Here is a 121,896-nt window from a genome sequence, read left to right as displayed (position 1 = left end):
TCGGGGCGGTTCCCGCTGAGGCTGCGGCCACCCGAAGGGAAGGCGCTGCCCAGTTTCTCCCTGGGGCACGCACCGGGAGGGCGATTCGCCCCGACGCTGACTCGCCTCCCATGGCAGCCAGCCGGACGAGGCGCCGCCGCCGCTGGCGGGCTCGGGAGGGCGGCAATGCCCGGGGAGTGGCTGCCGCTCGCGCTCCCTCCCTGTGGGGGCGGTGCGCTGTTGACGGCGTCAGCCCGCCGGGCCCAGTCACCCCACCGGCCCCTCCGAGCGGCTGCCGGCGGGCGCCTCGGCGGTACGCGCCGCGGCAGGGCGGGCTCTCCCGCTGGGAGCATCGGGCAGGTTTCCGCGGCTGCTGGATGGGAGCCCTTCTCCGCCGGGCACTGCCGCTCTCGTCTCCCACGCCGGCTGCGGGAAGGAGGACGGCAGAGCATGACACCGGCGGGGCGGTTCCGCAGGGACTGACATGCTGCTGAAGGAGGAAAGGCGCCAGCCCTTCCGCCTCTCCCCGCGGTAGTGAAGGCGATGCTGCAGGGCATTCCCCGGGCTCTCCCGCAGGTGCCAGGCTATCACCCACAGTAGCCGCGATCGCTGCTGTGATCAGCGCGGCCCCGGGCGGGCCGAGGCGACGAGCGGCGCGGGCCTGCACTCCTCTTCGGGGCGGCGGCGGGGGAAGGCGCTGCCTGTGCCCGCGGGGCCCCGCGCGGCGGATGCCTGTGCATGAGCTCTGCACCGAGCTGGCGCAGGAAGCGCCCCCGCTCCGCCGCCTCCATCTTGCTCCAGGGCAGCAAGACCTCTCCACGCGGCCGCGACGGTCAACGCCGGAGCAGCGGCTCCGAGAGCGCCTACCAGACCCAGAGAGCCCTGGATGACTGCAAGATGGTGGGTACTACAAAAGGGCTTGCCTTAATATTTGTATTTTCCGAGTGTTCTCGTCGCTGGCATTGGTGCCGCTCTTCCCGCCAGCTTGCCTATTCCCATCACGTGCAGTTGCACTATTTTTAAAACTGGAATCCCCGTCGGGAGTGCTGCCCTGTAGCCTAACTTGTAGCGGTTCAAATACGGGAGAGGGGAGGGAAAAACGAGACCTGTGGGGAGCCGGCAGGGTGCTGCAGGACAGGTAGGGTAGGGACCGGAGTCGGGCGCCTGGCCCTGCAGGAGCCCTTGCACCAGCGCATGCTGCTTTCGAGGCGCTGCCAAGCAGCTGGAGTCGCATTCTGCTAGATCCGGTCAAATCTGCCCCCAGACTTGCGCTCACTGCAGCCTAAATAGGTAAATAGTTGCCTCCTGCTTGTTGCCTTGCTCTGTGCTTGATGTCTTGTGTGCAGCAACCACACTCTTGCCCTAAAATCCTTCTAAAACAGGATTCAGAATTTGAGGCCCCGAAATTCTGTCCCTGACATGTGATACCAGTCCCCTGGAGTAGCCGATTACAATTGTAAAATCTCAGATCAAGCACCTGCATCCATGTTATTTTTGGACTGTCACATTATGGACAAATGGACATTTTTCTCCATTCACACTCAAAATTACACTTTCCTCCAAACCAGCACCATACACCCCATATCTGGCTCTTCGGGCTACAGTCAGCTGGACATTGGGCCCCAAAATTGCTTCTCTCACCAATGACAGAAATAGAAAACAAATGAAGTTGCTGCTACTTGAAAGCTGTATCTTGCTACAGCTCTGTCCAGTAGTGTTGGAAATATATCATCTGCTACTTCTATTCTGCTGGATTCTGGCTATTTTTTTCCTCTAATATTGCAAACTGTGCTGGCAGATACCCACTCTGATACTTCAAAATCGAGATCAACTCTCAGTGCACCAAGGAACAAAAGCTGCCATAGTAGCTCTATACATATACCCAACAAGTGGATCCTACTGGGTCCTGCCTTTTTTCTCATTCCCGACAGCATAATTTAGTTAAACAGAAGTGCTAGCTTTGTTTCTTCACTGTTTATCTGGTAGAATTCACTGATTAGAAATAAAATATGATTTACAGATGGATCGTCGAGATGCAGTAAGATTCGGGAGATAAAATTAATGTTTTTTTTTTTCTTTTTCTCTGTCTCGATGCTGCAACATCAGTATGGTTTTGTTTTCCTTGGCAATGCTGTGGTGGCTAAATGTGTCCTCTATTTAGACAGGGGATGTCAGGTGGGAACTGGCAAAATGTGTCTGGCGCAACCAGTTACCAATTGCAGGATGAGACACTTTTCTCTTTTTCTTAATGCAGAATAATTATGCTATAACACAATGTAGTACAAATTTTTTTCTCTGATGCTTTCATGCATCCTCTGTAGAATGTGAGAGTTTAAGCCAGGTTTAGCTGAGTACGATTATTGTGCCTGGGACTTTGGCATGGGTGCTTTTTTTGGTTTGGGTTGGTTTTTTTGCAGATGTATTGGAACTCATTGGGATTGTTTTTCTGCTCCAGAAGCAGAGAAACCTATTTGCTACTCTTACAATGAAATTTAGGAAAGCATGGTTAAAAAATGAGTCCCAATACTATTCTAAGTTATACAGAGTAACTACAGTGAGATGCATGAAGAGCCAGAATGTTACAGAAGTGACTCATTTACTTTCTGAGTATGAGAATCTGAGGGCTTGACTTTAAAATTTGGTAGATCTGATAGAATCCAGGTGCCAGATCTAGGTTTTTAGCATGCTTTTGTGTTGGGATATGTTGAACTCCTGGTGGTAATGATGGCTGCAGCATTATGAGCAGTTACTTTTGTCTGTTGTTATGTAGTTTGGAAACTGAGGTCAAATTAGCAAAACAAAGATAAATAAATATTCTGTTCCATTTCTCCCTACTTGCCACCCTCACCACCATGTGGAGCAAATGCTCTGATGTGCTTTCTTTCAGAAGACAGCAAATTCCTTAAAATATAATCCCAAATAGGGGATCAGTGGAACTAAACAATAATGATCTTTCCATCACTGTAAAAGTTACCCATTTATCCAATAGCATCCACGTGTATCTGCTGGATATTAGATTTCTGTGAAAAGGTTGAAGTGTTTATTTACTTCTTTGTTTCCCCCACCCCCCATTGGAAAAAGTGCTTTCTAGAATCCTAACTGGGAAGTGCCTATCTGGTACATCTTCTCACCTAATAGCTTCTGATCAGTTTTAAGTCTGAAAGTTGGGTTAGAGGCTAGTGACAGAACAGAAATCATTAAAAAATAAATTAGCAAAATCTCCAGTATAAAAGCAAATGCTACATTACAATCCCTAAATTTGCTGTTAATCAGGAAGCAGGAGGAGCCAAGGCAATAATTTCTGGAGATACTTTTGTCTTTTATGATAGCAAAAAATAACCTCATGCTACTAGTAAAACAGCTGTGGTTTTTTACCTGCTTAATATTTAAGACTAATAACTCAAACACTTTCAGAGATTAAAAGCAGAAACACTATTTTCCTGCAAATGAAAATTTATAGGTCACAGAAGAGGTGGTATGCATGGAGGCCCTAGTCATTTATGAAATCTTAGGCAATTGATCCTGTACGCCATGAAATTAGGAGCAGCAGGAACAAGCCCTAGATTGGGCATGTTTTTTAAAAACTTGTTTGTTTTTATCAGTGTAGTTAAATGTCTCATGTAAGTAAATCCTCTTTGTTTTTCAGCTTGTCCAGGAGTTCAATACCCAGGTGGCTCTGTATCGGGAGCTGGTCATTTCCATTGGGGATGTCTCAGTCACTTGTTCATCTCTGCATGTGGAAATGCACAAAACTCGAACCCAAGGATGTGAGATGGCCTATCAGGCTCATCAAAACCTAGCAGCAATTTCTGGGTAGGAGTCTACTTATGTTTAATTAAAGCTTTACTCATATGCACATCTTTGCTAAATACTACATTGAGGAAACAGCAAAAGCATTAAGTTGTGTTTCTGTTTTAGGCATAGAGATGTATGACTTACACAAATTCTACATGATGCTCATATCCTTATGGTAGTGCAATTTTGGGTCAAATCCTGGTCCCCTTACCAAGATGGTATCTTACTGATTTCACTGGATGCTTTTATGTAAGATGAACAGGATTTTACTCTGTATCACTTAAAAAGATCAAGGGAGAAGCCTTGCCTTTCAAGGGTGAAATAGCAATAGCTTTCTGCCCAGTCCTTCATTGGGTATACCTAATTGAACAGTTAGAGACAACTAATTCAGCTCAACTAGAGACTTAGCAAAATTAGAGGAAAGAATAATTATGTAAAGGAGGAAATACAAATACTATTGTGAAAATTTGTGTTTACATTCTACATGTTTTTAAATCCTTATTTGTGTTGAAATGAGGATTGAAGCTTTGCCAGCATATAATGTTTGAATTTATTCTTTGATGGACTTAGTGTATTACATTATATGCATTCCTTTCCATGGTGACAGAATGTGTTATCACATACTTGAGACTATGCCTCAGTACAAGATAAACCAGGATAAATAGCTGTATCTTATAAAACGTGAATTCATGCTGCTTACACAAAGTCTAATTATTTGTGGGTACTTCACAGTATGGTGACTGGGGCATCTGTATTAACACATGTACCTCCTGAGTTTTGTCTCTCTGACCACAATTCGCCAGAGCTTTCTGGACTTGCCTTATCTATCTAACATAAACTACTGTGTGCCACTGGAAGAAAACTTACTTTTTTTTTGCAGCTCTGCCTAATCCCCATTGAAGTTTTTTTCATCAGTTTAATGTATATGAGAAATCTGTCATAGGTTTAGTATATAAGGGAAGGCCACACTAAAAAACTAAACAGAAGAAAACACTGGTTGGTCATTTTAGTAGAACTGTTACCATTTTCAGATGTGATTTTGTGCAAAGACTCTTAAGTCTCCTACAGCCTCTGATTTGTTCCTCAAACAAAATACATGCTTTTAAGTTACTAAAGTCTGTAAGAATAAAAAAAAAACAAACCAACCACAAGATATAGTTCTTTTAAACCAGTGTATGCTACCTCAACGCTGTAGCACTGAAAATGTGGAAACAAGCAAGCAACAGTGAAATTGATCTTGTGCACTTTCAGACTCAACAAAGAGACTAATACAAACCAAAATAATACATCTGAATAGCAGAACCTAAGTTGGATTTTTTTTTTTTTTCATAAAGAAAACCATAAACGCATGCTCAGTTAGAAGTATGGAGCTTTTTTAAGTAATCATTTCACAGTTGGGAGTCTGTCATATACACAAAGATGTCCTGAAGGTTGTGCAGTTGCGGCGAGATTGACATTTAGCTAATCTAAAACTGTTTTAAATAACTATGATAATAATGTGATACCCATAACAACTGGTAGGTGTTAGAAACCCTCTGGAAATTACTTGTTTAGTTTGACAGACATTTTACAAGATGTGCTTCACATCCTCACCCTCCTACAGCTGAGGAAAGCCATGTGAGCCAACTTAACTTTTGTGGTGTATCTGTGAGGAAAGATGGGAGATGAAGGTGCAGCAAGGCTTCAGTGAAGAAAACAAATAGAAGGAGAGAAGTAATAAATAGTCTCAGAGGTTCAGTCTTTAATTCAGCAGGAAGAGCGATGTAGTGCATATGGCATAGGATCTGGAGTGGGAAATTAATTTGGTAGGAAGAAAAAGTATCAGGAAGAAAAATATTTAGGGACAGGAATGCATTAAATCATATTAAATAGTCAAGAGGGTAGTGCATTGCTCAGAAATCACTGGTAGTCAGCAGGTGGGACAAAGGCTCATTTAGTTCACTGCTTTAGTTCAAAATGCACAGCACTGTGCAAACTCCTAGGTAACACATCTTCCAAAGCTTGTTAAAGAAAGCCTATTGCTTTCCCAGCCAGAGAGAATAATAACAATTAGCTAATTATGTTACTAGACATAAAATTTCATTACATATCAGCATTCTATTAGTTAAGGTCATCAGTAATATTCAGTTAGTCTCTAAGTGACCTGAGCTGTTGCAGGGCACTCTGAGTTTCTTTCAAGAAGTTGGTGTGTGAGCCGATGCAGGCGGGATGCAGGAACAACCACAAAACCATGGATTAAGGGCAAAGAACAAATTTAATCTCAATATCTCGCGGATCGGGGAACCTCTGAAGCAACACCCGGGCAGAGGCAGGCAAGCAGGGGACGCAGGCACCACAGAGCAAGAGACAATCCTTATTAGCAAGAGAGTCCTTGTTAGCAAGGGAGTGAGAGAGCGAGAGAGCTCCCACTTGCTGTTTGGGCCTGTATTCCAAGGATTCTGGCAGGCAGAGTTTTCTTCTGTGCTTTGATCTCTTCAGCAGCAGGGCAGGAATCTCAGGCGTGTTCGATAAGGTGCCCCTGAGTCCATCCCAGGCCTGTGTTATCTAAGTGCAGATGTTCTACTTGTTGAGCACACAAAACTAAGCAACAATTAGTGTGATATATGTGTTTTCCAGCACCCCACACGTGAGTCACTTGAGTGTGTTTACAGTCCTCCTCGCCCATCTTCCGTTACTTTCCCACATTCCACCCCCTCGCTCAAGAGACCGCTTCTGCTGGGATTGACAAAGCTGGAGATGTTCATTTAGGCTTGCAGGGTGTAGTACAGACTAACTTAGAGAGGCATGCAATAAACATATATAGAAAAAGGAATAAACATCTCTCTACAATAATGCTTTGAATCAGGTGTCCTGTTCCTCCCATCCAGGAATTAAACCCCTCAACCAACCAGGCACCACCAGTAGGTTGTTCCGTTTGATGCATTCAGTCCTGGACAATGTTGAATGTTGTGCTCTGGGCTGGCTGTTTCAGCAGTTACGTTGAAGCAACATGTTTTCAAAGTTGAAGCAGCGTTTCTGGTGTCCAGGGAGGAAATCCTCTACTGTCAGTCAATTTGTAATGTTCATTGGCATGTAGCCGTTACCTACTCAGAAAAGACAGCAATGAGACATTAATATCAAAGTCACTCAGCACAGTATAATTCTATAATACAGCTGCTGGGGTTGATGCACCACTGAAACAAGTTGTCTACAGATCTGCAGCTGTTAATCTTCCCTTAGTATAAAATGCAGACAAGTTAGTTGCAGTAGAGGCTAACCAAATCTAAGTGTTTACATGTTGATTTTGCAGAGATGTATCCAGGGCATGTCCTTGTAGTACCAGACTACAAAGCACGATGAGCCAACCTGTGACAGAGGAGGAAAACAGCAGTGACATCTCCTTCCACATATGTGCTGCTCCAGCTCCTTCGGCTACTATTATTTTGGGTTTGATAACCTGATGTGGGGTAATTGCCCACACGGATTGTAGAGCTATGGCTTGTGCTTTTTCAGATTGAACTTCAGTTCCATGTTGGGTTTGCAACACCAATAACAGCATTCCAATGCTATCTCCTCTAGATAAGGCACAGGTATTCGCCGAAGACACCTGAAATACAAAAACTAGAGAATCTGATATTAACAAAGGATGTAAAATAAGAGGAGAAGTTGGTTTATGATGTACAGCGGAACCTTTTAATGCCTTGGACCTACAGGTTCTTTCTGATTTTTTATCCCAGTCATCTGCCACAATCCTGAGACTGTATCATCTGGAATTGTTACTAATTCAAAGGAATATCCTTGCTTAGGAGTGTATAATTGTGCATGCTCAATCAAAGCATCTTTGCAGGCATCAAAGGCTTCTTGTTGTTGCTTGGTCCCCTGCCAGACAACTTTCTTCCTAGTTAATTTCTGCCAAAGGCATATTAATATGACCAAATGTGGCACAAAAGTTCTCCAATACCCTAGAAGTCCTCCAAAGGTCTGTGACTGTTTTACTGTGATTGGTACAGGAAATGGCTGCCTCATTTGCTGTACCTGATTTGGTATTTTTCTGATCTGCCCATGCCAAACTATTCCCAAAAATTGTAGAGTAGCACTTGGGCCCTGTATTTTCTTTGGGTTATTTGCCCAACCTCGGTCCTGCAAATGAACTTTTAGCAATCCAGCAGCTGCTTCACTTTCTTGTTGTGACTCTCTCATAATCAATTGATCGTCAATATAATAATAAACAGTAACTGTACCCGACCACACTGCTAAATCAGCTGCTATCATTAGGTGGCAAATGGAGGGACTGAGTTTGTATCCCTGAGGCAATACTTGTAAAGTATATTGCTTTTGTTGCCAGGCAACATCCTGCACTGAGGTGTCAGGAGGGGTGGAGGGGGGGTGAGGAGTTGGTGGTGGGGCTGGGGGTGGTTGGCTTTTTTGCGTAAATGCTAACTTTTGCCACCGGGGAAACATTTCTGATGTTGTGATCCCATCTATCCCTGATTTTGGGATACCGGCTTGTACAAAATCATTCCACGTTTGTTTCCTTGTCACCCGTGCTGTAACTCCTTTCCATTTTGCTGCCTCTCCTTTACTCACCACCCGCACCGAGGGTCCCGAAATCACAGCCCCAATTTCCCTCAAGGTATTTGCTAGGGCACCTACATTACCCACAGCATTTGTCACTGCTGGTATAACCACGGGGTTTAGTGAGGCAGGCGCTCCTCTCAAAAACTGCATTTTGATACTTTTTGTCACTGCTACACTGTCCGGATTGGATCCTGTTACCGACACATGAGCCGTCCTCATCTGCTGCACCAAATTAATACCTTCCTCCATTATACACCAGTTTCCGAGGGATGACATTAATTCAACAGGTTCTGTATATGCTGCTAAAACTGCTGCGCACAACCACTGATACGACATCAGGGCAATAATGTCTCGCCTGTCAGGATCTCTGACATTTTGCAGCTGAGCATATCCTTGTTCTATCTGATCATCAATGGCTCTAGGGCTTAGAAAATCTTTTTCACTCACTGATAAATGGATAGAAGCAGCTCCACTATCCCATGCTTGCAAACTCCATGCCAGTATGCCTCCCCCACTCTTTTGCTGATAGATCTCTGAAAGTTCCCTTAACTCTTTCAGAGTGTAAGTATCAGTGATCTGCACTCCTCTGGCTGCTCGTTCCTGCTCCCCCCTCATTTCTATGAGGGGTTGTGCTTCCACCACCTCAGTGCTTTTTAAGCCCGGATCAAATTCAAACTCAGTCTCAGAGTCTGAGGATTCACTCCAAATATTTTCATCCCATTCCTCGGGATCCCATGACCGCTTTGTAGTGAGAGCACGAACTTGGGAAATCGAAAGCTTACTTTTCCCATATTTATCCCTTTGTTTATTAACAATACATGCTACCAACCGGTCTACATTTTCTTGCATCTCATGGCACCGCTCTGCTTGAACCGTAATTACTTCTTGTGCAATCACCTTTGCATCTTGTAAACTCCTGTTTTCCTTTTCCAATTCTCTCACTTTACCACGCAATGCAATAACTTCACGGTCAAGAGCTCTTAGTCCAGTAACTAACAGCCATCCCAATCTACCCGCTAATTTGCGAGAAGAATCTGATGCCGCTTTCCACGGCAAGCCATGCATAGCCGTTTCAATGCTCTGGGGGGTAATCACCGCCCTGTCATCTATTTCAGGCCACGCCTCTGGTGGAGCCAATTTAGCCAGGAAAGCGGCCACGGGGGTCCAGTGCTCCGTACTGGGCCATCCCGGAATAGGGGGAGTCACCGTAGTGGCCTCCCCAGTCCCCAACTTTTTTATCAGCCATGGCATGGGTGTTCCTGGAGCTGCCAACTACGCCAAATGTGTGAGCCGATGCAGGCAGGACGCAGGAACAACCACAAAACCATGGATTAAGGGCAAAGAACAAATTTAATCTCAATACCTCATGGATCGGGGAACCTCTGAAGCAGCACCCGGGCAGAGGCAGGCAAGCAGGGGACGCAGGCACCGCGGAGCAAGAGTCCTTATTAGCAAGAGAGTCCTTGTTAGCAAGGGAGTGAGAGAGCGAGAGAGCTCCCACTTGCTGTTTGGGCCTGTATTCCAAGGATTCTGGCAGGCAGAGTTTTCCGCTGTGCTTTGATCTCTTCAGCAGCAGGGCAGGAATCTCAGGCGTGTTCGATAAGGTGCCCCTGAGTCCATCCCAGGCCTGTGTTATCTAAGTGCAGATGTTCTACTTGTTGAGCACACAGAACTAAGCAACAATTAGTGTGATATATGTGTTTTCCAGCACCCCACATGTGAGTCACTTGAGCGTGTTTACAGTCCTCCTCACCAATCTTCCGTTACTTTCCCACAGTTGGCATTGTTGTCTCAGACAACATTAAGTTCATTAATCTTGTTTGTGCTGATGTCTTCCTTGGAAAAGTAGCAGACAGCTTCATTTTATGCTTCCTGTTTGAATACATCAGTATTTGAGACTCTTAAACGCACTTCTGATTCAGGCAGCTAGAAGAGGCACCTATTTCCCTTCATAAATTATCTGTTCTACCAGACTAGGGAAGGTAACAAAGAGGAAAGGTGCAAAGACTCAGAAGGAAAGAAACAGGAACAGATCCACTAGTGCTGAGAAAGGCAACTCTGGAAGAAAATTTGGGAACTGTGGGAAGGGAAAGAAATACTGAGGTGGAGATAATACATTAGGAACTGAACAGGATAGAAGAATTTATGAGGAGGAAAAAGCTTTGATCATGAGCATATCAGTTCTGGAATATTAGATGGACATCAGAGCAGGGCAGTGGTGTAATATGAACAAGAAGAGAAGACTGCAGTTGTAGCTGTAGAAAAAGTATACACTGATAAGCCATCAAAAGGAAATTCAGCTAGGGAAATGGAGGGAGTGAAAGCCACGCTTATATTTTAAAAACTGAGAGAAAAAAAAACAAAGGAGATGATGACAAAGATAAGGAAGTAGCAGGGAAACATAAACCTTACGAAGTCTGTACTGGATTAGACCATATCACCCCAGATAGCTCAAATCTGACAGCTGCCAGTAGCAGAGATTTTGTAAGAAAGCATTTAAAAAAACGGCTGTGCACAGAACGATGCCTTCCCTAGTATACTTGCCAATTCCCAGCAATCAGTAGTTTTGGGGTATTCTGAGCCAAAGGCTGCAACTGAACAATTTGTATCTGACAAATATGAGCTCTCACAGATGTCAGGATTTGTCTAAATATGAAAATCTTTTACTCAGAAAATGCTGAGAATGGATAATGACATCTTTACACTGTGGTATGTTTAAAAATGTTACAAATCAATTAAAAAAAAAAAAAGATTCAGTTTGTTGAGAAGGGAAACTTCCGATTCCATCTCTAACCTAATAGGGCCTCATAGCTATTACACCCTCTTCTTAACTTGCTCTCTTATGTATTTTTCTTGTAGAAATAGGTGAAGTTTTATCAAAGAGCAGATGCATACCCGAGATTACCAACGCTATCATGGCTTTCAGGGAATAAAGATTAGAAATAAAAATATTTTAAATTGAAATTTTCTAGTTCTAGCTGATGATGTTTTAAGAATGCAAGTCAAAGTAAACTCTTCTTTCAGTTTTGATATTCTTAGGACTTCAGATCAGTTCCTGCTCAACACACTCATACTATAAATTCTTAGTGATTTTTTAATGAAACTGTCTTCTGAAGAAAGTGAACAAGGTTTGGTTCTTTCATTACATTTTCTGCTGTATTCATTTATCAGAAATTAGCATTCGATACTGTCCCCCATACAATTCTTGTGGAAAAACTGGCTTCACACAGCCTGGATGAGCATACGATCCGCTGGGTCAAGCAATGGCTGACTGGAAGGTCCCAAAGAGTGGTGCTCAATGGATTTAAATCCAGCTGGCGGCCGGTCACAACTGGTGTGCCTCAGGGCTCAGTGTTAGGACCATTTCTGTTTAATGTCTTTATTGATGATCTCAACAAGGACATAGGGTGTATCATCAGCAAGTTCGCAGATGACACCAAGTTAAGCAGGAGTGTTGATTCCCAGGAGGATAGGGAAGCTCTACAGAGAGACCTAGATAGATTGGATCATTGGGCCAAAATCAATGGTATGAGTTTCAACAAGGGCAAGTGCCAGGTTCTGCACTTGGGCCACAACAACCCCGTGCATTGCTACAGGCTTGGGGAAGTGTGGCTGGAAAGCTGCCTGGAAGAAAGAGACCTGGGGGTCCTAATTGACAAGCGGCTGAATATGAGCCGGCAGTGTGCCCAGGTGGCCAAGAAAGCCAACGGCATCCTGGCTTGTATTAGAAATAGCGTGACCAGCAGAAGTAGGGAGGTGATTGTGCCCCTGTACTCAGCACTGGTGAGGCCACACCTGGAGTATTGTGTCCAGTTTTGGGCACCTCAATACAAGAGAGATATCGAGGTGCTGGAGCAAGTGCAGAGGAGGGCAACGAAGCTGGTGAAGGGCCTGGAGAATAAATCATATGAAGAGCGGTTGAAGGAGCTGGGACTGTCTAGTATGAGGAAGAGGAGGCTGAGGGGAGACCTCATCACTCTCTACAACTACTTGAAAGGACACTGTAGAGAGGTTGGTGCTGGTCTCTTCGCACAGGTAATTAATGACAGAACAAGAGGGAATGGCTTCAAGCTCCAACAGGGTAGGTTTAGACTGAACATTAGGAAAGAATTTTTCACAGAAAGAGTGGTTGGGCATTGGAATAGGCTGCCCAGGGAGGGGGTTGAGTCACCATCCCTGGATGTGTTTAAGAGATGTTTAGATGTGGTGTTGGGGGATATGGTATAGGGGAGAACTTTGTAGTGTAGGGTAGATGGTTGGACTCGATGATCCCAAGGGTCTCTTCCGACCTGGATGATTCTATGATTCTATGATTAAATGTCTTGAATTACATTGTGCACCCTTGCAGTATCAGAAGTCGTGGTCAAAACTGGAGAAAGTAAAGCAGCAAGAAAATGCATCAGCATGATTTTTTGCTAAAGGAAAAGAACGGAAAAATGCTTGGAACAACAGGAAGATGAAAAGAAAATGTGCAAATCTCTTTTTTGAAAGGGGATCTGCTTTATGGGATGATAAAGACTGGTGATATTTTACAAGTCATCAAATAGACAGCTTTATATGTGAAGTACACTATGTTTGGGATGCAGAAAGATAACTCAAAACTTTATACTTTATTTTAAGATACAGGTCTGCACAACTGTGTACACGCTTTTGTAAATGTCCCTTTCATATTCTCAAGCACTTGATATGCTTACATAATGAAAGTACTTCTGTGTGCACTGGGCACAGTAAAATCGGAACTGGCAGTGTCTCTGTGACAGTCTGATATATGTGTTGACAGTGGCTTTTTTTGCATGAAATGAAACTGTGTGAGGAGCCCAGGGGTGCATGGCAATGTACATCTGTGTGAACCTAGATTTGAAAGCAGCAGTCCTCTGTTGTTCAGACTGGTGTTGCAAAGTCCTGAATCTAGGGAAGAATAAACCCATACACCAGTACAGGCTGGGGGCCAACCACCTGGAAAGTAGCTTTGCAGAAAAGAACCTAGGGCTTCTGGTGAACACCAAGTGTTGTGGTTTGGCCTCAGATGGCAACAAAGGACCACGTGGCAGCCGCTCGCGCAGACTGGAGCCCCCCCCGCCAGTGCGACCGTGAGGGGAGAATCAGAAGAAAAAGGCAAAAAAAAAACTCGTGGGTTGAGACAAAGGCAATTTAACAGAACAGCAAGGGGAGCAAGAAACAACAACAACAACAACACTGACAGAGGAATATACAACCACGAGTGCGATACCACCGCTTGCCGACCGCACCCGGGACGCCCCCGACCGCTCTGCTCCCCCGGGGGATGACTTCCTCTTCCCCCCCGCAACTTCCTGTCCCTCCCCTTCCCCGGCCAGCTCCTGTTACCCCCTGGGCATGGCTCCCATGGGATGGGATACCTGTGTCCCTGCTAGGTCCTGGGCAGAATTAACCCTATCCCCACCAGACCCAGGACATCATCCACCCCTTATTCCATACCATTTCATGCCATGCCCAGATCCTACAGTTTCCAATTAAATACTGACAGTTTCCCCTGACATATATATATATATGTATATCTCCATACAGGCGTAATGTCCTTAGTCTGTGGGCCATCACTCTAAAATGTCCGTTGAGTTCATTTAATCCATGACTTTGAGCTCCATCTGTTAGAACAGTCTCTCAGGGCATGCAAGATGGTGTGTGTGGGGCTGGATTGTCGCATGCTGTATTTTTGGGGCTTGCAGCTCATGTATCCGGTGCAGCTCATGTCCATGGTCCATAGGTTGAAGATGTCGATCTCAATGAAGTTGCTGGGCGCCAGCTGCTGAGGTCAGTTCTGATCCCTTCACCACTGCACTTTACTCGGTTTTTCATCAGAGTCCATCTGTCATTAGTTTGGGTGATTCTTACTATAGTACAACCAATAGCAGTTACAGAAATGAGATGTACAGTGGCAGGGTCATTTAGCAATTAACATCATACAGTTTCATTCACTGGCTATTCTCACCCAAAACCAGGCCCCCGTGTGGCACACATCGAACTTCCCCATCCTTCCGCATCACCCACCAAGTGCACCCAGGTCCTTGAGCAAAGGCAATCCCACGGATGGGTTTGCCTTTGCCTGAGGCAGGACTAACCCAGACAGCCTTCCCTGACATATTCTTCATGTGCACTACGGGAACTCTATCTCCCTCCACAGTACGTGGAGGTTTTGATTGGGCAGGGCCAGCTCGGTTGGTAGATCCCCTGGTGTTAACTAGCCAGGTAGCCTTTGCTAAATGTGTATCCCAATGTTTTAAAGTCCCACCACCCATTGCTCTCAGTGCAGTTTTTAACAGTCCATTGGACCGTTCTATCTTCCCAGAGGCTGGTGCGTGATAGGGATGTGATAGACCCATTCAATACCATGCTCTTTGGCCCAGGTGTCAATGAGGCTGTTTCGGAAATGAGTCCCGTTGTCTGACTCATTTCTCTCTGGGGTGCCATGTCGCCACGGGACTTGTTTTTCAAGGCCCAGGATGGTGTTCTGGGTGGTGGCGTGGGGCACAGGGTATGTTTCCAGCCATCCAGTGGTTGCTTCCACCATTGTGAGCGCATGGCGCTTGCCTTGACGGGTTTGTGGGAGTGTAATATAATCGATCTGCCAGGCCTCCCCATATTTATATTTCAGCCATCGTCCTCCATACCAAAGAGGCTTTAATCGCTTGGCTTGCTTGATTGCAGCGCATGTCTCACGTTCATGGATGACCTGTGCAACAGTGTCCATGGTCAAATCCACCCCTCGGTCACGAGCCCATCTATATGTAGCATCTCTTCCTTGATGGCCTGAGGAGTCATGGGCCCATCGAGCTATGAATAATTCACCCTTATGTTGCCAGTCCAGATCCACCTGAGCCACTTCAATCTTAGCAGCCCGATCCACCTGCTGGTTGTTCTGATGTTCCTCAGTGGCCCGGCTCTTGGGTACATGGGCATCTACATGGCGTACTTTCACAACCAGATTCTCTACCCGGGCAGCAATATCTTGTCACAATTCAGCAGCCCAGATGGGTTTGCCTTTGCGCTGCCAGTTGCTCTGCTTCCACTGCCGTAACCACCCCCACAAGGCATTTGCCACCATCCATGAATCAGTGTAGAGATAAAGTACTGGCCATTTTTCCCGCTCGGCAATGTCCAGAGCCAGCTGAATTGCTTTCACCTCTGCAAACTGGCTCGATTCACCTTGTCCTTCAGTGGCTTCTGCAACTTCTCTTGTAGGACTCCACACGGCAGCCTTCCACTTTCTATGCTTTCCCCCAATCCGGCAGGACCCATCAGTGAACAGGGCATATCTCTTCTCATTTTCTGGTAGATTATTATACGGTGGGGCCTCTTCCGTACACATCACCTCCTCCTCCGGTGACATTCCAAAATCCCTGCCTTCTGGCCAGTCCATGATCACCTCTAGAATTCCTGGGCGACTGGGGTTTCCCATTCGAGTTTGCCGCATGATCAGTGCAATCCACTTACTCCATGTAGCATCTGTTGCACGATGTGTGGCAGGGACCCTTTCTTTGAACATCCAGCCCAGCAACGGCAGCCGAGGTGCCAAGAGGAGCTGTGCTTCCATACCAACCACTTCCGAAGCAGCTCGAACCCCTTCATATGCTGCCAGTATCTCCTTTTCTGTTGGAGTATAGCGGGCTTTGGATCCTCTGTATCCCTGACTCCAAAACCCTAGGGGTCGACCGCGTGTCTCCCCTGGTGCTTTCTGCCAGAGGCTCCAGGTAGGGCCGTTCTCCCCAGCTGCGGTGTAGAGCACGTTTTTAACATCTTGTCCTGCCCGGACTGGCCCCAGAGCTACTGCATGGACTATTTCCTGTTTAATTTGTTCAAAAGCTTGTCGCTGCTCAGGACCCCATTTAAAATCGTTCTTCTTCCGGGTTACTTGATACAGAAGGCTCACAATCAGACTGTAATCTGGGATATGCATCCTCCAAAAACCCACAATGCCTAGGAAAGCTTGTGCTTCCTTTTTACTAGTTGGTGGAGACATAGCTGCTATTTTATTGATCACATCCATTGGGATCTGATGGTGTCCATCTTGCCATTTTATTCCTAAAAACTGGATCTCCTGTGCGGGTCCCTTGACCTTACTTTGTCTTATGGCAAAACCGGCTTTCAGAAGGATTTGAATTATTTTATTCCCCTTCTCAAAAACTTCTTCTGCTGTGTTGCCCCATACGATGATGTCGTCAATGTACTGCAGATGTTCCGGAGCTTCACCTTGTTCCAGTGCAGTCTGGATCAGTCCATGGCAAATGGTGGGGCTGTGTTTCCATCCCTGGGGCAGTCAATTCCAGGTGTACTGGACACCTCTCCAAGTGAAAGCAAACTGTGATCTGCACTCTGCTGCCAGAGGGATTGAGAAAAATGCATTAGTGATATCAATTGTGGCATGCCACTTGGCTGCCTTGGACTCCAGTTCGTATTGAAGTTCTAACATGTCCGGCACGGCAGCACTCAGCGGTGGCATGACTTCATTAAGGCCACGATAGTCCACAGTTAGCCTCCGCTCTCCATTAGATTTCTGCACCAGCCATATGGGACTGTTAAAGGGTGAGCGAGTCTTGCTGATCACTCCTTGAATCTCTAGTTGACGAATCAGCTTATGGATGGGGATCAGAGAGTCTCGGTTCATGCGATATTGCTGTCGATGCACCATTGTGGTAGCAATCGGCACCTGTTATTCTTCGACCCTCAACAACCCCACAACAGAAGGATCCTCTGAGAGACCAGGCAAGGTAGACAACTGTTTAACTTCTTCCGCCTCCAAGGCAGCTATGCCAAAAGCCCACCAGTACCTCTTTGGGTCCTTAAAATACCCTCTCCTGAGATAATCTATACCAAGGATGCATGGAGCGTCTGGGCCAGTCACAATGGGATGCTTTTGCCACTCATTCCCAGTTAGGCTCACTTCAGCTTCCAGTACAGTCAACTCCTGGGATCCCTCTGTCACTCCAGAAATACAAATGGGTTCTGTCCCTTTATAGCTTGATGGTATTAGGGTATACTGTGCGCCTGTGTCCACTAGAGCTTTATACTCCTGTGGGTCTGATGTGCCAGGCCATCGAATCCACACTGTCCAATAAACCCGGTTGTCCCTTTCCCCCACCTGGCTGGAGGCAGGGCCCCTCTAATCCTGGTCATAGTAACCATTGCTCACTTCTTGCAGAAATGGCTTGGAAGTTCCTTCAAGGGGATCAGAAGTAGGCTCAGGTCTTCTATTCTCTCTGGGGAACTGCACATTGGAAACTGGGGCGGCACTTTTCCTGGAGAGATCCCCTTTTGTGGTTGTTCTTCCTTGCAATTCCTGTACCCTTGCCCATAGGATTGAAGTAGGTTGTCCATCCCACTTCCTCATGTCCTCTCCGTGGTCACGCAGGCAGAACCACAGGGTGCCTCGTGGTGTGTACCCCCTGTATTCTCTATCTTGAGTGGAGAAACGTCTGCTCCTAACAGCTGAGATACTGGCTCGTACAGGTGGGGAGGACATATTCTCTTCAAGTTGCTGGACCTTCCGGGACAGTTTCTCCACAGCTGAGATGAGGGGAGAAGAGAGACTTTCTTCATATTGCCGAAGTCGGGCAGCCACCTCATCCACGGTTGGTCCCTGTTCCCCTTTCCATTCCATCACTGCCAATGAGTTGGCATATGACGATGGGGCGCTCCGTACAAACTTCCGCCACATGGGCCTTGTACATTGGATCTCATCAGGATCTGTGGGTAACTGTGCATTGTCCACGTCATAATAAATCATCTCCTGCATGGCTAATTCTCTCAGGTACTGGATACCTCTCTCCATGGTGGTCCACTTGCTCGGATGACATACAACATCTTCACTGAAGGGATACCTTTCCCTCATGCCTGACAGGAGTTGCCTCCAGAGGCTGAGGGCTTGTGTCTTTTTCCCAATTGCTTTGTCAATGCCCCCTTCTCTAGACAGAGATCCCAGCTGCCTGGCTTCCCTACCCTCCAATTCCAAGCTACTGGCTCCATTATCCCAGCACCAGAGCAGCCAGGTAACTGTGCTCGCCTGGAAGTCGGCTGAAATCTTTTTGCATGTCCTGCAGCTCGCTCAGGGACAGGGATCGAGTGATTATCTACAGTTCTGCCTCTTCCTCTTGTTCTCGTGATGAGCCTGGATCATCGTCATTCTTCACTAAGCGAACTGATTTCTTGGTGTATTTCTTCTTCTGGATAGGGGCAACTGATACGGGCACAGGTTGGTTTTCTGGTTCAGTTGCAGTGCCTACCACTGGGGTTGGAGTAGCCGCAGCGCCTGCTGCAGGGGTTGGAGTAGCCGCAGTGTCTGTCGCAGGAGTGGCAGTAGCCACACTGCCTGTTGGCCTGGCTTCCATCTCTTCCTCCTGAGGATGCCGCGCAATATTGAGCAATGCTTGGTAGATACTGGCCAGGGCCCAGCACAATGCAGTGAGTTGTGCCTCTCTGGAATAGCCACCGCATTTTCCTTTCAAATATTCTATCACTTTATCAGGGTCCTGTAATTGTTCGGTGGTGAAATCCCAGACCATTGGAGGTGAAAAACTCTCCAGATACCCGCCCATGTTCTCCCACATGCCATGCCATCCATGACTATCCAGCCTCGGGGCAGATCTTGGGGTGGTAGTCTTAAATAGTTGCTTAACCCTAAACAAGAACTGAAACACATTCAGGAGACCTAGCAATAGGACCAAGCTGGTTTGCATGTCCCAAGAGTATTCAAAATTCTCAAAAACTGGCATACCCGGCACGAAAGAGTAAAGGGAGGCAAAAGAGCTGGGGAAAGTATCCCCCCCTGCTTCTCCCATAGACTCAGTGTTTTTATTAGTAATTTCCCCGAGATAAGGGCAGGAAAACAGTGCCGAATAAACACCCCAACATAACTGTCTGAACAGTGATACTATCACATCATAAGTTGATATCACACAGGACAGCAAAATCATAATCCTGATCCCTCTTCCAGAAGTGATAAACATCATCATGGGGAGTACATAGAGCATGTAAGAGTTTACATAACAGCCATGAAAACAAATGAAGCAACATTGTGTCCAGCATATAATACAATAAATACAGATAACAAATTCCTTTTAACAAGCTCTGATCGGATTTGTCGTTTTCTCAACCCTCTGAGTGCCCCACGTTGGGCGCCAAAAAGGACTGTCGTGGTTCAGATGGCAACATGGCAGCCGCTCGTGCAGACTGGAGCCCCCACCGCCAGCGTGACCGTGAGGGGAGAATCAGAAGAAAAAGGCAAAAAAAACCCTCATGGGTTGAGACAAAGGCAATTTAACAGAACAGCAAGGGGAGCAAGAAACAGTAACAGCAATAACACTGACAGAGGAATATACAACCACGAGTGCGATACCACCGCTTGCCGACTGTGCCCTGGGATGCCCCCGACCCCTCTGCTCCTCCAGGGGGATGACTTCCTCTTCCGCGCCCCCCTCCCCCCGACTTCCTGTCCCTCCCCTTCCCCGGCCAGCTCCTGGGCATGGCTCCCATGGGATGGGATACCTGTGTCCCTGCTAGGTCCTGGGCAGAATTAACCCTATCCCTGCCAGAGCCAGGACACCAAGCCAGCACTGTGTCCTTGTGGCAGAGGGCCAACAGCCTCCTATGCTACGTTAGGAAGTGTTTCCAGCAGGTCAAGGGAGGTGATCCTTCCCCTCTACTCAGCACTGTTGAGGCTATATCTGGAGTACTGTGTCCAGTTCTGGACTCCGTTGTGGAAAAGAGAAGAAAAGGACATACTGGAGTGGGTCTAGTCAAAGGCCATGAAGATGATTAAGAGCATGCAGCATCTGACATATAGGGAGAGGCTGACAGACCTGGGATTGTTTAGCTTGGAGAAGAGAAGGCTTGGAAGGGGGATCTTATCGATGTGTATAAATATCTGATGGGATAGCATAAAGAAGACACAGCCAGTGATAGGACAACAGGCAGTGGGCACAAATTGAAATACAGGAAATTTGATTTAAACATTTTTTAAAACCCCTTTTTTACTGAGAAGTTGGTAGAATATTGGAACAGGTGCCCAGAGAGGTTGTGGAGTCTTCAATCCTTGGAGATACTCAGAACTCAACTGGACACGGTCCTTAGTGACCTGCAGTTGACACTGCTTTGAGCAGGGGGGTTAGACTAGATTAGCTCTAGATGTTCCTTCTGACCTGTGACAAAAGTCACTGTAAATCTTCTCATTGGGAAAATTCCAAGATAAAGTTTTCTTATTTTACACTGGAGTGCATCCGTTACTTTTATAATACAGTTGTTACATACAACTTGCCCTGAGTTCAGGAAAAGTTAAGGAAGTAGACCTAAAAATCACATCCTGATTGCATTCCCTTCTTTGTTGCAATGCACAGAAATGTGTTGCTTTAAGTATGTAGTTTCAGTTAATTTCTACTTTTATTTTCCTTTGCAATCTACAGTAGATTTCTGATGTTTTCATTAAGCAATAGAGAGTAATTTCGTAGATTAATTAATAGTAGATCAGTTCCTAAGGTTGTTTTAAAACACTCTATTGACACCCAGTTGTGGTCAAATTTTTAATAAAATGTCTGAATTTTCCCCAAATTATGACATTTTAAAGTGATTACCTGCTTTCTAAAGCACACAAGCAAACAAAAAAGACTGCTCCAAAATATTTTACAAATTAAGAGAAAAGGAGACTTCAGGCTTGTAGCATAATGAGAGCTGCATTAAGACAGACATAATAGAAACGATTTTAACTGTTTAACTTAAGATGTCAAATAAAGCACTGCTGGCAGGCAGTATAGCTGAGCAGAAACAAAGCATAGCGACACTTAGATCAGCAGGGAAGAGTTTTTATAATCATGAATCAAAAACAAGGTAATGCCAGCAGATAGAGCAACAAACTAGAGCTCTGCCCAAGCTAGACAGCAATCATGCAGCATGTATGGAGATCTCTGCCCTCCCTAGATGTCTTTGCAGTCACTGTTATTGTACTCCTCTAACCATGTGTGCCAGAGGTGGGGAGAGTGATGTTAATGTTGATTCTTGGAGTTCTGAATTACAGGCACTGCCCCTGTATCCTACCTCAGTTACAGTTAGCATTGTTTTAACAGCCAGATGAAAAGTTAAGAATAAGGTAAGTGCTTCACAGAGGTTGCACCATGATAACTAGAATGTGGCCTGTTGAGAGTATTAAAAAATAATGTGATGATATGTAAGAAAACAAAGAAAGCAGTCAATATTCACTGCAAGAATCAATACTGTTATACATGGCATACCAACGGCATAATGCTCCCTGAATTCATATGGGGTTTTTTGCCAAAATATTGCAGATATTTAAAACATTAAGAACTTAAAAATCTGACCTTTGAAATCCTATTGAGTAAGTACAAAATGTTGAGATTCTGCACTTCTGAAAACTGCGGGAAATATAAAACTTCCCATTTGCACTCAGAGGTGTATGCTACAAATCATCTCAGTAAGTTGTTCCAGTCTGACAGGCCAGATCCCACAATTCTTACAATCAAGGCTTACCTGCAAGTTACCTTACTCAGCAAGTTGTCCTGACAACTTGACTGGCACTGTCCAAAATAAGAAAAGTCAGTGAGATCTTTTTCTCCCTCCAAAGAAGAGCTTTCAGGATCTGGAGCAAGTTCATTACTGAGCATTCTTATCATAAAAAGTCTCATTTCCCCTCAACCTTTACATTCAGCTTTTGTAAACATTTACTGTAACTTTCCTAAATGCTTACAATTTTCTTGTGATTTTGAGCATATCAGATTCTAGGGGCAAATTCTGACTGTGTTTTTTCCACTTTGGAATATCTTCACTGATTTCTTGGTCATGAAGTGACTCCAGACTTACTACTGTGTATCAGAGATTGTACCCATTCCAGTGACTCAAATCCCATTTTTGACTAATGGGAGTTGGTCTACATGGGAATGTTTTGGGAAGTAAGCTCAGATACAGATATTGCAGGGAAGGAGGGGTCACATTGGCATCATCTGACCCAGTGAGCAGAGTATTGTGCACAAGGGAGCAAAATGTTGTAGAGGTCTGCAGTCTATTTGTGTTTCAAGCAGTGCCAGTGCGGGTAAACATTGAAGACTGTTAAGGAACTTCCTTGGTGGTAAGGTGAACTTGTATTCTAGTCCTTGCTCCCATGATGTTTTCTGTGTTTTAAGCAGATAAAACACATAAAGATGCAGGGGAGCAGAGATCCAGAAGTCACATGAATGCTGAGTATTTTTCAGCATTCTTCATCTTTAGCCTGGTGAACTGTAAATTCATCTACGCAGTTGTCGCAAATTGATGCACTTCACTTGTAAGAGAGAAGCAGCAATATATTTATTGATATAAAACAGCAATTTAACAAAATTTGATAGTAAATGTGACGGTGGTTTTGCAAGATTTGATGGCAAGGTACACTTGATTATTTACTGCGTAGAGGACAGGGTCAGACAAAACTGTCAGGGAGACCCTCCTGTTGAGTTGAAGTTCAGAGAGGACCTCCTTGCTTTCTAAGCTCCTTCTCAGAGAAGAGTCTAGGCGCGGCTGGATCCAGTCCTAGTCCCAGACTTGGTCAACGGTTTATGTCTAAAGGATTATATGTACACAATCAAAGATATAATTTAGTGAAGCTTCAAAGTTTAGCATGCTGTTAGTCACTTACCGAGGATCTGTTGCAGCATGAAATCTCTCAACCTCGAGGAGTAACCTTGAGAGGCATCCTTACTCAGGGGGAGATCCTGGCATGCAGCCTGCTGCTGTGCAGGAGAGCTCAACGGGCTCTTGGGCTGTTCACTATTTATGGGGGTAAGATGATTGACATATCAACCACAGTACCAGAATTGTGGTTAGGTTGGCACATTCCTCAAGTTAGCCCTTGGCTATTGTGTTGTTATCTGTCTCCCCGAAACCACTTTGAGCTGGATACACCCATTATGACTACCACAGGTGGTTATTGCTTGGACAGGGTTACAGGAGATAAGGGTCAGGTTGGGGGCGCAGAGGAGCACACAGTCACAACAGTACCTTGGTCTAGGGTTGGAGTAGGCTGCAGGTTTAGGGTGGTTTGGCTTCCATTTTGACATGCCTTCTGCATTCAGCACTCCATTCTGGGTCCCAAACTCCAGCCTGGAAGAGGATACCAAAAAGTAAGGTACTGCCATATTTTAAGTCCTCTATTCCCTGCTATGCATGAGCAGCATTCCACTATGGTTAGATTTGAGGGGGTTTGTTTCTCTAAATATAACTTGGGAATAGTGGAGTATTCTGGCCGTAGGTGAGCCTACATATCTGTAGCAATGGTTGAAATAACACTCTGTTTTACGCTCCCATTTTGAGCTATACAAACCTTTTACATCACAAAATTGAAGTTAAGGAAAACAACATATGTAGCCAGAGAGATCTGGGGACTGAATTAGTTTGGCAGGGTCCTTTTAGAAACGCTGCAGCATCAGAGCTGACATTGTTCAGACGATTCAATGTTTCTGCAAGCATTCTCTAACTTCATGCCCTTCTCTTGCCCCATTTTGTCCTTCCTTCAGAATACCTGCTATCACTATTGGACATTAAAAGATTTTTAAGACTTCTATGAAAGTGATATTCTTAGGGAGTAATCAGCCAGAGGATCCAGCTGTTAGGTACTTCTATAGAAACAGGCAATGTGAGGATTTTGAAAAGCCTACAAAACTTGTGTTGCCTCTTTTTTTTCTGACAGTTGCTGTTACTTTCACTTCACTCCAAATTTTCTCATATCCTCTTCTCCCTTGTTGTCATCCTTTTCTTCAGTGTTTCTGTTCCTTGCTTTTTTTTTTCCCCATAGCCCATCTCCAAACAGTAATGAAATTAATATCACATTTGCTGTTGTTGCATTAACTATTTGGAAACACTTCAGGGCAGAGACCTGAATGTACTTTATATAATAACAAGCCCATTGGAATACATTTTCCTTTAGATCTGTGGTATTACTGTAAAAAACATGATTAACAAGAATAATGAATGTTTTGAATATTTATTTTTTTAATGTTTTGGGAAAAGTTTTGAAAATCTTTCATTCAACCTCTGCCTGGTCCTTTAGGCGAATCACTTATTAAATAGGTGTACCAGTACTTATTATCTCTGAAAAATACTGTGTATATTATTTAATGCTTTTACATCATATTTCTGTCTTTCAAGGGAAGGCATAATATTCAGATATCCTATTTTATTACTGGTATAGTGTTTCCTAAATAAAGCATGTGAAAATTACATTTTTATCATATTGTTTTCTTAAATTATTTCTTCAGAATTTTATTTTAAATGATCCATTTCCTGGAATTTGAGGCCCTAACACATAACAGCACATAGCAACTCCTGTATGTATCTTGGCATGTCACAAGGGTGACATGTCACATGCTCTCTTCCTGAGCAAAAACTTGATACTAACTTATGTCTGTAAATAGTACTTTATAAATGGATTTAGAACTAAATTTTAAAAGGTATTTAAAGGCTTACAAATACAGCTTATTATGGGTCTTTCACGTCATGATAATGACCCTATGCCCACAAAAAATAGGGGCACCACAGAAGCCTACATGGGTTCAAAATTAATGTCAGACCAATATTTTTTTCATTTCAGTATTTCTGAAAGAAAATTTCTTACATACTGTTTGTGGTAGGTTGACCCTGGCTGGACTCCAGGTGCCCACCAAAGCTACTCTATCACTCCCCTCCTCAGTTGGACAGGGAAGAGAAAATATAATGAAAGGCTCATGGGTCGAGATAAGGACAAGGAGAGATCAGACTTAAACATGGAAACTAGCTGTCAGTCACCGAGGGGAGCTGCTCTGGAGCTGGCCCAACCCACAGCAGAGTGGCAGATCTCAGCACACAGGCACTTTTCTTGAGGTAGGGAAATGCCAGGGCAGCAGACATCCCCCAGGAGCCAGCAGCTCTTGCAGGAGACGGGGCCTGGGCATTGCCAGAGCAACCATGACCCACCTCCCCACCTATAAAAAGCAGCCAAGGAGAACAAGCAGAGCAGGCAAACAGGGCATGGTGCATCAGCCAGGGTGTGGCATGGCAGTTTGCATGGCAGTTCACGCGAAAGGGCACGCAGGAAGGGTATAGTGACCCTACCAGCTCAAGAGGTGAGTTCAGTTGGTCGTCACCCTCTCAGAAGGAGCACAGCTCTGGTATCCACCAGGCAGAAAGCTATGTCCTCTGTACTCGCCAGAACAGATGTGGCAACCCAGACAGAGCTCCCATGAAACCATACAGTCATCCAGGTCTCTGGCTGCAGACTGGTAACAGATGGCAGAAGTGAGAACAGCTGTGTGAGGTATGACCAAGTGGATGATCTGCTCAGCCTGGTGGCAGAGCTACAAGAGGAAGTAGAAAGGTTAAGGAGCATTGGGGAGTCTGAGAAAGAGATAGACTGGTGGAACCATGCTCTGCTCTCCCTGAGACAGAAATGGGAACAACCACCAGGAAAAACCCAAGATCAAGGGGATCCTATATTCTCCCTCTACTAGGATGAAAGCAGTAGCTTAAACAAAATCTATACAACAGGTACAAGGCTCTGAATGTGGAAGGCCAGTCAATGGATGATGATGTGGATGACGGTACATCTTCATCAGAGGTGCTACCAAGGTCAGAAAGGCCTACCCCCTGTATTGCGACCACCTCCATGAGGAAGAAAAGATGGGTTATATTTGTAAGTGACTGCCTTCTGAAGGGATCAGAGGGTCCAATATGCTGGACAGACCCTCCACTTAGGAAAGTCTGCTGCTTCACTGGGGCCTGGGTTAAGAACACCACTAGGAAACTTCCTAGCCTGGTACAGCCCTTGGACCACTACTCATTACTGCTCTCCATGTGGGTGGTGATGAAGCCACAATGCATAGTCCAAGGGCAATCAAAAGAGACTTTGGGGCCTTGGGACAGCTGGTAAAGGAATCTGGAGCACAGGTTATTTTTTCCTCTCCCAGTAGCAGGCAGCAATACTGGAAGAAACAGATAGGCCCAGTCTATTAATATATGGCTCTGTGGCTGGTGTCACTGACACAATTTTGTTTTTTTCGATAGTGGGATGGCCTACACGTCACCAGGCCTGCTGGCATCAGATGGGATTTACCTTTCTGAAAGGGGGAAGAGAGTCTTTGCTGACTAGCTAGCAGAGCTTATTGACAGAGCTTTAAACTAAGCTGGAATCGGGAGGGGGATATTGTGAGAAACCAACAGAAAGACAAGATGTCTCAAAGCTCACTTGCTGCAAGATTTCTGTCGCCAGTGTACATGATAACAAAGGATGTATGTCCTTGGTTCTCAAAACAACTGTACCCCGTTTATCCCAAAACTTGCCTGTCTTGCAAGGCCCAGCGCTGCTCATGAGGCAGAAGCGAGGGGGGCTCGTGCAGCAACCGTGTCGGACAATGATTGGATGAGCACAGGTAACTGTCACATTGATTGGTCAAACTATGAGTCAACAGGGACTATAAATTACTGCTGTACCCCACTGCAATGGGGACTCCTCACCATCATCGACCTTCACCATTGTGAAGGCCTGAGAATCGCAGATCAACGGGACACCGTTGAATTCCAGAGGATCGTCGAGCCATCCTGTGGACCGACTGTGGTGGTGATATACTCTTGCTGTGCTCCGTAATACCGCTTCTGCTTCCCTTTCCCTCCTTTCCTATACCTCTGCCTTTTCTCTATCGCCATCTAGCGTCATTTTTATGTAACAATAGTAAAGCTATAGTAAACGGCATCTGACCTCATTTGTGTCTTAATCGCACCCTTGGAATCATTATGAATCCCCCCCGGGACCAAAAATCGAACCGGGACCCAACAGATATGATCAGGTTTGCCTGTGAAAAGCTGTGGGATGACATGCCAGGGTTAGGGGGCCAGGGTGCCAGCAAGGGCCTGCAGCCTGCTGCTCTGACATGTGCTGACTGTACTGCAGCAAGCTTGAAGTCTTACAGAGATGAGCCAGGGGCTCCTGAGGTAACAGGAGCCAAGAGGGAAACAACAGTGAAATACCTCAAAGGAATTTAGGTGTGTTTCTCTAAGAAGGTGACACAGCCGACAGCCCAGCTGAAGTGCCTCTATGCCAACGCACGCAGCATGGGCAACAAACAGGAGGAGCTGAAAGCCACTGTGCTGCTAGAAAGCTACGACCTAGTTGCCATTACTGAAACTTGGTGGGATGAATCCCATGACTGCAGCACAGCTATCAATAGCTACAGGCTGTTCAGAAGGGACAGTCGAGGAAGGAGGGGTGGAGGTGTTGCGCTCTACTTCAAGAAATTGATAGAGTGTGAAGAGCTGTCTCTGAAGAATAGCCACAAGCACATTGAAAGCTTATGAGTAAGAATTAGAGATCGAGGCAAGAAAGGAAACCTTGTGGTTGGTGTCTACTACAGGCTGCCCGATCAAGGGGAGCTTACTGATGAAGCCTTCTTACTCCAGCTACAGGAGGTATTGAGCTTGCAGGCTCTTGTCCTGCTGGGGGACTTCAACCACCCTGACATCTGCTGGGAAAGTAGCACGGCGAACTGTAGGCAATCCTGGAGTGCATCAAAGATAACTTCTTAAGCCAGGTAATAGCCCCACCACAGAAGATGCAATACCAGACCTGATGGTCAGCAACGCAAGTGAGCTAATCAGTGACATCATCAGTGACTGCCTGGGCTGCAGGGACACTATGGTAAGGCATGCGGAGGACAGGGAGGGGATTTGAGACAGCCAGCATGGCTTCACCGAGGGCAAGTCCTGCCTAACCAACCTAGTGACCTTCTATGATGGAGTGACAAAATCAGTAGACAAGGACAGAGCTATGGATATGGTCTCTCTGGACTTCTGTAAGGCCTTTGACACAGTCCCCCCAACATCCTTCTCTCTAAATTGGAGAGATATGGATTTGATGGGTGGACAGTTTGGTGGATGAAGAATTGGCTGGATGGCCGCATCCAGAGGGTAGTGGTAGAGAAGAGAAGACTGAGGGGGGATCTGATCAATGCTTATAAATACTTAAAGGGTGGGTGTCAAGAGGATGGGGCCGGTCTTTTTTCAGTGATGCCCAGTGACAGGACAAGAGGAAACGGGCACAAACCTGAATGTGAGAAGTTCCACCTAAACATGAGGAGGAACTTCTTTACTTTGAGGGTGGCAGAGCACTGGAATAGGCTGCCCAGGGAGGTGGTGGAGTCTCCTTCTCTGGAGACATTCAAAACCTGCCTGGACACGTTCCTGTGTGGCCTGCTCTAGGTGGACCTGCTTTGGCAGGGGGGTTGGACTAGATGATCTTCAGAGGTCCTTTCCAACCCCATATGATTCTGTGATTCTGTGGTCAATGGCTCAATGTCCAGATGGAGACTAGTGACAAGTGGTGTCCCTCAGGGGTCCATATTGGGACCAGTACTGTTCAACATCTTCATCAACGACATAGTGGGATCGAGTGCACCCTCAGCAAGTTTGCAGATGGCACCAAGCTGAGTGGTGCAGTTGACACACCTGAGGGACGGGATGCCATCCAGAGGGACCTGGACAGGCTTGAGAAGTGGGCCTGTGTGAACCTCATGAGGTTCAACAAGGCCAAGTGAAAGGTCCTGCACCCTGGTCAAGGCAACCCCCAGTATCAATACAGGCTAGGGGATGAAGGGATTAAGAGCAGCCCTGCAGAGAAGGACTTGGGGGTACTGGTGAATGAAAAGCTGGACACGAGCCGACAGTGCAGCCCAGAAGGCCAAACGTATCTTTTGGACATTCTTTAACAACTTATTACAGAAAACTAGGATTTGATTAACAAGGACATTGTTCATGAGGAATGTGGGGAAAATGTCAAAGAATTAATTTAAGAAAACATCCTGCTGTGGACTTTGATTCCATTCACCAACTGTATCCTGGGCTGCATCAAAAGAAGCGTGGCCTGCAAGTCGAGGGAGGTCATTCTGCCCCTCTACTCCACTCTGATGAGACCCTACCTGGAGTACTACATCCAGCTCTGGAGCCCTCAGCACAGGAAGGACATGGACCTGTTGGAGCAGGTCCAGAGGAGGGCCATGAAGATGATCAGAGGGATGGATCACCTCTCCTATGAGGACAGGCTGAGAGAGTTAGGGTTGTTCAGCCTGGAGAAGAGAAGGCTCCAGGGAGACCTTATTGCAGCCTACAGGAAGGATGGGGACAAACGTTTTAGGAGGGCCTGTTGCAATAGGACAAGGGGTAATGGCTTTAAACTAAAAGTGGAAAGATTTAGACTAGATATAAGGAAGACATTTTTTACAATGAGGGTGGTGAGACACTGGAACAGGTTGCCCAGAGAAGTGGTAGATGCCTCATCCCTGGAAACGTTCAAGGTCAGATTGGATGGGTCTCTGTGGAAGCTGATCTAGTTGAGGATGTTTCTGCTCATCGCAGGGGAGGTTGGACTAGCTAATCTTTAAAGGTCCCTTCCAACCCAAGCTATTCTATTATTCTAAATACATTCATCATTGTAAATAAAGTTCCTGTAATGACCATGACTCCTAAAAAGTCTAAGGATTTCTAACATTTGAAACAATGCAAAGAAAAATAGGACAACAATAATCCAGTTTTATCTAAATCTGCTACAAGGAAATTATGTTCTCATGATGTAAGTTTCCATACTCCTGTTAGTGATAGTCTTGTGCTTAAAGAATCCTAGTTTTCAGAAGAAACAGACAGATTCAGCTTTAGTTGGATAAGAGAATGGAGTAGATCTGTATCTCTCTATCAGAGAGTTCTTTCATCACTGAGCAGAAGGTCATTGTTGCCATCTGTAGTGGCTTTATTTTGTGCAGGTTCCATTTTGCACATGAACCTTATTTGGGCCATGCCTTGCAGGTGGAATAGGGTAATGAATGACTCATTTATCCAGTACTAGTTGTGTAACTGCTTATCTTAAGGACAGAGATTCATCCAATTTTGTAGCAATTCTTTTAGAGAAAATGTTGAAATCATTAGGAGCAGTACATGAAAAATGAAGGAATAGATGCTGGTCTTGAATATGATGGCAAGATTTAGAAATAACAGTCTACTTCTGAAGAATGGCTCCTGATTTATATTAAAACAAATTAAATTTAAATATGAGCTATATGTGTTTTATCTTCTTTGGTTACTACCAATATGATTATGGTTACTACCAATGTGATTACATTAAGAACTCTTCTTGCCATCTGCCAATTTGAAAAGAAATGCTATTAAATTTATGGTTATTGTTTATGCAGAGAGAACAGTCAGTTTCTAACAGCTAAGTGATCACAAATCTAACAGCTGTAATTCATATAACAAATAGATTGGTTAAAAATGAAAGAAACAGCAAACACAGATGCAGAAAATGTTAAGGTTTAACTCCTGTTAAACCAGTACAAGATACTATGGATTAAAGCAAGATTAAAAGTACTAGATAGTTAATGCAAGATAAAAAAGTATAAAATATTGCAATATACAAAGTAGAACCTCTTAAGTATCTGAGTCTGCAATTAGATATAGTTTTTAAAAATTCAAATTTAGTTTATCCCAAAGCAATTTTGTGTGTATGTATGTGTGTTGTATCACTGTGTGTCTTCTAAGCATAATTTTCAGGTTTTCGGAATTAGAGCTCTTTATTCTGTTATACTGCTGCTTATGCAGTCACTAAAAATACTTATGTTCATATCCTTTGAAAAGAATGTGAGATTTGATCCATTTCCAGCAAATATGTGTTTTCATATGCAGTTAAGGATTTGACTGAATAAACAAAAAATTTCTGTCAGGTAGCAAATATTTCAGGAAAAATATTCAGGGACTTAAGGCTATCAAATGTTTTCAGAGTTGGAATCACTGAGAATAGGAAGAAATATTATAGCAAGTGCCTGAAAAGACATCTTTAAGGTATTGGGGAGGGAACCCTTTTTGTTCTCCCACCATAGCTTTATTCTGTATTTACACTAAGATGCAGGAAAGACCATATATGGTATAATTTACATCGTATAATTATATGGTATAATTTTTCAACAAATGCAGACTTCACTTTAAAAGTGAAACTAGATGTGGCTTAAGAGAAACGAATATATAATAGTCTAGCTAAAATAAATAAAGCTCCTAGTATGGGCAGGTTTATTATCATGCATATGGTATTGCTCCTGAAGTAACACAGACCACAGCAATTGCAATTTGTATTCCAGTCATTTCCTGTGTTTTTGATGAGTTCTACTTTGTAATGGATTGGCAGGTGGGATTGATCTTCCTTTGTCCCTTCTGACTAAGTCCAGCATGATTTCTTTTCAATTTTCAGTCTTTTCCAACTGTCTCTTTTTTCCTTTTTGGCTGCATTTTTTGCTTGTTTAAGCATTCTTGATTGTACAGCTTACCACTGCTGTGGTTCTTACCAGTTTTCATTGGCATGTACAAACATCAGTAGTCTTCCTTGATATGCCGTGGAAGTTCTAAGGTTGTTCTTTCCTTTTAGGAAGGTTCTGACCAATTCTGTGAAACCTTCATGGTCCCATTTGATTTCTGATGTCACTTGGAGGGACAGGAACCCTTGGGGACCATGGAAAACCACACAGTTTCTCTCATTTGAGACAGATTATGGCAAGTCTTTGCATCAAATATTCCTTTGAGATTGCTTCCTTTTCCTGCCCACTGAGCCACATATACAGAAATAAACCAGGGCCTATCTTATACTAGCCCTGTCTGTTTTCTTACCCCAGGATATGACTGAGCATATTCTTCCTTGGTGTCACTGAAATCAGAGGCAGAAGGCACATGCTTTCTAGGCAGCGTATGGTCTCCTTTGTTAGAAATGATGGTGAATCTCAAATACAAGAATTAACAGGCTTTAGTATGCAGTATTCATTTGAACCGAACTTCAGTAAAATTGTGTTAGCACAAACTGATAGGATTTTCCTTTAAATAGAGTGTTTAAGCTTTGTTCTTGACAAAAGAGCTGGACTTAATATTTTGACTGGACCTCTTACCTTAGGTCAGAAAGAACCTATTTTACTAGTTTAAATAGACATTGTCTGCTGTAGGTCTTGCAGTGTTTAGCCTAGATTGATATTAATAAATTATTTGAGCATAGCAGCCCAATCTAGTGTTGCTGCAAATAATTTATCAGGTAAGTTGCTTTGGTGCCTGTGAGGAAATCCACAAGTCTAATTTTATTTCATATACAGGAGGGTCACTTGAAGTATCAGTTTAACCACAGGAAATTCAATCACCGTAAAGAATACTAGCAACCTTTTATTGTGAAAGCTTCATTTATATTATTCACAGGCTAGAAATCTGAAAGCATGCTGAATTTTTTTTTGTTTGTTTGTTTGTTTCTTAGAAGTAGTGTTCAGAAATGCCATTAGGTTTAGGTTATTTAGAAAAGCAAGTTTCTCTAGCTGTTATAAAACCTGGTTTGGGGGGTTGTCTTACCATTTAACATCATTATGTAGCAAACCAATAGCAAGAATGTATGAATGTGAAATGGCTGAAATCCCAACTCTTCAATCTTGCCACTTACTGCCTACTGAAAGGGGCCCCTTTGGAAGGGGCATTGAAAACCTAATTCTCAGGTAAGAGTGGGTAAATCACTTCTTTAGCACTCACAGAAACAGTTAAGTTTATAAAATACTATGTTTATTCCCATGCAGCATTCTCAGCCTACAAAAGTGAGATTTGATGTCTGATTTTACAACCAGGCGTGAAAATTGGTTCCTGGATCTGGGTACACTATTTTCTTAGTGTCCTAAGCAATTAATTGGAGGTGTAGGATTACCGTTTATTTCAACTTTTTTTTCAAAATTTTAATTAGTTTTCTGAAAAAAAATCTTGAACCTTCCATTCTCCTTATAGTTCAGTATCACATGACTAATAATTTTAACACGGGGGAGGGGGAAGGAATCACAGAATCACGGAATTGTCAGAGTTGGAAGGGACCTCTAGAGATCATCTAGTCCAACTCCCCTGCTAAAGCAGGGTTGCCCAGAGCATGTCAGAGCATGTTACTCAGGACTGCATCCAGGCGGGTCTTGAAGATCTCCAGAGAAGGGGACTCCACACCCTCCCTGGGCAGCCTGTTCCAGGGCTCTGGCACCCTCACCGGAAAGAAGTTTTTCCTCATATTTGAATGGAACTTCCCATGTTCCAGCTTGTGCCCGTTGCCCCTCGTCCTGTCACTGGCAACCACTGAAAAGAGTCCGGCTCCATCCTCCTTCAACCCACCCTTTAGGTACTTGTAAACATAGATAAGGTCTCCCCTCAGCCTTCTCTTCTCCAGGCTAAAGAGCCCCAGCTCTCTCAGCCTTTCCTCATCAGGGAGATGCTCCAATCCCTTAATCATCTTAGTTGCCCTTCGCTGGACTCTCTCCAGCAGTTCCCTGTCTCTCTTGAACTGGGGAGCCCAGAACTGGATGCAGTATTCCAGTTGTGGCCTCACCAGTGCAGAGTAGAGGGGGAGAATGACCTCCCTCAACCTACTGGCCACACTCTTCCCTATGCAGCCCAGGATTCCATTGACCCTCTTGGCAACAAGGGCACACTGCTGGCTCATGGATAGTTTGCTATCCACCAGGACACCCAGACCCTTCTCCTCAGTAGTGCTTTCCAGAAGATCCACCCCCAACCTATATTGGTGCCTGGGGTTCTTCCTCCCCAGGTGCAGGACCCTACGCTTGCCCTTGTTGAACCTCATTAGGTTCTTCTCTGCCCAGCTCTCCAGCCTGTCCAGGTCACGCTGCATGGCGGCACAGCCCTCTGGAGTGTTGGCCAGCCCTCCCAGTTTGGTATCATCAGCAAAATCGCTGAGGATACACTCTGTCCCCTCATCCAGGTCATTGATGAATATGTTGAACAGGACTGGGCCGAGTATTGACCCCTGGGGGACACCGCTGGTTACAGGCCTCCAACTCGACCCTGCTCCATTAATCACAACCCCCTGAGTTCTGTCACACAGCCAGCTCTCAATCCACCTCACTGCCCTCTCATCTAGCCCACACTTCCTTAATTTCCTAATGAGGATGTTATGGGAGACAGTGTCAAAAGCCTTGCTGAAGTCAAGGTAGATGACATCTGCTGCTCTCCCCTCATCCAGCCATCCAGTTATAACGTCATAGAAGGCTATCAGATTGGCCAAGCATGATTTACCCTTGGTAAATCCCTGTTGACCACTTCCAATAACGTCCTGTTCTTTAAGATGTTTGGAGATGACATCTAGAACAAGTCGCTCCATTATTTTCCCAGGGACGGAGGTGAGACTAACCGGCCTGTAGTTCCCAGGGTCCTCCTTCTTGCCCTTTTTGTAGACTGGTGTGATATTGGCCTTCCTCCAGTCCTCAGGCACTTCTCCTGTTCTCCAAGACCTCTCAAAAATGATGGAGAGTGGCTCAGCAATAACATCTGCCAGTTCTCTCAGCACTCGTGGGTGCGTCCCATCAGGGCCCATGGACTTATGGATGTCTAGTTTGGCCAAGTGGTCTCTAACCCAGTCCTCCCCAACAGAGGGAAAGTCTTCCTCTCTCCAGACCTTCCCCCTTGTCTCCAGGGTCTGGGATTCATGAGGGACAGTTTTAGCAGTGAAGACCGAAGCAAAGAAGGCATTCAGCAACTCCGCCTTCTCTGTGTCTTCCACCACCAAGACACCCACCTCATTCTTCAGTGGGCCTACATTTTCCCTAGCCTTCCTTTTTTTATTGATATACTGAAAAAAACTCTTCTTGTTATCTTTAACTGTGGTAGCCAAGTTAAGTTCTGCTTGGGCTTTTGCCCTTCTAATTTTTCCCCTGCATAGCTTCACTACATCTTGGTATTGCTCATAAGTTACCAACCCCCTTTTCCAGAGATCGTAGACTTTCCTTTTCTCCCTGAGGTCCAGCCAAAGCCCTCTATTTAGCCAGGCTGGTCTTCTTCCCCGTCGGCTCGTTTTACGGAACCTGGGGATGGCCTTCTCCTGTGCTTTTGAGAGTTCCTCCTTGAAGTATGACCAGCCTTCCTGGGCACCTACGCCCTTCAGGACTGTCTCCCAAGGGACACTCTCAACCTTGATCCTAAACAGGCCAAAGTCTGCCCTTTGGAAGTCCAAGGTGGCAGTTCTGCTGGCTCCCTGTCTTGCTTCTGCAAGAATTGAAAACTCTATGATTTCATGATCACTCTGTCCAAGAGGACCTCCAACCTTTACATCCCCCACCAGACCTTCTCTGTTAACAAGCAGCAGGTCCAGTAGGGCGCTTTCCCTGGTTGGCTCCCTCACCAGATGTGTTAGGAAGTTGTCTTCCAGGCAGAATTCAGGCAGAAACTATAGAACCAACAGACTACAACTAAATTATTTCTGATAAGTGATAAGTGTTTCTGATTGCTTGAAACAGTGAGGAAGTGGATTTGATGACCCTCAGGTCCTCCCAGTCCCATTCCTAACTAAAATTTTTCTCTTTTATTGCAGTCCAGCAGATGGTGAAATTCATCCTGAAATCTGTAGATTATACATCCAGTTGCAGTGTTGTTTAGAAATGTACACAACAGAAATGCTTAAGTCCATATGTCTACTAGGATCGCTGCAGTTTCATCGGAAAGGTACTGAATTGTACAAATATAGAGTTGATGATTTAAAAAAAAGAACAGTCTTTTGAAGCATGCATGTGTATTCGTGAAAGACAAAGCTCCAAACTGTAAAATGAACTATAATACCACTAAAGCTTTTCATCTACTGAAAAAAAGTTGTATTTCTATTTCATTATCATCATTCTTACAGAAGTGTGTCATATTAGGCACGTATCACTAATGTCCTTCGAGTTTAGAAGGTGGAAATTGTTTTTAAGAGTGGTCCCAAACCAAAAGTTTTAGCTGTCATTAGTCAGATCGGTGAGCAAGCTATCTTAGTAATTTTATAAGAGTAACTACTGCAAAATTAAAGGTTTTGAAAAGTTTCATTTCATGCATATCATGGTGTTTTGTTTCAGGTCGCATTTCAACACTAACATGTGTTTGCTTTGTTATAAGCTTGTCCTGGTTTAGCCTCAGATGGCAACAAAGAACCACTTGGTAGCCGCTCTCTCGCCCCCACCCCACCCCCCAGGCCGTGAGGGGAGAATCGGAAGAAAAAGGCAAAACTTGTGGGTTGAGACAAAGGCAGTTTAACAGAACAGCAAAGGGAACAAGAAAACAATAACAGTAACACGGATAGAGGAATATACAAACATGATTACGATATCACCGCTCACCTACTGGACCCTGGATGCCCCAGCCTGCTCCCAAGCTGTGACTTCCTGCCCCCACCTCCCCCGGCCAGCTCCAGCTACCCCCTGGGCATGGCTCACATGGGATGGAATACCTGTGTCCCTGCTAGATCCTGGGGAGAATTAACCCTATCCCTGCCGGACCCAGGACACAGCTTTATAGGAGTTACAGCCAGGATGCCCTGTGTCCATGTTTTTCTTCATAGGAGAATCTGTCTAGCCAGACTGCAATTCCAGTCATGCTCAGTAGTCAGAGGATGTTGGTAGGACAGTAATTAAAACAGAAGGTAACAAGGAGCTTGACCTATAACACAGGCTACCTAATGATTTAAAATCCCTTTAAATGTCCCTATCTTCTGTTTTATATATCATTATTAAATAACTTACTCTAAATTTTTCTTTTTTTATGTTCCCTTTGCCTCATAAGATTTTGTTTTGTTCCATTATTTTTAATTTATGCTTCCAAAAATTACTTGCATATCCTGAATGAAGCATTTTAGGGGCTGTCTAATCAAGTTACTGTGTTCGCCATTTACTTTACACAAATTCAAGTGTTCCAAAGTCTCAGAGTATACTACAGACACAGCATTTGCTCCTCCTACTCTGACAAAGAAAGTGTGAGAACACACATATGACTTATGGTAGTAAGTTAGTTCAATTCACATTTCATACTAATGAGCAAGTCCCTCAAATATTTTGGATGACTGTAAAGTATCATTTCCCAGGTGGGCTCCTAGGAATTGTGTAAGGTAATCTATACAGGCCAGTCAGTCTCATCACTGTGCCCAGGAAGATCATGGAGCAGATCCTCCTGGAAACTCTGCTAAGGCACATGGAAAATAAGGAGGTGATTGGTGACAGCCAACATGGCTTCACTGAGGGCAAGTCATGCCTGAAAAATTTGGTGACCTTCTATGACGGGGTTACAGCATTGGTGGATAAGGGAGAACAACAGATGTCATCTACCTGGATTTATGCAAAGTGTTCAACACTGTCCCACACGGCATGCTGGTCTCTAAATTGGAGAGACACAGATTTGATGGACGGATGGACTCAGTGGATAAGGAACTGGCTGGATGGCTGCACTCAAAGGGTTGCGGTCAATGGCCCAATGTCCAAGTGGAAACCAGTGACGAGCAGGGTTGCTCAGGGGTCAGTGCTGGGACCAGTGCTGTTTAACATGTTTGTCAGAGACATGGACAGTGGGATATAGGGCACCCTCAGCAAGTTTGCCAATGACACCAAGCTGTGTGGTGCGGTCGACACGCTGGAGGGAAGGGATGCCATCCAGAGGGACCTGGACAGGCTTTAGAGGTGGGCCTGTGTGAACCTCATGAAGTTCAACTAAGCGATGATGCGCGGAAACAAACCTTACAACTCGCAGAGAGTTATAAAGCAGGTATGTTTAGTGCGGCGCCGGGTGCAAGGGGGATTGCTCCTCCAAACTTGCACACTGGCTCGTAAAACAAGCATCTATTTATGATGAAAAGCATACATATTCATTAAGGTGGGCTGGGTTATTATAATTAATTCTAAGAAAAGGCGTTACTATTCTAATTATTTCTAGGAACTCATTATCATGTCTCCTCCCCTTGCCGCATGCGTACTGTTGCCTGGTGGTCATGGGCCGGGGTCTTCTGGAGGAAGGCTCGCAGTCTTCTTCACTGTGTACTTTTACCTTTGTCCTAGAATGCTGGGTTGGCTGGACCCCAAACCGCAAAACTGGTCCTGACCAGATGGACACCTTACCCAGACAGTTAGGTTCCTCCTTAGCATGCAGGCTGTTCCTGCTATCTTATACACAAGGCCATTTCTTTATCTTGGAATGCTGGGCTCCTGGGCTCCAAGCTCTGTTCTTTGCCAAGCTGTACTAAATCCACACTAACAACCTTTAACCATTCATTCTCTGAATCAGCGAAGTGCAAGGTCCTGCACCTGGGACGTGGCAATCCCAGGCACAAATACAGGTTGGGCAGAGAATGGCTGGAGAGCAGCCCTGAGGAGAAGGACTTGGGGGTGTTGGTGGATGAGAAGCTCAACATGAGCCAGCAATGTGCACTGGCAGCCCAGAAAGCCAACCGCATCCTGGGCTGCATCAAAAGAAGCGTGAGCAGCAGGTCGAGGGAAGTGATTCTGCCCCTCTGCTCTCGTGAGACCCCACCTGGACTACTATGTTGTTAAGGTTTAGGCCGAATTGGTCTATGACGGCGACAGATGCTCTCCCCCCACTTTCTTGCTCCAGGAGAAAAAAGGGGAGAGATAAAGAGATTTACGAGTTTCAAATGAACTAAACTACTTTAATGAAATATTAATATTAAAATTAAAAGGGAAATAATGAAATAGATACAATATATACAAAACCGTATTAAGCTCCCAGGATGATGTCACCAACAGGCACTGGGGAAATCCCAGACTGGACTCAGCGACAGATGGGAAGTGGATTCCAGCTCTGGAGTCAGGAACACACGGATTGGAATCAAAGGCAGATGAACAGTCAGGGTCCTCTACAGACATCAGCCACTGAAGAAAGAGAGCTGACCCTTTTGAACCCTCGGCTTTTATACTCATGTTGCGGTTTTGACCAGATTGACCAATCAGAATGACAGATGGCCCCTCCCTCCCCCCTCTAAGGAAAAGAGAGGAGAGGAAGAGATAAAAGAGATTTATGAGTTAAGAAAAAAACTAAACTACTTTAATGAAAATATTAATAAATAATGAAGTAATAAATAATTTAAAAAAAGGAAAAAAAAAAAAGGGGGGGAAAAGTATACAGTATATACAAAACCGTATCAAGCTCCCAGGGTGATGATCACGTCACCAGCAGGCACAGGGGAAAGTCCCAGGCTGGACTCGGTGATGGACAGGAGCTGGATTCCGGATCTGGAGTCAGGATTGCTCGGATCGGGATCAAAGGCAGATGAACAGACAGAGTCCTCCTCAGATGTCAGCCATTGAAGGAAGAGAGATGACCCTTTGATCCCTCAGCTTTTATACTGAGCATGATGCAGATGGAATGGAATACCCTGTTGGTCAGGTTTGGGTCACCTGTCCTGTCCGTTCCTCCCCACAGGTGTGACCCCTCTACGCTTTTCCGCTTCCGACCCTCCAAGGGGGCAAATAACAAATTTACCTGACCTTGGTTGTTATAGCAATAAGTATAAGCAAGGGCCTCTCTGCACACCATCCCTTGGTATTATCAGGTCTTATCACTCTGAGAGCGAATGGTTTCTGAACAATATGCTGTTAATTTCAGAGTTTAGTTAGTTAGAAGAGGCCCAGCTGAAAAAGGAAAAATTACTGAACAGAAAATTAGTTCTGTTTTACCTCAAACCAGGACAACTGAGCATGGGGCAGATGGGATGGAATACCCTGTTGGTCAGGTTTGGGTCACCTCTCCTGTCCACTCCTCCCCGCAGGTGGGACCCTTCTACACTTTTCCATTTCCGACCCTCCGACGGGGCAAATAATGAAATTAGCTGACCTTGGTTGTTACAGCAATAAGTATAAGCAAGAGCCTCTCTGCATACTGTTCCTCGGCATGAAGTACAAACACTGGTCTTATCACTCTGAGAACGAGCAGTTTTCTCCACAATATGCTGTTAATTTAAAAAAAAAAGAAATTGCTTTCCTTTTCTATGAAGAGTACTACCTTAGAAACAGTGAACATTTCCAATAGGTATTAACTTTGCTTAATTCATAACCGCGCATGTCTGATGTTATTCCCTGCATGTAATTTCTTGCTGTGTCTTGAAGTTCATTTTTGAAGGTAATATTTTCCATTTGGATGTTATATTTTCCATTTTCTAATCCTCTTGCCTGTTGGATACGTGGTTTGTTGAGTTTTTAAATCTCCCATGAGATTTCACCAATTTATGTTCTTACTTTGGAGCCAGCAGAGACTCAAGTAGAATAACACGCAGACTGTTCTCACCAATCTGCAGCTAATAAATAATAACGTTGTTACTGTTATCTTGACCAGACATTATCAAACAAAGTATAGAACTGATAAAGCTAAGGCAGTGAGTTGAAGCTGATGTTCTTTTCCCAAGAGGATTTCAGCCAATGCTCCCTACTGGGAAACAGATGCTCTTTTATGAAACACCACATTACAGTTTGAAGGGCTCAGCTCTGGGTATTTTCACTGTCTTACGCAGCACTGATCTTCTCATCTCTCCTTATCTTTCTGTTCTACTGAACAAACATTCCTACATATACTGTATATATATCAAGCTTGCTGTACAGAAATGTCTTACATATTTACAGTGCTTCAGATTAACTTACTACTATCATATAACCTCTGCTAGAAAAGTCAGAGTGTCTTTTATTTCTTTGAGATGTAACAGTCATAGTGGGGTCAAAAGCCATAAAATTTCCAGCTGTGTTATACAAGTAAGTAAAACAAGATAAGTGCTCTCTAATAAATTTGTTTCTAAGATACATAGACCAAAAAAGCCCAGTGCTGAAAATACATTATGATTGCAAAGATCAAAATTCACAGAATCACAGAATGATATGGGGTTGGAAGGGGCCTTCGGAGATCATCTAGTCCAACCCCCCTGCCAAAGCAGGTTCACCTAGAGCAGGGTGGACAGGAATGCATCCAGGCGGGTTTTGAATACCTCCAGAGAAGGAGACTCCACCACCTCTCTGGGCAGCCTGTTCCAGTGCTCTACCACCCTCAAAGTAAAGAAGTTTTTCCTCATGTTGAGATGGAATTTCCTGTGTTCTAGCTTGTGCCTGTTGCCCCTTGTCCTGTCACTGAACACCACTGAAAAGAGTCTGGCCCCATCCTCTTGACACCTGCCCTTTAGATATTTATAAGCATTGATAAGATTCCCCCCTCAGCCTTCTCCAGGCTAAACAGACCCAGGTCTCCCAGCCTTTCCTCATAAGAGATGCTCCATTCCCCTGATCATCTTTGTAGCTCTCTTCTGGACTCTCTCCTGCAGTTCCCTGTCCTTCTTGAACTGGGGGGCCCAGAACTGGACACAGTACTCCAGACGTGGCCTCCCCAGGGCAGAGTAGAGGGGCAGGATAATCTCCCTCGACCTCCTGGCCACACTCTTTTTGATGCACCACAGCCATTGGCCTTCTTGGCCACAGGGGCACATTGCTGCCTCATGGTCAACTTGTTGTCCACCAGGACTCCCAGGTCCCTCTCTGCAGACCTGCTCTCCAGCAAGCCAGCCCCCAACATGTGCTAGTGCATGGGGTTATTCCTCCCCAGGTGCAGCACCCTACACTTGCCCTTTTTGAACTTCATTAGGTTCCTCTCTGCCCAACTCTCCAGCCTGTCTAGGTCTGGCTGTATGGCAGCACAGCCTTCTGGTGTGTCAACGACCCCTCCCAGTTTTGTGTCATCAGCAAACTTGCTGAGGGTACACTCTGTCCTCTCATCCAGGTCATTGATGAATATATTGAACAAGACCAGACCCAGTACTGACCCCTGAGGAACACAGCTAGCTACAGGCCTCCAACTAGACTCTGAGCTGTTGATCACAATCCTCTGAGCTCTGTCTTTCAGCCAGTTTTCAGTCCACCTCACTGTCCACTCATCTAACTGACACTTCCTAAGCTTACCCATGAGGATGTTATGGGAGACAGACGGACATTCAGAAAGTTTGCAAAGGAGAGAATAAAACGTGCCCAAGTAGCTTTAATTCAGCTTTGGTTACCTGATCATATACTTGATTACTCCTCCTTTCCACAGTCCTAAGAGTCCTGGCTAACTAATACACATGTTAATATTATCTTGGGCATTCGTCTTTCTTTTATCCTAATTGTTCAGTGTCATATGTTGTATTTATTGCACACAGTTCTATTCTAAAGTCAGAATCCTTCTGTTCCTCATATCTTTCTCAGTAACTCATACACTAGTGGCAGTGTCTTCGGAACTGCCTTGAGTAGTAAGGTAGTAGCAATTTTTCCCATTGTAAAGAAGGAAGAAAGAGAGATTAAGCTAAAGAGTGCTAATTTAGAATCTGAGATTCCAGTGTACTTTATGTGGTGCTGTATGTGTTTATAGAGTAATTTCTTAGTAGCTTCAGTTGCAGCTGAGTGCAAAGAGTCTTTGGGTTGAGTAATCACAGAATTAGCAATATTTTGTCAATAACTATTTTGAAGAGCTGGGTTTAAGCAACTCGGATAAGATCACATAAAAACTAGAGTTCAGTTTTCAGGGCAGCACTATGAGAAACTTCTGTGTCTTCCTGCAGTCCCTAACATAATGGCTTTAAGGATCTTGCTGTTCCTTTTGTCATAGAAAATACATATTCAGGGGATGGCAGATATGGCAGACGGCAGCTGATGTTCCAGCTCTTCCAGGAAATCTTCTGAAACTTCTCACTGCATTTGTTTACCCCTAGCAAATTTTACCTAGTTTTCTTATGCATCATTCCCACACTTGGGCAGAATAATCTTTCTCAGATTTTGTCAAGCAACAGATGAGTTCACTTACCTGGGACCTGGAGCTTCTCTCCAATACGGGCTTTGCTTTATTTGTTCACCTCCATCATTTGAATTATATATCTTTGTGCCTTAGGGAGCTGTGTCAAACACAGGTCTTGAACCATGTAATACTTTTAAAAATTTGAATTAGAGTTTCATGGAAAGGAATCATAGAATCATAGTATGGTTTAGGTTGGAAGGGACCTTAAAGATCATCTTGTTCCAACACCCCTGCCATGGACAGGGACACCACCCTCTTGAACAGGTTGCTCAAAGCCCCATCCAGCCTGGTCTTGAACACTTCCAGGGAGAAGGCATCCACAACTTCTCTGGGCAACCTGTTCCAGTGCCTCACCACCCTCACACTAAAGAATTTCTTCCTGATATCTGATATAAATCTACCCTCTTTCAGTTTGAAGCCATAACCCCTCATCCTATCACTACCCCTTGTAAAAAGTCCCTCTTCAGCTTTCTTGTAGGCCCCCTTCAGATACTGGAAAGCTGCTATAAGGTCTCCCTAGAGCCTTCTCTTCTCCAGGCTGAATAACCCCAACTCTCTCAGCCTGTCCTCATAGGAGAGGTGCTCAAGCCCTCTGATCATCTTCGTGGCCCTCCTCGGGACTCGTTCCAACAGGTCCATGTTCTTCTTAAGCTGAAGACTCCAAAGCTGAATGCAGTACTCCAGGTGGGGTTTCACCAGAGCGGAGCAGAGGGACAGAATCACCTTCCTTGACCTGCTGGCCATACTTCTCTTGATGCAGCCCAGGATGCGGTTGGCCTTCTGGGCTACAAGCGCGCATTGCCAGTTCATGTTGAACTTCTCATCCACCAACACCTCTAAGTCCTCCTCAGGGCTGTTCTCAATCCATTCTCCGCCCAGCCTCTATTTGCACTTGTTAGATATTCTGAATGAGCTTAGGTACCTCTCTAAAGTGTTTACAAAATTCAGCTTTAATTCCTTTAAATGCTGTATGCTTACTTTATTGACATTGCATGTTCCAATATCTGAAGGGAGCCTACAGGAGAGCCGGAGAGGGACTCTTTGTCAGGAAGTGTAGTGACAGGACAAGGGGTAATGGTTTTAAATTGGAAGAGGGGAGATTTAGACTAGGTACTAGGAGGAAATTCTTTACTGTGAGGGTGGTGAGGCACTGGAACAGGCTGCCCAGGGAAGTTGTGGCTGCCCCATCCCTGGAAGTGTTTAAGGCCAGGCTGGATGGGGCTTTGAGCAACCTGCTCTAGTGGGAGGTGTCTCTGTCCATGGCAGGGGCGTTGGAACTAGATGATCTTTAAGGTCCCTTCCAACTCTAACCATTCTATGATTCTGTGATTCTATGATTCCAACATTGACTATTCTTTTGATTAAATAAGCAAATCCTGGCTTAGCTAGCAAGGTATTAGATGAAATAGTTGACCTAATTTCTGTCCATGTGTCGTGGTTTTGGCTGGATTGACCAATCAGAATGACAGATGGCCCCTCCCTCACCCTTCTAAAAAAGAGAGGAGAGGAAGAGATAAAAGAGATTTATGAGTTTAGAAAAAAAACTAAACTACTTTAATGAAAATATTAATAAATAGTGAAATAATAAATTATAATAAGAAAATTTAAAAAAGGGAAAAAAAAGTATACAGTATTCACAAAACCATATCAAACTCCCAGGATGACGATCACGTCACCAGCAGGCACAGGGAAAAAGTCCAAGACTGGACTCAGCGATGGACAGGAGCTGGATTCTGGATCTGGAGTCAGGACTGCTCGGATCGGGATCAAAGGCAGACGAACAGACAGAGTCCTCCTCAGACATCAGGCATTTATGAAAGAGAGCTGACTCTTTGATCCCTCAGCTTTTATACTGAGCATGATGCAGATGGGATGGAATACCCTGTTGGTCAGGTTTGGGTCACCTGTCCTGTCCTCTCCTCCCTACAGGTGTGACCCCTCTACGCTTTTCCGTTTCTGACCCTCCAACGGGGCAAATAACAAAGTTAGCTGACCTTGGTTGTTATAGCAATAAGTATAAGCAAGGGCCTCTCTGCACACCATCCCTTGGTATTATCAGGCCTTATCACTCTGAGAGTGAACAGTTTCTGAACAATATGCTGTTAATTTCAGAGTTTAGTTAGTTAGAAGAGGCCCAGCTAAAAAGTAAAATTACCGAACAGAAAATTAGTTCTGTTTTACCTCAAACCAAGACACCGTGGAAGCTGCTGGATGTGATTACCCTTTTTTCAAATTAATTCTGGGGTTGTCAAGATCTGAAAACCCAGAATTGCCTCAAAGTTCTTAATTACACTTCAGCATACATTGATGTATTCAGTCACAAATATTTCGGTGTCCAAGTTTTTCATTGCTACTTTGTAAAGGACTTCATTGCATTTGAATGTGTAAACATAACAGATAAAATAGCTTTGCTGATTCATATATCCACAGTAATAATATATTCCTTTCATTGTAAGTAACTAAAATATTACTATTTTCATTGGATCATTATAGCATGTCACTGTGGAAGTGGATGTTACCGAAGTTTAATGCCCCTACATGTTTACATAGAAACCGTTAATTTCTTAGGATCATCTACAGATATAATTGACTGTTTGGTTGTATAATTACATATATTAGGAAATGTTTTTTAAAACCCTAAATTACATATTGGAATCATTCTATTAGCTAGCTATGCAGCATTTGAGCAAGTCACTCACTTTTCTAATTAAGGGAGTAAGCCCATAATCAAAGAAAAGAGAGGACAGAAATTTTGAAGGTTAAAACGAACTGGAGGTGTTTTCCAGAGTTCAAAACATGCTGTAAAAATAGTCAAAGCTACCTTGTCAAAGAAGTACAAGGACTGAAGCTGGTAGCCATTTATGCTGAATTTTAACAAAATAAGTCACTGCTCATGTACAGTTATAAGAATATAGTATTCTTATGGTCCTGAATCAGGTGAACCTACTATATTGTTTGTAACTTATTGAAAAAGAAGTGTACAACCAAGGAGAGGTAATTCCTGCTTTCAGTTATTTATACATAGCTCTACTCATTTTAATAGAATTTGAACATCTAGGGGAAAAAAATGAGTCCAGGATATATTAGATTCCCAGAATCTTACAAATTTTTGTATGAAATGGTCTCAAAGTCTTATTTTTTCCTGTGTCTTTTTCTGATTGATATGTTTATACATGAATAATTTCTCAGAATCAGATGCAAAATATTTAAATGCTTGTAACCTACATATTGTTTATTCTTACTACAAGTCTATTTGGAAGTCTTGAAGAAAAAAAAAGCAGTTCTATTGCTGTAATTGAGATGTGTGGGCTCCATCTGACTTGTATAAACATAGCTGAGGGCAGAAGGATACCAGCACTAAGCAGAGTGGTAGGCCACCATTGATTACAATATTTAATTAGATTCTCTCTTGTCGCAACCCCACCCGGGGGTCCACCAATATGCCTTCAGTGTCTCAAAATACATCCTAAAGACGACTTCTTTAAAATACCATCCTTAGATGACCCTATAGATGACCCAAGATGACTTGTTCCTCAGGGGTCGGTACTGGGACCAGTGCTGTTCAACATCTTTGTCGGAGACACGGACAGTGGGATAGAGTGCACCATCAGCAAGTTTTCCGACGACACCAAGCTCGGTGGCTTGGTCGACACGCTGGAGGGAAGGGATGCCATCCAGAGGGACCTGGACAGGCTTTAGAGGTGGGCTTGTACAAACCGCATGAAGTTCAACCAGGCCAAGTGCAGGGTCCTGCACCTGGGACGTGGCAATCCCAAGCACAAATACAGGTTGGGCGGAGAATGGCTGGAGAGCAGCCCTGAGGAGAAGGACTTGGGAGTGCTCGTGGATGAGAAGCTAAACATGAGCCGGCAATGTGCACTGGCAGCCCAGAAAGCCAACCGCATCCTGGGCTGCATCAAGAGAAGTGTGGCCAGCAGATCACGGGAGGTGATTCTACCCCTCTACTCTGCGCTCATGAGACCCCACCTGGAATACTGTGTCCAGCTCTGGAGTCCTCAACACAGGAAGGACATGGACCTGTTGGAACGGGTCCAGCGGAGGGCCACGAAAATGATCAGAGCGATGGAGCACCTCCCCTATGAAGACAGGCTGAGAGAGCTGGGGTTGTTCAGCCTGGAGAAGAGAAGGCTCCGGGGAGACCTCATAGCAGCCTTCCAATATCTGAAGGGAGCCTACAGGAGAGCCGGAGAGGGACTCTTTGTCAGGAAGTGTAGTGACAGGACAAGGGGTAATGGTTTTAAATTGGAAGAGGGGAGATTTAGATTAGATATTAGGAGGAAATCCTTTACTGTGAGGGTGGTGAAGCACTGGAACAGGTTGCCCAGGGAAGTTGTGGCTGCCCCATCCCTGGAAGTGTTTAAGGCCAGGCTGGATGGGGCTTTGAGCAACCTGCTCTAGTGGGAGGTGTCCCTGTCCACGGCAGGGGGGTTGGAACTCGATGATCTTTAAGGTCCCTTCCAACTCTAAACATTCTATGATTCTAAGGTTACTGCGTGATTGATAGACAATGGAGTAACTAGTCTCGCTTATCATAAGAAGAACTAGAAAACAAGATAGAGGGAGCTCAGACAACAAGACTGGAGAAAACCGGCTTGAAGCAAGGCCGGCTACCAAGTCAGCAAGAAAAGGGACCAAAACAACCCAAGTTCATCTAGGGGACAACTCATGAAGAGGAAGATAAAACCACCAGATGAAGTAAACGACCACCAGAGTGACTGTGGTTCCTGAAAACGGTCAATAAATGGCAGCAAAGACCGTGGAGAAACTCACCTCCTGAATATGTAATTAGTTCTAAGAAAGGCGGACTTATGTTAATCATGTCGCAGAAAAACTATGATTATGCAAAACTTTTGTAAATATAAACCTGTTGAAATCATGGCTGAGTGGGAGCACCTTGAGGAAAAATCCCAGTTGGACCCCAGCGCTGCAATAAAGAATACCGCTTGATAGTCACATTGGCTATTGAGTCCAGATTCTTTGTTTCAGTAAAGAGCTCTTTTCAGCTGAAAAGAAATCTGTGCCGCTCATTCAGCTAAATCTGCAAGTGCTTGCCTTTGTGCTAACAAAAAGAATGTTGTCTCTGTGCTTCTGTTCTCAAGTTGGGAAAAAGAACCTTTACTGTTACTTCATCTACTATTGTTATTGTTTCCATTGAATCCCTTTTCACATCCCTGAAGGATGCATCTATAGACAGGATTGTTCTTGACAGCATATCACCAAATGTCAGGTTAGAGTTCCAACATAACAGTTAAAAATAATGGGAGAATTAACTAATACCCAGTTCCAGCAATAACACCTTGTGATGTCAGTGACAAATTACAAATTGGATGGTTTCCCTGGGACAACCCTCTTTTACAAAGAAGTGGTGAGATATTGGTAACAGCATATTGCGTTATGGGCTTCTTGCAATGGGAAAAGTAATAAATAATGAAGCTTACACAGATGAACAATTACAATTGTACAATATGAACTACCTTAAAATAACAGCATAAGCTGCAGTTAACAACTAGAAAGAATTGGAAGTTATACTTACGGGATGATACACAGTAAAACATATAATCTAGGAAGAAGGCTAAAGGTCTTGATCCCTTCTCTATCTCCCCCCCATCCCTTCTTATCTTGCCTTAACTTCTTCCTCCCTCCTGCTGCTTCTAGCCATATGATCAGCCTCCTTCTCTGGCACTTGCTCTGGAACATGCCGAGTTATTTACTGACCTGACTTAAATCACTGCAACATCAGAAAGCTATTCACCTTTTATTTTTCCTTTTGTTGGGGTAATCTACCATTTGATGTGTTAAAGTGGCTCACAGAGGGCTCTGGCTAAGCAGAAGTTATTGGTGGATGCCAAAGTAAGCAGCAGAGAAAGGACACAGGACATCATTCTTTTATAGATGATAAATGTGTTATGTCAGGTCATGCCATCTCTTGGAATCATAGTTAGATGATCTGGGGGGAAGCAGGGAAAAGGGCTTCCTACTGACTTTAAAGAATAATGAAAACATCCTCTGTAGTATAAGTAATATCTATTTGACATCCAGACAAGTAGCTAAGAAATATTTTTTTTCAGCAAAGGAATAATTTACCAGAATACAACAGTTTAGAGAACCTGCCCCAAAAGAGTTTCTTAAGATCCAGGAATTTCTAGTTTAAAAAAAAACACAACAGGTTACGAGCCTGATAGATACTTAGTTGTGATGTAGAAGAGAAATATACCATGGTCTGCAACCTTAGTCTCTAGCATCCCAGGAAAATGGGCTAAATAACCACTGCTTTATTAGCTGTTCTTGTTCTTACTGTTCTTTGTCAAACCTTACGGGAAGTACTCAGGTTTGTCCTGATGTGAAAAATTTATCAAACTGCAAAAATTGTGAGATAAAAAACATTTCCTACTCAACTCCTCATACCGCTAGTTTAAACATTGATGTTGTTTTCTCTATTTTAGGTTTTATTTGTTTCTTTCTGAGAATTGTTTACTCCATTTTGTGAGAGAATTAAGAGGGGAAAAACTTTAATTTCTCAATAATGTGTCTGGGATGCACTCCAATTTGAAAATTCTCATTTAAATAATGCTCACAAAAAGAATTTGTCCCATCCTGTACTTGGTGCCAGGGCTGTACTTACCACTACAGTAAGGGAATACCATCAGACAATCTACAGGAGATTTGCAAGGATAAAAAAAAAAAAATCCTACCAGTACTTAACTCCCTTGCATGTTCCACTATCATGGTCCACATCCTTTCTCCCATTCTCTCCCTGACAAAAGCCCTGGCAGATCTGTCATGAAGTCCCCACTCAATTCCAACACTGCATTTCATTTTCATATAGTAAGCATGAATTAGGCAAGTGTAAGCATGGAAATTCAGAATATAATGCATATTGGGCTGTGAGTGGTGGCACCTATGTATTGCTTTTAAAATTATCAAGTACAAAACTGCACGTTTTTTTTCTTTTGTTTTCACTTAGTATTGCAGTAATACTAGAAGACATGGATTGCGATGTTCTTTAATGTCAAAGTTTTTGAAGTTGCTTTCAGAATATATGCTCTAGTTCCCTATTTATTTTGTTCTGTTTTGTCCTCTGGCTCTTATTTTGTGTCACATGTGAGCCACTGGAGTTTAACTGAAACTCTTCATAATACTAAGTAAAATTCTAAGCTCCACAAATGCCTGTGTGAGATTTCTCTTAGTTTTGTTTGGTAAGAGTAACATATAGCAGCACTCTGATTAGCAAATTAGTGTGGTCTGCTCTTTCTGAACAGTTCTTAGTGCAAGATCAAGCTCAAAACATCAATGATATAATCTGAGCATACATTTTTAGTTAATAAATAATGGGAATACATATTTTGTTTAAATATTTTAAAGGAAAAGAGCCTTGTGCCCCACCCAAGATCCTAGATACTAAAGTGGAGGAGAGTTCCCAAGTACATATTTTAGAAGACACAGCATCATCACCAACAGATATTCAACAGCATTTATGGCAGGTTTCTACAGATATTGAAAACACTGAAAGGTATGTATAGAACTGCATTCCTAAATAAAAAAAAAAAATCTGTCTAGGGTTTATTTAATCTTTTCCAATTAGGCAACCAGTATTGCTACTATAAAAGGTGTTAGTAAATTAAATAGCCTGTTAACATTTCTGTTACATTTAACATATCTGAAAGCAACTCCTAAAAGAAGGGCAGAGAGAAGTGACATCCTTAATTTGACTAATTACCAGAGGGTAATTGCCAAAAACAAAGGGTAGGAAATTATAGTGCTAGCAGGCCAGGTTCTCTAAAAGAGGCAGCTTTTGTCTCATCTTAAGTGGTTATTAATTTGTACCTGAAATCTGTTGGCCTGTGGTTCTGCATTCATAAATCAAAAGCACAGAATCTAGTGCATGTCAGTTGTTTCTGCTCACCCATAGTTATGAATGTGGAAGCCTTAGGAGGGGAGGGGAACATTATCCACAGATATAGCACAGTGGACTTCTCTTAACCTCTTAACTATGCAGCTGAAAGACAAAACTGAGACACTTTAGTAGGGAGTAATCCTAAAATTTCTTTTCAAAAAATACCTGTTTTGATGGTGTTATGGTTTGAGAGAACCCATAACAATCTATTGTCATTAGACAATTATTCTATCACCCGATGACCCCTCCCCACCTGGAAAGGGGAATCAGGGAACACAAAGAAACACAAGGGTTGAAATATAAATAGATTTAATAGACTAAGACTAAATAATTAACAATAATACTAAAGAACCAGTATTAATCCCGATACTGATATAAGATATACAGGAATTATACTCAGCCAATCATATCAGTAGGAAGCGGTGCACTCCCAGCAGGGAAAGCAAATGTCGGACACTGCGAGCGCAATGGCTTCAGGAGGAAGGGAAGGCCTCAGGGCTCCAGCACCGGGGCAAGGAGTTGTCTGGACCTGCCGCCATCAGGGAGAGAGCCAGCTACACAGCAAACTTTTCTAATTTATATTGAATGTTCATGGTATGAAATAATCCTGTTGGCCAGCCTGGGTCAAATGGCCAGGCCTTGCTCCTCCTCGTCCCTGCACCTGGCAAGGCTCGAAAACACTAACCTTGAATCCCACAGAGCCTGGCTGGCTATAAAGTAAATATTTTCACAAATTCAGACACTAGAGTCTTCTAAAAGTGCAATTTTCCCCAGCATTAGAAGAAAAGTTAGTCCTGTGTCTCTCAACCCAGGACAGATGGCTTTTTATATTAAGTTGCTGCTGGTTAATGGTTACCATGTTTATTTATATAATATAAAGTTCTGTCTACTGAGAGAGTAACTGGGAGAATAAAACTGAGGAATAAGAAAGTCATGCTCCTTCATTTCTAAGAACCATTTAATATGTAGATGAATGAGGCAAGAACACATTGTTTTAAAATCCTGAAAGCCTTAAGACATTACAAGCCTGCACACAGAATTGCTGGTCTGCCATCTATCCTGTAAAACAGGAATCCTTTTGCAAAACATATCCATGTGTAACTTGATATGTGAGATGATATTTTGTTATCATATTTTCCATCTTCTGCCTTTTAGCAAATTTCATGCAAAAGTCCTCTTAAGAGGGGGTGAGTGACAGTGCTGTTTCTAAAATTTTCACTTAATGCACAGGGAGCTTACGTGACATGGTTTAGCTATGTGTGTTATAATTTCCTTATAAACAATGAAACACATTGATGGCACAAGCTACAAAATGCTGATAAGAGGTTTTAAGTTAACATTAGTACTAGCTTGTGCTAGTTTAAAGGCATATTGTCTTTTGCCACTAGGATCACACTGTGCTCACCGAGTCACTTAATACTCCAGGGCCAGAATAGATCATAAATTTGGACTGGATGTTACTAATTAAAATCAGACTGGCTTAAAAATGCTCCCTTATTAAATCTACTGCCCTTTATTTTGGTATGCATCTTCCAATACATGTATTTGAACCAAATGCTTGCTCAACAAATTTATGTATTATTTAGTTTGGTTTATTGCTCCATTATTTCAACATATAAAGCTATACTGTGAGCCATTCCCCATTTAGTCTTCAACTGCTGTTCTATTGTATCTCTTTCAACTTTTGTTTCCACAGAGATATGAGAGAAATGAAAAACCTTTTAAGTAAACTCAGGGAGACTATGCCTTTACCACTGAAAAATCAAGGTAGGTTTTATATTTTCTTCATGTAAGGAAAATTAAGATAATGTAAAGGTTTTACCTTCCATTAGACCTGAAAAAATATAGGGGGTGGGGGGGTGGTAGAAATTACAAAAAGAAAAATCTAGGTGAAGTCCCTTTCCTACTGATTCAGTGAAGCCAGAATTTAATATGTGAACTTTGTCCTCTTGAGTTTCACATGAGGTATTCTGGAAGTTTATACATGTGATATCTATAGATAAAATAATAGACTTTTCTTGGTGACGTGAAGGCAGCAGCACAACTAATTCCCTGTGTCAGGAGGCTTTCTTTTTCAAAGGTGATGAAGGTGTAAATTGCACAGACTATGATAGGGATCCTGTGGAGTGATGCAGTTTGCTTTACCCTTGTAAGGCTTGTAGATTCTGTGATATAAAACTGACCCTATGCAGAAGGGATACTTGTCTTGAGATTGCTAAAAGCTTGCTTTTCCCAGTAGCCAGCTATGAGGCACCCTATACAAATGCACAGGGGACAGGATCTCCATCCTATGTGTGTATTTAGCAATGGGCCTTTATTTCATGGCCAGCAGGCTTAAATACTCGACATCTACAGGGACTCTCTTTATGTGAACAACATTAAAAAGATAATGGTTTTCATTTTTTGTTTATTCTTGATAACGTGTATTTCTTAAATGCACACTGGCAGCTAATGAAGTATGCCTAATGTGTCCTAGATCTTCTCCCAAGTAACTAAGCAGTCTAACGTTCATCATAATATGGTAAAAGATTAATATAGAATGCATTAATTCATTATACAAGTAAGAGTTTATGGCAGGATGCCTTGATAGAAAACTATTTGAAAGGAGAAAGGGAATTGCTTACGATACATGATACAGATGTGCCATTACAGACACCGGAAAAATGCCATAAAGTCTGTTCCTAGCCTAGAAGAAAGGAGCATGGTGAAAATAAGGAAAGAAAAGACAAATTTGGGGGGTATAAAGCATATACCAACTTGAATTCAGAACAGAGACAAAGGCATACAGAATTCTTCTCTGCTGTCTGGTGTCTACACTGCCCCTGAACACTGGCCACAAAAATTGCTGATCACCTGTGCAGCATGATAGGAAACGTGAGCTAGAGTTTAAAAGCTCTGAGACATGCCCCGAGGTCAGAGAATCATAAGTGGTGTTTTTGCTCCTCCCACAGACTACAAATGTTGTCATAGTTAACAGACGACATCTGAGAACTGATTCCTAGAGAATGGACAGTCATGCTCATTATTCATACAGCAATTCATTTTTTCTTAAATATTCCAAGATGTTTAATAAATTAAACCTAGATAAAAGTATAAGTAAATAGAACAAACAAACAATATTATCCTGTGCTGCATCAAAAAAGCATGGCCAGCAGGTCAAGGAAGGTGATTCTGCCCCTCTACTCTGCTCTGGTGAAACCCCATCTGGAATACTGTGTCCAGCTCTGGGGCCCCCAACATAAGAAGGAAAGACATGGACCTGTTGGAACGAGTCCAGAGGAGGGCCACAAAGATGATCAGAGGGCTTGAGCACCTCTCCTATGAGGACAGGCTGAGAGAGTTGGGGTTGTTCAGCCTGGAGAAGAGAAGGCTCCAGGGAGACCTTATAGCAGCCTTCCAGTACCTGAAGGGGGCCTACAGGAGAGACGGAGAGGGACTCTTTGTCAGGAAGTGTAGTGACAGGATGAGGGATAATGGTTTTAAATTGGAAGAGGGGAGATTGAGATTAGATATCAAGAAGAAATTCTTTACTGTGAGAGTGGTGAGACACTGGAACAGGTTGCCCAGGGAAGTTATGGATGCCCCTTCCCTAGAAGTGTTCAAGGCCAGGATGGATGGGGCTTTGAGCAAACTGGTCCAGTGGAAGGTGCCTCTGCCCATGGCAGGGGGGTTGGAACTAGATGATCTGTAAGGTCCCTTCCAACCCAACTCGTTCTATGATTCTATGACAGGGAATGGAATAGAATATAGTTGCAGGTGGAAGGGACCTACAACGATCATCTAGTCCAATTGCCTGACCAATTCAGGGCTGACCAAAATTTAAAGGATCTTATTAAGGGCATTGTCCTAATGCCTCTTAAACACTGACAGGCATGGGGCATCAACCACCTCTCTAGGAAGCCTGTTCCAGTGGTCTGGACTGTAATTTTTACATTTATATCAATCACAGAATCAATCACATGGGGTTGGAAGGGACCTCCAGAGATCATCTAGTCCAACCCCCCTGCCAAAGCAGGTCCACCTAGAGCAGGCCACACAGGAACGTGTCCAGGCAGGTTTTGAATGTCTCCAGAGAAGGAGACTCCACCACCTCCCTGGGCAGCCTATTCCAGTGCTCTGCCACCCTCAAAGTAAAGAAGTTCCTCCTCATGTTTAGGTGGAACTTCTCACATTCAAGTTTGTGCCCATTTCCTCTTGTCCTGTCACTGGGCACCACTGAAAAAAGACCGGCCCCATCCTCTTGACACCCTCCTAAGCATTGATCAGATCCCCCCTCAGTCTTCTCTTCTCCAGACTAAAAAGACCCAAGTCCCTCAGCCTCTCCTCAGAAGAGAAATGCTCCAGGCCCCTCATCATCTTTGTAGCCCTCTGCTGTACCCTCTCTGTCATCCTATTGTCCACCAGGACTCCCAGGTCTTTCTCCTCAGAGGTGCTCTCCAGCAAGTCAGCCCCCAACCTGTACTGGTGCATGGGGTTAATCCTCCCCAGGTGCAGCACCCTACACTTGCCTTTGTTGAAGTACATCAGGTTCCTCTCTGCCCAACTCTCCAGCCTGTCCAGGTCTCGCTGTATGGCAGCAAAGCCCTCCGGCGTGTCAGCCACCCCTCCCAGTTTTGTATCGTCAGCAAACTTGCTGAGGGTACATTCCATCCCCTCATCCAGGTCATTGATGAATATATTGAAGAGGACTGGACCCAATACTGACCCCTGGGGGACTCCACTTGTTACAGACCTCCAACTAGATTCTGTGCCACTAATCACAACCCTCTGAGCTCTGTCTTTCAGCCAGTTTTCAATCCACCTCACTGTCCATTCCTCTAATCCACACTTCCTAAGCTTACCTATGAGGATGCTGTGGGAGACTGTGTCAAAAGCCTTGCTGAAGTCAAGGTAGACAACATCCACCGCCCTCCCCTCATCTGTCCATCCAGTCATGCCATCCTAGAAGGCTATCAGGTTAGTTAGACATGATTTCCCCTTGGTGAATCCATGTTGACTACTTCCGATAGCTTTCTTTTCCTCTGTATGCTTTGAGATGACGCCCAGAACGAGCCATTCCATCATCTTTCCAGGGATGGAGGTGAGGCTGACTGGCCTGTAGTTTCCCGGGTCCTCCTTCTTGCCCTTTATGAAGACTGGGATGACATTGGCTTTCCTCCAGTCCTCAGGCACCTCGCCTGTTCTCCAGGACCTTTCAAAGATGATGGAGAGCGGCTCAGCAATGACTTCTACCAGCTCCCTCAGCACTCGCGGGTGCATCCCATCAGGACCCATGGACTTGTGGGTATCCAGTTTACTTAACTGCTTCTTAACTTGGTCTTCCTGCACCACAGGAAAGGTCTTCCTTTGTCCAGACTTTCTCTGTTTCCTCCAAAGTCTGTGGCTCCTGAGGGCTGGCCTGAGCAGTAAAGATTCTGCCTTCTCTGCATCCTCTGTCACCAGGGCACCCGTCTCATTCAACAGTGGGCCCACATTTTCTCTAGTTTTCTTTTTGCCTCCTATATACTTGAAAAAACCCTTCTTGTTGACTTTGACATCCCTTGCCAATTTTAATTCCAAGGAGGCCTTGGCTTTCCTCATTTCATCTCTGCATACTCTAATGGCATTCCTGTCATCTTCCCAAGCGGTCAGTCCCTTCTTCCACTCAGTGTAAACTTCCTTCTTCCACTTGAGTTTTTTCAGAAGCTCCCTGCTCAACCACGCAGGTCTCCTGCTTCCCTTGCCTGATTTTTTGCTCTTAGGGATGCACCAATCCAGAACTTGGAGAAAGTGATGTTTGAATATCGACCAGCTCTCAGGAGACCCCCTACCTTCCAGATCCTTATCCCATGGGATTTCTCCAAGCAGTTTCTTGAAGAGGTCGAAGTTAGCTCTCCTGAAATCCAAGGTTTCAGTCCTACTTATTGGTTTGCGCATACTACCCACGATCCTGAACTCTGTCTTTCCATGGTCACTGCAACCAAGGCTGCCCCCAACCTTAATGTCCTCCACCAGTCCCTCTTTCTTTGTCAGCACTAGGTCCAGTAGTGCTTCTCTCCTTGTTGGCTCCTCCACCACCTGAGTCAAGAAGTTATCATCAATACACTGGAGGAACCTCCTGGACTGTACATGCCTGGCTGTGTAGCCTTCCCAGCAGACATCAGGGTGGTTCAAGTCCCCCACAAGAGCCAAGGCCTGTGATTGTGAGGCTACTTTGAGCTGATTGTAAAAGGCTTCATCAGCTTCCCCATCCTGATCAGGTGGCCTGTAATAAACACTCACAACAGTGTCCCTCACATTGGCCTGCCCCTTAATCCTCACCCACAAGCTCTCAACTCTCTCTTCATCTGACCCCAGGGAGGGCTTTGGGGACATCTCCTCACTCTCTATCCATTCCTTAACATAGAGGGTGACACCTCCACCCCTCCTTCCTCACCTGTCCCTTCTGAACAGCTTGTAGCCCTCAATAGCCACACTCCAGTCATAGGATTCATCCCACCAGGTTTCAGTGATGGCCACTATATCATAGCTTTCCAGGAGTACGGTACCTTTCAACTCCTCCTGTTTGTTGCCCATGCTGCATGCATTTGTGTAGAGGCACTTCAGCTGGGCTGTTGGCTGTGTTGCCTTCTTAAGGGAACACCCCTTGAGGTGTCTCACAGGGGTTTCTCTGTTGACTTCAACTACCTCAGGAGCTGCTGGCTCTTCTCCATAAGACATCGACTGCAATGCAGTGTCACCAGCATGGCTCAGGGAGCCAGGCTGAAGGTCCTTACTAGCACCCTGTCCCTCTAACCCTCATGTGGTACCCCACAGCTTGCTACAGTCAAGTCTGATATTATTAACCCCCTCCCCCCTCACATCTAGTTTAAAGCCCTGTCAATCAACCCCACGATCTCTTGTGCAAGAACCCCCTTCCCCCTTTGAGAGAGGTGCCTCCCATTTGATGTCAACAAGCCCTGTGCTGTATAGGTAAATCCATTGTCAAAGAACCCAAAGTTATGGCGGTGACACCAGCCACGGAGCCACGTATTAATTGACTGTATTCGTCTGTTCCTCCCAGCATCATTTCCTGCAACTGGAAGGAGTGATGAAAAGATAACCTGTGCCCCAGACTCTCTTACCAGCCCTCCCAACTCCCTGAAGTCTCTTTTTATGGATCTTGAGCTGCGAGTCGCAGATTCCTCTGCACCTACATGGAAAATCAATAACGGATAATAGTCTGAAGGACATACTAAGCCAGGAAGTTTCCTGGTAACATTCTTAACTCAGGCTCCAGGAAGACAGCAGACTTCCCTCTGAGGAGGGTCCACACAGCATACTGGTCCCTCTGTCCCCCTTAGTGACGTGCGGAAAGCAGACTCCACAACCTGTGAGGTTGTAAAGTAGGTATGTTTATTCAGCACCGGGCAGCACAGGGGGTCACCCCACCACAATCGTGCGCACCCACCGCAGCAGTTAGCTTAGGATTTATACAACCAAGCCTTACATATTCAAGGGGCACCTACACATATCCATAACCTTTCCCCGAAAAGGCGGTCTTTATTACAATGAGTTCTGAGAAATCATTTCCATAGTCTCCTCCTTTAACTCCTCCCAGCTGCGCATGCGCAGTGTCTCCTGGTGGTCGTGGGCCAGGGTCTCGGGGATGAAGGCCATGTCTTCCTCGCTGTGTACCTCTCGCTTTTAATGTTAATGTGTTGCTCCAGGCCACGGGGTTGGGAAACCAGATGATCGAGCTCTCAAGACAACTGGGTTCCTTCTTTGAATACAAATTGTTCCCTTATCTCCCAGTGAGGCCGATGTGACCACTTTATGATTTCAACACATCCTTTCTTTGCCTAAACACCTTATGCAATGGCTCAAGGTTATAGATATACAGCTTAAGCCAAGCAATGGCTCTACTATTAACCCTTGAGCGTTAGTTCCCCTTATTATTAGGAAGGAGTCACCAACGACTATAACCCTTCTTTTTCTCCTTGTGTGTGTGGTGGTGATCCGGGGTGTACACCTTCCTCAACCAGAACCTCATATCTATTCTTCAGAGATACTGGGTTGGGCGAGGTAGGCAAGGGGGGAGTTCTTTTGCTGCCCCGACCATGAACCTGCCTCCATTCATTCTTATCATTTAGGCTTCTACCTTTAGCCTGACTGGGGCTGGATACAGGGGCTCCTAGTCCCTGGCTGCTTCCCTCCCTAGTACACCTCAACCTTTCAACTTCCCCTCTCAGCTCTGCCACCAGGCTGAGCAGATCATTCACCTGTTCACATCTCACACAACAGGTCTCATAGCTGCCACTCATTACCAGTAAAAGGTCCTGGCACTCCCTGCAGCCTGGACAGCCACATGTTTCCGTGGGAGCTCTGTCTGTGTTCCCACATCCATTCTGGTTGAGGATGAGAGTTTGACTTTCCTCCAGGTGGAGGCCGGGTAACTCACCTGTCAAGCTGAGAGAGCTTCAGTTCCTCCCTACATGCCCTTTCCCTGCACCTTGTGGTGATGCTCCCAAGTGGCACTCTGGGTTACACCCACTCGCTGCTTGCTTACTCAGTGCACATTGACTAGTCACTAAGCTCCTGAAAAGCCTCTTTTATGGAGGGAAGAAGGTGGGAGTGGTCCCGGCGTGTTTATGCCTCGTTTAGATCTGCTGCCGGGGGTGGGGGGGGTGCTGGCTCCGCCCACGCCGCCTCAGCAGCCCGCCCACCAGCTACCGGCTTTCCGGCACAGACTAGCTGCTTTGCCCGGCTTTAAAAGCCCTTAGAAAGAGCTCCTTGTCGATCTTTTTTGCTGCGATTCCTTCCCCCAGTGCGGGCTTACCTGCTCTGGAGGCTGGTCTCCTCGGCGAATGATTATGAGATGACTGAATGCCATTGTATTAACTGATCTTTACAAGACCTGATCCTGCTTTCGGTTAAATGAGTGAGTGTTTTGCTGTTGATTTCAGCGACAGCCAGAAAGGACTTAAGACTGTAAGCCCACAAAAGCTTTACATAATATTACTGATTGCTCACAGACCTGTTTTTTTTGTATGGAATTCTCTTAAGTAACAGCAGGAAGGTTACTGTGCTAGTGTCTAGAGCCTACAATCACAACTAGATCCCTGATGTAACAAGAATAGCAACATAATGAGGCATAGGCCTGAAACCATGCCTGAAGATGGCTCAGATTCAAAGTAAATTATAAAGATTTTTTGATATAGTTCGCTGACAGTGCATGAGTTAACATAAGTATAGGCAATAATATATAAATTCTGTATTAATTTAAAAGGAGTTAATATGCAAGGTAGAAAGCTGACCAGAAACAGGGTGGGCATATTGTGCTAACTTTCCCAGACAAGTGCTTCTAGTCTTGATGTGCCAATACAGCAGAGAGGAAACAGTCTAGGACGTTCCTGGAGTGTGTGGAAGATAACTTCCTGACACAGTTAGTGAGCGAGCTAACTAGGGAAGGTGCCCTGCTAGACTTGTTGACTGCAAACAGAGAAGGACTTGTGGGTGATGTGAAGGTCGATAGCCGTCTTGGGCATAGTGATCACAAAATGATAGTTTTCGATTCTTGGAGAAGTAAGGAGGGGGGGTTAGTAGAACTGTCACCTTGGACTTCCGGAGGGCAGACTTTGACCTGTTTAGGAGACTGGTTGACAGAGTCTATTGGGAGGCACTCATGAAGGGAAAAGCGAGTCCAGAAAGGCTGGACATTCTTCAAGAAGGAAATCTTTAAGGGGCAGGAGATGGCCATCCCCATGTGCCATAAGATGAGCTGTCGGGGAAGAAGACTGGCCTGACTAAACTGAGACCTCTGGCTGGAACTCAGGAAGAAAAGGAAAGTTTATGGCCTATGGAAGAAGGGGCAGGCCACTCAGGAAGACTACAAAGATTGCGTGAGGCTATGCAGGGAGAAAATTAGAAGGGCCAAAGCCCAACTAGAACTTAATCTGGCTACTACTGTAAAAGACAATAAAAAATGTTTCTATAAATACATTAACAACAAAAAGAGGGCTAAAGAGAATGTGGGAGGAAACACAGTGACCAGGGATGAGGAAAAGGCTGAGGTACTTAATGCCTTCTTTGCCTCAGTCTTTAATAGTAAGACCAGTTGTTCTCTGGCTACTCGGCCCCCTGAGCTAGAAGACAGGGATGGGGAGCAGAATGAAACCCCCATAATCCAAGGGGAAATGGTTAGTGACCTGCTACACCACTTAGACACACACAGGTCTATGGGGCCAGATAGGATCCACCCAAGGGTACTGAGGGAGCTGGCGGAAGTGCTCATTGAGGCACTTTCCATCATTTATCAGTAGTCCTGGCTAACTGGTGAGGTCCCAGTTGACTGGAAGCTAGCAAATGTGACGCCCATCTACAAGAAGGGCCAGAAGGAGGATCTGGGGAACTACAGGCCTGTCAGTCTGACCTTGGAGCTGGGGAAGGTTATAGAGCAGATCACCTTGAGTGCCATCACATGGCACGTACAGGACAACCAGGTGTTCAGGCCCAGTCAGCGTGGGTTTATGATCTTCTATGACAAGGTGACCTGCTTAGTGGATGAGGGAAAGGCTGTGGATGTTGTTTACCTGGACTTTAGTAAGGCCTTTGACAGCATTTCCCACAGCATTCTCCTGAAGAAACTGGCTGCACATTGCTTGGATGGGAGTACTCTCCGCTGGGTTAAAAACTGGCTGGATGGTTGGGACCAAAGAATTGTGGTGAATGGAGTTAAATCCAGTTGGCGGCCAGTCACGAGTGGTGTTCCCCAGGGCTCAGTACTGGGGCTGGTTCTGTTTAAGATCTTTATCAATGATCTGGACGAGGGGATCGAGTGCACCCTCAGTCGGTTTGCAGATGACACCAAGTTGGGCTGGAGTGTTGATCTGCCTGAATGTCAGAAAGCTCTACAGAGGGATCTGAACAGGCTGGATCAATGGGATGAGGCCAATGAGATGAGGCTCAACGAAGCCAAGTGCCGGGTCCTGCATTTGGGGCACAACAATCCCATGCAGCGCTACAGTCTTGGGGAAGAGTGGCTGGAGAGCTGCCTGTCAGAAAAGGACCTGGAGGTGTTGGTCAACAGCTGCCTGAATATGAGCCAGCAGTGTGCCCAGGTGGCCAAGAAGGCCAATAGCATCCTGGCCTGTATCAGAAATAGTGTGGCCAGCAGGACTAGGGAAGTGATGGTCCCCCTCTACTCAGCACTGGTGAGGCCACACCCTGAGTACTGTGTCCAGTTTTGGACCCCTTACTACAAAAAAGACATTGAGGTGCTGGAGCATGTTCAGAGAAGGGCAACGGAGCTGGTGAGGGGTCTGGAGAACAAGTCTTATGAGGAGAGGCTGAGGGAGCTGGGGTTGTTCAGCCTGGAGAAGAGGAGGCTGAGGGGAGACCTTATTGCTTTCTACAACTATCTGAAAGGAGGGTGTAGAGAGGTGGGGGTTGGTCTGTTTTCCCAAGTAATAGGCAATAGGACAAGAGAAAATGGCCTTCAGGTTGTGCCAGGGGAGGTTTAGATTGGATATTAGGAAAAATTTCTTCACCGAAAGGGTTGTCAAGCATTGGAACAGGCTGCTCAGGGAAGTGGTTGAGTCACCATCCCTGGAAGTATTTAGAACATGTAGATGTAGTGCCGAGGGACATGATTTAATAGTATCTTAGCAGTGCTAAATTAACAGTTAGACTTGGTGATCTTAAAGGTCTCTTCCAACTGCAATGATTCTATGATTCTAAGATATTCCAGTGTTGGAGTTTTAAATGGAAATTCTCACTGATGTACACAACCACTCAATAATATATTTTTTTATCTGTAAATTAAGCCAGAATTTAACCTTAGGATCAACATTTCTGTACTTGCATGTCTTCAAGATCTCAAACTACTCACCTTTAGGTTTTATTTGGGACCCTAATATTATTCATCCATGCAGGAATATTTTGGCTTAAGTCTCCCAGTACTGAAGGTGTAATTTCCTTTAAGTTTCATCATTGAACTGGTATTCTTGCCAAAATTTCTATTGTGTTATCTTGGAGATCCTGATAATTAGCATTTTAAGACTCTAATATACAAATATCAATTTATTATTTGCTCTATGTCTAGAACAATGGGACCTACTACTTGATCTTGTAAGTGCTGTTAGGACACATAAATGATATAAAGTCTTTTGTGTGTGTGCATGTGTACATGCTGTATAAAAATGTTGGCTTTTCCATCACAGATGATAGCAGCCTCCTAAACTTGACTCCTTACCCATTAATAAGAAGACGGAAGCGAAGATTCTTTGGACTGTGTTGTCTTGTCTCAAGTTAGAAGATTAGATACAGAAACACCAAGAAAAACATAACTTTGACTAAACCACTATCATTTGACCATTGAAAAGATAAAATTTGCTATTTTTAATTATAAAGTATATTTTCTACACTAGCCTATGGCTTTTTCTCTTCTGCTCCATCCTCCTTTTCAAAATAAGGGTTTTAATATTCTAAAGTTATGGTGGTCAAGAACAGCTGTGGAATAGATCTAGCATAACTAAGAATGTTTTTAATACTTTTTAAAGTATGTTTTGCATGCTTACGTTCAACCACTCAGAGAAGACACATGACTTATGGATAACAGGTCATTTATAAGTTTTTTTATTGTTTGAACTACAGCTAAAAGTTTGTGCATAGTAACAGTACTCTTATTAGTATCATGTTAAAATATTTGATCATATTCTAACAGTCTTTAAGCATAGAAAACAATTTAACAGCAAAAATATTATAGTTCTAAAACATTTAAACAATATTGCAACAGAATTTGCACAAAATTTCATTGCTTTTTGTGCTCTCATTCATATTTAGTCTTCCACTATATCTCAAATGAAAAGCTTCATAGAAAAATATCTTAATTTATGATAAACAAACCATATATGAAATTACTTAGAACTTGTAAATACAGAGAAATCATAATATCTACATACTGTGCAATGCATAGAAGTAACAGATTTCCATTTAAGCTGATAGTATCTCTACAAGCTTTTGGAAAAAATAAATAATTGATGAAAAGGACGTGTATTACAATAAACAATGTAAAATACAGCACCAACCCATTTTGTTTCCAAAAGAATTTATAGTATGATGTCTGCATATCACTAAGTATTAACTCTTATAGGGCATGCCAGAATTATTTCAGACTGTAAGATATTTAATGTTTTACATTGTTAATAAAGTTTTTTTATTTAAATTAAATAATTGTCTTGTTTCTAGTTATATTGCCAGAATATATCTTTTTTCTAATTTTGTTATCAGCGTACTACAAAAAGTTTTGTAAATTTTTCCATTTCAAGATGTATGTTTGCAATGACAGACAAATTATGATGAATATGTAAATGCTAAAATGACAGCTAGTAGCAGCAATAGATATGAATAGGTCAGACTCATTGTACTGATATTTCAGGACGACAGGCAAGGCATCACAACTAAACTTGTGCTAGACTGCAACACTATGAAACCCATAGCAATCTGTAACTGCCATATAGAGCAGGTCACCATAGCCTTGTAGTCAGTAATACATGAGGAAGGTGACAACAAGCCCTTCTGTGACTCCACCATGACCCAACATGTCAACAGGAACCAAATTCCTTCTTACTCCATAAGGGTTTAGTGGTGGGTAAGGAGGTATTGTTTTCTTGTCACAGGAAACACCCATACAGTTGTATTCTGTGTGGTTTTTTGATAGGAGTGCAGTTTGTTAGGGATAGCTATTCACTGAACTATATCTGGCACCTATAAAGTTTGATCTTTTTCTACCATTTTTTCTCTCCTGGAATGCTGTTTGAAAAAGGAAGGAAATGCCCACATTGTCAGAAATATTGGTGTACTGTCTACAGCATGGCCCAAAAATTGAGATCTAGTTTAATCCCAAGAGGGGAAGGCAGGAATTTTTCTTTCTGAACAGTGATCCAGTCAAAACCACACCATTCCAGTTTTAGAAACACATATAACTGAGTTTCCAGATGCCGTCCTGAGTAATGTGCTCTGGGCAATCCTGCTTTAGCAGGGGACTTGGACTAGATGATCTCTAGTGATCCCTTCCAACTCTGATGATTCCGTGATATTTTTCTTTTCACTCAGATATAGCAGAATGTTTTGTTTTTTCCAGGTTGGACTGATCTGTTCACCTTCCAGTCTCCCAGACAGAAAATATATTTTTGAATAATCAGGGCCCCAAATAAATAATTTAAATGCAATGAGGACAAATAAATCTAAAATGCCTTCATGGAAATTGTGTTTCCAAAAGCAAAATTGATTCCATCCGAGTAATGCATGACTAAATACTAAAAGAGCATACAGCTGCAAGCACAGTAATATTCGTTACATAGCACACAAAAATGTAACTGCAGTGTGTGGAATCAGAGTCCACAGCAGGACGGTTTTTTTAAATTAATTCTTTGACATTTTTCCCACATCCCTCATGAACAATGTCCTTGTTAATCAAATCCTAGTTTTCTGTAATAAATTGTTAAAGAATGTCCAAAAGATGGCAGCACTGACATGTTTTCATTAAAAGTCTACAAACCCATAAATTTGCTCTATGATTCCATCCCCAGAAATACAACAGATTTTGCAACTGTTAAAAGTTTGGAAAAACAACTCCTGATGTCTAATGGCTCTTAAAAAATATTGTCTGAGGAGATGATCTATAATTACAATTGACCAATCAATTTTGGTTCATCATAAATTAAAAAGCCAGGCTGATAGTATTTTATTAATCCTGTGGACATTAATGCAAAAAAAATGTGTATGAACACAAGACTGTATATGCAAGAGACAGAGAGTGTCGTGGTTTAACTCCAGCCAGCAGCAAAGAAGCACGAGGCTGCTCGCTCACCTCCCCCAGCTGTAGGACGGGGGAGGGGAGAATTGGAAGAAAAAGGCAAAACTCGTGGGTTGAGACAAAGGCAGTTTAACAGAACAGCGAAGGAAAGAGGAAAACAACAACAATAATACCGATAGAGGAACGTACAAAACACGATTAATGTGCCACCGCTCACCGACCGGACCCGGGAAACCCCAGCCCGGTCCCAAGCAGCAACTTCCTGCTCCCTAACCCGGCCAGCTTCCCATCTGTATACTGTGCATGGCGTCACATGGTATGGAATACTTGTGTCCCGTGCTAGCTCCTTGGGAAAATTAACCCTATCCACACCAGAACCAGGACAGAAGGAAAGGGAGAAAGAAAATAGCCTTTATACATCTTTCACGCAAGCATACTGTGTTAATTCTTTAAAATCTTTTTATATTGGTACACACACAGAAATTGCTGTATTAGGTCAGTGTGATATTGTGGGACGAGGCCTGAAGAGCAGAACCCCGAGTACTGCTCAATTAATAAGCGGGGACATGTTGGAAGTTGTAGGCCATAAACCATGGGAAACTGAGGGTGGTCCTGACCATAAAAGGGTTAGACAAGGACCTGAAAACAGGTACTTGACAAATGTTGCAAGACTGAGATAAGCAACACTGAGATAAGCAAGTTCCTGGCGCCCTGCCTAAAAGGCCTTAAGAACTGTGTCCTCAAGATAACTGTGTCCTCAAGATAAGATATGGTTGATGGTGTGATAGTATATCACTGACCAATCAGATGCAGCCGTGCGAGCAGTGTGTGTTCAAAAGGACCAATCTGTTTAAAACACGCAGCCAATGTAAGCATATATAAAGGAATGATGGTATACAATAAATGGACATTCTGCTTGCATCAAGCTGTGTCCCGTCTCTCAATCGCCGCATGATATCTTTTTTTAACAACTACTTTCAAAGGAAGATGGACAGACTAAGCAGTAAGCATATCTAATGTAGTACCTGACCACACGTCACACAACACGTGGTAGTTAACATGCCAAGTTACATGACAGCTCATACCTCTGTATTTTTATCGCATCTATTGCGATGGAATATACATTAATGAGACAAATATATATATGTTAATTAATTATGCAAAGATCTTGACATCAATCATATCTCATCACAATGAGTTGCACAACTTTAGCGCATCCTGTGATGGAAACAGATTTACATATGTTGTCTTTAATGGTTCTAAGTCCTTTTTGTTTGCACTGTTTTAAAGTAAACAGTAACATGAACATCCTTGTACCTTTTGTTAGTCTGGAAACTAGTTGTGTCTCTTCTTCCTAAACTAAAGATTGCTAAAATTTCAGTCAACTCATTTTGAAGTCTTCCATAGTTCTAACCAATTTTTCAGCTTTTTTCAAGTCCCTTGTATTTATTATACCTTTTACTAATCCTTAATTCCCAAGCTTTATGACAACGAATATCGGTGATCAAGGGCAAATGGAATGTCCTTGAGTTATCTTTTAATAAATAGTGGGCATGAATCAAGGCCTGGTAAGTATCTGAATTGAAGAGGTGTTAAGGGATAAATTGGCTTAGTTATGAAGGCAGAGGATTATCTTTCATTAAAATTCAAAAGGAAACAAACAAAAAAAAATTTAAGACCCAGAACATCCTGTAGGTCCAAGAAGAAAAATATTAATGATATTACTACATTTTAGTTTAATGGAATAGGGAAATGTGGGATCAAAATTAAGAAGTTCCCACAACAAAATGATATACAAATCACTTTTTTAGATGATATAGAACCATTCTATTTGCTTATTTTCAAAGTATTATAAAAAAAAGACAACTTTATGTTGATAAATGCCTGAATGCGTGGAAAAAAGCAATTTGGGGAAAATAGTACTTGCTTTCTAAATCCTTAATGAGTTTGAACATTTTACTTGAAGATGCAATTTCTGCACCCACCAAATAGGCCAATTTCCAACAACTCTTTTTTATTAAAACTTTGTGCAGCTCCAGCTTTTAAGAGCAAAACCAAATTCTTTATAACCACTATTCACTTGTAGTACCTTTCTTCTTTTCACAGATATAACACATTATATAAAATGCCTATCTAAAAAGTCAGTTATCTATGTACAGCATAAACTTTTCAGAGCAGAAGGAAAATACAAGCATATAGAAATAGACAGTAAATACATATTGCAGACTGCATATTAACTTACACAATATGTAAAAGTTAGTGTGCAAAATGTGCATGTTAACATATGCAATATGTAAAAGGTTGTCCCTTTGACTGGCAAGTCCTATTACCTATTCATCCCACAGCAGGTTTACTTGGGATGAGATACAATATAAAGACATTAATTTTTCAATAAGAAGTAAATATATAACTATAAATTAATGGAATTTCAAGATTTGGAAGAGTTATCTAGACTGTTTGTGGTAAGGCTAGGACTAGTATAAAAGATGATTATTACACAGCCCCAAATTTATTTTGTTTGAAGCAGATGTAGAGACTCCCCAGACATGAAGACAGAAAATCAGTGGAATTAACACAGTAAACTAAATTAAAATTAAGTTATGGCAACAATATTAGAGAACACAACAAGCTTAACAGAAATATATATTTTTTTTAAATCCACCTCATGCTTACTTAACTCCCAGAGTTAATCTGTTAATTCGCAAGCAAGGACAATTCAACCTGCAATGAGGCACTAGCTTCTTCACACACAAACAAGAATCATGAACATAAAAGGGTCAAGGCTTTGAATTCAGTGGATATACAGTAGAAAAGTTGGTAATAGGAGAAAAAAACAGAAAAAACTGTGAGGCTTTGATGAGATACAAATAAGTTTAATAATACTTTAAATAAATAATGATTTTACTTTCCTACTGTGCCAGAAACAAACAGCAGTCAGCAAAAGTGGTGTTGGGGGATATGGTATAGGGGAGAACTTTGTAGAGCAGGGTAGATGGTTGGACTCGATGATCCCAAGGGTCTCTTCCAACCTAGACGATTCTATGATTCTATGAAAAGATACATACTTCAATGATTTAGAATTGCCTAGTGATGTTCTGCAAATATTGACAAGAAAATTCTAAATACAACGTATTTTTCATGGAAAAAATTAAATGAAAGAAGGAAGTTTACAGAATGTGGTGTATGGGAGCACCCAGCCAAACCGGTTTCAGAGCACAATAGGTGAGATGCAGGGAGTTGTCATCCGACTCAGCTTCATCTCCGCCTTGCCTTGTCTATGCAGAGATAACTTGGGGGGAGTTGCAAAATGGCTCAGCCCGGGGTTGTCTCAAGATTGCATCACAGTAAGAACCGAAACCGAATGGAGCTTTAACAAACTCCCTTAACAAATAAAATGCCCTGAGTCCCATCCCACCACTAGTCCCGTGACTGAGTGCTAGACATCACAAAATTGGCAACAGAGACTTAGCCATCGCACCACCAGAGGTAAATATCCCAGATAGTGTAATCCACTCAGGCATAATCCTGCACCCCCACAGAATCAGGAAATATAAACCGCAAGGTTTGGGAAGAAAAAGGGGGAATCTTCCAACGATACAGCTGGCCTGTAGGAGATTCGTCCCCCCTTGTCCAGGACGCTGTACAGGGTAACTTCCCAGGGATTGAGCGACCTTACCTGAGAGAGAGGGTAAGTGATAAAGAAACATACGTATGGTATAAGGCATGCTATTAAGATCGTGATTTGTGCACTCTTTTAAGGTATTAATATCTAGCGCGCTTGTGGTTTGTGTTGGTACTTTTCGGGATCGCTTGGAGGTTGCAATAGTGTATTCCGCGAATTGCTTTAAAATTGCAATAGTGTAATCGCCATTGTACACATAAAACCTGCAATAGTGGCGTATTGGACCTGTGAGTGAAGTCCAAATAAATTGTTAATTTGAACCTCTCAGTGAAGTCCTTTTTCCTGTTCATCATGATTCGGAGAATGAATGGTTAAAGGTCGTTAGTGTAGATTTAGTACAGCTTGGCAAAGAACAGAGCTCGGAGCCCAGGAGCCCAGCATTCCAAGATAAGGAGCTGGCCTTGTGTATAAGATAGCAGGAACAGCCTGCACGCTAAGGAGGAACCCAATTGTCTGGGTAAAGTGTCCATCTGGTCGGGACCAGTTTTGCGGTTTGGGGTCCAGCCAACCCAGCATTCTAGGACAAAGGTGAAGGTACACAGTGAAGAAGACTGCGAGCCTTCCTCCAGAAGACCCCGGCCCACGACCACTGGGCGACAGTGCGCATGCGGCAAGGGGAGGAGACTTATGATAATGAGTTCCTAGAAATAATTAGAATAGTAACGCCTTTTCTTAGAATTAATTATAATAACCCAGCCCACATTAATGAATATGTATGCTTTTTATCATAAATAGATGCTTGTTTTACGAGCCAGTGTGCAAGTTAGGAGGAGAAATACCCCTTGCACCCGGCACCACAATAAACATACCTGCTTTATAACTCTCTGTGAGTTGTAGGGTTTGTTTCCACGCGTCAATTTGGCACCCCAGATGGGACCCCCTCTGTCCGGCTGCGGGACCTGCTGAGGACGAGACTCCTCTGGGCACCCCCGAGATTTCTCGGGAGGACTCCCCAACTCATCCAGATCACCGCGGGGACAGACAAGGACCATCTATTGCGGACCAGGTATGTTTAGGGTTTTCTTAGGGGGGACCTGTAAGTCGTGAGGAGACGTCCTACGCGTGGTAAAGAGTCGGTGTACTCGCCCCAGGGTATGCTCAAGCTTGGGCTAACGGTTGGGTTATGCTTGTGTGGGATCCCTCGGTTTTGGTTTTTGTGTCAGTGTGTGGAATTGTAATACTGTTGGTTACTTGTTGTATTTGTCATAAGGTACCACTACCGTGTTATTGTCTAATATAAGGTGGAAATTATTGTATGAGTGAAATGAGTGATTGAGATGCAGCACTGCTGCGGAGCGAGTGTGGAGTTCTGATCCGTGGTTCCGTGTTCTCCGCGAGGAGAGCGGCCGGAGACGAACGAAGCGTATGACAGACTGTAAAGAAACATTGTGTGAACCAAATAATATTGAGTGGCAGTGTCTTGGACATTCAGATAACGTTTGTGATCCTATTTTTATCTTAAAGTGTTTTGCTTGTAATATGGAGGTTTGGGTAGATCAGGAGGACGATTTTTGGTGTCCACAGTGTGGTAGCTGGACTGAGTGGGAAAAGATTGAGCGGGCGGGAGAGTTGAAACAAGTAATCTGTGGAGACATAGCCTACCCCTGGAGATAAAGGTAGCGACAGGGATATAGCTGTACCATTTCCTGGGAGGGAAACAGGAATAACACCCAGGTGACACACGGAGATCAGGGTCACCCCTTAACCAAGGGGTAAGGAGGACATAAAATGGGCAATAATCAAGGAGGCGAGATACTGAAAAAGAGTCCCCTAGGGTGTATTTTAGCACACTGGAAGGAGATCGGAGGCTCACCAGGTGGCAGCGTGGACAAGAAAACCTTAATTAAATATTGTAATCAATGGTGGCCCCTTTACAAGTTAGATGATCAGGAGAAACGGCCCTTTAACGGGACCCTTAATTACAATACTATATTACAATTAATGCTATTCCTTAGAAGGGAAGGAAAGTGGGATGAAGTCACATATGCGGACATGTTTTTCACCCTTCGGAACCACCCAGAGTACCAATGGGACTGTGGACTAGTGGCTCTACGAGACCCAATGGTGTAATAAGAAAGAAGGAAAAGGAAAGTTGAAGAGATGTTGCAGCAAGTGATATCCGGAGAGAGTTGAGGCTGGCAGAAAGCAGAGAAGCGTGGAGAGTGTTAAGACGGAAGGAAAGATAAGTGAGAGTTAGTAGCGGCGCTACAAGAGAGTAAAGGATTTGGAGATATGGGACCTAAAAGGCCTCTGAGAAGGGAAAGATACAGGTCCAGGCAAAGGGGGACTGACGGGGACCTGGGGAATCTACCCTAGCGGATCCACTGGTTACTCTAAGGCTAGGGAAAAAGCAACAAGAAATAGAATTTTTGGTAGATACAGGAGCAACGTTCTCGGTCTTGAATCAAGCCCTGACCCCTATTGATACTGATTTTGTAACAGTAAAGGGAGCCACTGGCCAGAGTGAAAAGGCATATTTTCTCAAATCTCTTAGGTTCAAATTGGGAAAACAATTGGGGATACAAAATTCTTATATATGCCAAGCTCCCCAAAACCCCTGCTAGGACGAGATTTATCAGAACAATTGGGAGCAGAAATTAAATTCAAAAAAGGAAAAATAGAACTTCGGATTCAGAGATTCATAGATTCATAGATTGGTCCATGCTGGAAGAGACCTCCAAAGGTCATCTAGTCCAACCTCCCCGCAGTCAGCAGGGACACCCCCAACTAGACCAGGTTGCCCAGGGCCTCGTCGAGCTTCACCTTGAATATCTCAAGGGAAGGGCCCTCAACCACCTCCCTGGGCAACCTGTTCCAGTGTTCCACCACCCTCATGGTAAAGAACTTTTTCCTAATATCCAATCTAAATCTCCCCTTCTCCAACTTAAAACCATTGCCCCTCGTCCTGTCACTGCAGGCCTTTGTAAACAGACCCTCCCCAGCCTTCCTGTAGGCCCCCCTCAGGTACTGGAAGGCTGCTATGAGGTCTCCCTGGAGCCTCCTTTTCTCCAAGCTGAACAACCCCAGCTCCCTCAGTCTGTCAAAAGACAAGGATAAGAGAAGATCAACTAATTGAAGTATTAAGTTTGGCCGTGATAGGAACTCCCATTACTCCAGGAGTGCCTGCGGAGATTAGAGACCAAATTTATCCGGGGGTATGGGCCTCGGGAGTGCCGGGGAGAGCAAAAAGTGCTTCCCCAATAGTGATAAAACCTCAACAAGGAGCACAACCGGTGAGAGTCAAACAGTATCCCCTCAGGATAGAGGATAGGAAGGGGATCCGACAAATTATAGACCAGTTCATCGAGTATGGGCTGCTGAAAGAATGTGAATCAGAGTATAACACTCCAATATTACCTGTCAAAAAGCCGGATGGTAGCTATCGCATAGTACAGGATCTCAGGGCTATCAACAAAATTGTTGAGGATTTACATCTGGTAGTAGCAAATCCATACACTCTCCTAACTAAATTGGTACCCGAATTGGCATGGTTTACCGTCTTGGGCCTAAAGGATGCCTTTTTCTGCTTGCCGCTGAGCCCAGAGAGCCAACTTTTATTTGCATTGGAATGGGAAAACCCAGAATCTGGAAGGAAAACACAGCTTACATGGACTGTGCTACCACAGGGCTTTAAAAATAGCCCAACACTTTTTGGAAATCAGCTAGCCAAAGATTTAGAACAGTGGAAACGCCCACCTGGGACAGGAGTGGTATTGCAGTATGTGGACGATATGTTACTCGCCACTGACACCAGAGAGACAAGCCTAGAATGGACTGTGAGCCTGATAAATTTTCTTGGACTCAATGGCTATAAAGTTTCTCCACAGAAGGCACAGATAGCCCAGCAGCAAGTGACCTATCTGGGATATGAAATAACCGCAGGCCAACGGACACTGGGGAAGGAGAGGAAAGAGGCCATCTGCCAGACACCTCGACCACAGACGCCTAAGGAACTTCGGACCTTTCTAGGAATGACAGGATGGTGTCATCTCTGGATATATAACTACGGACTCTTGGTAAAGCCGCTATACGAGTTATTAAAATCTAACTCAAAGAATATTGTGTGGAATAAGGAAGCGGACAGAGCTTTCCATCAGTTAAAAAAGAGGTTAATGGAAGCACCTGCCCTGGGATTACCTGATACTACTAAACCTTTCTGGTTGTTTTCCTATGAAAAGCAAGGAATGGCCTTAGGAGTCCTAGCTCAGAATCTGGGACCCTATCGAAGGGCGGTGGCATACTTCTCTAAACAGCTCGACGGAGTAAGTAAAGGGTGGCCTAGCTGTCTCCGAGCAGTGGCAGCAGTGGTAATAAACATCCAAGAGGCCCGTAAGTTCACCCTAGGCCAGAAAATCACAGTTATGGTTTCACACACCATCTCAGCAGTACTGGAAGTAAAAGGGGGGCATTGGCTTTCGCCTCAGAGGTTTCTTAAGTACCAGGCTATCCTGATAGAGCAAGATGATGTAGAAATAACAGCAACTAACATTGTCAATCCAGCCTCTTTCCTCAGCGGAACCGAAGGAGAATCAGTGACCCATGACTGCTTGGAAACAATCGAGGCTGTGTACTCCAGTCGACCAGACCTGAAAGAAGAACCATTGGAGGATGCAGAGGATTCCTGGTTCACCGACGGGAGCAGCTTCATTCAACAGGAGATACGCAAAGCTGGCTATGCGGTAACCACCACAGAGAAGGTAATAGAGTCCAAAGCCCTGGCCCCAAATACATCAGCCCAAAAGGCTGAGATAATAGCACTAACCCGAGCGCTGGAATTAGCCAAAGGGAAACGAATAAATATCTGGACAGACTCTAAATATGCTTTTGGGGTGGTGCATGCTCACGGGGCGGTCTGGAGAGAAAGAGGACTCTTATCTACACAAGGGAAACACATCAAACATGCTGAAGAAATTCTCAAGCTCTTAGATGCAATATTACTGCCTACCAAAGTGGCTATTGTGCACTGCAAAGCTCACCAAAAAAGGAACACCGCTATGGAATTGGGCAACGCACTGGCGGACCGAGAAGCCAAAAGAGCAGCAGAGATGGGTAATGCAGAGGTACAATCCTTGGTCCCAGATGGTAAGATACAAATTGACGATGAACCTAGATATTCTAGGGACGATCACAAATTGATCAAAGACTTAAATGGGAAAATTGAAGGGAAATGGGCCAGAACCCCACAGGGAAAAATAATAGTGCCTTTCTCGTTACTATGGGCTGTAGTCATGGCAGAACATAGAAAATCCCATTGGGGAACAGAGGCACTTTACAGATACCTGAGTAGGCTAATATGTGCTCGGAATCTATATGCCACTGTCAAACAAGTCACTCAGCAGTGTGAGGTATGTTTACAGAACAACCCTAGGACAGGTCCCAGAGTCCAATTTGGCCAAATAGGGAAGGGAAACTATCCGGGACAACAATGGCAAATTGATTTTTCAGAACTTCCAAGAAAAGGGGGGTTTCGATACCTATTGGTACTAACTGATACCTTTTCAGGATGGCCAGAGGCATTTCCCTGCCGAACCAATAAAACAAGAGAAGTGGTTAAAGCATTGTTGCAAGAAATTATACCAAGATTTGGGGTTCCCGCAGTGATTTCCTCGGACCGAGGATCTCGTTTCACTGCAAAGGTTGTTTCAAAAGTAAGCAGATTATTGGGGATAGATTGGCAACTCCACACCCCATACAACCCACGATCGAGTGGTCAAGTAGAAAAGATGAATCACTTAATCAAAATGCAGATTGTAAAGCTAGGCCAGGAAGCTAACTTGGCCTGGCCTCAGTCATTACCATTAGCCCTTCTCAGGATAAGAACAAAACCCAGAACCAAAGAAGGTTTGAGCCCCTTTGAAATACTACATGGGAGACCATATAGTGTACAAGATGGGACATCCACAGAGTTGGGGAATGAAATATTGACAGATTACATGATAAATTTACAAAAACAGCTCTGAGGGGTAGAAAAACTGGTTCTGGGAACAAGAGCTCGTGGGCTGGATGGACCAGTACACGAGATCGAACCTGGGGATTATGTATATGTCAAGTCTTTTACAGATTCACCACTGAAGCCAAAGTGGGAAGGTCCCTTCCAGGTACTGCTGACCACTCACACAGCCATAAAGATTAAGGAACAAGCCGCCTGGATCCATTGGACTCGCGTCAAGAGAGCTCCAGAACCCCAATGGACATCAACGCAGGCCGGACCCCTGAAACTTCGTCTCCAACGAAAAGATGGACATTAATGACATTAATAGTCGTCAACATGCCGGGACTTTGTATTTCAGGGGGAGGGACATGGGATGTGAATACATATTCACGAAATCTGGAAACATTGGCAAGGGCTACTAATCTGTCAGATTGTTGGGTATGTACTACCCTACCCAAAGGAGAAATGAAATTGCCTCTATATGGGGTGGCAGCAAGCGATTGGAACAGTGCCAACGGAACCTGGCCCAAATTTTGGGCAAGAGGGGGAAATGAGTTGAACAGGTATTGTGAGTACGATGATAATATCTACCCCTTAGGACCCAGATTTGATTTACAAGTGTTGAAAGAAGAGCTTGTTGTGTTAATTAGCAGTAACAATTGTACCTGGGAACACGGGGAATATAGACGCAGGGGGCCGGTGAATAGGACAATAGCCTGGGGATGGAGCAAGTTCATAGCTAAAAAATCAGATTTTGCATCAGACTGCGCAAGATGACACCACATTCGGGTTTTCAGACCTTTGGGAAAAGTTAACCTCGTGGTTACCTAACCTGGCTTGGCTTAAACAACTGTTTATCCTTCTAGTAGCAATACTTGTGTTAGGAATTTTAGTGTGTGCATTAGCTAGATGTCTTATGTGTTGTACCGGGGGGGCAAAGACGAATACATTCAATGGAAGAAACATTAGCTCCGTGAACGAATGGAGTCAGGGAAGTATTTTAGAAATCAGATGGAGAAGGAAAGTGTGTTATAGGCAATTGTAAAAGAATTTACAAAGGCGAAAGAAAAGGGGGGACTTGATTCGGAGAATGAATGGTTAAAGGTCGTTAGTGTAGATTTAGTACAGCTTGGCAAAGAACAGAGCTCGGAGCCCAGGAGCCCAGCATTCCAAGATAAGGAGCTGGCCTTGTGTATAAGATAGCGGGAACAGCCTGCATGCTAAGGAGGAACCCAACTGTCTGGATAAAGTGTCCATCTGGTTGGGACCAGTTTCGCGGTTTGGGGTCCAGCCAACCCAGCATTCTAGGACAAAGGTGAAGGTACATGGTGAAGAAGACTGCGAGCCTTCCTCCAGAAGACCCCGGCCCACGACCACCAGGCAACAGTACGCATGCGGCAAGGGGAGGAGACTTATGATAATGAGTTCCTAGAAATAATTAGAATAGTAATGCCTTTTCTTAGAATTAATTATAATAACCCAGCCCACATTAATGAATATGTATGCTTTTCATCATAAATAGACGCTTGTTTTACAAACCGGTGTGCAAGTTTGGAGGAGCAATCCCCCTTGCACCCGGCGCCGCAATAAACATACCTGCTTTATAACTCTCTGCGAGTTGTAAGGTTTGTTTCCGCGCGTCAATTTCTCAAAGATTATGGAGAGCATCCTTGCAATGACATTGGCCAGCTCTCTTAACACTCTCGGGTGAATAATGTCAGGGCCCGTTGATTTGTAGGGGTCAAGCTCCCATAATAGTTCACATACCAACTCTTCCTTCACTGACGGTGAGCCTTTGTTAGCATCAACCTGGATTGTTGTTTCCAAGGCCTGGGGCCCAACAGTGATGGTAAAGACAGAAGAGAAGAAAGTGTTGAGAACCTCTGCCTTTTCAGTGTTGTTGGTGACTAATTCACCTCTCCTGTTAAACGGTGGGCCAATATTTTCCTTCTGTTTCTGTGTGTTGTTTACATACGTGAAGAACTGTTTCTTGTAGTTTTTGACATCTCTGACCAATTTCAATTTGAGCTGAGCTTTTGCTTTTCTAACTGCATCTCTGCATGCTCTGGCAATGCCCTTGTAGTTCTCAATGGGTATTTGTCTGCTTTTCCATCTCTGGTACACTTCTCTTTTGGTTTTGAGCAGACTCAGAAGCTTGCGGTTAAGCCAAGGGGGTCTCTTGCTCCACCTACTTCCCTTACCTTTAAAGGGGATGAACTGTTTTTGTGCTTCCAGGGGAGCATTCTTGAAAAACTCCCAGCACTCACTAGCACCTTTATCCTCCATGGAAGCTTCCCATGGAATCCCCCCCAGCTGAACTTTGAGCGAGCTGAAGTTTGCTCTTCTAAAATCTAAATCTAGTCTTTTTTTTTATCCAGCCCAGATCATGTCACTGTTCCACCATGTTTATATTTTCCTTGGATCACAGAAAGACTGAGAACAAATGTATTACTAATCAACCTCAGTGCCACTCTGATGTCCTTTTAGACTGATATGGAACACTATTTTGTGCGAGCGTGAAAAAGGTTTAAAATAAAAACTAGTACAAATGCATTTTTTGTTGAAGAGAAATATCCAATTAATAAGGAAAGTAGTGTACATTATGAGGTGTGGGTAGCCTTCGCTACATTGATGACGCTGTAACAAACAGTATGATTAAGAAAATGCAACAGGAATAGGTGATTGAAGTTAGGGGCCTTGTCAGACTTGGGTGTTCTGAGGCAAAAAAGCTGAAGACAGCATGTATGTTGACGAGCTCGCCATGGGCTGGAGAAGGAGTGGAACTGGAAACCTCACATACTGTTTGCATTCATTCTACAGATCATACCATCTTTTGTTTCAGCTTTTGTCTGCCAGTCTGCAGTGTCAGTCTTTCAGCAACTGCCTCTATGTAGATATTACTTCCATAACTTACGTAAGTGCTTCTTTACAGGCAGAACCACAGGGCTGTCATTGGGCTAGACAGGAACAGTCTTCTTCAATGAAGTGCTTCACATATAGCTGTTTGGGACTTCTGTGCTATTGTATTACTGTTATTTGGGCTTTTTGTGTTTAGATTTAATAACATAGGTGTTGTTCACCCAGAAATAAGTGTGATATTAGTTGTATATCCAATCACATCTGTTGTTATCTCAAACCCTTTGAGCCCCAGGTAGGGTACCAAAAAGGACTGTTCTGGTCACAAATCTAAAACACAGCACCATACGAGCTACCATGAAGAAAATTAACTCTATCCCAGCCAGAACCAGTACATCATGCTGTCGTAAAGAAAGTTTAAAAATATAACTTTAAATTCTACTTTTATCTTGATTTGCAGTTCAGCTTAGAAAACCTGTGTCAGAAAAATGGGAAAAAGACAATAACCAACTTTTATCCCATTTCATTAATAAATGCACAGTGATGCACTGATGTCTCTTTTTAAAATGCCTACTTGTGTCATGTCAGTGTAAAGGTGAGATTCCATATTATCTATGTAAGAGTGATTTCCCCTCCCTGTAATGTGACAACTTTAAGGATGTAGGCCTAGGCTTTTTGTGCAGCTACTTTTTAAACATGTCACAGCTAAGCTTCCTTAAGATTTACCACTCCCTTCTTCAGTTTTTAGGCTGATCCTCAGACTGATAATTGTCTGCAGCTGTTCTGATCTCTTCAGATGTACTTTTATTATCTCTTCCTCCTCACTAGTACTCGAGATTTCACCTTATTTCCTATTATATGTGAATCTTCTTGGTGTGATATTTATATCCCTCCCATTTTTTTAAACATAGTTAAGTATCAGTAGTAATAGGAATTTTGGAGTCCAGAAGACCACCTGGTTCTATTTGTCCAGTCTGTTGCTGTCTCATGCAACCACATCTTTCTTTGAGCCATAATATGTATCAAGCTCCATCTTTCAGAAGTTGTAATTCTTGCTCTTCTGGGACTTCCGTCCTTTGATGTATAGAAAGTTTCTGCCAATTTTCAGCCTAAATTTATTCGTGGATAACGAATACCAATCTGTCTGTATACTTAAATTATGTTTTAAGTGTTCTTTCTTTGTTATTGTTTACTTCTTATCCCCTAATACTTAGGGAGGACTATGCCCTTATCAACTTGCATTTTGCTAATTGAAAAATCAAGTTTTTCCGGTTTCCTGTAAACATTCCTATAGCAATATCTTTAGGATGAAAATGCCTTCCTCCTCAAAGCCTGAGTAGATACCAATTTTCTTCTTTCTGTTTTTGAGTTCCTTCAGTAACAGTTTACTGAAACAAGACCTAATACAATGCACTTATCAAATTTAGAGGGAAAAAACTCGGCAAATGAAGGCTTTGTTTAGAAATACAAAAGATCTTTTTAAAGCATCCAGAAAAGAGCAAAAACAACCTTAAATTTAATAACATGAAGTATGTGATGTTTTTTCCCCACTTATATTAGGATTAGCTTATTAATTTTTAGCCATCAAATGCAAAGTAATCTACACATCTACTCATTTCATAACAAAAGATAAATGTTTCTTCCTCTGCTTTTTCTTCCTTTAATTTACTTAGCTCCTGTATTCTCAGTGTTAGCTTGGAAAATTCTTTTTAGACATCTGGGAAAATGTAAAGAAATCATTTGTATTGTCAGCACTGAAAAGAGACTTTTTAATCTTTTCCATGTGGCAACTTAGAAGAAAAGGTAATAAAGCTTCCAAAGCTGGGGGGGAGGGGAATGAAAGTTGCTGATCCTAAGAGCAACACTCTTTTGGCCTTTTTCTTTCCAGATTCAAACCATTAATCTCTTTCAGTCAGGAGAAGATAACAGCAGAAACAGCAATTGCACATGGAACAGATCTGGCAGATGTTCTGGAAAGAGTGCATTATTTAAGATTCAGAACACTTCAGAGATTTGGAAAGGTTTGGCAAAGCAAATTAGTAGAATTTAAATGTAACAGAAGAGATTTCCTTAAGGAAGTCAAGGTTATACAGCTAAAAAATTATATCTTTCAAAGGATTAAGGGTCTACTTTTTCTCCTTCGAAAGAAATATGCAAGTTCTCATTGGTAAAAATTCATAAAAAGGCTTTTTTTGTTAGATCCAAATCTTTCAGCCTCCTGCCAGTACCTTGCATTCCTAGTCCCTGGCACAAGCAACCTAGTCTTTCAGAAAGAAAACTTCATCCTCCTCATCTTTCCTACTTCTTTTATTCTGAAGTTGGGCTTAAAACCACAGTAACTTCTTTAATTCCAATATCTCACTACAGAGCTGATCTGAACTGAGGAAAAACCTCAAAGGGAAGCTTAGGCAAGTTAGTTGTTAGGCAAGTTAGCCTTTCTATAGCAAACCATCATGTACTGGTCACCTAAATACAGAAATAAAATTCTTGAGTCGTGCCATATTAGGAAAGTTTTTAAGATATATGCTCAGGTATTTCTGAGGTCTGTGAAACACCTATCACCATCTGAGTTTCTTACAGTTTGTTTTAAAAGGTTTCTGTTACATATTATCTGAAGCCTATTTGAGACAGCTCATTATTAGTGTCCAGTATTGGAGACTTCCTGTTGTCTTCAAAAATAGATTTTTTTCCCCTGCAATGATTACCTTATTTAATTCTTGAAAGTTTGTAAAAAATGGGTTTAAAAGTGTAAATATCCCCAGACTCATTACAGAATCACAGAATCTTCATGGTTGGAAGGGACATTTGAGATCATCCAGTCCAACCACAAAAAAAAAAACCAAACCAACCAAAAAAACCCACCACACCCACCCACAAACAGACACAAACCAACAATCTCGGGCACTAGAGCATGCCCTGAAGTGCCATGTCTACACGTTTCTTAAATACCTCCAGGGATGGTGACTCCACCACCTCCCTGGGCAGGCTGTTCCAGTGCCTGACCACTCTCTCAGTAAAGTCATTCTTCCTAATATCTAATCTAAACCTCCCCTGCCCCAACTTCAGACCATTTCCTCTGCTCCTGTCATTATTCCCTTGGGAGAAGAGGCCAACACCCACCTCTCTACAACCTCCTTTCAGGTAGTTGTAGAGGGCAATGAGGTCCCCCCTCAGCCTCCTCTTCTCCAAACTGAACATGCCCAGTTCCCTCAGCCTCTCCTCATATGACTTGTTCTCTAGACCCCTCACCAGCTTGGTGGCTCTCCTCTGGACACGCTCCAGCAGCTCAATGTCCTTCTTGTAGTGAGGGGCCCAGAACTGAACACAGCACTCAAGGTGAGGCCTCACCAGTGGTACAGGTACAGAGGCACCATCACTTCCCTACTCCTGCTGGCCACGCTATTCCTGATACAGGCCAGGACGCCGTTGGCCTTCTTGGCCACCTGGGCACACTGCTGGCTCACGTTCAGCCGGCTGTCCACCAACACCCCAGGTCCTTTTCTGATGGGCAGCTTTCCAGCCACTCTGCCCCAAGCCTGTAGCGTTGCCTGGGGTTGTTGTGACCGAAATGCAGGACCCGGCACTTGGCCTTATTAAACCTCATCTCATTGGCCTTGGCTGATTGATCCAACCTGTCCAGATCCCTCTGTAGAGCCTGCCGACCCTCAAGCAGATCAACACTCCCACCTAGTTTGGTGTCATCTGCAAACTTACTGAGGGTGCACTCCATCCCCTCATCCAGATCATCAATAAAGATATTAAACAAGACTGGCCCCAAGACTGAGCCCTGAGGGACACCACTGGTGACCGGCCGCCAACTGGATTTCACCCCATTGATCACAACTCCCTGGGCACGGCCATCCAGCCAGTTTTTTACCCAGTGAAGAGTACACTTGTCTATGCCATGAGTCGCCAGCTTCTCCAGGAGAACGCTGTGGGGGACGGTGTCAAAGGCCTTAGCAAAGTCCAGGTAGACAACGTCCACAGCCTTCCCTCCATCCAGAAGGCGGGTCACATGGTCACAGAAAGAGATCAGGTTGGTCAAGCAGGACCTCCCTTTCATAAACCCATGCTGGCTGGCCCTGATCCCTTGGCTGCCCTGCACTTGCTGTGAGAGCTCACTCAAGATGATCCTCTCCATGATCTTTCCCGGTACCAAGGTCAGACTGACAGGCCTATAGTTTCCTGGATCCTCCTTCCGGCCCTTCTTGTAGATGGGCGTCACACTGGCCACCCTCCAGTCATCTGGTACCTCTCCTGTTGACCAGGATTGTTGATAGATAATGGAGAGAGGCTTGGTGAGCTCTCCCGCCAGTTCCCTGAGTACCCTTGGGTGAATCCCATCCGGCCCCATAGACTTAAGCGTGTCCAGGTGCATAAGCAGATCATTAACTACTTCCTCCTGGACTATGGGGGGGTTGTTCTGCTCTCCATCCTTATCTTCCAGCCCAGGAGGCTGAACACCCTGGGGGTAGCTGGTCCGACTATTGAAGACAGAGGCAAAGAAGGCATTAAGTATCTCAGCCTTCTCCTCGTCCTTGGTCGCAATGTTTCCCCCCGCATCCAGTAAGGGATGGAGATTCTCCCTGACTCTCTTTTTGTTGATGTATTTATAAAAACTTTTTTTGTTGTCCTTTATGTTAATGGCCACGTTGAGTTCCAGCTGAGCTTTTGCCTTCCTAATTTTTTCTCTGTATAACCTAACAAGATCTCTGTACTCCTCCTGAGTTGCCTGTCCCTTCATCCAAAGGTGGTAAACCCTCCTTTTTTCCCTAAGTCCCATCAAAAGCTCTTTGTTCATCCAGGCTGGCCATTTTCCCCGCCCTTTAATTTTGCGCCTCATGGGGACAGCCTGCTCCTGGGCTTTTAGGATTTCCTTCCTTATTACATAAGCCTGTCAAGAGTTTAACCCATTCCTTTCTAAACATAATGTGGAAAACTGAACCCTGCACAGTGAATTCCATATATCATGTAGTCCCATTTACCCACATATGGAAAAGGAAAACATATCCTTACCACACTAGTTTTTACAAGTTTGGAGGGTTTGTTATTGTATTGCTATGGCTCCCATTTTTTTTGTCTGCAATATTTCAGCCAAATTAATGTTTGTTTTATTTGGATCAAATAATTAATTTTGAACTTTATCTGTTTTTTTAACAAGTAGAATTAAACCCCAGATCACAGAAAATTCATACTTTTCAGAGTATAAGAGGACACCTGTTTTGGAATAGATGCTTTCTCTGCAACTGGAAGAAAAGAGAGATAAGAGAGGAAAAGAGTGATAAAGAGAGACAGGAGGGATGTAACATCTGTAAAGTATTCCTTGGTGTTGTCCTTTGGAATGCATACAGTCCAGGATCAGTTAAGGCATAATTGTCTCATTGTGAACTGACTCTAAATTTTCCTGCAGACTAGAGCACCAAACTTTGTTCATTTAAAACATTAGTTACCACTTCCACCAAAATAATTTCCATTAGGTTTATAAATCTTGAAAGTAGTTCACACTTGGTTTGGCTGAAGAAATAGCTGTTTTTTATGGACTTTGCTGAACTTTCTGTAAGAGGACAAATGACTTGCAGCAGAGGAAAATGAGTAATCAATAGGAGTTTAAAATAAACACTTCAAGCACAGAGCATAGCTTAAAGTAGTATTTCTGTTATATTTAAAATAGTCTTGAAACTCCCCTTTCCTCAGATCTGGGCTGGATACTAAATAATCTATGATCAATTATTTTTAAATAGATGTACATATAAAAATTTGTTACTGAAGCTGATCAGCTGTTCTTGTTTGCACTGTCTTAGGGTCATATGTCTTCAATTTTAAATTACTGTAGGGGAGTTTTCCCCAAAATAAGCTACAGGGTGTTTTTTTTTAATTAAGTGTAGGAGTTCTATATAGATATACATTGTAGTTTGTGAACTATATCTTCAGAATACCACTGCATACTATTGTCATGGCAGTTTGGAATAGGGGATCCATAAAGGTGGCTTATAACTACTATTGGCTTTCTCACACAGGAAAGCTTTAAAGTCCACTGGGATGAAGGGATGCTAAGGCAATATTCATACACAGTTATTATACAGCCTGTTCCTTATAGCTCAACTTAATTTTTTGTTGAAATGCTCTGATGGTCAAAATTCTGTCAAGATATTTTATAAACTATTACACTAAGTTAAAGCCTCAGGAATATTTATATAAAATACAGATATATAAGGATTAATCATTCTTCTTCACTGTACACTTTTCAGTGGGATAAATATTTAGCTTATACAGAAAACAGTAAAGAAAAGTTAGTCCTATTTTGAATACTATGACAGAAGTTTAAATAAACTCTACTAAATACTCTGTTTCTATGTCCTGGTTTGAGTTAAAATAGAACCAACTTTCTGTTCAGTAATTTTACTTCTTAGCTAGGCCTCTTCTAACTCTCTGAAATTTAACAGCATGCTGTGGAGAAAACTGTTCACTTTTAGAGTGATAAGACCAATGTTTGTACTTCATGCCAAGGGATGGTGTGCAGAGAGGCCCTTGCTTATACTTATTGCTATAACAACCAAGGTCAGCCAATTTTGTTATTTGCCCCATTGGAGGGTCAGAAACGGAAAAGCGTAGAGGGGTCACACCTGTGGGGAGGAGCGGACAGGAGAGGTGACCCAAACCTGACCAACAGGGTATTCCATCCCATCTGCCCCATGCTCAGTATAAAAGCTGAGGGATCAAAAGGGTCAGCCCTCTTTCTTCAACGGCCGATGTCTGAAGAGGATCCTGTCTGTTCATCTGCCTTTGATCCCAATCCGTGTGTTCCTGACTCCAGAGCTGGAATCCAGTTCCCATCCATCACCGAGTCCAGTCTGGGACTTCCCCAGTGCCTGCCGGTGACGTGACTGTCATCCTGGGAGCTTGTCCCGGTTTGAAGTAAAACCGAACCAATTTTCTGTTCTGTAACTTTACATCCTAGCTAGGCCTCCTCTAACTCTCTGAAATTAACGGCATATTGTGGAGAAAACTGCTCGTTCTCAGAATGATAAGCCCAATGTTTGTGCTCCATGCCAAGGAATGGTATGCAGGGAGGCCCTTGCTTATACTTATTGCTATAACAACCAAGGTCAGCCAATTTTGTTATTTGCCCCCTTAGAGGGTCGGAAACGGAAAAAACGTAGAGGGGTCACATCGGTGGGGAGGAGTGGACAGGACAGGTGACCCAAACCTGACCAACTGGGGTATTCCATCCCATCTGCCCCATGCTCAGTATAAAGGCTGAGGGATCAAAGGGTCAGCCCCCTTCCTGCGATGGCCGACGTCCAGAGAGGACTCTGTCTGTTCATCTGCCTTTGATCCCGATCCGTGTGTTCCTGACTCCAGAGCTGGAATCCAGTTCCCATTCGTCACTGAGTCCAGTCTGGGACTTCCCCAGTGCCTGCCGGTGATGTAACTGACATCCTGGGAGCTTGATACGGTTTTGTATATATTGTATCTATTTCATTATTTTCTTCTTTATTTTTATTTTAATATTAATTTTTCATTAAAGTAGTTTAGTTCATTCTAAACTTCTGAATCTCCTTATCTCTTTCTCCTCCTCTCTCCTCTTTTAGGGGGGGGAAGGGGGGGGGGAAGGGCCATCTGCCGGTCCGGTTTTGGTAAATTCAGCCAAAACCACGACAGAGCTCGATACAGTTTTGTATATATTGTATTTATTTTCATTATTTCCTTTTAATTTTAATATGTTTAAGGCATCATCTAATCCTTACAGTGCAAGGAGTTACATAATGATTATTAAATAAGTATATTTCCAGTACTCGTACTCAAACTTGTATGCCAAAAGGCTGAATAATAAGTTCCTCTCTTTCTCAAGCCTCCAAATCTTTGAGTAATATAATTCTTACATTCAGGCTAACTGTAGATAACGTTTGATGCCATTATTGTTTCATTCAAGCTCTGCTAAAATACTCAAAAAGATACTCAGCTCAATTTAAAGAAATTATAACAGTTAAGTATCATTTGTGAATAATATAGTGTTATAAAAATGCATGCTCCTAAATACCTCTGGAAATAAAATATTCTGTGGGTTTCTTGAAACATTTTAGTATGTACTTAAGGCTGGAATTCTCAGAGACTGATATTTCAGCCTTACAGTAATGTATGCTTACATGGAATGGGACATCACCCATTCCATCTTTGCCCAAAGAGTGGAGGCGGTCTGTTCCATCTGTCAAGAGAAACTCAAAAACTGCAGTTATGGGAACTCTGACCTGATTTCCTCAAAACCGCAGGTTCTTGCATTGTCAGAGGACAGGACCTAAAACTGTAAAAACCTTTGCATATCAGCTGAGATTCTTTTCATGAAGCATCCTCTGCAAGGGCAGGGTCAATCATCTTAAGCTTTGCAAGCTCGACAATACATACTGTCCACACCAATCAAAATTTTTGCCATACACAGGCTCCATTCCCCTCTAGGACAAAAGATCTGGTGTTATACCATGGGATCTTTAATTGGTCATTCTGATACTAGACATTTGGTAGTATTGTTTCCAAGCTCTTTTTTTCCCTTTTGTAAGTATGCTCCTTTGCTTTTTCTTGTCATGGTTAATTTTGGCCTTGGTTGTATTACTTTACAGTTCGAAGCCTTATAGTTATCAAGAAAAGAAAAAAACTTGTGTTCAAAATGGGTACTTAAATGGCTACAGAGGACTATTGTTGGAAAAGTGTCTTAAGGACCTCTCAACAGAAGTAAAATTTTCAGCTTCTATGGTTCATATTTCAGAGTATAGCAATGTATTTCATATCTTAAGATATCTTCCTACTATCTGTCTTTTTTCTCCACATAAATCAGCCAAGAAATATATTTTATGCCAGCACTGATATAAAGAGTAAAAAAAATCTTATTATTGCATTCTCAGGGATTTAGAATTAAAGGAAGTAGGTTTTCCATTGTATGAGAGGTCATTTATATTTTTTGAAAATAGAGGATTTTTTAAAAAAAACCACACTTTTTTTTCAACATTAAAATCAAGATGTAAAATACATGCAATTAAGTGAACTTCCCGATAGCATAAATTAAATATATAAGTATTAATCACATATATTTTTTTTATCTCTGACTTTTGTGGTTGTATGCTAAAAGGGTATGTTCCCTCAGTGTAGGTACACAGAAACAGATCAGGTAAAAAAATATGACAAATATCATAAACTAGCTATCTGGTGGTGATGATTTAAACAATGACCTAAAAACCTAAACAATAGAGGGGTAACCAGATTACTCAGTGAATATGAAAATTTGTCAATTCCTTGTAAAATAATGAGCAGGTCTGCAGTTTTATAGACAGGATTAATTTACCTAACTCTTTTTTAATGACTTTTTTCCCCTCTGTACTCCCAGGGAACAGTAGTGCAAGACCTTCCATTTTCAGTGTCAGCAGACTATTAAATCAGCTGAGCTGTTCATGAGACCTTCATCTATGCATATTGGTAAATCTCAAACAGTTTCTGTAGTATTTCATGATCTTGGTTTCCAGCTGTCAAATTGTATTGAAATGTATTCAATAATTTCCTATTTTCTTAACTTTACCTTTCCATTAAATCTTTGTTATAGTTACAGATGTAGATGTTATTTAACTGTGAGTGAGAAATGTGGACTGTTGTGATGTTATGACAGAAAATCTTTGTGGAAAAAATATGAAATAGTATAATTTCTGCAGAATTGTTTCTATTGGAACACTCGCCCCAGAAAAGAGGAGGAATGCCAGGCAATTTATTTGATACAGAAAACCCTAATTTAAGATCAAATGTAGAATCATAGAATGGTTTGGGTTGGAAGGGACCTTAAAGATCATCTAGTTCCAATCCCCCTGCCACGGGCAGGGACACCTCCCACTAGAGCAGGTTGCTCAAAGCCCCATCCAGCCTGGCCTTGAACACTTCCAGGGATGGGGCATTCACAACTTCTCTGGGAAGCCTGTTCCAGTGCTTCACCACCCTCACAGGAAAGAATTTCTTCTTAGTATCTAACCTAAATCTCCCCTCTTTCAGTTTAAAACGGCTACCTCTCATCCTATTGCTACACTCCCTGATAAAGAGTCCTTCTCCACCTTTTTAGTAGGCCCCCTTTAAGTACTGAAAGGCTGTTATAAGATCCTCCTCTGGACCTGCTCCAACAGGTCCATGTCTTTCCTTCTTGTTTTCGGGGCCCCAGAGCTGGATGCAGTAATCCAGGTGGGGTCTCACGAGAGCAGAGTAGAGGGGAAGAATCACTTCCCTCAACCTGCTGGCCACATTTCTTTTGATGCATCCCAGAATACAGTTGGCTTTCTGGGCTGCCAGCGCATATTTCTGGCTCATGTTGAGCTTCTCATCTACCAACACCCCCAAGTCCTTCTCCTCGGGGCTGCTTTCAATCCATTCTCCACCCAGACTGTATTTGTGCCTGGGGTTTTCCCAACACTCGTGCAGGACCTTGCACTTGGCCTTGTTGAACTTCATGAGGTTCACAGGGGGCTCACATCTCGAGCCTGTCAAGGTCCGTCTAGATGGCATCCCTTCCCTCCAGCATGTCAACTGCACCACATAGCTTGGTGTCATCATCAAACTTGCTGCAGGTGCTCTCAGTCCCACTGTCCATGTCTCCGACAAAGATGTTAAACAGCGCCAGTTCCAATACCTACCCCTGAGGAACACCATAGTTTTCTCTCCCTACTACATCTGCCAGTCCTGCAATAACAGGATGTAATAGTATGTCCAGGAGACCTCAGTTTATTAATAGAAGGGGGTGGGAGAATAGTATCTTTCATTTCTTTTGAAAATTATTTCCTTATTGTCATTAGAAATTGAGGGACGTTCTTGTAATAACCTGAGAGGCCTTTTATAACATGTTGCTGTCACCAAAATTTTCCAATTCAATACGAATGAAAGAGTACATCAGTGAAGCTTATATGGTCAAAGTTTTACCACTTCTGTACAGATCCTTTAATCCTTTTTTCATTAGTGAGGAGGATAGCCTGATGCAGAACAGCAAGTTTCTTCCCACTGCTTCCTCGGGAACTTCTTTTACTTGATTAATCCATCATGCTGAATTCAAATAAATCATCAGATGCTTTCTCTCCTTCAAATTTGTTTTCTAGGACTTACATGGTATTGGTTCTGCTCACTTTGTTGGGGTCAGGTAGACCCAAAATGAATTGAAGAGGGATCTCCCTCTCACCCTTAAAGTTTTTGAACAGAAAGCTAGACAATTTACTGATTACTTGAAAAGTGTTTTCTGCAGCATTACCTACTGCTGTAGTTTTGCTTTTTGTGCAATCTGCCACTGTGAGATCTTGTTATCTTGTTTTTCATATCTGCATAGTTCATTTCTCTGTCCCATTTTTTTCTCTTTCCTATTTAATTTTCGTTTGATTTACTTTGACCTCATGTTGAGCATTATCACAAATTAGATGATTTTTTTTTTCTTTCTTTCTTCTGTTTCCTCCTGCTTCTCTCCAATTTGTGATAAGTTATATTATCCACTGTCTAGACTGATTTAAAAATTTAAATGTATGCTATCACAAATTCTAATTATTTTTTTGTTTTAATTTTATAGCTTTACTTTTTTATAGCAAGACATTTTAAAACCTGATTTCATATTGATTTCCTGAAAAATATGCCAAAATGGAATTAATGTAAATCCGATACTATTTTCAAGCTTTAAGTGCTTCTAACTAATAAAACAGAAAACATTTCGATGATGCAAAATGAACCATTCTATGCTCTCCAACTCACCCTCCACAGAAGAATCTAGGCTAAAGAACTATTTGCCGACCCATCAATAAAACTGCATTTTTGTCATGGCTGTCATAAGACTTATGGATTTCATGATTTTAATGTTTGTTTTAAAGTATCCATGACTCTTGACATTTTGGGGGTTTTGCATGTGTGTGGGAGGATGTGGTGGTAAACAGTTTGAACCATTTTCAGTGAGATCTTTCAGAGATGCCAAGTTAAGCTTTGAGCTCCATGGGAAGCAAGTGAAGAACAGGAGTTCAGCAGCAGTTCTGCAGTGACACACAGGATTAGGCACGCAAACTCTCAGTGAGAACTTCTAATTCTTCCAGAGGTAGTTATGCTTCCACTTCCTCAGGATGGTGGGTTTTTTTCATACTCTTACTTAGAAAGGTCAATAACTGTATAGTGATTTCTGTTTCAGATCAGGCTGTGGTTCTCGGAGCAAGCTCCACGTTGTTTTTTGGGTTTGGGGTGCAGTTTTTGTGTTGGGGGGGGCAGGAGGTGGTTGTTGGGGGGTTTTTTTGGTGGAGTCAAGTACTTGAACTTCTTGGTATAAGAAACAATGGCTTACCACACTTTGCACTTTTTTTATCCTTTTACTCCAGCTTATAGTCTTAGTGTTTTAGCTTTTAAAAAATATCTAAGGAAGAGCCCTCACACATTTGTTGATTATAAATGCTTGAATCAATTTCAGTAAATGCTATTGTCTCTTCTGCTTTGAAAATATGATAAATTAAAATATCAACACCACTCAGATTGTGGGTTTTGTGGTTCCTGAATTGGGCTGGAACTAAGGTTTGCAGATAACTTCAGGGACATAAATTAAAACTGTATTGGATTAAATAATGGTTTAGAAATTTAATCTGTTTTTACTTTAAATGCTTCCATCTTTCCCACTTATCTATATACATGTGACAGTGCTTCATAATTTGAAATCTAACAGATGTTTTGGATGACAGATTGGCTTTCAAAAGCACACAAAAATAATACGCAATGAAGCTTTGTATTACAGATTGGTACTGAAGAGAGATATTTACATCCATGTATGAAATGCTTATGTTAAACTCTGCTCTTGATAATCTGTGGCACTTTGTGATCTCTGTCTCTGTCGTGGTTTTGACCGGATTGACCAATCAGAATGACAGATGGCCCCTCCCTCCCCCTCCAAGGAAAAGAGAGGAGAGGAAGAGATAAAAGAGATTTATGAGTTTAGAAAAAACCTAAACTACTTCATTATTATTTATATTATATTATATTAATTATTATATTATATATTATTTTATATTAGTATATATAATAATATTAATATATTATATTATATATTATTTTATATCAATAAATAATTAAATAATAAATAATAATAAGAAAAAAAAGAAAAAAGTATACAGTATATACAAAACCCTATCAAGCTCCCAGGATGACGATCGCGTCACCAGCAGGCACAGGGGAAAGTCCCAGGCTGGACTCGGTGATGGACAGGAGCTGGATTCCGGATCTGGAGTCAGGACTGCTCGGATCGGGATCAAAGGCAGACGAACAGACAGGGTCCTCCTCAGATGTCGGCCATTGAAGGAAGAGAGATGACCCTTTGATCCCTCAGCTTTTATACTGAGCATGGGGCAGATGGGATGGAATACCCTGTTGGTCAGGTTTGGGTCACCTGTCCTGTCCGTTCCTCCCCACAGGTGTGACCCCTCTACGCTTTTCCGCTTCCGACCCTCCAATGGAGCAAATAACAAATTTACCTGACCTTGGTTGTTATAGCAATAAGGATAAGCAAGAGCCTCTCTGCACACCATTCCTTGGTATAATCAGGTCTTATCACTGTGAGAGTGAACAGTTTCTGAACAATATGCTGTTAATTTCAGAGTTTAGTTAGTTAGAAGAGGCCCAGCTAAAAAGGTAAAATTACCGAACAGAAAATTAGTTCTGTTTTACCTCAAACCAGGGCAGTCTCAAACAGTCACCCTTATGATTGAAGAGAGATTCAAAACTATTTATGCTTAATCAGGAAGTATTTTAACCCACCCATACTTTCTCTTATGAAGGGGTCTGTTCTAGTAGTTTTTCTGTCTGTCTAGGTGGTTTGCATGGCAAGGGGGGGGGCTACAGGGGTGGTCTCTGTGAGAAGCTGCTAGAAGCTTCCCCTGTGTTCAGTAGAGCCAAGGGGTCACAAGTCCTGCCAGTAAACCTGCTCCAGCATGGACTCCTCTCTCCACAGGGCCACAGGTCCTGCCAGGAGCCTGCTCCAGTGCGGGCTCTCCACAGTGTCACAGCTTCCTTCAGGCATATCCACCTGCTCCAATGTGGAGTCCTCCACGGACTGCAGGTGAATATCATCTGCTCCATTGTGGACCTCCATGGGCTGCAGGAGGACAACCTGTCTCACCATGGTCTTCACCACGGGCTGCGGGGGAATCTCTGCTCCAGTGCCTGGAGCACCTCCTCCCCCTCCTTCTTCCCTGACCTTGGTGTCTGCAGAGTTGTTTCTCTCACATATTTTCACTCCTGTCTTCTGGCTGCTGTTGTGCAGCAGTTTTTTCCCCTTCTTAAATATATTTTCACTGAAGTGATACCACTGTCACTGATCGGCTTCAGCTTTGGCCAGCGGCAGGTCTGTCTTGGAGCTGGCTGGCATTGGCTCTATCGGACATGGGGGAAGCTTCTAGCAGCTTCTCACAGAAGCCACCCCATAGCCTCCCCGCTACCAAAACCTTGCCACACAAACCCAATATACTAGGTAAACTGAGTTTTGTAACCGTGTTGCACAGCAATGTACAGGGAGCTTAGGCCAGGCAAGCTTCTGCTTGATGAATAGACTCAATATCATTGAGGCACCATGTCTATTCAGAGAAGACCACTGTTTTTGAATTTTAATTTTGGAAGTTCATTTTTTCTGTTTGTTGTAATAAATTCATGGGGATTTTTGCAACTTTCTATCAGTATATTGTATATAGATAACATATGGGACTGTATTGTGTTAGCATCAGAAAAATGGGAGATCCTCAGATACTAGTCACTTTTTATAAAGGGACATGAATTAATGTTTTTGTTCTTAGTTTCTTAGGTTTTGAGGGCCAGAATTATTAGATTATGTAATTTGACTTCTTTCATACCACTCATTTACTTTCACAGTTATCCCATACTGAAACTAATTATTTCCTGTTTTAGTCATTAAGCATTTTTTGTTAGCAAATTGTTACATCCAAAAATTGTTATATACCACAGCTAGAAGTTTCTAGTGAAAGATATATCCACCAGTACTCAAGCACATATTGTACTAGAGAAAATATTAAGATTTGCCCAATTTGGTGGGCAATCTGTAGCAAGGAGGACTGCCAAAATTTCATGTCAGTTGGACCGGTGGAGAAATTCCCTTATGATACCCAGTTAGACATTTTGAATCTTTATCTCAAGATTTGACAAAAAGGTGGGTTTTTTTTTAATGCTGAGAAGAGTGACATAGCCCCTCTGATACTTTGTCCCCCTTCTTTTTCAATCACTGATTCTACAAAGGGAAGAAAAGAACTCCAACAAATTGTATATAAGTGGGATAAAAATATTTCTTGTCCTTGTTTGTGTAGTATGATATTTGATTATTATTAGTCTGTCCTGGTTCCGACGGGAATAGGGTTAATTCTCCCCAGGCTCTGGCAGGGACACAGATATTCCATACCATGTGAGCCATGCCCATTCTATAGCCTGGAGCTGGCTGGGGAGGGGGCAGGAAGTCCCGTCCAGGTCTGGTTGGTGAGCAGCGGCAGTGGTATTGGTGGTATCATAATCATGGTTGTATATTCCTCTATCAGTGTTACCATTGTTGTTTTCTTGTTCCCTTTGCTGTTCTGTTAAATTGCCTTTGTCCCAACCCACGAGTTTTGCCTTTTTCTTCCGATTCTCCCCTCACGGTGGTGGTGGGGGAGGCGCTGAGAGAGCGGCCGCATGGTTCTTTGTTGCCGTCTAAGGCCAAACCATGGACACTGTCTTAAGACTTGCTAATGACATGACCATGTTAGAACTGCAAACCTTATGCTTTTCACCATCGACTGTAAAACATGTGCAGGGAAAGGGGGGAGGTTTGTTTGTTAATGAGTAGTAAAAATAGATCAGAGGCAAATATAATATTCTTAAGATAGCAAAGTTTGTGCTTATTCTTTTGTCACATGGGAAGTGTTTTTAATAAATATATGCTTACTGCCAGGAAATTCTTGGGTGAACAAAGGCCTATTTTATTCTGTTTGCAGGGGAGCATTTAGGAATCTAGGAACAGAGGTATAAAAGTGATGCCGTGAAAAATCCTGGGGGTACCCTAGGGAGTCCTGTTCTCAGCAGGTCCTGCAGCCAAGCAGAGAGGGTCCCATCTGGGTCACCAGAAATGATGCTGTGAAAACCCAAATCGGGACTCAATAGTCAGGATGACTATTAAGCAGGTATTCTTTATTGCAGAGCTGGACGCACAGGGGATCGCTCCTCCAAATGTGCACGCCAAAAGCGATTAATAACACAGCTTATATACAAGTTAAACATACATATTCATTATTCTTCAAAGAACTAATTATCATACGTTGCTACCCACTCCCGCATGCATATTTTAGTCTCTTGGTGGTCTTCGAAGACCTCTGGTGGTCGTTTACTTCATCCATTCCTCTTCATCACTGTGTCCTTTTGGTGAACAGCAGTCATCTACTTCTCTATTCTTGCTGACAAAGCTACAAGGCTGGTTTAGGCTGGCTCTGCATGCTTTGGTGGTCTTGACACATCCTGTTTTCAGAGATAAGTTTCTCTTGAAAGATAACGAGGTGCTGACCTATACAATTGCTATTTGCATACGTGCTTAGGCCCCTGTTTGCATTTAGCCAAGTTAGAAAAACAAAGACTCACAGTATTTGCTAACTCATTGCTTATGCTAAGAGCGGCTTAGTTGTGTCAAGCAAACCTTCAAGCCATACTCAGCCCTATTCCTTAATTCAAAAGGGACCTTCTAGTGCACTCAGAACAGGCCCCTGCTATTGCAGGTACCAAATTATACTATCCCTTTCATGAATTTATAAAGATTTATTTTAAGAAAGACTGTGCTGAGTTTTTTCTTAATTTAGACAGGTAATGCCACATACATGTATTTTCACTGTTCTATTGGGATATCATTCTTTTTGTCACGTCAGTTTTACCTGGATGTGATTTTCTGGAAAACTGTTAGACTACTCTCAGAACCTAGGAAGAAGTGTTAGTCTCTGTCTGGATTTTATCTGGGAATTTCAACCCAGACAATACAGGCAGTAAAAGAGAAAGCAAAATACTATTTAGGGGAGGAGCTGACAAGTATTTATGTTCAGAGCTTGATACAGCTCTTATGGGAAGTCTGAGAGAAAGGGGTTAACTGTATAATTTTAATACCATACAAGGTACATGAAAGGCAATTGCCTGAAGTCATTTTACTTATCTGTTAAAGCCCAGATAGAATTAAATCGGGCCAGGGACATCAAGGATAACAAGAAAAACTTCTATAGGTATGTCAGGGATAAAGGCAAGACTAGGGAAGATGTGGGCCCTCTCCAGAAGGAAAGGGGAGACCTGGTTGAAATAAAGGGCCTTGTGATTATTAGTGAATCTTGCTAAAGCAGTTAATAATTTGCTTATCTGGTGTAAACTGTTATGTGCCTGTCAACATTCTAAGGTTACTGCGTGATTGATAGACAATGGAGTAACTAGTCTCACTTATCATAAGAAGAACTAGAAAACAAGATAGAGGGAGCTCAGACAACAAGACTGGAGAAAACCGGCTTGAAGCAAGGCTGGCTACCAAGTCAGCAAGAAAAGGGAGCAAAACAACCCAAGTTCATCTAGGGGACAACTCATGAAGAGGAAGATAAAACCACCAGATGAAGTAAACGACCACCAGAGTGACTGTGGTTCCTGAAAACGGTCAATAAATGGCAGCAAAGACCGTGGAGAAACTCACCTCCTGAATATGTAATTAGTTTTAAGAAAGGCGGACTATGTTAATCATGTCGCAGAAAAACTATGATTATGCAAAACTTTTGTAAATATAAACCTGTTGAAATCATGGCTGAGCGGGAGCACCTTGAAGAAAAATCCCGGTGCGACCCCAGCGCTGCAATAAAGAATACCGCTTGATAGTCACATTGGCTATTGAGTCCAGATTCTTTGTTTTATGGTCACCCAGGATATGGAAAAGGCTGAGGTATTGAATTACTTTTTTGCCTTGGTCTTCACTGGCAAGGGCTCTAACTGCACCGCCCAAGTCACAGAAGGCAAAAACAGGGGCTCTGAGAATGAAGAACCGTCCACTGTAGGAGAAGATCATGCTTGAGACCATCTAAGGAACCTGAAGGTGCATAAGTCCGTGAGACCTGATGAAATCCATCCACGGGTCCTGAGGGAGCTGGCGGACAAAGTTGCTAAGGTTTCATTATATTTGTTTCATAACTTTCATTATATTTGAAAAGTCGTGGCAGTCCAGTGAAGTTCCCACTGACTGGAAAAGGGGAAAAAAAAAAACATTTTCAAAAAGGAAGACCTGGGGAACTACAGGCTGGTCAGTCTCACCTCTGTGCCTGGCAAGATCATGAAGCAGATCCTCCTGGAAACTCTGCTAAGGCACATGGAAAATAAGGAGGTGATTGGAGACAGCCAACATGGCTTCACCAAGGGCAAGTCTTGCCTGACAAATTTGGTGGCCTTTTATGATATTGCCACAGCATTGGTAGTCAAGGGCAGAGCAACAGACATCATCTACCTGGACTTATGCAAAGCATTTGACACTCTCCCCCATGACATCCTGATCTCAAAATTGGAAAGTCATGGATTTGATGGATGGAGTACTTGGTGGATAAGGAACTGGGTGGATGGCCACACTCAAAGGGTTGTGGTCAACAGCTCAATGTCCAAGTGGAAGCCAGTGACAAGTGGTGTTCCTCAGGGGTCGGTACTGGGACCAGTGCTGTTCAACATCTTTGTTGGAGACACGGACAGTGGGATAGAGTGCACCCTCAGCAAATTTGCCAATGACACCAAGCTGTGTGGCGCGGTCGACACGCTGGAGGGAAGGGATGCCATCCAGAGGGACCTGGACAGGCTTGAGAGGTGGGGCCATGCGCTCCTCATGAAGTTCAACCAAGCCAAGTGCAGGGTCCTGCACATGGGTCATGGTAATCCCAAGCACAAATACAGGTTGGGCAGAGAATGGCTGGAGAGCAGCCCTGAGGAGAAGGACTTGGGGGTGTTGGTGAATGACAAGCTCAACATGAGGCGGCAGTGCACACTGGCAGCCCAGAAAGCCAACCACAGGGTTTAGCCCTCACTACCTTCCTTTACTTACTGGAGGAGCAAATTATTTTTTTTTCCTAAATGTTAAGTCAGTGTTCTCTGTTAGTATTGAATCCTTTATCTAGAAAATACTGAATATTCTAAGCTGCAGGAAAATGCAAAAGTAATCAAAACCCTGCTTCTTCTTCTAATTCTATACTTTATAAAATGTAGCTAAGAAGATATATTTAAATATCCCCCATAAGAAATATTTAGTAATTATGCCTTAGCTTCTATAGCAGTTTTACTGCTTTCTCCAGAATGCTGGAAAAATTACTTTCATTTGTCATAGGGTTCTGGCATATCTGCTTAGTGTCAGGGGTCAGTAGGAAGGACAGATGTAAAGCCTGGAAAGAGAAAGGCATGGCTGTACTTCACTAGGACTCATTATTGATCCTACTGTTTTCACTCTTCCACATACCTTAAACTAGTGGAAAAAATTGTTCTTAATGAATTAAGCCATTTATTTAACCTTTAAAGTAGTTTTAGTAAAGGCATTGATAAAAATATAAGCAATATGGCTCTTTGGTATCTCATGTACCAATCATAAATGTTAAATGAATTCATTATCTTTTTTTTCTCATAAGATATTTTACACCACACTCTAAATTATTTAATAATTTGTAAATTTAAGACTGCACCATTATTTTTAATAAATGATTAATCTTCTTGCAAGAAAGATAAGGCAAATACACCAAAAATTGTTTGGCAATAGCTTCCATAAAGGTGAACTGTCAAAAAGAAAAAGTAGATAGTAGAACAGTCTGAAAAGAAAAATAACAGGGAGAAAGGCAGGAAAATCTGTAGCAAGAGTAACTACTGGAAAACTAAGAAGCCACAAGCCAAAATTGGTGTCAAACACATTAATCACACAGAATCACAGAACTGTAGGGGTCAGAAGGGACCTTCAGATATCATCTAGTCCAACCCCCCTGCCAAAGCAGGTCCACCTAGAGCAGGTTGGATGGGAATGGATGGGAGAGCAGAACAACCCCCCCATAATCCAGAAGGAAGTAGTTAATTATTTGCTTATGCACCTGGACACACATAAGTCTATGGGGCCAGATGGGATTCACCCAAGGGTACTCAGGGTGTTGGTGGCCAGCCGGCTTAACATGAGCCAGCAGTGTGCCCAGGTGGCCAAGAAGGCCAACGGCATCCTGACTTGTATCAGGAATAGCGTGGCCAGCAGGAGTAGGGAAGTGATCATGCCTCTGCACTCGGCCCTGGTGAGGCCTCACCTCGAGTGCTGTGTTCAGTTCTGGGCCCCTCACTACAAGAAGGACATTGAAGTGCTGGAGCGTGTCCAGAGGAGAGCCACCAAGCTGGTGAGGGGTCTAGAGAACAAGTCATATGAGGAGAGGCTGAGGGAACTGGGCATGTTCAGTTTGGAGAAGAGGAGGCTGAGGGGGGACCTCACTGCCCTCTACAACTCCCTGAAAGGAGGTTGTAGAGAGGTGGGTGTTGGCCTCTTCTCCCAAGGGAATAATGGCAGGACCAGAGGAAATGGTCTGAAGTTGGGGCAGGGGAGGTTTAGATTAGATATTAGGAAGAATGACTTTACTGAGAGAGTGGTCAGGCACTGGAACAGCCTGCCCAGGGAGGTGGTGGAGTCGCCATCCCTGGAGGTATTTAAGAAACGTGTAGACATGGCACTTCAGGGCATGCTCTAGTGCCCGAGATTGATGGTTTGTGTCTGTTTGTGGGGTTTTTTTGTTTGGGGTTTTTTTTGTGGTTGGACTCGATGATCTCAAATGTCCCTTCCAACCATGAAGATTCTGTGATTCTGTGAATGCACCCAGGCGGGTTTTGAATATTTCCAGAGAAGGAGACTCCACAATCTCTCTGCGCAGCCTGTTCCAGTGCTCTGTCACCCTCAAAGTAAAGATGTTTTTCCTCATGTTGAGATGGAATTTCCTGTGTTCTAGCTTGTGCCTGTTGCCCCTTGTCCTGTCACCGAACACCACTGAAAAGAGTCCAACCCCATCCTCTTGACACCTGCCCTTTAGATATTTATAAGCATTGATGAGGTCCCCTCTGAGTCTTCTCTTCTCCAGGCTAAGCAGACCCAGGTCACAGCCTTTCCTCATAAGAGAGGTGCTCTGTTCCCCTGATCATCTTTGTAGCCCTTTTCTGGACTCTCTCCTGCAGTTCCCTGTCCTTCTTGAACTGGGGGGCCCAGAACTGGACACAGTACTCCAGACGTGGCCTCCCCAGGGCAGAGTAGAGGGGGAGGATGACCTCCCTCAACCTCCTGGCCACACTCTTTTTGATGCACCCCAGGAGACCATTGGCCGCCTTGTCCACAAGGGTACATTGCTGCATCATGGTCAACTTGTTGTCCACCAGGATTCCCAGGTCCCTTTCTGCAGAGCTGCTTTCCAGCAGGTCAACCCCTAACCTGTACCGATGCATGGGGTTAATCCTCCCTAGGTGCAGGACCCTACATTTGCCCTTTTTGAACATTTTTACATTTGCCCAACTCTCTAGCCTGTCTAGGTCTGGCTGAATGGCGGCACAGCCTTCTGGCGTGTCAACCACCCCTCCCAGTTTTGTATCATCAGCAACCTTGCTGAGGGTACACTGTCCCCTCATTCAGGTCATTGATGAATATATTGAACAAGACTAGACCCAGCGCTGACCCCTGGGGAACACCACTAGCTAGAGGCCTCCAAATAGATTCAGACCACGCGGAGAGCGACAGCGGCGAGTGCTGCGGCTTTAAATTTGAACTAGATCGAGACGGAGAGGGGGCTTCCCGGAGACGGAGAAGCCGAGGGAGAGCGGAAAGACCCGAAGCGAGTCGGGAATCTCGCGAGGGAGCCGCGAGGGTGACGGGGCTGGGGGCGGGCCGGGCGAGCCGCGGCAGATTTAAAAGCGTCTCCAGCCGCGGCAGGGGCAGAGCGCGTGCCGGGCACGCGTGAGCGCGGGTACGTTAGCGCGCACGTGCACAGAGCGTGTGGGGCTCGTGCGCAGGACAAAGAGGGAGAGTCTGAGGGCGAACGGTCCGTTTGGGCTCAGGAGAGGAAATGGCAACGAAACGCCCCAAAGCCCCCGTGAAGGAGAATGTGGGAACTCAGACCGAGCTCCCGCGCCAGGACGTGGCCGTACAGGGCCCCGGCTGCACCGAATGCCTGAGCCTGGCTGTGGTGCCACAGGGACCCAGAGACAGCCATTGTGTGCGATGTGAGCAGATAAACGACCTGCTCAGGCAGGTGGTGGAACTGAGAGAAGAGGTGGAAAGGTTAAGGAGCATTAGGGAATGCGAAAGTGAAATAGACTGGTGGAGCCGTACCCTGAGGCAAAGGCAGCAAGAAGAGGCTCTAATAAAAGTAGATGATCCCCTCCCGCCCTGTCACGGGCAGAGAGAGGGGACTTGATAGAAAGGGGGGAATGGAGGCTGGTCCTTCCTCGGAGAGGCAGGCGGAACCCCCAATAGCCTCCCTCACCTTCCCAGTTACATCTGCATAATAGGTTTGGAGTTCTGGATTTTGGGGATGAGGTAAATGAGAAGGAAGAGGACGATCTACCCAGTGAGGCACCCAGGACTAGTCACCCACCCCCATGCCTCAGGACCTCATCAACTAAGAAAAAAAGAAAGGTGATTGTAATAGGTGACTCCCTTCTGAGTGGAACAGAGGGCCCAATCTGTAGACCAGACCCGTCCCACAGGGAAGTCACCTGCCTCCCTGGGGCCAGGATTAAGGATATACAGAGGGAAATTCACTCCCTGATTCAGCCCCCAGGTTATTACCCACTACTGATATTTCAAGTGGGCAATGATGAGGTAGCCCCCAGAAGCCTAAAGGCAATGAAAAGGGACTTCAGAGTGCTGGGACGACTGGTCAAGGGATCAGGAGCACAAGTGGTGTTCTCTTCTATCCCACCAGTCACAGGGATGGATGGGGGGATAAATAGGAAGAATCAACAGATCAACTCATGGCTGAAAGACTGGCGTAAACGGCAGGACATTGGATTCTTTGATCACAGGCAGATCTACAGGTCACCAGGCATACTGGCAGCAGGTGGGGGAAGCCTAACCCAAAGGGGAAAAAGGATACTGGGACAAGAATTAGCAGGGCTCATTGAGAGAGCCTTAAACTAGTTTTGAAGGGGGACGGGGTTGGAACCAGGGTTACTAAAGTGGTGCCTGGGAGTAGCGTGCCAGTGCTAGTAGGTAAAGGTGCCAGCACGGCCTTGCAGCCTGTTGTGGCAGTTGATGAGGGAGAGAAGGACACATGTGGCAGTGAAGACATGAGTAGTGATAAGATGGTAACTGCAGAAATGTCTGCACATGAACAGGTGGGAATTAGTGCTTGCCCTCCCAGCAAAATAGTGGGACGATTAGCCCAGCTGAAGTGTATCTACATGAATGCACGCAGCATGGGCAACAAACAGGAGGAGCTGGAGGCCATCGTACAGCAAGAAAACTATGATCTAGTTGCCATCACAGAAACGTGGTGGGAGGACTCGCATAACTGGAGTGCTGTGATTGATGGTTACCAACTTTTCAGAAGGGACAGGCAAGGAAAGAGAGGTGGTGGGGTGGCCCTTTATGTTAAGAGCAGTATTGTATGCCTCGAACTTAGCAATACGTACGATGACAGCGTTGAGTGTCTATGGATAAGAATTAAGGGGAAGACCAATAAGGCAGACATCGTGGTGGGAATTTGTTATAGACCCCCCAAACCAGGATATAAAGGCAGATGAAATATTCTATAAGCAGCTGGCAGAGACCTCACGATCACCCCCCCTTGTACTCATGGGGGACTTCAACTTCCCAGATATCTGCTGGAAATATAACACAGCAGAGAGGCAACCGTCCTGGAGATTCTTGGAGTGCGTGGAAGACAACTTCCTAACGCAGCTGGTGAGAGAACCGACTAGGGAAAGTGCCCTACTGGACCTGCTGATAGTTAACTCAGAAGGTCTTGCGGGGGATGTAAACGTTGGAGGTCGTCTTGGACAGAGTGATCACGAAATGATACAATTTTCAATTCTTGCTGAAGCAAGGAGGGGGGCCAGCAAAACTGCCACCTTGGACTTCCAAAGGGCAGACTTTGGCCTCTTCAGGAGCATGGTTGAAAGTGTCCCTTGGGAGACAGTCCTGAAGGGCAAAGGTGCCCAGGAAGGCTGGTCGTACTTCAAGGAGGCACTCTTAAAAGCCCAGGAAAGAGCCATACCCAAATCCCCAAAAACAAGCAGGAAGGGAAGAAGACCAGCCTGGCTAAATAGAGAGCTTTGGCTGGAGCTCAGGAACAAAAAGAAGGTTTATGATCTTTGGAAAAGGGGCCTGGCAGGCAAGGAGAAATACCAGGAAGCGGTGAAGATATGCAGGGGGAAAATTAGAAGGGCCAAGGCTCAAGCTGAGCTCATCTTGGCCACTACAGTTAAGAATAACAAAAAGGGTTTTTTTCGGTATATAAACAGTAAAAGGAAGATTAGGGATAATGTGGGCCCACTGAGGAATGAGATGGGCACCCTAGTGGTGGAAGACACGGAGAAAGCAGAGTTGCTGAATGCCTTCTTTTCTTCAGTCTTCACTGCTAAGGCTGTCCCTCGTGAATCTCTGGCCTTGGAGGCAAGGGGGAGGGTATGGAGAGAGGAAGTTTTTCCTCCAGTAGAGGAGGACCAGGTTTGGGACCGCTTGGCCAAACTGGACATTCATAAGTCCATGGGCCCTGATGGGATGCACCCACGAGTGCTGAGAGAGCTGGCAGATGTTATCGCTGGGCCACTCTCTATCATCTTTGAAAGGTCATGGAGAACAGGAGAGGTGCCTGAAGACTGGAGGAAGGCCAACATCACTCCAGTCTTCAAAAAGGGCAAGAAGGAGGACCCTGGGAACTACAGACCAGTTAGTCTCACCTCCGTCCCTGGGAAGGTAATGGAGAGACTCATTCTAGATGTCATCTCCAAACAAGTTGAAGAGCGGGGGGTTATTGGAAGTGGGCAACATGGGTTTACCAAGGGTAAATCATGCTTGACCAATCTGATAGCTTTCTACGATGCTATAACTGGTTGGTTGGATGAGGGGAGGGCAGCAGATGTCATCTACCTTGATTTCAGCAAGGCTTTTGACACAGTCTCCCATAGCATCCTCATTGGGAAACTAAGGAAGTGTGGGCTGGATGAGGGGACAGTGAGGTGGATTGAGAGCTGGCTGTGTGACAGGACCCAAAGGGTAATGATTAATGGAGCAGGTTCAAGCTGGAGGCCTGTAACCAGTGGTGTCCCCCAGGGGTCAATACTTGGTCCAGTCCTGTTCAACATATTCATCAGCGACCTGGACGAGGGGACCGAGTGTATCCTCAGCGAGTTTGCTGATGGTACCAAACTGGGAGGGGTGGCTGACACCCCGGAGGGCCGTGCTGCCATCCAGCGAGACCTGGACAGGCTGGAGAGCTGGGCAAGGAAGAACCTCATGAGGTTCAACAGGGAAAAGTGTAGGGTCCTGCACCTGGGGAAGAAGAATGTTAGGCACCAATACAGGTTAGGTGTGGACCTGCTGGAGTCAAGTTCTGAAGAGAAAGATCTGGGGGTCCTGGTAGACAGCAAAATGACAATGAGCAAGCAGTGTGCTCTTGTGGCCAGAAGGCCAATGGAATCCTGGGCTGCGTAGGGAAGAGTGTGGCCAGTAGGTCGAGGGAAGTCATTCTCCCCCTCTACTCTGCACTGGTGAGGCCACAACTGGAATACTGCATCCAGTTCTGGGCTCCCCAATTCAAGAGGGATAGGGAACTACTGGAAAGAGTCCAGTGAAGGGCAACGAGGATGATTCAAGGATTGGAGCATCTCCCTTATGAAGAAAGGCTGAGAGAGCTGGGACTTTTTAGCCTGGAGAAGAGAAGGCTGAGGGGAGACCTTATCAATGCTTATAAGTATCTGAAGGGTGGGTTGAAGGAGGAGGGAGCCAGACTCTTTTCAGTGGTTGCCAGTGACAGGACGAGGGGCAACGGGCACAAACTGGAACATAGGAGTTTCCACTCAAATATGAGAAGAAACTTCTTCACGGTGAGGATGCCAGAGCCCTGGAACGGGCTGCCCAGGGAGGGTGTGGAGTCCCCTTCTCTGGAGATTTTCAAGACCTGCCTGGATGCAGTCCTGAGTAACATGCTCTGACATGCTCTGGGCAATCCTGCTTCGGCAGGGGAGTTGGACTAGATGATCTTTATGGTCCCTTCCTGTGGGAGACTGGCTAGCTGAGAAGGGTTGCGTAGACATGATCCAGCTGGCCGAGCAAGAACTTGAGAAACATCGGATTCAGCCCCCGTAACTGCTGAGCTGGCAAGGACACCCTGTCCTTGACTGTAACTGTTGTACGATAACAGGGAGATTGCAGCTGCTCAGGCATGGGAAAAGAGGATGAAAGTAACTGTAAAGAAGGAACTAAGGGCGGGGTTGAAGTTTGGAGGACAGGCCAATCAGAAAGATGTATTGCAGAATATGTATTACCTAATTATAACGAAGCATAAAAGACGGCTGTACTGTTCAATAAATGAAGCTTGCTGATCACTCATATTGAGTGACCCTGTCTTCCCTCCGTCGCGACAGGGTGGGTTGAAGGAGGAGGGAGCCAGACTCTTTTCAGTGGTTCCCAGTGACAGGACGAGGGGCAACGGGCACAAACTGGAACATAGGAGTTTCCACTCAAATATGAGAAGAAACTTCTTCACGGTGAGGGTGCCAGAGCCCTGGAACAGGCTGCCCAGGGAGGTTGTGGAGTCCCCTTCTCTGGAGATTTTCAAGACCCGCCTGGATGCAGTCCTGAGTAACATGCTCTGACATGCTCTGGGCAATCCTGCTTCGGCAGGGGAGTTGGACTAGATGATCTTTATGGTCCCTTCCAACTCTAAAAATTCAGTGAAATTCAGTGAAATTCAGTTTGCCATGTTTGTTTTCCTGTGTTCAACGAATCATTGACAAAAGCATAAATCAAGTCATGTATGCTCAAATGCACACTGCACTTGCCTTGCAAAGCATGATGCTAGAAAAAGAAGTGGATGTAGAAACCAGCCATAGCATAGAATTTGCGTGGAAGTAAGCTAATCACATTATATGAGAGAGTTATAGAAATCAATAAGTTTTAACATTAATAGTATAGGGTCAATGTAATCATTAGGATGCAATATACATGTAATCATTATCTGATATACTGACACAAGCATTATTTTGTATATTAAACAAAAAAGGGGGAGATGTGGGTTAACAGGATGTCGAACAGATTGTGGAAGAAGCAAAGACCAGAACAAGGAATAGAATAAGCAGGAATACTAACAAAAGACAACCCGTAAACAGCGCCTAACGACCCTACTGATTAGAGAAGAATCCGCCCCTCCGGCAGTTGGGGGTTGCAAGAAGGTGTCGATTGGGCAAGAAGATAACACTGATGGACTTAGTGATCTGAAAGACTATATAAGCTGAGTGTTGGTTGTAATAAATGATTCTGGTTGCAGCCCCGACCTGAGTCCGTGCTCTTCATACGCTACAGATAAGGTGCCCCTGAGTCCATCACAGGCCTACTTTATCTAAGTGCAGATGTCCTACTTGTTGAGCACAAAAGACTAAACAACAACTAGTGTGATATATGTGTTTTCCAGCACCCCACATGCGAGTCACTTGAGCGTGTTTACAGACCTCCTTGCCGATCTTCCGTTACTTTCCCACAACTGCTAACCAGTAGGTTACTATAATTTGAGAATTATAATGGTTCACAAGTTGAACATCAATCAAAAAATTATGTCAGTGGGGTAGGAGGAAGCAAAACCCATGCTTGGATCAATAGACAGGGTTGCTGTAAGTTAAGATTCATTCCTCTCTTTTTAGCACTGGTAAGGCTTTAGCTAGACCACTGTGTCCAGCCTTCTTTAGGTAGCACAGGTAAAGAAGACCACCTGAAAGAAAAGTCAGAGAAGACCAGTAGGGATGATTTAGAGATATACAAAACATGAATGGTAAGGAAAGAACTAAAAATTTGGGCTTGTTTATTCTAGAGAAGAAAAAGTTGAGAGGAGGCATGATAAATCTTCCAATACGTAAAATATTGCTGCAGAGAGGAAAAGGTTATTCATTCAGAATAGTACAAGAAGTTATAGGTGTAACTACAGAAAGGGATATTTAGGTTAGATTTGAGGAAAATATTACTAAAGACAAGAATGGTCATGTATTGGTGTCGTGGTTTAGCCTCAGACAGCAACAAAGAACCACATGGCAGCTGCTCTCTCAGCACCCCCCGCCCCATCCCGGCCGTGAGGGGAGAATCGGAAGAAAAAGGCAAAACTCGTGGGTTGAGACAAAGGCAGTTTAAACAGGACAGCAAAGGGAACAAGAAAACAATAACATGGATAGAGGAATATACAAACATGATTACGATACCACCGCTCACCTACTGGACCCTGGATGCCCTAGCCTGCTCCCAAGCTGTGACTTCCTGCCCCCTCCCCTGGCCAGTTCCCGGGTACCCCTAGGCATGGCTCACATGGGATGGAATACCTGTGTCCCTGCTAGATCCTGGGGAGAATTAACCCTATCCCCGCCGGAACCAGAACATTATCCACCCCTTATTCCATACCATCTATGCCATGCCCAGATCTTACAGTTTCCAATTAAATGCCATCACTTTCCCCTCTCATATATATATGTACATATATATACAGTCTTCTATATGTACATATATACAGGTATATATGTATATACATACAAATATATGTGTACATATACAGTTTTCTATATGTACATATATATACAGTCTTCACCAGCAAGGGCTCTAACCACACCGCCCAAGTCACGGAAGGCAAAAACAGGGGCTATGAGAATGAAGAACTGCCCACAGTAGGAGAAGATCAGGTTCAAGACTACCTAAGGAACCTGAAGGTGCATAAGTCCATGGGACCTGACAAAATCCATCCATGGGTCCTGAGGGAGCTGGCGGACGAAGTTGCTAAGCCGCTTTCCATCATATGTGAGAAATCGTGGCAATCTGGCGAAGTTCCTGCTGACTGGAAAAAGGGGAACATAACCCCAATATTCAAAAAAGGAAAAAAAAAAGACCCAAGGAACTATAGGCCAGTCAGCCTCACCTCTGTGCCTGGCAAGATCATGGAGCAGATCCTCCTGGAATCTCTGCTAAGGCACATGGAAAATAAGGAGGTGATTGGTGACAGCCAGCATGGCTTCACCAAGGGCAAATCGTGCCTGACAAATTTGGTGGCCTTTTACGATACTGCCACAGACTTGGTGGACAAGGGCAGAGCAACAGACGTCATCTACCTGGACTTATGCAAAGCGTTTGACACTGTCCCGCACGACATCCTGGTCTCAAAATTGGAAAGTCATGGGTTCGATGGATGGACCACTCGGTGGATAAGGAACTGGGTGGATGGCCACACTCAAAGGGTTGTGGTCAACAGCTCAATGTCCAAGTGGAAGCCAGTGAAAAGTGGTGTTCCTCACGGGTCAGTACTGGGACCAGTGCTGTTTAATATCTTTGTCAGAGACATGGGCAGTGGGATGGAGTGCACCCTCAGCAAGTTTGCCCATGACACCAAGCTGTGTGGTGCAGTCAACACGCTGGAGGGAAGGGATGCCATCCAGAGGGATCTGGACAGGCTTGAGAGGTGGGCTCGTGCAAATCGCATGAAGTTCAACCAAGCCAAGTGCAGGGTCCTGCACCTGGGTCATGGCAATCCTGGGCACAAATACAGGTTGGGTGGAGAATGGCTGGAGAGCAGCCCTGAGGAGAAGGACTTGGGGGTGTTGGTGGATGAGAAGCTCAACGTGAGCCGGCAATGTGCACTGGCAGCCCAGAAAGCCAACCGCATCCTGGGCTGCATCAAAAGAAGCGTGAGCAGCAAGTCACAGGAGGTGATTCTACCCCTCTACTCTGCGCTCGTGAGACCCCACCTGGAATACTGTGTCCAGCTCTGGAGTCCTCAACGTGGAAAGGACATGGACCTGTTGGAAAGGGTCCAGCGGAGGGCCACGAGGATGATCAGAGGGCTGGAGCACCTCCGCTATGAAGACAGGCTGAGAGAGCTGGGGTTGTTCAGCCTGGAGAAGAGAAGGCTCCGGGGAGACCTCATAGCAGCCTTCCAATATCTGAAGGGAGCCTCCAGGAGAGCCGGAGAGGGACTCTTTGTCAGGAAGTGTAGTGACAGGACAAGGGGTAATGGTTTTAAATTGGAAGAGGGGAGATTTAGATTAGATATTAAGAGGAAATCCTTTACTGTGAGGGTGCTGAGGCACTGGAACAGGTTGCCCAGAGAAGTTGTGGATGCCCCATCCCTGGAAGTGTTCAAGGCCAGGCTGGATGGGGCTTTGAGCAACCTGCTCTAGTGGGAGGTGCCCCTGCCCATGGCAGGGGGTGTTGGAACTAGATGATCTTTAAGGTCCCTTCCAACTCTAACAATTCTATGATTCTATGATTCTATATCCATACAGATATAATGTCCTTAGTCTATGGGCCATCACTCTAAAATGTCTGTTGAGTTCATTTAATCCATGACTTTGGGCTCCATGTATTAGAACAGTCTCTTGTGGCAGGCAAGTTGGTGTGTGGTGCTGGACTGTTGCATGCTGTATTTTCGGGGCTTGCAGCTCATGTATCCGGTGCAACTCATGTCCATGGTCCATGCATTGAAGATGTCGATCTCAATGAAGTTGCTGGGCACAGCTGCTGAGGTCAGTTCTGATCCCTTCACCACTGCACTTTACTTGGTTTTTCATCAGAGTTCATCTGTCATTAGTTTGGGTGATTCTTACTATAGTACAACCAATAGCAGTTACAGAAATGAGATGTACAGTGGCAGGGTCATTTAGCAATTAACATCATACAGTTTCATTCACTCGCTATTCTCGCCCAAAATCAGGTCCCCGTGTGGCACACATCGAACTTCCCCATTCTTCCGCATCACCCACCGAGTGCACCCAGGTCCTTGAGCAAAGGCAATCCCACGGATGGGTTTGCCTTTGCCTGAGGCAGGACTAACCCAGACGGCCTTCCCTGACATATTCTTCATGTGCACTACGGGAACTCTATCTCCCTCCACAGTACATGGAGGTTTTGATTGGGCAGGGCCAGCTCGGTTGGTAGATCCCCTGGTGTTAACTAGCCAGGTAGCCTTTGCTAAATGTGTATCCCAATGTTTTAAAGTCCCACCACCCATTGCTCTCAGTGCAGTTTTTAACAGTCCATTGGACCGTTCTGTCTTCCCAGAGGCTGGTGCGTGATAAGGGATGTGATAGACCCATTCAATACCATGCTCTTTGGCCCAGGTGTCAATGAGGCTGTTTCGGAAATGAGTCCCGTTGTCTGACTCATTTCTCTCTGGGGTGCCATGTCGCCACGGGACTTGTTTTTCAAGGCTCAGGATGGTGTTCTGGGTGGTGGCGTGGGGCACAGGGTATGTTTCCAGCCATCCAGTGGTTGCTTCCACCATTGTGAGCGCATGGCGCTTGCCTTGACGGGTTTGTGGGAGTGTAATATAATCGATCTGCCAGGCCTCCCCATATTTGTATTTCAGCCATCGTCCTCCATACCAAAGAGGCTTTAATCGCTTGGCTTGCTTGATTGCAGCGCATGTCTCACGTTCATGGATGACCTGTGCAACAGTGTCCATGGTCAAATCCACCCCTCGGTCACAAGCCCATCTATATGTAGCATCTCTTCCTTGATGGCCTGAGGAGTCATGGGCCCATCGAGCTATGAATAATTCACCCTTATGTTGCCGGTCCAGATCCACCTGAGCCACTTCAATCTTAGCAGCCTGATCCACTTGCTGGTTGTTCTGATGTTCCTCAGTGGCCCGGCTCTTGGGTACATGGTGTATGGGAGCACCCAGCCAAACCGGTTTCAGAGCACAATAGTTGAGATGCAGGGAGTTGTCATCCGACTCAGCTTCATCTCCGCCTTGCCTTGTCTATGCAGAGATAACTTGGGGGGAGTTGCAAAATGGCTCAGCCCGGGGTTGTCTCAAGATTGCATCACAGTAAGAACCGAAACCGAATGGAGCTTTAACAAACTCCCTTAACAAATAAAATGCCCTGAGTCCCATCCCACCACTAGTCCCGTGACTGAGTGCTAGACATCACAAAATTGGCAACAGAGACTTAGCCATCGCACCACCAGAGGTAAATATCCCAGATAGTGTAATCCACTCAGGCATAATCCTGCACCCCCACAGAATCAGGAAATATAAACCGCAAGGTTTGGGAAGAAAAAGGGGGAATCTTCCAACGATACAGCTGGCCTGTAGGAGATTCGTCCCCCCTTGTCCAGGACGCTGTACAGGGTAACTTCCCAGGGATTGAGCGACCTTACCTGAGAGAGAGGGTAAGTGATAAAGAAACATACGTATGGTATAAGGCATGCTATTAAGATCGTGATTTGTGCACTCTTTTAAGGTATTAATATCTAGCGCGCTTGTGGTTTGTGTTGGTACTTTTCGGGATCGCTTGGAGGTTGCAATAGTGTATTCCGCGAATTGCTTTAAAATTGCAATAGTGTAATCGCCATTGTACACATAAAACCTGCAATAGTGGCATATTGGACCTGTGAGTGAAGTCCAAATAAATTGTTAATTTGAACCTCTCAGTGAAGTCCTTTTTCCTGTTCATCATGATTCAGAGAATGAATGGTTAAAGGTCGTTAGTGTAGATTTAGTACAGCTTGGCAAAGAACAGAGCTCGGAGCCCAGGAGCCCAGCATTCCAAGATAAGGAGCTGGCCTTGTGTATAAAATAGCAGGAACAGCCTGCACGCTAAGGAGGAACCCAATTGTCTGGGTAAAGTGTCCATCTGGTCGGGACCAGTTTTGCGGTTTGGGGTCCAGCCAGCCCAGCATTCCAAGCCAAAGGTAAAAGTACATGGTGAAGAAGACTATGAGCCTTCCTCCAGAAGACCCCGGCCCACGACCACTGGGCGACAGCGCGCATGCGGCAAGGGGAGGAGACTTATGATAATGAGTTCCTAGAAATAATTAGAATAGTAATGCCTTTTCTTAGAATTAATTATAATAACCCAGCCCACATTAATGAATATGTATGCTTTTTATCATAAATAGATGCTTGTTTTACGAGCCAGTGTGCAAGTTAGGAGGAGAAATCCCCCTTGCACCCGGTGCCGCAATAAACATACCTGCTTTATAACTCTCTGCGAGTTGTAGGGTTTGTTTCCGTGCGTCAATTTGGCACCCCAGATGGGACCCCCTCTGTCCGGCTGCGGGACCTGCTGAGGACGAGACTCCTCTGGGCGCCCCCGAGATTTCTCGGGAGGACTCCCCAACTCATCCAGATCACTGCGGGGACAGACAAGGACCATCTATTGCGGACCAGGTATGTTTAGGGTTTTCTTAGGGGGGACCTGTAAGTCGTGAGGAGACGTCCTACGCGTGGTAAAGAGTCGGTGTACTCGCCCCAGGGTATGCTCAAGCTTGGGCTAATGGTTGGGTTATGCTTGTATGGGATCCCTCGGTTTTGGTTTTTGTGTCAGTGTGTGGAATTGTAATACTGTTGGTTACTTGTATTTGTCGTAAGGTACCACTACCGTGTTATTGTCTAATATAAGGTGGAAATTATTGTATGGGTGAAATGAGTGATTGAGACGCGGCACCCTCACAGGTCATTTGCCACCATCCATGAATGGGTGTAGAGATAAAGTACTGGCCATTTTTCTCACTCAGCAACATCTAAAGCCAGCTGAATTGCTTTCACCTCTGCAAACTGGCTCGATTCACCTTGTCCTTCAGTGGCTTCTGCAACTCGTCTTGTAGGACTCCACACGGCAGCCTTCCACTTTCTATGCTTTCCCCCAATCCGGCAGGACCCATCAGTGAACAGGGCATATCTCTTCTCATTTTCTGGTAGATTATTATACGGTGGGGCCTCTTTCGCACACATCACCTCCTCCTCCGGTGACATTCCAAAATCCCTGCCTTCTGGCCAGTCCATGATCACCTCTAGAATTCCTGGGCGACTGGGGTTTCCCCACTCGAGTTCGCTGCATGATCAATGCAATCCACTTACTCCATGTAGCATCTGTTGCACGATGTGTGGCAGGGACCCTTTCTTTGAACATCCAGCCCAGCACCGGCAGCCGAGGTGCCGTGCTTCCGTACCAACCACTTCCGAAGCAGCTCAAACCCCTTCATACGCTGCCAGTATCTCCTTTTCTGTTGGAGTATAGCGGGCTTTGGATCCTCTGTATCCCTGACTCCAAAACCCTAGGGGTCGACCGCGTGTCTCCCCTGGTGCTTTCTGCCAGAGGCTCCAGGTAGGGCCGTTCTCCCCAGCTGCGGTGTAGAGCACGTTTTTAACATCGTCCCGCCTGGACTGGCCCCAGAGCTACCGCATGGACTATTTCCTGTTTAATTTGTTCAAAAGCTTGTCGCTGCTCAGGACCCCATTTAAAATCGTTCTTCTTCCGGGTTACTTGATACAGAGGGTTCACAATCAGACTGTAATCTGGGATATGCATCCTCCAAAAACCCACAATGCCTAGGAAAGCTTGTGCTTCCTTTTTACTAGTTGGTGGAGACATAGCTGCTATTTTATTGATCACGTCCATTGGGATCTGATGGTGTCCATCTTGCCATTTTACTTCTAAAAACTGGATCTCCTGTGCAGGTCCCTTGACCTTACTTTGTCTTATGGCAAAACCAGCTTTCAGAAGGATTTGAATTATTTTATTCCCCTTCTCAAAAACTTCTTCTGCTGTGTTGCCCCATACGATGATGTCGTCAATGTACTGCAGATGTTCCGGAGCTTCACCCTGTTCCAGTGCAGTCTGGATCAGTCCATGGCAAATGGTGGGGCTGTGTTTCCATCCCTGGGGCAGTCAATTCCAGGTGTACTGGACACCTCTCCAAGTGAAAGCAAACTGTGACCTGCACTCTACTGCCAGAAGGACTGAGAAGAATGCATTTGTGATATCCATTGTGGCATACCACTTGGCTGCCTTGGACTCCATTTCATACTGAAGTTCTAACATGTCCAGCACAGCAGCACTCAGCGGTGGCATGACTTCATTCAAGCCATGATAGTCCACTGTTGGCTTCCACTCTCCATTAGATTTTTGCACCAGCCATATGGGACTGTTAAAGGGTGAGCGAGTCTTGCTGATCACTCCTTGAATCTCTAGTTGATGAATCAGCTTATGGATGGGGATCAGAGAGTCTCGGTTCATGCGATATTGCTGTCGATGCACCATTGTGGTAGCAATCGGCACCTGTTATTCTTTAACCCTCAGCAACCCCACAACAGAAGGGTCTTCTGAGAGACCAGGCAAGGTAGACAACTGTTTAACTTATTCCGCCTCCAAGGCAGCTATGCCAAAAGCCCACCGGTACCCTTTTGGGTCCTTAAAATACCCTCTCCTGAGATAATCTATACCAAGGATTCATGGAGCGTCTGGGCCAGTCACAATGGGATGCTTTTGCCACTCATTCCCAGTTAGGCTCACTTCAGCTTCCAGTACAGTCAACTCTTGGGATCCCCCTGTCACTCCAGAAATACAAACAGGTTCTGCCCCTCTGTAGCTTGATGGTATTAGGGTACACTGTGCGCCTGTGTCCACTAGAGCCTTATACTCCTGTGGGTCTGATGTGCCAGGCCATCGAATCCACACTGTCCAATAAACCCGGTTGTCCCTTCCCCCCACCTGGCTGGAGGCAGGGCCCCTCTAATCCTGGTCATAGTAACCATTACTCACTTCTTGCAGAAATGGCTTGGAAGTTCCTTCAAGGGGATCAGAAGTAGGCTCAGGTCTTCTATTCTCTCTGGGGAACTGCACATTGGAAACTGGGGCAGCACTTTTCCTGGAGAGATCCCCTTTTGTGGTTGTTCTTCCTTGCAATTCCTGTACCCTTGCCTGTAGGATCGAAGTAGGTTGTCCATCCCACTTCCTCATGTCCTCTCCGTGGTCACGCAGGCAGAACCACAGGGTGCCTCGTGGTGTGTACCCCCTGTATTCTCTATCTTGAGTGGAGAAACGCCTGCTCCTAACAGCTGAGATACTGGCTTGTACAGGTGGGGAGTAGGACATATTCTCTTCAAGTTGCTGGACCTTCCAGGACAGTTTCTCCACAGCTGAGATGAGGGGAGAAGAGAGATTTTCTTCATATCGCCGGAGTCAGGCAGCCACCTCATCCACCTTTGGTCTCTCTTCGCCTTTCCATTCCATCACTGCCAATGAGTTGGCATATGATGATGGGGTGCTCCGTACAAACTTCCGCCACATGAGCCTTGTGCATTGGATCTCATCAGGATCTGTGGGTAACTGTGCATTGTCCAGGTCATAATAAATCATCTCCTGCATGGCTAATTCTCTCAGGTACTGGATACCTCTCTCCATGGTGGTCCACTTGCTTGGATGACATACAACGTCTTCACTGAAGGGGTACCTTTCCCTCACGCCTGACAGGAGTCGCCTCCAGAGGCTGAGGGTTTGTGTCTTTTTCCCAATTGCTTTGTCAATGCCCCCTTCCCAAGACAGAGATCCCAGCTGCCTGGCTTCCCTACCCTCTAATTCCAGGCTACTAGTCCCATTATCCCAGCATGAAACAGAAAATAGAAGGATTAACCATGACAGGGACGTATATCTCAACCTTGGAGGGGAGGAAAGAAAACAAAGAATTGCCCAATTAGCGGACGTGGGCCTCAGCCTTGAAAGAACACTTTGCAGGCAAACGGGAACATCCCGACCGATAACAGGAGAGATAACAAGAAACTTTACGACCCCTGTCAGACCACTCAGAAGACAAACGGAATATCCTGATCGATTACAGGAAGATAGCAAGAGGCTTTACGGCCTCTATCAGCAAAACAATCAATGGGAACCGGCTCAGTGACTGTGGAACTTACTCCCTGAAACACCCCCCCAAAGAAAAACATCAGGAGAAGATACGCACATGCCTGGAGGAGGAGACTTATTATAATGAGGCCCCGGAAATAATTAACATAGTCACACCTATTCTTAGAACTAATTGTATTAGTCCATCCCATAGTTTGCATATGTATGATTTACCTTATAAATAACTACAGGTTCAGCATAAGGGTGTGCAAGTTTGGAGGAGCGATCCCCCTTGCACCCGGCGCCGCAATAAACATACCTGCTTTATAACTCTCTGCGAGTTGTAGGGTTTGTTTCCGTGCGTCAATTTGGCACCCCAGATGGGACCCCCTCTGTCCAGCTGCGGGACCTGCTGAGGACGGAACTCCTCTGGGTGCCCCCGAGATTTCTCGGGAGGACTCCCCAACTCATCCAGATCACCGCGGGGACAGACAAGGACCATCTATTGCGGACCAGGTATGTTTAGGGTTTTCTTAGGGGGGACCTGTAAGTCGTGAGGAGACGTCCTACGCATGGTAAAGAGTCAGTGTACTCGCCCCAGGGTATGCTCAAGCTTGGGCTAATGGTTGGGTTATGCTTGTGTGGGATCCCTCGGTTTTGGTTTTTGTGTCAGTGTGTGGAATTGTAATACTGTTGGTTACTTGTTGTATTTGTCGTAAGGTACCACTACCGTGTTATTGTCTAATATAAGGTGGAAATTATTGTATGGGTGAAATGAGTGATTGAGACGCGGCACTGCTGCGGAGCGAGTGTGGAGTTCTGATCCGCGGTTCCGTGTTCTCCGCGAGGAGAGCGGCCGGAGACGAACGAAGCGTATGACAGACTGTAAGGAACATTGTGTGAACCAAATATTGAGAATATTGAGTGGCAGTGTCTTGGACATTCGGATAATGTTTGTGATCCTATTTTTATCTTAAAGTGTTTTGCTTGTAATATGGAGGTTTGGGTAGATCAGGAGGACGATTTTTGGTGTCCACAGTGTGGTAGCTGGACTGAGTGGGAAAAGATTGAGCGGGCGGGAGAGTTGAAACAAGTAATCTGTGGAGACATAGCCTACCCCTGGAGATAAAGGTAGCGACAGGGATATAGCTGTACCATTTCCCGGGAGGGAAACAGGAATAACACCCAGGTGACACATGGAGATCAGGGTCACCCCTTAACCAAGGGGTAAGGAGGACATAAAATGGGCAATAATCAAGGAGGCGAGATACTGAAAAAGAGTCCCCTAGGGTGTATTTTAGCACACTGGAAGGAGATCGGAGGCTCACCAGGTGGCAGCGTGGACAAGAAAACCTTAATTAAATATTGTAATCAATGGTGGCCCCTTTACAAGTTAGATGATCAGGAGAAACGGCCCTTTAACGGGACCCTTAATTACAATACTATATTACAATTAATGCTATTCCTTAGAAGGGAAGGAAAGTGGGATGAAGTCACATATGCGGACATGTTTTTCACCCTTTGGAACCACCCAGAGTACCAATGGGACTGTGGACTAGTGGCTCTACGAGACCCAATGGTGTAATAAGAAAGAAGGAAAAGGAAAGTTGAAGAGATGTTGCAGCAAGTGATATCCGGAGAGGGTTGAGGCTGGCAGAAAGCAGAGAAGCATGGAGAGTGTTAAGACGGAAGGAAAGATAAGTGAGAGTTAGTAGCGGCGCTACAAGAGAGTAAAGGATTTGGAGATATGGGACCTAAAAGGCCTCTGAGAAGGGAAAGATACAGGTCCAGGCAAAGGGGGACTGACGGGGACCTGGGGAATCTACCCTAGCGGATCCACTGGTTACTCTAAGGCTAGGGAAAAAGCAACAAGAAATAGAATTTTTGGTAGATACAGGAGCAACGTTCTCGGTCTTGAATCAAGCCCTGACCCCTATTGATACTGATTTTGTAACAGTAAAGGGAGCCACTGGCCAGAGTGAAAAGGCATATTTTCTCAAATCTCTTAGGTTCAAATTGGGAAAACAATTGGGGATGCACAAATTCTTATATATGCCAAGCTCCCCGAAACCCCTGCTAGGACGAGATTTATTAGAACAATTGGGAGCAGAAATTAAATTCAAAAAAGGAAAAATAGAACTTCGGATTCAGAGATTAATAGATTCATAGATTGGTCCAGGCTGGAAGGGACCTCCAAAGGTCATCTAGTCTGACCTCCCTGCAGTCAGCAGGGACACCCCCAACTAGACCAGGTTGCCCAGGGCCTCGTCGAGCTTCACCTTGAATATCTCAAGGGAAGGGGCCTCAACCACCTCCCTGGGCAACCTGTTCCAGTGTTCCACTGTCGGAGTGGGAGACGGACTCAGAGTAACGATGAGTCTCAATGTGAGTATGGTCGTTCTCACTTTATTCAAGTTCACACAGAGTATATAAAGACAGACAAGCAGAGCACGCGCTAGCAACAATTATACGATTGGCTTACAGTCTCTGTTCACGCGCCTAGAGCGCTCACACAATTAGTGCAGACCTCTTGTCCACGCGCAGCAGATGTTTCTCTGTCTCCCGGAGGCAGTACCGCTTATCACTTACTTATCATGTAGCTACTTCTTCATACTTCTGTTTCTCAAGGACAGTTCACAGCCTCCTCCGGGCTTTCATCCCTATCAAAGACTGGGTTGCTCATTGTAATCAAGTCGTGCCCTTTTTCACTCAGCCATTCCTCCACAATTCCCCCTTCTTGTTTTTGAGCAATCCAGGCTTGGTTTACTACTTTTAACATAGCTCTCTTAATACAACTAAGCACTAAACATAAGCACAGACCTATGATCATAAGGGTTATTATAATGCGCAAGCCTTCAACAAGCAAGCCTACTAACCATTGTGGCATATTCCCAAACAAGTTAGTCAGCCACCCATCTAAAAACCCATGGTTTTGATGAATTTTGTTTGCATGCTCTTTTAACCACTGCAACTGTTTATGAATTGATTCGCTGTGATCGGACAAATTCATACAGCACATGCCTTCAAAATCCTCGCAACCATGACCTTGAGCTAATAGCAAAAAGTCAATTGCCGCTCTATTCTGCAAAATTGCGTGGCGTAAGCTATTTTGATCTCCTAACAGAGTTTCTATTACCTCAGTGGTGACTTTAGCTTGTTTTTCAGCCCAACAAGCTAACCGTCCTATCTCCTTCAAAGCTCTGCCTGCTGCTGCTCCAGGTACAAACAAAGATAAAAACACTCTCTCAGTGGGATTGAGTAAGGTAACTTCATCATTGCAATTTGGTGGGAGACCCGTGACCGCCCGTTTTGTACGTGCAGCGTTTTCTCTCTTGGTCACATTTTTCCACCAGTTTTGATTTAGGGCCAACAACGTTAATTTGCCAAGATAACATGGACCACCTATCACATTTTTCAGAATTCCCTGCCATGCCCTGTCACCACATATCAAAAACACGTCTGGCGGCAAGGCTTTTGGGGTGCCATTGTTCCAAATTTGCTGTTCCCCTTTTGTTCCAACCCCAAGGGCTCCCAGTCCTTGTTTTGATGTGTCATTTGTGCCACAAAATGCGCCTTTATATCTATAGTCATAGTAGTTTGCTTTCAGAGTGACGTTTGTCCACCCCATCCAATTAAATGTTCGATAATAATTTACGCCAGTAAAGGCAGGTCCTCCAAAAAATATGCAGGTTTGAGTCCAGTTCTGGGAGACATTTCCAATTCTCATTGATCCTAACAGTTCTAATTCTTGAGAGTCCCAAGGCAGCGTAACATTCAGGCTATTAAGGAGCGTGGCACTACAATTACTAACGCTCTGGGAATTAGTGCAGTTCTGCTTACTATACTTGCTAAAGTCTTCTACCTTAAAACCAGGCACTCCTATCAAACATGTCCGAAAAGGCTCTGTAGCAGAGGCAAGCGATAGACAAAAGGCTTGTTGTCCTGTCTTATTCGCCCAGGTGACCCACATGTTTTCCCTAGGTTCAATCTTGTGGAGGGTCATTACCGCCGGGATCAATATCCCCAGGGTCAGGATCTTGAACATCTTGGTTGTCAGGCGGATCATGTCGAGTCAGAGCAGGTTTTACAGCTCGACTGGGCACCCACACTGGACCGCAATCTGTGGAGACACACATATAACCTCGACCATTAAATATAACAGGAACAGGCCCCATCCAAATTCCAGAGACTGGATCTTTATACATCACTTTGAGTTGCGGGAGTATTGTTGTACTATTGAACTTAAGGTTTTGATGGTGAATCATCACTGGCGGTTCCTCTCGATCACCCATGAGACAGAGAAAGTTCAACGTAAAGAGCACACGATGTAGCCTTTGCTGGGGATCTGTCTCTACTCCCTTTTGTTTACCTAGATAGTCCTTCACTACTTGATGAGTGCGTTCCACTAATCCTTGTCCCGTAGGCGAATGTGGGATCTCTGTCGTGTGATCGACCCCCCATCTTAGCAAAAACTTTCTAGCCTTTTGACTAACATAAGCAGGCCCATTATCAGTTTTAATGCATTCAGGCACTCCTAATACAGCAAAGCAAGCAAGCGTTTACATACATGATGTGCCTTTTCTCCGGGCAATGCGGTTGCCCAGATCATTTTTGAAAAGGTGTCAATGGTCACATGTACATACTTCAAGTGACCAAACTCTGGGATATGTGTGACATCCATCTGCCATAACTCTAACGCCTTTAATCCTTTTGGGTTCACTCCTAACCCTATTCCTGGGCCATGGCTCCCACATTTCGGGCAGGCTTGGATAATGCCTCGAGCCTCATTTTCTGTTAAATTAAATTGTCTTTTTAGCCCTTTTGCATTTTGGTGAAAATTCTCATGACTCTGCCTAGCTTGTTGAAATTTATCCGTAGGGGGCACATGACACACTGGACTAACCAGGCTGTCAGCAAGTTGATTGCCCTGGCCTAATCCAAGGTCTAGCTGATGACTACGAATATGGATAACACAACAGGCAGCTGTTCTTTGGTCAAGTACAGATCGCAACCGAATAAATAAATTCCCCAGCCTAGGATTAGCTGTCTCTCTAAGTAGAGCGTCTTCCAGGCGTGGCACTATTCCAGCCACATATAATGAGTCTGTTACTACATTCAAGGGAGTGCTTAGCCAATTGTTCAAGGCCCATACTACTGCGGTTAGTTCCAATGTTTGAAGGGAATCTCGAGGTTGTCCCTCTATGATATGCTGACACCATTGACCTTTTTCCTGCCAAACACAGGCTGCACGCCGCAAGTGTTTGCCTGCATCTGTATACACAGTGATACCATCTGACAATGGGTCTTTCTGTACCTTGGGTCTTTCTAGCCACTGATTTCTTTTTAGAACTTGCCATAATTTCCCTTGTGGCTGTTGTGAATGCACTCTCCCACTGTAGCCTAACAAGGCTTCTTGCATGGCAGCGTCATTGCGCAGCCACCATTCTAAATCTACAACGTTAACAGGTATGCTAATATCCTCTGGTTCTTTACCACTGATTTCTATGATTCGTGATCTTCCTTTTCGTATCAATTCACCTACTGCTTCAGTTCGCGTTTGAATGCTCGTTTTTGCTTGTACACTTAAGAACACCCATTCTAAGACATTGAACACATTCTCTTTTGTTACCTTCCCTTCGCATTTGTCAGTGGCATCACCAAAGAAGGAAAAGAGAGTAGCAAGTTCCCCCTTTTTGTTTTGCCATTGACAAATGACTGCATATGGTGAATCTTTCCCATTACATATTATCAGAGACACTGGCAACATTAAAATGCGTCGCGATGACCACGTCGATTGCAGTTTTTGTGCAATTTGTTGTAGTGCTGCTTGCTGTGTCGCCGTCAGAGTAACGCCGTTGGCTGGATGATTGCTTCTCAATAATTCTGTTAAGGGTGCAATGTCGGTATTGGAAATGCCAACACAGTTCCGCACCCATTGAATGTCTCCAAGCAGGGTTTGGACGTCAGTGTGCGCAATTGAGTTGCGAGCTCGGTTTTTTGTGGTCGAATCTTGGAGTCTATGATAGACCATGGTGCTTTGTTTTTGAGCTTCAGTCCTTTCTACTCTCAATGACATTTCTTCAACGCCTGCTCCTTTTGGTAGACTGGCTAGAATTTGCTTGGTGGTCCTATTGGCATTATCAAAAGCCAGTACTTTGAACATCTGTTGTTTACCGCTGTCATCTAAATCAGGGTGATGCATGATTGCTTCCCACAGTCGGTCAACAAAGTTACTATATTTTTCTGTAGTTCCTTGCATCATGGTACCAAATGATGGAATAGTAGATCCTGGGAGGCCGAGAAACGCCTCTAGGGCAAGTTGCGCTGATCGCTTTAATAGGTTTGCTGGAAACGTCAATTGTACTTGCAAATCACTAAATTTTCCGTGCCCTGTGAACATCTCTGCCGTGACTCCACGGAGGGGGTCTCACTCCCCTTGTCTTTGAGATGCTTCATTCATAGCTCGTTGTTGCCAGGAGGATTCCCACAACAAATATTGTGTTGGAGTAAGCAACAGTCTCATTAGGTTACGACAATCATATGGACACATCAGATCAGCAGAAAAAATCCAGCTGACAATTTGTCGGGTAGCCTCAGATTTTACTCCATAAGTTGAGATGGTGGTGCGAGCTTGTTGTAAAATTTTCCAATCATGTGGTTCCCATTTGCCAGTATTGTTTACATGTACAACGGGACACGCGAGAGGTGGAGTTCCGCCCAAACTAGCGGCTGTTCCCCACTGTCCTTCTAATATAGCGTCTCTAATAATGCCACTCCAGCGTGCAGTTCTCGGAGGTGTTGAGGGATTCACTAGCCATGGAGGCATGTTATCATCCTTCCTCGCCACAAGTATATCTAACTCGTCGAGCCGCCTTAAAACTGTCTGTAGCACTTTGTGGACAGTTTAC

The 121,896-nt window shown here is 44.3% G+C and overlaps 2 protein-coding genes across 6 annotated transcripts; both read left to right on the top strand.

The window, feature by feature from the left end:
- Window positions 1–238: 238 nt before the first annotated feature.
- Window positions 239–64,063, top strand: LOC141476671 (regulator of G-protein signaling 7-binding protein-like). Its single transcript, XM_074165475.1, has 6 exons — window positions 239–879; window positions 3,626–3,792; window positions 35,723–35,853; window positions 50,347–50,494; window positions 52,575–52,645; window positions 63,058–64,063. Exons 1-6 carry the CDS (start codon window positions 718–720, stop codon window positions 63,147–63,149), a joined length of 771 nt encoding a protein of 256 aa, XP_074021576.1. The 5' UTR covers window positions 239–717; the 3' UTR covers window positions 63,150–64,063.
- A 6,029-nt stretch (window positions 64,064–70,092) lies between these two features.
- On the top strand, window positions 70,093–76,880 carry LOC141476670 (uncharacterized). 5 transcript variants are annotated; one of them, XR_012463675.1, is made up of 3 exons: window positions 70,093–70,342; window positions 73,837–74,418; window positions 75,387–76,880. XR_012463675.1 is itself a non-coding variant. In XM_074165472.1 (3 exons), exons 2-3 carry the CDS (start codon window positions 73,068–73,070, stop codon window positions 75,582–75,584), a joined length of 1,527 nt encoding a protein of 508 aa, XP_074021573.1. In that variant the 5' UTR covers window positions 70,093–70,342; window positions 72,880–73,067; the 3' UTR covers window positions 75,585–76,880. The 5 variants fall into 5 exon arrangements, 3 of the variants coding, with proteins under 3 accessions (XP_074021573.1, XP_074021572.1, XP_074021574.1); XM_074165472.1 differs by having other exon boundaries at window positions 72,880–74,396; XM_074165471.1 differs by having other exon boundaries at window positions 72,880–74,418; window positions 75,397–76,873.
- Window positions 76,881–121,896: the final 45,016 nt, after the last annotated feature.

Source organism: Numenius arquata, chromosome W (assembly GCF_964106895.1).
Source record: "Numenius arquata chromosome W, bNumArq3.hap1.1, whole genome shotgun sequence".
NCBI classification, from domain to species: domain Eukaryota; kingdom Metazoa; phylum Chordata; class Aves; order Charadriiformes; family Scolopacidae; genus Numenius; species Numenius arquata.
This window is presented reverse-complemented; position numbering and strand designations above follow the sequence as displayed.

Coding starts and splice junctions, on each gene's coding strand:
- LOC141476671 (XM_074165475.1), top strand. CDS start 718: ATGAGCTCTGCACCGAGCTGGCGCAGGAAGCGCCCCCGCTCCGCCGCC. Junction 880..3,625: donor CCCTGGATGACTGCAAGATG/GTGGGTACTACA, acceptor TTTGTTTTTCAG/CTTGTCCAGGAGTTCAATAC. Junction 52,646..63,057: donor TTTACCACTGAAAAATCAAG/GTAGGTTTTATA, acceptor TTTCCATCACAG/ATGATAGCAGCCTCCTAAAC.
- LOC141476670 (XM_074165471.1), top strand. CDS start 73,068: ATGTTACTCGCCACTGACACCAGAGAGACAAGCCTAGAATGGACTGTG. Junction 74,419..75,396: donor ACAATCCTTGGTCCCAGATG/GTAAGATACAAA, acceptor AGTCTTTTACAG/ATTCACCACTGAAGCCAAAG.